Genomic DNA, 102,360 nt, shown 5'->3' on the forward strand with positions numbered 1-102,360 from the left:
AATAGATAGATGAAAATACTCCAATATAAATTATTAAAATAACCTATTTTAGTAAGAATTTACTTGAATTATATATAATTTGGCATCCTATTCTTAGGTTGCGTTTGGTTCGGGTGATTAGCCTGTATTGATTATTTTATCCTACCTAGTCAGCTGTTTGGTTCGCGTGATTATTAAACCAACTCAATCCCTCCTATGAATGATTAGGTTATATTAGGTAGGTTAAAATAATACCTCCTCACCCCCTAGGATTATTTATCCCACTCTTAATACCTCTTATTTTTCAATTTTACCCTTCTCCTAAATTCAAACTCACCACCACTTCCCGCCACCGATCGTCGCCGGCCGACCACCGACGGACCGCCGACCGCGGCCGAGCACGGCAGACCGGCGACGAACTGCCGATTGCCGGCAGAACACCGGCCGACAGCCGGTTAGCGACGGTTTGCAAAAAATCCGTCGCAACTAGCGACGGTTTTATTATAAACCGTCGCAAAATGTCAAATTTTTAGTAATTAAAATAATTCAAAACAAGATCGGCGACAGTTTCTCAGGAAAACCGTCGCTATTAGCGACGGTTTTTCAAAATCCGTCGGTAATTTCCGGCAGCCGTCTCCGGCCGACTCACCCACCGATCTTTTCCGGGAGAAGGACAATTTCGTCTGTTCATCAAAAAATTCAAAATTATCCTACACTTAAAAATCTTATCAAACATAATATTATTTTACACCATATATTACAATCCTACCACAATCATTTTCTTTATCATTTACGTACTAATCATTAGTTTATCCTATCCATCAAACCAAACGGAGCCTTACTGTATAAAAATCCTACAAGCCCTTTTTCCTATCTATGTTGATCAATCAGTGTGGTGAAATAAGATTTGTTTCTCAAAAATTAAAATGCGTTAGCACGAAGATGAATTACAATTGTGTCTGAATATGGCTTATTTGTGACTGTAAAAATAAAATAAAAATGTTGATGTTTATTATTAATCTCTTCTATTTTTTAAAGTCGAGGACATGATAAAAACCGTCAAGGACACCAAAATATGTATATCCATTTTTGCTCTTCCATTATGAACAAATTCATCAAAATTGTAGTGTAATCTCTCACCATTTCTTATAACTAGTAAAAGATGCACATGCATTGCATGTGTTATTATTATTTTTAATTTGAGTAAATAATACTAAATAATTAACACGAAATTATTTTCGATTTAGAAAAGTTGTACGATTTAAAATGGAAGTTTTGTTTTGATTTTTTATATTTAAAATATGGAGTGACTTCAAAAAGTTTTTAGTAGAGTAAGAAGGGTAATTATGGAATTACGTATTTTGGTGTCCTCAAAGGTAGTTATTCTAAAGCCCTAACACTTAATATAATAGTATAGAAGTATAGATTATATTTTGATTCTCATTTAAAGAATAATAAAAAATATTATACAAGAAAAGAGAATGATTGTTGTTGAGAGTGGGATTTGAACCCACGCCCTTTCGGACCAGAACCTTAATCTGGCGCCTTAGACCAACTCGGCCATCTCAACGGTTGTGTTCTTTGTTCAGAATCAAATCCTATAGCTATAATATAGTGATTTTACTTCATTTTTTTTTTTTAAACTTTTATAACATTATAAACGATTGTATCTCAATACATGCAGCAAAAATTCACAACAAGATTTAATTTATTATGCACACATCAATTAATTTGCGTTCCAAAATTTAGAAAACATTGCTCCCTTCTCTTCTTTTACCAACACAAGCATTAACTTGTTCCATCGTTAACAAGGGGAAAGCTAAACAGGACTGTCTCCCAAAATATCACATTTGTGTGTGTGTGTGTGTGTGTGGTTTTACTTTAAAAACACTGTTTCCAACTTTCAAACTCAACAAGATTGCCAGTGTTAGTAGGGACACAAAGTCCTCGTTCAAATACAATCAAATTCTTACCCACTTTTACCAAATTCACAAACAAAATGCATTTTGAACTGAAGTATTTGAATTCCCAAGTTATTCAACCAAAGGACACAAAGCTATTCCTATATCTCAAGCAATAAAGAGCCAAAATCCAGATATCATATTTCAAGAACTGAGACAAAAAAAGTGACAAGGGGGATTTCTTAGCTTCTCATTGCTCTAATTGAGCCAATGGAATGTAACTTCTGAAGGGGGAGCTGCAAGAGTTGGGCTATTGCAGACACTGCTATCCGAGTTAGAAAACAATGTCCTGTAATTAACTCCGGATGGCGAAGTAGCTGGGGTGCTGATCGAACGGTAAGGGGAGGCCGGATTCGATTCCCCTATTGCAAGCGAACCAAGTTGCAAGGCCTCGGCAAGCGGCCCTCCACGGGCAAATGGCTCCCAAGAAGCAGGACTTGAATTTCCCGGATCATCCTTGGGTTGGTGCCCATCAAAATCCTTCACATCACTACCCGCGACAACATTTCTCCTTTCTCGATCCATTACATTTTCGCGGTTTAGATTGTCAGTGGACCAAGCATCAATGAATCTGGATGGGGCCTCGTTTTCTGTGGCAGATAAATTTGAATAAGGGAGCAAGTTCAATAGCTGCTGCTCTGGATAATCTTGATGAAAATTATAAATGGGGGAGCTTTCATTTGTTACTCCAACGTGTGCTTCCATCAAATGTTGTAATTGCAGCTGATTTCCTTCCGATGTAGCCATGCCGCTTTCTATCATCAAGCTCATATCCCTTCAACACAATGAATCAAAGATCACAAAGAAATCAAATTTAAAAATCACAGTGCACCATGTCACCCCTCATTGGATCCAACAAAGTAATACCTATTATTTCCTTTAGAGGAAGGTGTAGAGACACTGAGATCACATGTAGTATTGTACAAAAAATGGGGCTGATATGCAGTAGCAAACTGCTGAGAAGCATCATTACTGGCTTTAACTGTGGTGGGAAGTGGGATTTGTTCAAGACGTGCTTTCTTTTGAGTTTCAGCATTGTTTTTAACTTCCACAGGCTTTCTTGAACGGGGACGGCCTCTGTGAAGGTGGCGTTCACAGTACTTCTGCTGGGGCGCCACATCCCTTGAACACCTCCATTTCTTGCCATCCGTTCTCTTACACCTCCCAGGTTCTGGATCTCCTTTTTTAGAATAACTGGCACTGTACATACCATCACCACCAGCCACTGCTATCAGATCCCAGTTCAATAAAACAAAAACCCATATTAAATATGATTTAAAAATAAAACACAAAGAGAAAGGGCGAAATTTTGAACAGAGAAGATACAAGATGCCATTTTTATCAATACATGTAACACAAGAGTCCGGAAAATTTCTTGAAAGCGGGAAGAGAAGATCAGCAGGCACAGGCACAGATGCTATCATGTACTTATAAATCATAGCTTGTCTTTCAAGCTCTTTCCACTGAGAAAACGTAAAAGGAAATCGCACACTCGCCGCCATCCCTCCTACATCAACACAAGAGAAAAGCAAAAGAACATAAGAAAAAATCTGCAGTGACCTTTCTCATTCCAACGCCGTTGAAATAATGAAAGAGGCTATAAAAGGAAGAAAAGAAAGAATATTTAATTAACCTGTGCTTATGTCGCGGGTGGTAGAACAATAAGGAAAAACTTCAAAAGGCTGCAAACTCGTACTGGTTATTTTTTCAGCACAGCCACCAGAAGTTGAGACATTGTCAAGGTATATATTTGCCACAACCTCGTTAGCTCCGCCGCCACTGGGCCCCAAACCTCCACCACAGGTACTACGGCCTCCACCGCCACCATCATCACCAACAAAGCCACTAAAATGGTGGAGATTACTTTTTTCATGAATGCAAATCTTGGATGGGAATGATGGTTCGGTACCCTGTAGCTTCATCAAACAAACATCAGTGGCGAATGATGATTTCTTGTCTGAACCGCAAAACCCACTACTATTATTAGCTCCTTTTTCCATAGAACTCGTTCCTTACAAAGAAATTCCGCCTTGTTTCGATATAACCACTAAAACCCAAAACAAGAAAAACTCCACCTCCACAAAAGTTCTTGTTACTGAGATATGAAGGCACTAGCGCTCATGAACAGGTACCCCCAAAATAATCAAAATGAAATCCCACATGAAAAACTCTTAATACAAAAAATTCGATTTCACCAGAGACAAAGAGAGAGAGAGAGGATTTTTCCTATTTTCCTTTGTGCTTTATTATATTATATTATACAATAATAATCAACTCTTTTTATGGGGTGAAAAAGATTTAATTAGAAGGGTGTGGAGTTTAGTATTTTTTTTTTTTTTGCCGCCATTGGGTTTGCCTCCATGCTTCCAACATTCTCCCCCGTTGAGGAGATTAAACTTAGACGCTCACTCACTTTTCTCAATCTCTCTTTCTGTCAAAAACTTGTGTGAGACGAATATTTTATTTGAATAATCCATTAAAAAATATTACTTTTTATGTTAAGAATATTATTTTTTATTGTGAATATCGATAAAATTGACTCGTTTCACAGATAAAAATTCGTGAGACCGTCTCACTAGAGATATACCCCCTCGCTTACTCATATGTCTCGTCTTCTGCAAATGATAGGATTTAGATCATTTGCTCTCATAATTTTTAAAAAATGCATGATACCAGCTATTGAATTTTCAAAAAAATTTAAATCCCAAATAATAAAACTTGCCATCGATCATTTCACGTAAAAAATGCACGATACCAGCTATTGTATTTTCAAAAAGATTTAAATCCCAAATAATAAAAACTTGCTCGACCCCATTTTCCCATTATTTCAAGTAATCTATATATTCAAGAAAAAACACTTTGATCTCGAAGATTATACCATTAGGTAGTAATATTAGTGATCAATCTGATATATTATCATCTATACAAATCTCTATCACCCCAATCTAATAATTAATATTCACACAGTTAGAAAGAATATTGAAAAAACGAACAAGCTGCCAAAGTAGGGATGAGCCGTGTCATGCAATAGTTTTACATTAAATAAATATCTGGATTCATAAATTGTATATATATATACATATATATATATACACATATATTTATGTGACAGTATTTTATTTTAAAATACAGCCACACATAATTCCATGATGAATAGTAAAATTTGAATATGGAGATTTGGAATTAATTGATAATATCAAGAATCAAATCATTAATAATGGAATAAATAAAAAAAATTATAATTGAATGTGATGTTGACGACACATGAAAGGTAGGCTTGAACGAATACAAAAGGAAATGGAATAAAAACATATTTCTTATGCTTCAATTTCACTCTCCCACGGCTGAAATACATATAGTTTTGAGTGACTCAAATCTTATAAGTAAAGTATACAAGTTGTCATACAAATCTTTTTCCTTAGTAGATACGATCAAGTTAGTGTTGGTCTACGACGATTTTAGTAATTGGGATCTTAGATAAAAATTTATATATTTTTTATAAACTTTATAAATTTAATTAATATTACAAACATCAATCATATCATATACAAAAATATGTCGACTCACTCGGGCTTCAGATTCATTTGTATTTTGGCGAATATATTTGATCACAAAAATTGTTGTCATATAATTTCATTAATCAATTTTGTAAGATAAATTTTCTATCAGAATATTTATAAAAAATTTTTATTTTTTATTATAAATATGGTATGATTGACACATTTATCTGAGTCTAATGAGAGAACTATTCATATTTGATTTATAATTTTCAAAAATATTTTATTAATTTTTTGGCTTTTTTATTTTTTTAAAAAATGATATTAGGCAATTGACAAGAGGATGATTGGTGGTGGGAGATGGAAAGGGAGAGGCATTAAATGATTAGGGGACAAAAAAGAAATATAAATAATGGGGAAGACAGCTATTAAAAAAAGGAGAATGAATAGTCTCTCACATGCAAAATAAGACAAGAAGTATCCTTTAAACCCATGCCCATCAATGCTTCTCATTTTATTCATTTGATCTATTTTCAAATAAAGAATTTTTATTTTTTATTTAAAATTCTGTGATTTGTTTCCTCAAAAAGTTTTTTAAGATACAAAGAATACGATTTCAAACTTCAATTCTCACAAATTTGATGAAAAGTGAGTTTTATGTAAGACCGTCTCACGGATCTTAATATGTGAAACAGGTCAACCTTACCGATATTCACAATAAAAAATAATACTCTTAACATTAAAAATAATATTTTTTTATGGATGATCCAAATAAGAGAACTGTCTCAGAAATACGATCCGTGAGATCGTCTCACACAATTTTTTATCTTTGATTAATACGATTCCAAGTTTCTTTTAAGATTTGTCTTTTTAAATTTTACCATACATTATGATTTTACGAGATATTTGGAAAAGATAATCCTTTGACAATATTATTTTAGATTGTTTTGTCGCCTAATCCGGACAAGTCCACTTTGTATGTCGTGTTTCTGCGTAATCCTTCTTGTTAATTGTGTCTACTTCCATAAATTTATTTGACTTCCCTACTTGAGTTTTTGGATTCAACTCAATAAATACACAATGAAGAATCACATCATACAATCTAACCCTGCAAATTTCATTCTACTTGATTTTTTCAGCATGATATTCATCTTTGGAAAATATAGGCAATACGTATCAATAAGTTTTGTCAAATATAATCATTTTCAAACTTTACGAGATTAGAATCTATCAAGAACATTTTCTCTGAAATCACTTGTTAATATCGAGAATGACAATGAAAATTCTGCAGAAATTTCAATGTGTTGAACGCTATCTCATTAAGAAGAATTTTAGCCGGTCTTGACGCTCTGGTTGTAACAATTCTTCCTCAAGATATTACAACTCCTTCTTACAATAACATCACTTCAAATTGTAAGAACAATAAACATAAAATGAAGTTGTACTCACTTTGAAAGAAAGAGGAAGAAGAGATTTCAATCATTAAAGACATGCAGGTTTCATATAAGATGTGCTCCTTCATCCAAAAAATTAGCAGAAAAAATCTGATGATCAAAATTGTTTTCTTGTTGTATTTTATCATGCATTTATAGATCTCAATTATTAGGGACATGCTGTTTCATATAAGAGGTGTCCCTTCATCTAAAATTCTGATGAAAAGCAACGAAAGACATATTTTGGATGTAAGATATCATGAAAAACGCAAATTTCCGTTAATCAGCATCGTCAGGTGCCTAGGCTCCTCAACGCATCATTTGCTGCTTGGGAAACTTCACTGCAGTTTTTAAGGCGCATATTTGAACGTTCTTGTTTGGTCGTGTTTATTTTTGTCTTTTCTTTTGCTTAATTTCTATTAATTAAGCTCAAACATTCCAACAATCTCTCATGAAGGCACTTGATGTCAAAAGAGAGTATACTAAAAAATTTTCGCATCAGGATAGATGATTTTTGGCTTTAAACTTTCTTTAGTAGAATACTATCAGATTTACTAGGTGGTCATGAAGTAAAGTTGATGTCTTGAATTTATTGACGGTTTATATAAAACCAGATAACAACACCTACCCGATAATTTCCCTAATATTTCCATTTGGCTTTTATCGGTTGTGTCTATTTTGGCCATGAAACACTTCTTAGTTTCACAAGTGTTTCGTTGAAGCGACTCGTCCTCACATTTATATAAGTGGTCCCTTTTTAAGAATATTATATCATACTCTTTCTTTTACAAGCTCAGGAATAATTAAAAGTCCAATAGTTAACTGCACTACATTGATAGACAACAACACTGATCATCCTATGAATGAGAAGAGAAAATTTCTCTAGTGTTAACTCAAGTTTTCGTAATTTAGTTTTCCCATTGAACCAAGATCTTGAGATATCCAAGCAACAAGGTTGGGTTTTCACTATGAAAACTTTATTCTGTAGGTTTTAAACTCGTTCTTCTAAATAAAATGTATACTTGATTTCTTTTCAATGCTTTCGTAAGCAGATTCGTCTAATTATCCTTTGATTTAACATAATCAATAGAGATTAATCCGCTTGAGATCAATTGTCACATCGTATTATTTCTTCGATGATATGCCGAGATTTACCATGTCATGCCGTTTTATGCTCTTGCAATTGCTAATTGACTGTCGTAATGCATCATTATTGAAGGCACCATACTTGTCCAACAAGGGATATATTCTAGAAAATTACGAAGCCATTCTGTTTTTTTTTTTGCAGCCTTATCTAGTGCTATAAATTTAGATTACATAGTGGATGTAGCAATTCAGGTTTATTTTGATGACTTCCAAGATACCGCTCCACTATGTTTGTCTAAAAATGACCACAAGTAAATCAAGTTCAGAAAAATTAAAAGGCACCAAACTTTCTTGAACTACGTTGGCGCTCATTCCTTTTATTTGGTTTCATGTAGTGTTTTGCCACATGGTTGGGTTTACTACAATTGTAGTAATTTCTTTTGAACTTCTTCTGGTTCTTTGGTGGTGGTTGTCGTTTCCCATTAAACTTTATCTTCTTCCCTTGGTTACTTGATTCAACAATGTTTACTTTCGCAGCCATCTTAATTTCCTTGTTTTCAGTATTTCGGTTGTTCTTCCTCTATCCTCAATCTCATTATCATGTTTTACAATCTTATCTCCTTCCGCTTGTGCTTTAGATAATTCTTGAATCCTTCCATAGAAGAAGGAGTTTCTCAATAATGACAGCAACTTGGAAAGACTCGCTCGGACGCAATCTCTCTGCATGAATCTCATGCAATAATACTTGAAGTTCTTGCACTTGACTCACAACAGGATTTTGATTTTGCCATCTTGAAGTCCATAAATCTCCCCTCAGTGAACTTCTTTAGACCAACGTCCTCCGCACCGTGCTTCTTATCGAAGCATCTCCCAAAGTTCTTCGTAGTCTGGACTTGACAATACACATTGTAGAATGCATTATCCAATCCATTTAAGATGTAATTCATGTAGAGAAAATCACTTTGGTTATATACATCCAATAAAACCCTCTTATTAGCGTCAACATTTTTATCTACGATAATGAGTGATCCTCTTTCAATTTTTTTTCCAAACTCAGAGTTGTAAGATAAAATAACATTTTCTGTTGTCATCTTTAGAAATCTGCACCAGTTGAACTTCTCTGATTTTTCCCCTTATGCGATTGAAACAGTTGTTGCATAAGATAATGACGTCATATTCGAATTTCAAGATAGAAAATTCTTCTTAAGATTATTGGTTGTGGTGTACCTTGAAACTCGAGAATAACAGTAAAAAATTTGCAGGAATTTGAGCTTAGGTAAGTGTTGAATACTCTCCTTAAGGAGAATTTTGCTATGTCTTGGTGCTATGAAATTTCTTTCTCACGATACAATAACTCCTTACAATAACATCACTATAAATTGTAAGAATAAAAACAAAAAATGGATTGTACTCTCTTTGAAAGAAAGAAGAAGAGAAAGTAAAATGAATGCAAATATGTCGAAAAATCTGATGAGAAAAAATATTTCTTGTTGTCTTTGATAATATATTTATAGATCTCAACAATTAGGGACATGTTATTTCATTTAAAAAGTATCCATTCATCCAAAAGTCTGATGAAAAAGAGATAAGAGCCACTATTTGGAGGCAAGATATCATGAAAACTCTCAAATTTTCGTCAATCGGTGTTGCCAGGAAGCCTAAGCGCCATTTTACGCCTTTCTGCCCTGGAATTTCTAGGACAGCAAAGGAGCAACCTCCTCCACTGCCCTGGAAATTTCCTTGGCACAAGGGAGGCATTTACCCTACTGTCCTGGATATTTTTAGGGCACAAATGAGCGCATCAGAGATCCGTTTGGACCCCTTAGCGTCTCTCGTGTTGTTTTCTCGCAGCTTTTAAGGCTTAGGTATGAACGTTTTTGTTAATTCGAAATTTTTTGTCTTTTTTTTTTCTTAATTTCTAATTATTAAGTTGAAACATTCCAACAGCATACAAAGTCCATATCCAATAAATGTAGCTAGAAGAAATTAAAATTTGACGGAACGTAAAGAAGAGGGCCTGGGGTGTGAGAGAAAGAAATCGAGAACATGTGATAGGGGAAAAAGAGAGAGTGCTGCCTCCAAGAAAGGAACAAGGGAATTATTACAAAATGAATGGACCACCTACCAGGGATTCGTTTTGTGATACGATAGCTACCACCCCCAAGGAAACAACAATTACTATCTACCCCAACCAATACACGTAATGATGGGATATTTCATCTATTAATAAAAAAAAAGATAATATTTAATACTCCTTTTGGGGAAAGAAACAGGAGAGCAGGACATGGTCAAAATCTAAATGGTCAAATTTAGGATAACAATAATATACCCTATACACCTCGTAGCCATACCATTATTACAACTTTTTTTCCTCGGATATTGTAATTTAAATCTGTCAGTTGTTACGACATAGATCAAGAGCAGAAATGAAACCCCAAAAGTGGACCGACCTTGTAAACATCACAAGATCTCAAAGTAATTGATCATTTCAAAATATTTATAATTTTTCATCATAATATTAAGGTGGATGTGGATTACAACATACATACAATGGCACAGCTCTTGGATTGAGGATTTGCTCAAGTTTAGTCTGTAGCTTGAGTTACGTATACGCTGGCCAGTAAGGATCTATACAAACAAACTCATGAAAGAATAAATATGACTATTAACAACAATCAACAAGTGTAAAAATTTAGAAATAGCAAACTTTAAGAGAAACTGACAACATCAAATGTGTTGCAAAGCTTGAACGAACATAATGCTGCTGCTGAAAATGAACAAGAAGATTTTAAGAATTGGTTTCCGTGGTGTGTTAAAAAGACTCATTAGCGACTCAGCCGAATTCAGATTAAGCTACAACAAATGCAAACGAATTGAGTCTGGCTGCAAGGGAAAGTAGATAAATAAGTTGACACGGAGATTAAGGTTTACTATAAGATACAGTTGCAAGGAACAAAGCATGACTGGTAAACCAGTATATGAAGATGGAAAAAACTGCGAAGTAAAATAAGCATATTTCATTGAAGGTGTCTGAGGGGAAGGAAATGCTTAGATGACTAGCTAGTTCGTAATATCAGATAATTTCAACTTCAACTTCAAATTCCCTGCTTGAACTATGATTTCTCCTTTAGAAGAATCCAACTGCATGACAGTTGCTTTCTTGTTGAGAGACAGAACATTCACCGTATCGCCAATCTTTGGCAGCTTAAACTTCTTTTCTACAATATACAAAATGGAACAATGGCACTAAAAACAATAGGGAGATTTGAAACCGAATAAAAATAGGTAAAAGCAACGATCAGCATTAAATTTTGCATTTTAAAAGACGAGTCACTTTAGAATTTGAATACCTGTAACTAAATGCCTGTTATTCTCTTTGGAATATGGAATCTCAGTTGTCGTAGAAGTAGCGTTTGCTTCTGTTGGAGTCTTTGTTGCTGCAGAAATTACATTTTCTTTCAAGGTAGAATGATGATTATTGACAGTAGAAGTTTGCATATCCTTGTTTGCTTCTCTCTGCAGGGGAGACAGAGTCGGATTTGATCGAGATTGCCTAACTTTCTTGTGAATCATTGAACGTGCTGAAGCAGCAGCCTCCGATATTTCTTGTATCATCCTTCGTCTCTGCTCCAAACCATGTTCCACGACCCTGTTTTGCGTCACTAACAGACGTTGATGAAGTTCCTTTGAGAGCCTATCAGAAAGAAATTGTTATGTTTTGGATCAGTGACCAATATTCTAATATTAGGATGGTGGCCCGATACTTTTATGCTTTCCCAATCAATTCAGACAACTATCCCAGACAGATGGCTTATCAGAACACGACCAAATCACACGGTGAAGATATTTGGTAATACAAAACATCTCCACTAACCAGCAGCCAGCCATACCAAAAAAAAATATTTATATAATTCCGGTAACTTGTACAGATATCTAACAACAGCAGAAGGATGCCACTTCTTTTGTAGAGTCACAGCATCAATTTATGCAGTTCAAATTGAAATGCTAAAAGTACAGTATAACTATACATGTCATTTAACAAAATTTAGAAAATTTATTGAATTCTGGACAGGACGATTTGGATCCAAAGGGCCTCATAAGACAGTTGTACTAACCCAGTTCTCCTTGTGATATCTGTGATCATAACTAACTTGAGACAACCCACCGAGAAACTTTACATACTACTTGACTCAAAGTATGAGGGGAGAATATGACTTAGTCCAAAACTTGAATAAACTTTGTCAAGCAATAAGATTCTCACCGCAAGTAGAGCTGCACTTCGTGAATTTGTTCATGATATTCCTGCTTGAATCTCTCCATGTCAACTATCACCTGCACTTACGTAAATTGCAAGAATTTGTCAAACGGAATGTGTTTGATAAAATTAGAGAAAAACAAATACAGGGATCAATTTCATAATTTAATTTACATAGACCTAAACATTCAGTAGTTATAAACAACAAGATAATGAATTTTTTTCAAATTGTGAACGGACATAATTACCCTTTACATGTTTACTTCTTACCATTATCAACTTACACATGTGATACTTTCACATTTTGTCTATTAATTAATAATCAATACTAATTAGCCACATTTTACGGTTATGGCTTTGTTTTTTTTACTTTTTCCCATTGTCTTTATTCATTGAAATATTTAATCATGGCATATTACATTCCATATCATTTTTTTTAAAACATTTTATTTCATTCTATATACCTATAAAAGTGCGGCCGATGAAATTTTTTTCCAATTGTAAACGATCGTGATAAAATAACGTTGAGTTACATTTTTATTTTAATCTGTATGTAGCAAAGTAAGTCATCTCCATATTCTTTTATGTTTGAGCTAATTCAAAAAAATACTATTAAATTTACTTAATATTAGTCTTAGTTATTTTTCTCATTTTAATAATTTTCTTGGACTTTCATTTAAATTAAATTAATTATGTTTTGGACTCTTGGCCTTTATTTAAATTCTAAATTAAATTAATACATTATTTATTGGGCTACTTCACTATCATTTTAATAAACTCAATGAATTATTAAAAATAATTATAATGTAACTAAATTTTAAAAAATTCAATAACTTATATATACGAAGGACCCATGAAAAATTACCTTAATACTTTGAATGAAATGCCATCCAAATAAATTCTGAATTAAATATATTAGCAAATGAAAAAAAAATGTAAAATCACTATTATTATTTTTAAATTAAATAAATGAATTGAAAGAAAAATTATATTTAATCAAAAAATTTAAATTTATTTTTGTCGAATTATTAATTTCTAAATGCATGAACACATATAATATTTATAATCCAAAATTTAATTGTGAATTTAAATATTATTAATAAAAAAATTATTAAATCTGAATAAGAAGTATCTATAAAAACGTGAATGAAGTGAATCATTCATCACACACATTATATGATATGATACTAGAAAAATATTTTTACAAAGCTGTTAAAATGAGAAAGAAATATGTAAAAAATCAATTAATTTTTTCTAACTAATTCTAATAATAAATAAAATAAATTGAATTATTAATTGTTTTAATTCCTCTCATAGATTCTATTTTATTTAAGTCTCCCCATAATTATATATTATCAAATAGTACTTAATTATAACAATGATGCCATGACAAATTATTTGCATTTGTAGAGTTTTTTTTTTTTTGACGAGTGCATTTGTAGAGTTATTCCCACACACATATGTAATGATATAATGACAAAAAGGTAATCAGCATTAACTAAACAAATTTAATAAACAATTAATTTGAACGAAACAATATAATATATTTTGAGCTCATTCACCTCTGTCATTTTTCTTTAATAAATTGACTTCCTTACTAAAAAGATTTTGGTATGTGCAATTGAATATGATTATTATATAACATTGTTTGTCTTTTTATTGTTCCAATGTAGAAAAATATCGGTCGCTGTGAATTGTTGTTGAATCAGATAAATATGTTCAAATTTGAGTTGAAAAAATATAAGTAGAATAATTTGGTGCAAATATTTATTTAAGTAATATGACAATTAATTGATTTATAATGAAATTATTATAAGTTAATTAGGAGAATATATGCATTAAATTTTTTTTTTAATTAGGAGAGTATATGTATTAAGTTTTTTATTTATGATTACTAGTATTTAACCCGTGCGATGCACGGGATGATATTATTAAAAATTAGTGAAAATGAATAGATATTTAAATTGAAAAAATAATATAATTATAAAATATCAAAAACTATTTTTCGCTGATTTTAAAAACTTTCTTAAATACAATGCATGTCGATTAATTTTTTTAGCTAATAATCACTATCATATCTCAAAATTTTGTGACATGTCACGTGTTTGACACATTTGAATGATAACAATAATTGTTTCATCAATATCTTTATCCAAATGGGTTGTGATTTAATTTACAAAATCTATTCATAATATACACAACAGCCTATTATTCCGAAATAAAAATGAAACATGTGATCATAAGTAAATTATGTATAAATCAGAAAAGTTATTTAATTCATATTTATTACGTGTATTCCAAAACAATGTCAATAAATTTTATAAGGTGTCGTCTAATAAGATGCTTACTTTTTTTAGAATTGGTTTAATCACTTCTATTACAGGAAATTTTATACTATCATGTATCCGTGAACTTTGTAATATAGAAAAAAATTATCACATTAATAATTAAAATTTTGTATAAATAGATGAATAATATTTTTTACTTCTCGATCATGAAAGATAGACTTTAAAGTGTCTTGTTGTTCTCGTTGTTTCCATATGTAGGTAGTTCATAACAACGAACAAATTTAAATTTGAACGAACATTATATCTTGGAAGGATTCAACTCATATATGGTGCTGAAAAGAGGGGTCATTTCAGAATGCAATTTTGGAGTAGATAAATTTAGTAAGATAAATAAAATAAAATTTGTTTCTAATATAGTATGCAATATTGCATTATTTATAATTTCAAATTCAAATAAGACATCCCAATGTATAAAAATTATACATTGGATGCTTTTGACATAATTATATCATACATTAACTCTTTCAAATTATGGAAATCTCGAATTGCATGCATTGAGTGTCAAATATTTCTGATTATTGAGGGTAATATACGCGTTTGTTGAGAGTAATTTAATGTCCATTTGAAACTTTTTTGAATCTATCTCTTTTAATTTTTTTGTGCTCTCTTATTTTATTTTTAAGAAGACAATTCAAGATATATACAATATACATATGGTTTTGGAAGAAAACTACAACACATTAATTCTTTCAAAATAAGGTAATTTCGAAATAATATATATTTGAGATAAAAAAAATTATGATTAATAAATGGTAAATTAATGTTATTAGAAAACTTTAGTGATAACTTTTAATACTCAATCAATTTTATTTTTAGAAAAATTAAATAAACTAAATATTGTATTTCTTTTTTATTAAGTGATTTGGGTAGGAAATTACTTAAAATAGAAAAATTTATTTTTGAATGATTTACCTTATGAGTGATACTGAACATTGCAATCATTTGTATTTTAAATTTATTTATACATTTTAAATTGAACTGATTGATATAATCAATGCAAAAGTTTTAATATAGTTTACGTTTTCAATAGAGTTTAGTTTTAATTTGAGTAAAAAACAAAAAAAAAACATATAATACATAAATTACATTTGAAATAATATAAAATTACTTAAATTCAAAATTGAATTAATTGAATTGATATAATCAATGCAAACAATAATTGAAGTCATCATTGAAACAATATTTAGAAAAATTAAATAAACTAAATATTGTATTTCTTTTTTATTAAGTGATTTGGGTAGGAAATTACTTAAAATAGAAAAATTTATTTTTGAATGATTTACCTTATGAGTGATACTGAACATTGCAATCATTTGTATTTTAAATTTATTTATACATTTTAAATTGAACTGATTGATATAATCAATGCAAAAGTTTTAATATAGTTTACGTTTTCAATAGAGTTTAGTTTTAATTTGAGTAAAAAACAAAAAAAAAACATATAATACATAAATTACATTTGAAATAATATAAAATTACTTAATTCAAAATTGAATTAATTGAATTGATATAATCAATGCAAACAATAATTGAAGTCATCATTTATTGCAGTCCACACACACACACACACACACACATATATATATATATATATATATATATATATATAAGTGATGCTGAACATTGCAATCATTTGTATTTGAACTTTATTTATACAGTTTGTAATAAAAATTAAATATATCATAGTAACACAAAATCATATAACAAATTAAATTGATTGATATAATCAATGCAAAAATTTTAATGTAGTTTATGTTTTCAATAGAGATTAGTTTCAATTTAAATTAAAAATAAAAAACATATAATACATAAATTACACTTGAATTAATATAAAAATTAATTAAATTCAAATTTGAATTAAATGAATTGATATAATCAATGCAAACAATAATTGAAATGGTCATTTATTGCAGTACACATATTTCAATATTCATAATATATATTTCCTTTTTTAGAAATGACATTTTGGCGGGAAATTACTATTTTTGGCAAAAACTATGCTTTTATATATATATAGATTTGCTATTGTTAATATAAATGTGAGTTAAACGAATTGATTTGGATAATATTAAATTTACATCTGCCTTATATATTTTATATTTGTTAGTATTAAATTTATATTTTATTTTCATTATAATATAAATATTGTTCTTGAAAAAATAAATATATTAATAATTATTTTAATTAACTTTAGTCGTCCAATTGAAAAATTATCATATCATCCACATAAATAGAAAGATCCCTCAGGGATATATTTAAAATTTAATATCACACAAGACATATATGGAAATTGTGTTATATATTATTTTTATTTTTATCAACTTTTAATTTTCTAACATTATTTATTCTTAGGTTAATGTGTCAATAACTATGAATGTCAAATTAAATGCTAGTATTAATCATGATTTAATTCAATAACCATTACTTCTTCCTTTAATTTAGCTCACAAAAAATCCACCTTATTGCAGTTGTTGTTTGGAGTATATGTAAATTGCGAAGAGCTTAAGAATTAAAAAGTTAGATATTTTCATGAAATTACATTTGGGATCATAGTTTTGACATCTAGTATCTCTCAAAGAATGGCACATGGGTAAGTGCGAAAGCAAGAGAGAGCAGTTCATTTAATTTACTTTTTTGTTTGTTGTTTTCTTTTTACTTTTCAAGTGCTATGTCATCGATTTTTTCCTTTATTGTACTTACTATTTACTTATATCATATATATTTAGTGAAATGTTGCAACGATAGTAGATGATTGGGGTCAAATTATAAATTTGAATTGACACCTGCTTTATTATCTATATATTTTACATGTCATTTCATCTTCATCTAAATTGTTTTCTTTTTTGGTTACTTTTCCCTTGGATGGATAAACATTTTTTTGAGTTTGTTTCAATCGATATTGTTTTATGTGTTCTGTTTATTAGTAAACAAGAAAAGTTTATACGTTCACAGATCAAGTGCCATCTGTATAGGCAACAATCTTGATATGTAAGCATAATCAGTTGTATATACCTCATTAATTTCTGCACTAGCTGCTCCGTATAGTTCACGGGCATTGTCCAAAATTTCAGCAGGCATCCCAAGCCTCTCCGCAATATTGATTGCATTCGAACGCCCTACAGTTAGAAAGAAGCCCGGCATTCAATTGCGTTTAAGAGCTAGCAGCTGCTTCTACAAGATCACTGAAGTCTTGAAGCCAAGTCGTTAGACATGGCGAATAAAATAACATACCACAATACCAGAATCTTTACAATTAACAATTATCATACAACCAACAGCCCATTTATCTCATAAAACAAGATAATACCTGGTACTCCCCAAAGAATCCGGTAGGTGGGCTTCAGGTTCACTTCATCGAACTCCATACAAGCATTTTCAAAGGCATCATTGCTATAATTGTTAAAGTAATAAGCCCCATGTTAAATAATATTATTTTATGCATCATTTTAGTAATTCATTCTTATACAAGCTACCTGTATTTGAGAGTTTTAAGTTCTCCATGGTGAGTAGTAGCTATAGTCAACAAGGCACCAGAATCAGCAAAAGATTCCAGTAAAGACATCCCTAAGGAAGCTCCCTCAAGAGGATTAGTCCCCGCACCTACCTGAATAGTTGAAAGTGAAATAACATGAGTGATATCATGGAAATATCATAAGAATTTTATCCTCAATCCCCCATTTAATGTCCTAAAAAAAGGCCAGTGAAAAACCATTTTCTATTTCACATACTACAAAAAACTACAGCAATCGTGATATAGAACAAAAAAATACTTTTTGCAAGGAGGAGTAAACACATTAAAATACATTATTGAAGTTCCATACTTCATCCAAGAGCACCAAAGACAGATGTGTTGAGAGGGACTTGATTTCCTGCAAGGGTATAGAGAAGGAAAAGCAAAATGTTATGTTCATCAGGGAAAACGAACAGAAAAAATTGGTTAAGGATCACAATAAAATTATAAAAGTAACAGTTTATGCCTTCTACTAAAGAATATTAACATAAAATTCATTAAAAAAACTTAACCACTATATTCTAATTTTTTCAATTTTATTAAAGCTGCTATATAAACACCTATGTCTGACTCTAGAGAAAAAGAGAAATCACTTATCTGCTCCAGTTTTGGCCAATCACTGAGCAAGATAGTGCTTCACATATTATGCACAGATCTTATTGATAGCAGACCCATTATTTCATAGGTGGCCATAAAGGCTATGCATCTAATTGTGCCCCTAAGCACTTTCTGATTATACTTATGTCATAAAATAAGAGTCATGTCGGCTTACACTAATTTGTTTCAGATGGCCAGAAAAGGTAGATAAAGATTGAGTTAGGGACTGATCATCCCCAATGTCTGCAAATACAAAATCAAACCAGGGAACCCTCGCTGGTTCTGAAGCCAAGACATACAGACCTGCAATTTTTCCTTCATATCATGGAAAGATAATTTTAACATTGTACAAGTTAGGATAAAAAGAGAAACTAGAAATGCAACCAAATGCAATTTTAACAATTTTTTCTTTCTTTAGGGAGATGCTTGAAACTTCACCATCAGTAAACCATTAAATCAACTATATAAGGACATTTTTTTCACATCAGTTTGTAAGATCATATTTCGAAGAAGGAAACTAGTCGCTCCTCCAAAATCCAGTCATCGTTTCCCAATATCTTGTTAATAAGCCATAAAGCACAAACTCCATAAGTTCCCTTCCGTTTCTTTCCTTAAAGTCACAGTAGACTTTAGACATATGAGCACCAGGTAGTGAATACTCATTTTTGGCCAGAGGGCCAGTAACATTACAGCATGTTTTCAACCAAACCTGACAGTAGTATCCCAATACTCTTATTTACCTAGGATCAGCCATTTGGACCTTCATTCATGTTAGTATAAGAAGCCATCTCCAACCTTTTACATTGATTAGACCTCTTCCTCCGTATTTACAAAACTTAATTTCCATAAAATTTCCTATGCAGTTCATCTACTTCCGTCACTAAATAAAGCCAAATCTACACAAATTTATCACAAAATATCTCTCATCAGTGACCACCTTCAGATCAAAATACGGTATATGAACAAACTTATGTTTATTAAAAATGAGTATCAATTCTTGTCCCTTTCCTATATTGTTACAAGTTTAAACTTCAAAAATTTCAGTTATGTTTCTTTTCTCCAATACAAATGCACAAATGAATAATCTTTTTATTCTTTGGGGTGGGGTGGGGGTGGGATTTTATCTTACTTTTTACTGATGCATCTTGAAGATGTCAAGCACTCATAGACTATATTATTTTCCAATGCCAATCACTGAACTGTCTACACGAGCATTAATCTATGAGAAGATGTCGATGCTTGCAAAAAAGGGTAATTTTTTTATAGTTTCCTGACTCATTGACTTACGTGAATCATAAGATGACGCATTTCATTAGCTAATGAGTAGAAGAAAGTAGAAACAAAAAATTCTAAGCTAACCAGATTTTGCCATCATTGCAGCCAACCCAACTGTCTTCAAACAAATGGTTTTGCCTCCGGTATTGGGGCCAGTAATAATAAGAACCTTGTTATTCTGTTCTACAAATATGTCGAAGGGGATGGGTGGAGCTTGTTTTAACATAGAAACCTGAAGCAAAGAGGGTCAGTTTAATAGCAGTTACATGATAAATGCCACAAACTCTATTTCTTGTAACACCAATATCATATTAACTATTATTCACCTGCATTTCCAGAGACGATAAATTCGTATTGATTGTTTCTTTCCACTTTGCATATCCTTCTTGCCGTTTTTTCCTACTAATTTCCTGGCAGGAATTTAAAACATAGCAATTAACATAAACTTTTTGAGGCAAGCAAGCTTGTTAGAAATATTAAAAGAGCATAATACTTCTCATTAGCACAAGGTAAAACGTCCTCCCATCCACAAATAAATAAATTGAGACAATGTATAAATTACAGATGTTTGTATCGTTCTAAAACCAGTTTAGTGATGACAACTAGAGAGGTACCAAGCTAGTGAGTAGTTCATCTTAGCAAACCAACCTTAACTTTTTACCTCGGTGGTTTTGATACCATTAACATCTAAACATATTATACCTTCTCATAAATCACCTAAGCATCATCCTCGGAAAGTTAAAAAAATCGACACCAAACCCAATGACTCTGCAGTACCTCGTTTCTTTTAGATACTGATGAACTTATGATGGGTCCTTTAATCCTTTGTGATCCTAAAACCTTCCCGGAAAAAACAATAAGAATCCATAGAAAGTTGGTCTTCAGATCAAAGTTTTTCACTCATTGGTGCCAAGCCATGCAAGAGAGGGAAGGTCCAAGCAGGATGGGCAGAAAATCAAACCATAATATTTTAGGCACGTGTTGTTGCACTGTTAAGTTGGTCTTCAGATCAAAATTTTTCACTCAGTGGTACCAAGCTATGCCAGAGGGGGAAGGTCCAAGCAGCATGGGCAGAAAATCAAACCATAATATTTTAGGCATGTGTTGTTGCACTGTTATGTATCCACAGAAAATGTCAACATCGAGTAATTAAGTTTCAAAGGTAAGTCTAAATCATGACCTACAGATTTAGCATATTAAGTTCAAAGGTAAGTCTAAATCATGACTTACAGATTTAGCATTACTAAGATCCTTCAAAGCCTTTTGCATATTCTGCCGATGTTGTAAAAGCAGCAAGGGATGATAAGCTTTAGGCAAATATAAAGTCCATTTCTTTTGAGTGAGAAATGATTGTTTTGAAATTTTGTCTTCCACTGATGTTTCTGTATCAATAAAGCCATTTCCATCACATGGCATGTACAAATCAGGAAATGAACCATCAAAGGAAATGCTATATCGTGCTCTGGCATTGATCTGTACAAAAAAATAAAAAATATTTAATTCTAAATAAAAATATGGAAAGAAATAACTCCATTTAAAAACATTTGGTGGAATTCCAACTGATATGCATTATCATATTAACCTCTTTACAGAAACAAGGGTCATGATTTTTAGGCCTTTTCTTGTAAACCAAAAAAAAACATTTGATTTAAGATCCAACAGTGTGATTTGACAAATTTTAAGGGCACGGGCATAAAAAATCATAACATCCCCTCTGTATACAATACTCTGATGCATCAGCTCTGCCAACTATCCAGCTTATCAGCATATCAAAGTTCAATTCAAGACTGAAGATGAAGCTGTAAATGATGCTATACTTTAAACAATCATTATCCAATTCAAGAATGTAAGATTTTTATAAATGGATGTCATTGCAACCGTGAAAAAGCACCATTTCATTAGAGCGAGGACCGAGGAGAAAATAGATTCGATAAAGAGACGACTATGGTTAGTAACCGCAAATGTATCTAAAGTAACAATAGAATAGGAGAAACCCTAATTATTCTTGTCAAATTTTCTTAATCAAATTGTAGTACAAAATCTCAACTAAATAGGAGAGAAATAAACGAAAAAAATCCCAAAAAATTATAAACAAATCTTATCTTACCAAATTTAATTTTACCAAAAATCCTATATATTATCTTATTTAAAATAAACTTATCAACACTCCCTTTATGTTGGTGTGAAAATATCAGTCATCCCTAACTTGGTGACTTGGTCTTCAAAGAGTTGTCTTGAGAGCCCTTTGCTGAAGACGGCTGCAACTTATAACGTGGTTGGAACAAATGGAGTGCACTCTTTTTTCTAGCTTCTCTTTTATGAAATGCTTATTGATTTTAATATGCTTGGATCTTTCACGTAGAAGGGGTTACGAACAATGCTGATAGCAACCTTAGTGTCACAGGATAACTTCATCGAAAGTTTTACTATTATTTTCAAATCATCCATAAATCTTTTCAGCCAAAGAACCTCACATACACTTTAAGTCATGGATCTGAACTCAGCCTCTGAACTATTTCTTGAAACAACGCTTTGTTTCTTGCTCCTCCAAGTTACTAGATTCTTCCATAAGAAAGTGCAATATGAACCTACTCAGTCTACATCTGTGTATACTTCAATCTCTATTTTTTTTCGCTTTTCTCAAAGAACAATCCTTTGCATGGTGCACCCTTTAAATATCTAATAATACGATACACTGCTTCCAAGTGTTCTTCATATGGTGAGTGCATAAACTGACTAATCATACTTACAGCAAAGACAATGTCCGGTCGTGTGTGAGACAAATATATCGATCATCCAACTAGTTTTGAGTGCCTTCCTTTATCGACCGGGACGCCATCCTTAATTTCTCTTAATTTCCCATTCGCCTCTATTGTAGTGTCTTAGGGTTTGCATCCACTCATCCCTGTTTCTTTAAGAAGGTTCAATACATACTTCCGTTGAGACACCATAATTCATTTCTTAGGCCTTGCTACCTCCATTCCAAGAAAGTACTTCAAGTGCCCCAAATCTTTGATCTCAAACTCTGTGGCCAAACTTTTCCTCAACCGGTTCATCTCATCACTATCATCTCCTGTTAATATTATGTTATTGACATAAACAATCAGTATCGAGATCTTGTGAGTGGACAACTTTTTTGTGAGTAAAGTGTGGTCAGATTGACCCTGACTGTTTCCTTGGCCTTTAACAAACATAGTAAACCTCTCAAACCAGGCTCTGGGAGATTGATTCAACGAGTGCTTGATGCATGACCGAGTACCTTTTCTCAGAGCAACATGAATGTCGATGGAATTAGAGGATGTTGACTTGGGCATACCATGATCAGGATCAGATGAGGTCTCGTTGTGCGTTTCTCGATTTGGCCCTGGATCTGGTTCATTGCTTTGTGGAAGGACATTATCCTCTCTTTCCTTTGCTTGACCTTTCCTAGTATATACCAGACCCTTGAGGAATTTTCCACTTCCTTCGACTGCATCAGACGGCGCAACTGAATTATCATTAATTACAAATTCAAATATTAGGTCGGAATCACTGATGCATTCATCTTCATCACATGATGTCTCTCCCTGAAGATGAATGTCATAGTAAGACTGACCCCAAAAAAAGTGATATCCATTGAGACACAAAACGTTTGTTGACAAGATCAGAACATATATATCCATTCTGGTTAGCAGGATACCCCACACATATACACTTATGATCCCTAGGATCCAATTTGCAATGGTTGGGAGCATGATTATGAACAAATACAGTACTCCCAAAAGCTTTTAGGGGAATATTTGTCATGAGGCGAGTAATAGGAAAACATTTTTGAAAGATGTTAATAGGAGATTGTAGCTTCAAGATCCGTGATGGTACACGGTTAAGAATAGCTTCACCCAAAGATGTTTGGGGACTTTAGTTGAAAAATTAATGGCCCAGGCAACTTCAAGGAGGTGTCTATCTTTCGTTAAACTACAACATTTTGTTGAGGGGTATTATGACACGAACTCTATTGCAAAATCACTTTTTCAGCAAAGAAGTTTCCTAATACATGATTAACAATTCTTTTCTATTATCACTTCGAAATATTTTTATCCGAGTATAGAATCGAGTCTGAATCATGTAAAAAATGTTAAAAAATATGTACAACCTCAGTTTTATCTTTTAAAAGAAATATCCAGGTCATACGAGTATGATAATTACTAAACGAGATGATCAACGTTTCCCAGACTGAGTGGCTATGCGAGACGGACCCCAAACATCACTATGAATGAGAGTGAATGGTGCATACTCTGTGTAGGCTGAGATGGGAACACATACCTATGATGTTTAGCCAATGCACAAGATTCACACTGAAATGAAGAAATATCTTTATTAAAAAAGAGTTTTGGTAACAACTGTTTCAAGTAATTAAATTTGGATGTCCCAAATGATAATGCCATAACACAATATCATTACTCCTAGAAGTAGAGATGGAACATGTCTTCTGGTTTTTTTGGCCAAGGAAAGAATCAACATTGAAAATATAAAGGCCATTATCCTGCCTAGCATTGCCAATCATCGTCCCCGAGGCCTAATCCTGAATCTCACAATGAGAAGACAAACAAATCACACGACAACAGTAGATCAAGAGTTAACTGATTGACAGAAAGAAGATTACAAGACAATAAAAGAACATGCATGACATTTTTAAGAGTCAAAAGAGGATAAATAACAATAGAGCCGGATAATTAACAATAGAGCCCTTGCCAGCAACAACAACAAACAAACCATCAGCAATTTTAACCTTTCTGTTGCCCGCGCATGGTACATAGGAGGAAAAAAATTGGGAATTACTACTCATGTGATATGTTGCGCCAGAGTCTACAATCCAAAAGGTGTTAAAACATCGAATTTGCAACATTTGCTAAGGAAGATATACTTATTTGGGGAGTGGAGCAAGAGGGGTTGGAATTTCCTAGCTTAGATTTGAGCATTTTCGACAGGAGCTCGAGTTGTTTTTTTGTCAAAGGAACAGATTCTGAAAGAAAAGATTGCTGCCCGGAGTCGTTACTGCTTGTTTTAAGAGCACACCAGCCCGATTGGAGCCTCCAAATTTCTTCTTAAGAAGAGCAGGTCTACCATGAATTTCCCAACAAGTTTCCACTGTATGCCACAACTTTTTACATTTCTCACACCATATTTTTGGTTTACCTCCATTGCGGTCTCCATTCGAGACACTGCCTTTACCAACAAAGGCCAAACCATCAGTTTCTGCCCTCAAGTCATCCGATCGAGGCAACATTACATGGCGGCGTGCTTGCTCGCGCCGAATTTCAGAGAAGGCCTCATGATTGCGGGGGAAAGGTTTTTTGCCAAGGATGCGACCTCAAACTTCATCAAAATCCTTGTTTAAACCTGTAAGGAAGACAAACATTCAACTTTTTTACATTCATTTTCAAGGTTCTAAAATTCACTAGGCGTTAGTCGAGCGCCAGACCAGCGCCTAGAGCCTAGGCCGCCTAGGCGCCTAGGCGGGGACTAGAAGCCGCTAAGCCGATTTCACGGTATCAAAAGACTTGTCATGGTTCTTAAAATAAATTTCAGCCCAAACTTTGTTAAAATCCAATTGACACCTAGTCCATTCCTACTTCTTCTGCTTAAGGACGCTTCTTCTGCTTAAGGCGGTCATGATAATGGGAAATGCAAGAGAAATCAAAATAAAGAAAAAAATTACCTTTAAGATCTGGTTCGATTTTCTTATGTGTGCAGAATAAGTAAAAAAAGAAGATAAGAATGATATGTTAGGGCAAACGCAGGCCAACAAATCGTGGTTTTAATTGGGCTTTCGATACGAAAAAATTAAAAGTAGAAACCTATAATTGTTTATGGTCTAATTAGGCTTTCTAAAATTAAAAGCCCAAACAAAAATTCCCAAAAAAACTATAAACGTTTAGGACCGCCTAGACCTGCCTAGGAGTGCCTAGGCTGGCCGCCTAGCACCTTTTTGGTGTAGTCGGGCGGACGCCTAGGCGCCTCCTATCCCGAGTTTTAGAATAGCATTCTTTTTTAAACCGAGCACTATCTTTACTGCTCTCACACTCTTCAACATCCAGTAAATCTAACTCTTGCCAAATCAACATCATCTCATTATAATATATGGTGACAGCTTGATTGCTTTGGTATATACGCCATATGCGAGTAGTCAACCATATAACTGTGAATAATTTTCCATGTCGGAGTACATATCACGAACGACCTCCCAAACATCACAAGCGGTAGGAAGAAACATAAATTGTTTGCCAGTGAATGGAGTTAATTAGCCATGCAGTGACCAGAGAGTTATCCGATCACAAGGTGCACGGATTGAGCCCGTTCCAAATAATTATTGCCATTGAGTTTATGAATTGTAATTTGAAGGGAATTATCAGCTAGGGCAAGATTTGAAAGAGATTGAGAGATTCCTTCTGAAACATCTGCTTCTAAACTGCTGGAACTGTTGTTGCATCGCTGGCCGCCGACCCGTCGCCAGAGCTAACCATTGCAGCCCTGTAGTTCATATTGAGCTGGCTCTTGATACCATAAAGTACGAAAGAATAGAAGAAGCCCCCCTAATTTTTCTTCTTAAATTTTCTTAATCAAATTCTAGTACAAAGTGTCAACTAAATAGTAGAGAAATACCGAAAAATAATCCCAAAAAATTAGAAAAAAAATCATATCTTACCAAATTTAATTCTATCAAAAATCCTATTTAACATCTTATTTAAAATAACCAAATTTATCAACAGTATCTTAGACTTAGATATAATATGAGTCCTATATGAGGTACTTTCTACCCACCAGATCTATTTGAATCATGCAGTTGCATAAATGTTGGATGTCAGCAAGATCCATTTGCATCTACACAAAAATAGAAAACAGAATGCAATTATTAGTCTCTAGTAAGGATAGAAAAAAAACGCAAAATTGGCCCAAACCTTCTTTGTTATCTTCAAAAGAACATCAGCCTCTGCCTTTGCCACAGATAGTCTTGCTTGCTGCAACTCATCATTCAATGGAACAGCAGCGAGAGGTTCTACTAGGTTTCCGGCACCTAAATTACTACACAATAGCCTAATTTTTCCCGGGAAAGCTTTTCGTAGAAGAATAAGCAGGTTAAAAAAATTGTAGGATGAGATATAACTCATTTATAAAAATCAACTTATCCAAAATCTTAGATCAACAAATGAATTCAGGATGCAATGCCTTGCCCAGAAACATTATGAAATAGCAAAAATAAGAACACATGCATTTCCAAACAACAAAATCGCAACTGCAATCCTGACAATTAAGCAATGACGTCTCAAAATATCAATTTATTTTTTTTGATATGAAACTAACTCAAAATATCAATTTAACCTTCATAGTCAAACAACCATCGATGCATAATATTAAAACACCTTATTTTAGCTCACAAAATAAGAGTCAAATGATTTTTCTAGTGTAAGTAGGTAATTTAAAAGTTCTAAGTAGAGGAAAGTCATTTCAGTATGATTGACGTCTTACTGTTTGCAAATAGATAAAAATAGGAGAATAAAGCATTTGTAGAAACAAAGAACCATGTGTGTGCACTACAAAATAAAAGAATTAAAGCATTGATGCACCTCGACAGCAGTAGCCCCTCAAAGGTAGGATGCATATCAGCCTCAGACTTTATACACCATCTGCCATCGATATTGCTTGCTTCCTGTGCAGTTAAAAATACAAGAGAACGTTTTCGATATTTTATAATATCATTAATTATTAGATAGATTTTTTTTCGCGCTACTTACAGGTGAGAGAACAGAGAGTTCCTCATATCTAAAATGGAAGGAAAATAACTTACGATAGTGGGTGACTCTTTCAATTCTTTCCGTATCATGCTTTCAATCAACTGGTATAACTGTGGAAAGAAGACCGAAAGAAACAGAGAGTAAGCTGGCAGCTTCTTGGAGACCCAGCAAACTTCCAAATGAAAGACAGTCTCACTTTCATCTATAGAGCCAATCCAACCCATTGAGAACTCAAGAATAAAATACAACAAAACATCCAGTCTTAAATCCAACGACTTTCAATTTCTATTAATGAATCATAACAGAGTCAACCTTTCTTTCTAGAACCCGCACACGATCACGAGCATGCCTCAAATCAGAACTCTGAATGTGTACATCAATGATTCAAATTAGGAGAAACCAATGACAAACCAAATATCTGGATTCAAAGATAACATTGTGAACCTACAGCAGAATCTTTTACGGAGCCATCTTCATCTATAAGTTGTTCTATAAACTTAATCAAGGACGGATTTATCACTAATTCAACTATCTGCAATCAAATAACTCAAAAATAAGGAAGAAACCAATGCCATTAGAAAATTAACAAGATATGCTGATGCTAGGGATGGAACAAATAATCGTTATATTAGAATGTCACGATATTACCATTGCTGAAAGAGGCAAAAACCTCCCATACCAAGCTGAATCTTCCTTGGTGGCAGCTTTAATATTTAATTGCAGCATTTCTGCAAATTGCAATAGAGCTAAGAGGGCCATTGCTTCACTCCCACTCACAGGAGAACCCCTGTGAGCACATCGTATAGGCAGCTTGCACCTTCAGCCAGAAAACTACTACTTTACCCACATTTCAATTCTGAGAATATTGAAAACTAGGTTAAAAGATTCAGATATTAGACTCTCATTATTGCATTACTGCAGAGATTTGTATTTGCTTCTCATAAGATCATAGCCAATCTTCTATAGGAGAAGCCATTTGATAGGATTTAAAGCAAAAAACAAACAAGGACAAATCTGATCATACCGATGAAACATCCAAGCCAGTAAAGTCTATCATCGCGCCATACTTATGCATCTCAACAGCCGCATTGGTCTCCTCGAGTAGTCTCATGCTATCTTCGAACGTCCTATTCCAAATTCCATAATTGCTTCTGCAGATTAAAAAGACAAAAAATAGACAAAAGAGCAGTCGGTGAAGCTGTTAAAGCACCCGCGTGACATTCATTTCAATCATATGTAGGTGTCGTGTTAAGATTGAGCAGAGACCTTAGTGGCTTCCTTGCCCATGGAAGTACCGGCGAAGGAAGCAACGCAATCACAGAGGCGATCCCATTGCAAAACCTTGAGGCTATCGATAACTACCGATGGTTGGACGCTACATAGGCCAGAGCTCCCAGATGCTGCTGCTGTAATGAAGAATCGTGGAGGAGATTGTGATGCGTCTTGAAGTGGGGTTGAATGAATAGGGTGGTAGTGGCGGCGGCGGTGGAGGTTGTCGCGGGGGAAATAGAGGGAGAGAAGCTGCGATACAGAGGGAAGGAAGGCATTTTGGGCGAGGAAATGGTGAAGGTGAAGCATGTGAGCCGAGAAATTTAGGATAATAGGAGGGAAATGAACGAATTTGGATTAGACTACGGTTGGGGACAGGAACACACATTTTCCAGCGGTTTTTTTCTTGTGAGAGCCTCACGGGCCGACGTTGCTAACCCGACTTCTTAACGGGCCACCCTGATCTTTTGGATGATGGATCCTCCACAGGCCCACAGAGACGATCCGAGATTCTTTTACTTTCTATTTGTGTGTTAAAAAAAAATATTAATTTTAAAAAATAAATTAAGATATAATAGTGGCAAAGATAATAATAATAATAATAATAATAATAATAATAATAATAATAATAATAATAATAATAATAATATAATAATAAAATCAAATGAGAGGTGAGGGAAATTTCACTCCAACTGACTTAACTTGAAATGAATTTTATTTTTTAGAAAATCGATTTATTCGGGTGGAGTTCGGTTCCTTTTATACAATATCGGTATAACAGAATAAATCAAGTTTCTAAATAAGACTCAATTCGTATAATATCGATTATCTCCAAATCGGTTTACTCGGTTACTTTGAAAAGGGTTAAGCATGCTCATTTTTTTAAAAAAAATTAATTTTCAAATTTAGTATAGTATCTTGATTATAATATCTAAAACTTTGAGGTGTTTAGAATACAATAAACCTTAAAAATTGATATTTGACTTGACTCACAAAATCAAGGGCTCAATTATCATATTATATAATATATAAAATTAGGTAAAAATAAATAAATCATGTAAGCACTATCGACACATGAGTAAATAAAAAATATGAACTCAACAACAACTTTGAAATTATAAAATTTATTATGTTAAGGTTAATTTTGTCATTACAATCTAATATATAAATTTAATCACTCTTATTAAATCATACCAAACATTAAATATAATATTCTACATCTTATTTATCTTTAACTTATCCTTATATTATTTATCACATGTTTATCCTATCATGTGTACCAAACTATGCCTGAATGTAATTATTTTTATTTTTATCATTTTATATTTAAAATATTCTGTTTTCGAGAAAACAACGTGAACCATTAACCTGTCCACTTTGATTTACCTATTTTAATTTTAAAATCAATACTTTTTTAGTATGAAATTTGAACTTTTTTTTTTTTATAATGTTATGTTCTGAAAACTAATATATATAACAACCATAAATATTTATAATATTTGTCTGTCATTTTGTAAAAACAAAATAGAAGAGTTGTAAATCTAATCTATCTAGTTCAATAAAAGGGTACGTAACTGTGTGAGTGTGTGGGTCCTAAGTCGACTATGTGACAAGTTCATTCTTCTACTAGTGTCGGGCGTGTGTCGATAGTTATAATTATTTGTTTCAAGGATCAAATATATTAAGATGATTGTTAATTAATTTTCTATGAACTAAAAAAATTTAAAAAAATAAAAAGACTAACAAAATTGAACCTAAACCTAGGATTAAGAACATGACTTACCACTAAACTAAATGTGCTGCTTTTATTTTTAACACTTTATTCATAATAGTAATGTAGAGATGGGGTGAAGGTATTTTAGGTATTTACCCAGTGTTAACCTAGCCTATAAATAGTAGTGAACTTTCTTAGGACTACCCAACACAGTGATTTTTTACTTTAGTTACCCATGGCGGAGAGCGTGGGGTGACTTTTTTTTTTTTTTAATATTTTTTATACATTAACTTTATTTATTTTCCGCTAATCTAAAGGATCCATTTTTTAATATTTAATTGATTTACAAATTCTAGTCTGGATAAAAATGAAAACTTGGATTTGTCGGTGAATACGACAACCCAATGATTTACTTACTGCAGGCTGAATGGTAGTGATAACGCGCGGATTTCATTATCATTGAAAAATGATATGATTTGGTTTTTGTTGTTAAATTCTTTAATGCTCGATTAAACTTGATAATTATGGAGTAATAAGACCAATAAATTAAGCACACTAGATATTCATGCACAATCCAATCAACATCACCGCAAAGTTCTCGGAAGGTTTTTTATACAAACTTAAGAACATACAAACAAAACATCTTTCGAAACGAAAAGGACTAATCGATGATCAAGCCTTGAAGCAGAGAAAGTGGTGATGATGATGGTGGTGGTGGTGGTGGTGGTGGGGGGGATGCGGCGTCGTTTCTTTGTCGATCATACCCCTGACCTCACAAAAGTCCTCCACGTGGCACGGTATGTTGATCGTGCCTCTCTGGTAGAACCCGTACTCTTCCTCCGCGTCCTTCAGCAGCTGCGTGAACAGCGGGTGGTTGACGTAAATAATCGGGATGATGAACCGCCGCTGCTCCGCCCCTTGACCCACCGTGATGGCCAAACATCCCTTCGGAACATTCCTTTGGTGGAGATGGAAATTCAAGTGACCCTTTTTATCTCCTTCATGACTTCCCTGCATTCTTACACGACCCGGACAATATTATGCGGATGAAACTAAACAATAACATACGATAGGATGTTAACAGAAGAAGAGAGAAAAGGGCCAAGGATCGGAGGCGGAGATGGCGAGAATGAAGAGGGCGAGAGCAGAATCGGTGAGAGATGTAGGAATATTGGTCATGGTTGGAGAAGAAACAGCATCTATCTTCTTGAAGAAATTGGAATGGAGAGGGAGAAGCGTATATATATATATATATAAATAAATGGGATTGTTTGGGTTGTTCCAGAGGAGGTAGAACGAACATACCTTGAACTGGGGAGGATCCACTTGGGAAATTCAACATGCAACTAGTGACGTCACGTCGCTTGCCGACTTGGTATTAGAATATGATTGGTAAACGACTTAAAAGCTTGATCATGACTCTCACGGCTCCTATAAATTAACATATTATTAAAATATAAATATTTAAATTATATCGTACATCAAATATAAATATTCAATAAAGTCCTTATTTATATCCTTGGGTATATATATATATATATATTTGTTTATTTATGTCCATAAAACATTGAACTTAAATTTGGGTCTTACGCATCATCACGAAGACAAATTAAAGAACCACTCCCCAATTAACAAAAAGATATATTCGTAAATTTCATACAAAAAGAAAGTCAATAAAGAAGGTCGATGTCAAAAAAAGAAAAAGGAAAAGAATAAAATACACGTTGGTGAATGGATGGAAAATTCCTATTTATCCCTTGATTAAGCAAGCAATCTTGGTCCCAACTCTTTTAAACTTTCAAATATATTGTTATTTTTTTAAAAAATAAAGTATTGAATTAGAATTAAAACATACTCGAGCTAGGTAAAAACTTGTGTGAGTCGTATTTTCTGAGACAGATATCTTATTTGGGTTCTTCGTGAAAAAGTATTACTTTTTATGCTAAGAATATTACTTTTTATTGTGAATATCGGTAGAGTTGACCCGTCTCACAGTTAAAGATTCATGAGACCGTCTCACAAAATAACTACTCTTCCATGTATCAAAACTTTGGAAAAATAGACAGCTAGGCCACAAATAGTTATATTTAACTGGTATGGATACGGAGAACCGAAAAATCGGACCTAACAGTAAAAATTGGCTTATTTTGTTTGATGTTTTGGTTGTTTTGTTCGGTTTTCGATTTTTACAATAAAAAAATTTTAAAATCGAACGGACAATTTTACGTATAATATATATTAAAATTCGCATGTATAATATATTAAAATAGATAAAAGGATAATATTTATCCATGAAATTTAATACAAAATATTAAATAGTCATAGTATTTAATGACACTTAATATGGTCGACTTATGTTTGATCGCTTTTGGCCAAAACGAAGCGTTTTAGGAAAGTTTTAAGCTTAAGCGAGACATAATCAAGCTTTTTAGAACATTGATTTAATTATGTTATTATATTTTGATTATATTTATTTTCAATTGCTAGTTTTATTTAATTATCAAATCTTTCATTTCTTAGGTATTTTAAAACAATATTCAAATATTTACTAATTCCAAAAAAAGAATTAAATTTTATTTATTAAACCATAAAACCGAATCGAAACCAAACTGTAACACAACAACAACCGTTTTATTTCATCCTACTCATGTGGATATTGTCCCCATGATAGGATGGATAGTCAAGATTTGACCATGCATATATAAGATCAAGCTAAAAAACGTTAGCTTTAATTTTACGATGGAGAAACCGTCAAAAATATTTCATTTAGGGCGGTTTTGAAAATCATCTTCGAACAATTTTTCGCTGCAACCACCGAAGGTGTTTTTTATTAGCCATTTAGGGCGGAAAATTCAGTTCCGACCGTCAGTGTCGATGACCGTGTTGATGTCAACGACGTTCGGTCGATTATAATTTTGTAAATATATATAATTAAATATTTTTTAATGGCATATGTTGGATGACAGCCATGCATGCCGTTTCAAACAAATAAAAACTCACCGCCATGCACAAGTTGCCCATAGGCCGTTCATATCAATACCTTTTCAATTAATTAATTAACAAACTTAAAAAATGGCAACTCTTGAATATGAAAAAAATTACAATTTTGGTTTTGTATACGATTTATTAAAAAAATGTACTTGTTTGGACTATTTACGTAAAATGTAGACAAATTCGGTCGATCATAAACAGATCTAACTAGTCGTAAATTGGTATTTTGGTTGGCTTGTAAAAATGTCTAGGTAGTCGTAAACGATTTGCTCATAGATGGGTCAACGTAATCGTAGACGATTGGCGTAGATGACCGGCACATACTATTGTCGTAGATGACTAGCATAGAAGACCTTGTATCCATAAATCAGCAAACAACAAAATTTGTGGGTCGTCACCTGCATCATGAACAAACATTGTAGGCATCAGAGTTGTCCGACGTAGACACTCGTAGGTTCAAATCAGTAAACAGTTCACATATTTTCTCTGAAAGTTGGAGAGTTCAAATATAAGAACATGAGAGGGTGTGTACCTTGAATATATGAGAGTGGTCATCTATTTATTAGTTTTTTTAAGATTGTTTAATGATCAGTTTGAGCTTTTTTAGGCAAAGTAGGCCAAATAATGAAGTTGAGTTTATAACCCATCAAAATATTTGTTGTTTTTACGACTCTGATCATTTATGTTGTCAAATTTCAGTCTTTGTACATTATCTTTATTTGTTTGACAATTATAATACTTTTTTTCCGACGTATTATTATATAGTGTCACATCGACACTCCAAATATAAAACAATTAAAATTGTAAAAAATAGAGATACATACGACTGAAACTAAAATTTGATAACGTAGGCACATAAATGTGTCTATGTTGGGGGTGTAAGTGGGCTCTTTCCCACTATGAATTTCCAAATCCAACATAATATATTTATGTATTTAAATTAAATCTATAAAGTATTTTATAAGACTTCAAATCCTATTAGAAATTGAGTAGGTTTTTTGTGAGACGGTCTCACGAATCTTTATCTGTGAGACGGGTCAATCCTACTGATATTCACAATAAAAAATAGTACTCTTACCATAAAAATAATATTTTTTAATGGATGACTCAAATAAGAGATCTGCCTCACAAAATACGACTTGTGAGACCGTCTCACAAAATTTTTTGTCTTAGAAATTTGACATAAACTATATAATGAAACAAGATCATCATACAAATATATTTGATTTATTTTTACTACGACTAAAATTAAATTTTCAATGTAAATTTGTTGAGGTACAATAGTTATTTCTGATGAGAGAGCAATCGACATATGACGTTCGAGTGTTATATTGTTTAAAATATTTGAGTTACACAATTACCATCATCTATATCTTTTAGTAAAGCAAAAAACAATCAGTCTTACAAAATTTCAATCGTAAAATCACAATACCAAATTCAAATTTTAGGAGAAGTATCATTGATCTAATATATTTCAATTTTACTGTATGATATTTTTAATCATATGACTTAATTGGAATTTTAATGCCAAGACTTAAATAATATTCTATTTTTTATTGTATAGTTTTAAAAAATTTTATTTATATGCGATAAATTTTACCCACCACGGAAAATTTTTTTAGTTACGTCTATGCGTATATATGTATGTATGTACGATGTTTTAACACATGATGGACAAAGTAATTAAATACACACAACGTATGACGTAATTGTTGATTGATTTCCAATCTTAAAATGGTGACGTGAAATGGTGTATCATAAAAAAGGGTATACTTCGAAATGCGAGAATGGCTTGTTGCCAACAACGCTTTCCCATTTACAGTAAAACAAGATACGACTTTGCATAATCTAATCTAACGTAAAAAATGCACGAGGGAGAGGTGTGTTGTCCACTCAGCTTCTCTCTCACGTATATGTTTTTCCCAAGTTTACTAAAATTAATCTTCCTATAAATAAAATAAGCAAAATTTTATTGTCGAGAAATAGAGATTTGAAGCTTAATATAGATCTAATATGTGAATCAATCATTCCATATAAAATGAGAGCTCTTGAATTTCTAGAGTCATTTGATGTGCGCTCACACACGATCAAATTAGTTAAAAATAACGAAGAGAATTACACCAGTTGTAGTATAGATATATATACAAACTTATACAACATTAGTGATATCTGAAGTATTTACGACGATGAGAACAAAAAAAGTTCGTACTAGTTCGAGACATCGTGTTTGAAATTATTGATCCTATATATTTAAACTACATGAATGGCAATACTTTGATAATTATATGTAACATTTTTATGGTTAAAATGTCTCTCCAAAAAGTAATTTAACACAGGCACACACACAACATTTTACCCCTGGTTTTCGTGGCGGGCAAAAGTACAGTAAATTTTTTTTGAATCACTAGGGCTACAAGACTACTGTATTATATATATATATATATATATATATATATATATATATATATATATATATATATATATATATATATATATATATATATATATATAAACACACACACACACACACGAGATAGATTGAGTTTGCGTGAATGAAGAAGTTGGAAAGGAATATATTCTTACAAAAGTTTGCATGAATAAAGGTATCTCAAATCTGCTAACTTATTCTTTGCTGCTGCTCCACATTTAATTACACCTGCACACAACATTCAAAGTAAATGCATGAATAAATATTTAACAAATATATAATATGATTACTCGGGAAAAAAAAGATATGTTTTCATTTCATTAAATAATATCATTTAAAAACAAGAAAATGAAACGAAAATAAAATCGATCTAGGGTTTGTTAATCCTTCTACATTGAAAAAAGAACTTAATAAATTACAAAGTAAGCGTGTAAGTAATTTATCACGAGTGTGTGTGTGTAATGAACAAACCTGGCAGATGAAAAATCAAGCTAAAATTCCAATATAATGCAGCCGTACGTCTCTGCGTGCGTGGGTGTGTGTGTGTTTTTATTTGTATGTATATATACACAGACACACGAACACAGAGACTCGTTGATAGCTAGATGCTTAAAAAACTGATGTATAATAAGCTTGCAGGTGATTAGCGGAGAATGGCTTGGATCAAAATTGAGGGGAATGAAGCCTGGTCCGACCAAACTAAACAAAGGAATTTGTTCATTAATTTCGTCGAGCCAGACGACATTCCCCTCAATAAAGCAAATTCTTCATGATTTTGGTTGCATCGATATATCCCTGCTCGCTCGATTAATTCTTCATTTTGGTTTCTGTAATCGATATCAATCATCGAGGATATGATGATATATATATATATATATATATATATATATATATATGATGATTGATAGGAGACGAAGAGAAAACGATAGAATGGGTAGGGCTACACATAAAGCTGATCCATCCCATATATGATGGCATGTATGTGATTTATGAGATGACAATGACCACACGGTGAACTGTGGGGCCCTTCTCAACCTCAAATACCCTATCATTTATGAGTGGTCTCATCCGAGATCGTCTCACGGATCTTAATCTGTGAGACGGGTCAATCCTACGAATATTTACAATAAAAAGTAATATTCTTAGCATAAAAAGTAATACTTTCTCATGGATTCGGGAAATTGGTCTTCAGTCACCAGCCGTCGATTTTTTTTGTGTTCAGTCCCTAGGTACTTTTTTAGTACCACATTTCCACATGAAGTGTACCACATTTTGTATGATATAGTACCACAATTTTGTGGGTAGGGAGTGAACCCAAAGAAATGATTTGATTGAGGATTTTTCACCAAAATACCCTCATTTATTCACAAATTTATGTCATTCTCGTTGGTCAATTTCGTAAGACAGATCTCTTATTTGAATCTTCTATAAAAAAAATTATTTTTCATGCAAAAAATATTATTTTTTATTGTAAATATTAGTAGGATTGACCCGTCTCACAATTTTTTTTTTTTTTTTTTTTTACGTAATAGCTAGCATTAAACCTTGTAAAAATTAAAAGGGTACTTTCAACTTTGAAGGAGAATTCATCGGGATTGCAGAAGAAGGGAACGTGCATGGATTTGTTAGCTTGGCTACGTATACAAGGGGCAGTTAACTAGGTAAAGTTTTTGTCGATTTTATCAACACTAAATCATTGCATATTAAACATAGACAAAAAATAATCATGGTAATGTTAGTACAGTTGTTGTCCAAACATAATAATTTTGAGAGGCAGTACAGTACTTTTTTTTTTATCCTATATCATATGGATTGTAGTATAAAGAAGTTATCTGTAAAAATAAATGGCAATGTTTTGGTTTTGTTTGTTCTTTAAAAAATATATATGCTTTTAAAATTGTACGTTGCTTCTTAGAATAATAAGAAGTAGTTTAACCAAGTTTATTTTGTTCTTGAAAAAATATCTTATGTTTATATCTAGCTAACAAATGTTTGACGTGGTTTTCATGTGTTCTGCCAGTTTTGCTCGGTAATTAGCATCTCTACCAGGAATAGAATTTCTACAAGTCCCAAACCACTTCACTCGAGAGTGGATTCATTCAAAAAAATATACTTATGATTGGGGAAATCGTATTCAACATTAGTTTCTCAGCTTCAAAACTCAAAATTAGGCATAAAGACCTTCATTAGAAAGGAGAATGGTTGTAATTTTGAACACAGATTTTCAGGGGTAGTAACCAGTGAATGTGAAGCCCCTTCCGACAATCTCGCCGGCACAAAACCATGCAAAACACTCGAGCCCAAATAAAGCAGCGATGCCAGCATCCTCAACCTTCAGTTCTTGCCTGTGTTTCCACATGTTCTTGACATGATCAAATTCCTTCCAGAATGACTCGGTGCGACCTGGGATGCTGCCAATGGAAGAAACTAATAAAGTCACAAGAAACATATATGGAAAAACAAAAATGCATCTTTGTACAAATTCTCACAATATGCTTGGTTTGAGAAAACTCAGCTGACAATTAGTAGCATGGCTTGCAATATGTGAACTATCATAACCCAGCATAGCTAAGTATGACAGACAAACACCACACACATTGATTTCTTTCAGTTACCATACTAAAACAGTTTGTTTTCTTTATTTATTTATTTAATTTTAAGTAATACTGTCAGCAGTTTCTATACTATCCGCGACACAACATACAGAAGTACCCCATCCCTAGGCTAGATAATAAACCAGAACGAGTCCCATGCCATATTGAGATATTCCATGAGCACGCTGGTTTTCAACACATGCAACTGAGAGTCATGAACCAACACATGACATAAATGAAATCTAAAATCTGATTGTTTCCAGCAAGCAAAGAGCTACTGAAATTCCATGATGAAAAGGTCTAACTAAGGTTTAGATTTTCAGGCACGATCTCAAGTTGTGATAAATTCGCAAAAGAAAAATCAAAGCAAGAGACAGCCACCGTCCATAGAATAAAGGGCAAACACAAAAGTTGCCTGATATGTAACATATAATGCCAAAAAAATAAAGCCTCCTATGCTGAAAATATCGGCTCATAAATAATACATTAAAATCAAATTTGGTAGAAGCTAAATAATCAAAAAGATGAGAGATCAACTTGGTTGCACCTTTGCAACACAGAAATGATTCCATAATTATCAAGTTCCAATGGAACGGTTTGAAATGAAACAAGCGACTATGCGAGTTCAAAGTAAAATAAGAAATATACTGCAAGGAGCAACCTGGCAAGACGAGTGTAAAACAACTGCTTGGACAGCTCATAACATTTTTCCACAGTTGGCGGCTCCACAATGTTCTGTATGTTCTGCTCCAACAACTGTTTGTAGTAGGTGGTTCCGTTCTTGGCCACTATTTGCGACACTTGGCAAGCCTTGGCTTGCACTTGCTGTAACTTGGATGCCATTACCTGCCAAAATAAATTTGTACATGAACAGTTTCAAGCGCAAAGATAACAAGAAAACTAAAAATGGTATGTCTCGTAAGAGAGTTTCAAACCTGACACAAATAGATACAAAGAAAGAACACCACACACCTCTTATGCACAAAAGTTCAGGGAAAAGAAATGAAACGAAACTAAACAAAATATTTACTTTGATAATTTTATAATCCACGAATATGCTTTTGCCAGAATATTTCTATCGTATAAATGCTTCTAGCAGATTCTATATTATCTGTAGTGTCAAAGGTGTAAATTGAACATTCAAGTCCTTCTAGTTTTTGTTAAATCAAATAATAGTCTAGAATCATAAATTTCATATTACTAATGTCTCTCAATTGTTAAGTAATGTATCTCAAAGTACAAGAGAACCCGTTAGCTTACTATTTTGTTGATTGCATCATATTCGGGCAATATATTCACCTCACAAGCCTGGAGTTCTTGAGCAAACAAAAAGTACACCTATTTGGTAAGCCGCAATTTGTCATACTCAAATACTATGCAAAGACCAGAATAAAATCAACAGCTATACACCTAAATGATATAAAGCTCAGTTCAATCAAGATTCACCATTCAGTCCAAGCAACAAAAAAGAGTGAAATCAATCTTTCCTTTTAGCTTAGCTTTATCTGAGTTATTTGCACCAGAAATGTGAAGTTAGTTACACCAGAAATGATAGCAATCTTAAAAACTATAACAAGGAGAATATGCTACTCTAAACATTTCCAAGAAAAATCAAATCCAACTAAACACTTGCCACAATGAGAGACTCAGCACTTGTTCGTTCGTCATATGCAACACTTTTAAATCAACAAAATCTGAAGGTGAAAGACAACATATCCTTCTATTGAGATAATTTCCTCTCACACCAATATGATAATAAATCCAAGTATCCAAGCCCATGGTTTGACTCAAATTCAACACAAAATTAAGTTGCGTTTTTTGCACCTAAACAACAACCAATCTTGGTTTTATTGATTCTCAACCTATCAAAAATACCACTAATAGGAAGATCAAGTGATCAGCAACATGCCTTGATGAAATTTGAACCTTGAAAACATTTAGAATGAAAACTGAACCCTGAAAACATATAGAAAAACTCAACATTTATTTGTAAAAACAATGATCAACCAAATGACCGTCCAACCTAACAGATGACAATGTCACTTCAAACAGATTCCTGTTCGCCGAACTGATGTACAATGACAGCTAGGTTTACGATTTAAATCATTTTTCAAGGTAATAATGGTCCATCCTAACAGATGACTTTACATAATTTCCAACCTAACAGATGACTTTACATAATTTCCCATGCGAAGCTAGTTTTTCAAGGTAATAATGGTCCATTCACCCAGGCTCCAAATCAATTCTTCTTTAACTTAAACTTTTGTGAGAAAAATTGTAAAGAAAGGCTGTTTTTAATGAAATAGCCCATTCTTGTGTGAGAGCTTAGATAGAGTCTAAATCAGTAAGAACTGATCAATACGCGCGGAAGACAGAACAAAGGTAGCACAAATGAAATCGCTGTCGCTAAAATCAACGCGCGGTCGAGACAAAACTTCGTAATAATATCAGGTTACCTGGATTCCGGCCGGAGAAAAACCTTAATAGGCGAGGGTGGTTTATCACTTCTCTCGCCGCTGTACAGTTGCTTTTTATGAGGAGAAATGGACTCGATGCACAAGTTGCCTGTTATTATAAATTTGAGTGAGTAACGTGAGATTTTATCACGAATTGATCATAATCTGTGAGACGAGTCAATTTTACTCATATTCACAATAAAAAGTAATACTCTTAAGCATAAAAAGTAATACTTTTTTATGAGTGATCCAAATAAGAGATCCGTCTCAAAAATATGACCCGTGTGATCGTCTCACACAAGTTTTTGTCAATAAATTTTTAAGTTAAAAAACTTTCTTGGGAATTTAATCTATTTGATTTATAATAAAATAAAAATATAATGATGAAATTTTATTTTAATGAGTGATAAAATAATAATAATTTTTTGATGTTATTTAGTCATATCAATAAAAAAGAAGAAGTTCGAATAGTTGATCGTTCCTCCATATCTCATGTTTGGAGATTTTTCATGCATTTGGGATTTTGTGATTTGAATGGCGAAAAGTATTTATCGAGTTTTGTAATCCATTTTCATCGATCTGGAATTTACTTTGTAGAGAAAGTCAATTGTTTTCCCATTTAAGGAGCAACAATAAAATGGATTTATTTAACAGTCATTAATGACCCATTATATTTTACTGTTTGATTGTGTTTTTTATCTCTATTTTTCAGTGGATAGTTTTTTTTTTTTTAAAAAAAAACTAATAAGTATGAGCATGGTTCATGGTGAAAAATTAGTTGTGGTTATAAAGAATAAAATTATACTTTGTGATGTACTTAGGATCAATTCGACCAATTGAAGCGTGCGCCACGGTTGGTTAAGAACCAATTCTCGATCAAAACTAGAGATATCAATGACGTGGGTATGACTAGACCCAAAACCCGTCTCATGAAAAAAACTTTGACCTATTACTCATCCCACCTCGGTTAAATATTCTTCGAACTCGTCCCACCCCGAATACAAAACGGGATTGGTTTTGTTAAAAATAAAAACAATAATTTCTTCTCAGAGAGTTCAAGAGATTTGAACTTGAAATTGAAATTTTATTAATCTAGTTCAAATAATTGCATTGTACTAATCTTAGCAGTGATTGCAACAGATCACATAAGTTATACAAATGTAAGTCCTATTTACTAATCATTCTTCACACTATCCACTTTTTCTCTTTTATGCCTTCTTGTCATCTGCTATGTCGGCTCATAAGAAACAGCTAAAATCTCCATGCTTGCTTCTTTAAAGGAGTCGATTTTCCTTCTCCAATCATGAGAACCTTTTTTGTGATCGTTTGAAGGAGTAGAGGCAATGGCTCGATTATGCGTATTTTTTGTTTATCTTCCACAGAGAAGTGTTGAAGTCCCTTATGTCAAGGGATGCCTATTCCATATGATTCATCTAGATGTCTGCCTTCACGGATTAGAACTTGGCACACGAGTCAAGAGACAATTTGGCAAAAGAAGGTGCTTGTGAGAGGCTCGGTCCGGGTTTTTTTTTTAAAAATATTATAAAATATAAAAATCATTACAAAACTATTACAAATCGAGAAAGTTTACAAATCTATAACAATCCGTATAATACTGCTGCGGATTCAAACATTTTTATAAAAAAAAATTAAAAAATTTTAAAAAAAAAGAAACACGCAGTGTACACGGATTCTGAGAATCCGTGGGACACTGCCACGGATTCAGAATCCGTGGCAGTGTCCCACGGATTCTCAGAATCCGTGTACACTACGTGTACCCACCCCTTTATATAGAAAGGCTTCTCTTCGTGTATTCTCATTCCATTGTTTAATATACCGAAAATATTGGTTCTTCGTGTTGCGAGAAATATACCGAAATTATTTGTTGGTAAGATTCATTTTCGCAATTTATTTCTGCATCCGATTCTTATGCGCAAAATCTATTTTTTTCACTTCGATCTTGTATTAATATTATTTGTTGATTTTATCATCCTTTTCATTTGAAGATATATGTTTAATTTTGTTGTTAATATTATAATTATATATTAAGAATAATATTTTCTTTTGTGTAGTTTTTTTGATAATACTTGTCATTATTTTCAGATATTAGCACCGTCCGTTGATGTTATTACAAGTTCCGTATAATTACGTACGAGAAGGTAATTTAAGTACTTTTTTTTAATATTTTGTTTGTATTATTTATATTATATTATTTTAATTATAATTTTGTTCACTAACATTATATGATTAAGTATAATTTAGTGAAATATTATATTTATAATATTAAAAGCGATATTAAAAAATAGTTGGAATTTTAAAAAAATAATAAATATGATATTGTGATTTTTGAAATATTTGAATGTTAGTATTTTTAATATAATTAATTTATTTAATTTAATATAAGAATGAGTTAATATTATTGTACTTAATAGTACTGAAATTATAAATTATTTTGTTACGTTTTTTAAATAAATTTTTAAAAATTTATATATGAAATTGTGTTTAGTTACTCTATATCTTTGGTCACTTTAATATAATTTATATAATATTATAAATATGTTTATGTTAGTGCAAAGTATATAAGAAATTGATAATTGTAATTAAAATATTTTTATCCAATTATATATTTTGATATAACTTACTTAAAATTTGTGTGTTTATATACAAAACAATTTTTAAAAATATGTAATAAAATTGCACCGAGTATTTGGCGAATTCATCAGTCCTTCAGCACTTGTTCGGCATTCTTCTTGCGGAGCTGTTTTTTTTTTTTTTTCACTCCGTGTTATTTTTTGTTAGTTATAAAGAATCCGTGATTCTCCTCCCTTTATAAATTGCGTCGATCGTGTTATTATTGGAATTCCTAATTTGATTTTATAGTTTCTATTGATTATCAGAATTTTTGAGAATTGCGCCGAGTTTCACCAATTCATAATTTGATTTGGGAGAATTGTGCTGATTATCAGAATTTGGGAGAATTGCGCCGATTCTAAGTCGAATATCTGTTTTTTCTTTCTATATTGAATTGTTGTATGTATATTATATCTGATAATTTTTTTTAATTTATTACAGATATTAAACTCCTGTAGCTGATTTAATTACAAATTCCGTGCAACGACATTTGAAAAGGTATTTTAAATAATATCTTATATTTTAATTGTATTATTTATGTTGTATTAATGTAATTATTATATTTTCGTTTGTATTATACTATTTTATATAATTTTGTTACTAGTGACTTTTTATAATTATTTCAAAGTTGCACGTCTCGACAGTACATGTATATATTAAATTAATAATAATAATAATAACAACATATTTTTTTTCAATGATATATTTTGAATTTATTTACTTTAAAGTCTTATTTTAGTAATTAAATTAAGTTTTAAGGTACCAAAAATTTTAAAAATTTTAAGTTATAACTATAATTATTTTAAATATAATTATTGTGATTATTCTAATATTATATCACGTATATAATTATTATAATAAAATTTAACGTAAATTAAATTTAATTATTGTAATTATTGTGATTATTGTAGATATAAAATTATGTCACATAAATATAATTATTGTCATTAAATTAAGTACAATTATTAATTATTTTTATATCACGTAAATTAAATATAATTATTGTAATTATTGTATATATAAGATTATATCACATAAATATATCGTAACTAAATTAAGTGTAATTATTATTCCAAAATTTCAGAATCACAGTATTATAATTGCAATAATAAAATTAATATTATACTTATTGTTATTATTTAAAACTGATATAACGATCGCATAATAATAAATATTATTAACAACAAAAAACATAATTATCTCTAATTATTCTGAAAAATACCGAAAACTTACGTTAATAAGTAGAAAAATCTGAACACATGTGCGGTGCTCCAAAGAAAGAAGAAACTTGCTCCTTCGACTTGCTCGACTTCGGTGCAAAAAAGAGGAAGGCAACCCGCATATAAATACTACAAATTTTGGTCACGGGTTAATAATCACGGGTGTACAAAAGTCACGGGTGTGTACACGGATTCTGAGAATCCGTGGGACACTAAATCGGATTCTCAGAATCCGTGTTTCTTTTTTTTTTTTTAATTTTTTTTTTGTAAAATGTTTGAATCCGCGACAGTATTACACAGATTGTTATAGATTTGTAAACACTCTCAATTTGTAATATTTTTGTAATGATTTTTTTATTTTATAATATTTTTTAAAAAAAACCCGGCTCGGTCCGATTCGGAATAATCTACACTTGTCTAGTCCCACTTGAAGACATGGAGTCTAGAATGTTATGGGACATTCAAAAATATAAGTATTAAGACTTGTCTAGTAGGGTTCAAGTAGTATCCTGGAAATACTAAAAATATGTGATATTATCTAGAATGTTCTAGGCATGTCTTGTAATAATACATAAAATATTGTAGAGTATGACTATATAATTATGTAGAAGGTTATAATGTGAAATACTCTAGAACCTTCATTATATATATGATAGGCATATCCTAGAGATTCCTTAGAACCTCCATCACAAATATTATTTTTATAACAAAATTAGTACTTTTTACTCCGAATATGAAAGAAGTTGACCCGTAAGACGATTTCACAGGGGTTTGGTGGATGATATCTATACAAGTAGTACCCTCATTTACTTAGTATAAATGACTGATGTATAGATGAGTGAACACGATTCATCACTCAGCACACAAATTTATCAACTCAGCACACATGTTATGTACTGAGTAGATAAAGATATTACCTATGAACAAAATCTTCCACAAGATACCTACTAATTAATTATTAGTTTGACCAACCAACCTTTCGTTTATCTCACTAAAACAAATGGTGATCGTATTCACGCAGCAAGCAAAGAAGATATCATTACACATTATAACAACATCAAAAAATCATAAAAATCAGAGTTCATAAAATACGGACATACAAAATCCCTCATTAAAATATAAACTCTTTGGAATATTTTATATGTAATAATATTAGGTTCACTCAATCTGTAAATATCTAACTTAAATAAGTGCTCCTTTTTCTTTCTTTTTTGACTATAGTGCTCCTTTTTCTTTTCTTCTCAAAAAGTAATTGGCCCACTTGTTATAAATATGGAGTATTGCCTTGGTGTGCAATGGGTACTCAACATAAAATGAAGATAGTTAGTACAATAGTTGTAGGTGTCACTGTGTGGCTGACTATATTATTGGCATCCAGAAACTGTAAATATATTTGATTCAGAGTTTGATGTATCCACGCCTCTTGCACGTTATACCGCCCAGCTTTCCGATAAATACATCAAACAGAAAAGATCTTTCAGCGATGTAGCTCTCCGGAAGTACCCTTATCGATACACTCAGGTAAATAATCAGCATAAGATAATTTGCAAAAAAAAATAGTAGCAACATGGCAAAAACTTGTGTGAGACGGTCTCACGAGTAGTATTTGTATGACGGATCTCTCATTTGGGTCATCCATGAAAAAATATTACTTTTTATGCTAAGATTATTAATTACTTTTTAATGTGAATATCGGTAGGGTTGACTTGTCTCACAGATAAAGATTCGTGAGACCGTCACCTACTCTAGTAACAGTGCAACATATGCAAAAAAAATTATTGTAATAGTACGAGTTCAATCTTTAAAATCATACAACAGTGTAAATGTCGTGTTTATTTTCCCCGGCATAATAAATAAGTGTATGTACGTATATGTTTGTTTTTGTTTTTTCACGATGGAATTGTGAGTGGTGGTGTATCAGGCAACTAGTGGCCCTTCATATAATACATTTGTGGACTGGTGTTTTAGGTGGATGAGAGGGTGGTTCCACTGGATGACCCCCTCATCTTTCCTAATCTATTCAAATCTAACGTAAAACTTATTCATTATTCAAAAGTTTTAAATCTAATCATTTCATTTGTTCCTTGGTTTCGAAGTATTATACCATTCAATTTCAACTAATGTATAATCAACTTTGTGCCAAATTAACATATATAATCATGCAAAATAAAGTTATCATTCCTTTGCCAAAATTGTAATATATAACGCGACACCACTCTCCCGCGATCGTTACTCATAGGACTTCTCCAGCCCAGTTACTAGATATTCAACTTCTCAGGATTCGAACCCAAGACCTCCTGGATAATTGGTACATGATTGCTTTGCCAAGACCTATATATTCAGGAGGTCTTTTGTTCGAATGATGGGATGGTAAAAGCTCCAGTGTCTGGGCTGGAGAAGTCCTAGAGTAAAGATCGCGGGTGAATGGTGTCGGGCCATTACAATAAAAGACTAGCTCAATTGGTACCAGGATTGCTTTGCCAACAGGTGTCCAGGAGGTCTTGATTCGAATCCTGGGAAGGTAAAAGCTCCAGTGCCTGAGCTGAAGAAGTCCTATGAATAATGATCGCGGATGAGTGGTGTCATGTCATTACAAAAACGTTCCTTCAAATTCGCCCATACCACCGTTGCATCCGTAGAATAAACAATTCCACTGAATTTTTCCTTCGAAACACTACTCATAATCCAGGACAAAACTATTGTATTAAAACTTTTCATCTGCATCAGTGTATTCGAGCTTGATTTAGGTCTGCGACAGCTCCCATCAACAAATGCTAACTTGTTCTTAGCATGCAACGCAATAATCATGGACTCTAAATTCCATAGTTTTCACTTCCGATCAATTGCTCAGACATTAGATTGATACTTGGTGCGTCAAATGGAAGTATATACAGTGGATCTGAGATCTCAAACATAGCTGCAGAGGTTCTGGGAGCAAAAGTCATCGATGGGGCTGAAAATAAATGTAAGACAAGATTGAAACTATGCAATCAAGTTCACAAATTGAAGTAGTGTAACCAGATTCGCAGATCAAAAAATACAATCTATGATACCATGTTGAAACAAGGAATCGCGGGAGAAAAAGAAGAAGAAGGAAACATGTGACGAAGTTTCTGTTATTCCATTGAGCAGAAAGACGGAAAAGTCAGTTCTATAAGAAAATAAAATGAAATATATATATATATATATATATATATATATATATATATATATATATATATATTATGTATAAAAAGATAAAGTTTTACAAAAATAAAAAAATAAAAACTGCACCAAATTCTGTTGAGATGTTTTGTTTTTTCTTATAGAAAAGAAGGTTTGAGAAGTAAAGATAAAAGAAAGGAGCCAACCTCAAAATTTCTTTGAACAAAATGATCATATGGGAAGAAACAGCACGACGAAAAAGAGAATAAAATATCTCTCTTTGCTTTGAGGGTTCATTTCTCGAGCAAGCGAAAGAAAACGTCCACACACTACTTAATATTATAATCAATTATTATATTTTATTTGAGATGAGTCGACTCAAATTATATTTATAATAAACAAATAATATTTTTTCATTTGTCGATCGGATCAAGTCAAAGATCTGGTTAGGATGCAATAATAGATAGAGCAATTGAAATGTGATATTTGAATTGTTGTATGATTTAGAATATTTGAGTTGCATCGATATCACTAGTTATAATTTTTGGTAAAATGGTTATCGCTGAGTCCTACAATTGGTGTTAGAGTCGAGATCACGAGTTCGATTTTCATTGATTGCAAGAAGTGCAATTATTGCGAGAGATTGTTGAGTTGCAATAATTGTCTTTACTCGGTATAACAAACGAAACATGATGTTGGAACTGTTGAATGGTTTAAAATTTGGATCACACTGTTATCACAAGTTATAGCTTTTGATAAATCGATAAATGTCCGATCATCTATATTCATCTCACAAAATTGATACGATTTCATAAGAATTTTTATTTTAAATTTTGTACTAAAAAAATGTTAATTTATATAAATATATTGAACCATATCTTTAAGGTTGATACTAAACATCATTAATAATCGTCTCTCTGTTGTTTTTTTAGGAGTATGGTACATGTTTTACGAAGCACCGACGAGCATGATTTTGTCTAGCATGTTCCAATATTATTTTCAGGACCAATGGAATATGGGACTTTGTTGAACAAAAAACGCTGTGGTAAAAAAATTTATCACTTTTTATCCTTAATTTTAGTGTATTGTTCGTGAATATATCTTCTGTGAGATGGTCTCATGAATCTTTATCTGTGAGATGGGTCTATCTTATCGATATTCACAATAAAAAATAATACTCTTAGCATAAAAAATAATATTTTCTCATGGATGACTAAAATAAGAAATCTGTCTCACAAAATACGACTCACGAGATCGTCTCACACAAGTTTTTGTCATTGTTTATATTGAAAATTTTGAATTTTATGAACCCTAATCATAACTGAACTTTTTGATTTTGTCTTCTTTTAATATCAAACAAATTTTCTATTTGTCTTCATTAAATAAATAAATATATATCTCATAATGTTAAAGTTCAACCAACTGATTTTTAATTAATTTTGTAAAGCTTTAGATAAGTTTACTATTTTATCCTAATTTAATCATACTCATAACCAAAACTGTAAGACAAATTGATTATTTCAAATATTCTTCTTTTGATGACGCTTCTTTTTTGTTTGTCTTTTGATAGTTATTTATTTAATTATGAAAATGGCATAATTTCTTGTTTTTTGTCCTTTAATGAATATTTATTTACAAAAGACGTCACTTTTGTACTTTTTTATTTTATTAATTTTTTTTCTTTTCTTTGTTTTCCTTACAAAAATAAAAAATAAAAAAAAATTGTATAACCATGCAGCGTGGGCACTAAGTACTAATTTTTTAAAAATTTAGTTGATAGTAGTATATTAGTAAAAAAAAAAATTGATACTAAATGTACAAATTCGATTATAATCAGAATAACTTTAAAAAAACCTATATAATTGAAGTAGAAAATAATCGCAAGATATGTATTTAGAAATTCCCATCCGAAATTTATAGGTAGAATAACGTCGTTATAATTATTACACTCAACAAATATTTTTACGATATGTCTGGATGAATAAAAATTTAGTATTTGGATATGGATTTGAAATACATTAATTTAGAATCTCATTTTTGTGTTTATCACAAAAGTTAAAATGTGATTTAAGAATTAAATTTGATAGTTAAAAAAATAATATTATTTGACATAAAATTGTATACATAATCTATTTTTAAATATCTTGCCTCAATAACATTTTTGTAAACATTCATATATTTTTATAATTTATAAAAAAATTATTTTTAAAATAAAAATAAAAAATCTTATAGTTGTTAAATATTATTTTAAGAATTGGAAAAAAAAATCTTACTCATTATGGGGTTTTGATCAAAAATTGATAAAATAAACTTTTAATATTAAAAATAACATAAGTTTTTAGTAGTTGTAGGAAATTTTAATAATAAAATATTTTTATTTGATTTTTACATAAAATTATCAAAATCTTATATATAAATATACACACAAACTATAATAAAATGTGTGAATTATATAATACATAATTTTATGAGTATCATTAAGTTTTAAAATATGAGTAGGTCTCATGTGAGGCCGTCTCACGGATTTCAATCTGTGAGACGGGTCAACCATACTCATATTCACAATAAAAAGTAGAGTGAGTCTCATGTGAGACCGTCTCACGGATCATAATCTGTGAGACGGGTCAACAATACTCATATTCACAATAAAAAGATAGTACTCTTAGCATAAAAAGTAATATTCTTTTATGGATAACCCAAATAAGAGACCCGTCTCACAAATAATACCCGTGAGACCGTCTCACATAAGTTTTTGCCTAAAAAGTAATACTCTTAGCATAAAAAACAATATTTTTTTATGGATTATCCAAATAAAGATCCGTATCTCAAAATACGACCCGTGAGACCGTCTCACACAAATTTTTGCCTTAAAATATAATATAAAATTTGTAAATTTAGATATACAAAGTTAATATTTAAAAATGAGTTTTATATTGTCCAATCCAAAGCCCATCATATTTTATCATATTGTACTTTGAGAGATAAAATTGAAACCTATGGATTTTGATTATAATCATACTATTTAAAGAAAAAGATCAGATGTTAAATTCATATGTTACTTGTTTACATTAGTTAAACAAAATAATATAAATTTCAAATAATACTATTCTTTGATGAACGTTAAATTCATCATAGTTAACATCAAACAATTTATAAATATGTGAAAAGTGAATTTAAAGTTTATAATCTTATTTTTTAAAAATTTATAGATATGAAAGCAACTGATCCAATCACAACGTTAAATACCAATCTCATTTAAGAATCTCATGTTATTTTGAATGCCTTCAAATCCCATTTTTTACCTATTAAAAAAAATATCCCATTTTTTGACCTAATTTCCAAACACACTGTTATTATTATTGCAAAATAACAGATTTTATTTTAAAAAAAAAAAATTGTTTGCATTATTGAGTACGACGTCGTATCATGTGGAACTAGAGGCTGCCGCTTGCCCTTGCTCGCCCTTCTCTCTATATAATTTTGTTCATGAAGTCCGGGTAGCGAGTTGCGACCAATCCATCTCTCAAAAATTTGTGAACAAGACCTAGCTAACGAATTTCAGCTTATGGATCGCTGGGATAATGTAAAGGAAAATTCCACAATCTGCACAGAGTTAAAGTAAAAGCAGCCGAAAAAGCAGAAAAGTAGTTGTTTTTGCATTTATTTTATGGTGCAAAATCTACTAGGCATGTTGCGGCAGCACAGGAGCTAAGATTTTCTATAGAAATTCCATTCCATACTTTCCCGCGGCGTTGACGGCAGCACAGGCCGTAGGCTGCAGCATCAGTCAGCTAGGAAGAGCGGTGTTCGTCGGAGGTGACGGATTCTGGAACTACGCCGTTACGGATGGCCTTTTAACTCTTGCCTTCACGGATCCGTATTCTGCACTATTTGGTAAAAAGTAGTTTGTATTTTTTTTTAAAAAAAAAAAGAGAACAGGAAGAAGTGTGCAAATTATTTCTGAAAATTTTCTGGGAATCGGTGTTGGAGCCCTAGGAAAAGTAATTTATTGGCATAAGTAGGAAAAAATAACAAAAGGTTCATAGATGAAAGCTCTTAGACGATGTCAGACTTCGTCGTCGGAAAAATCGTCGCCACGGTCATCATCCCCAAATTCGTCATCGTTGCCGTGGATCCATTTGAGATCGGTTCTGTTCTTGGTAGCCTCCTCATCACCAACTAATTGCTCTTCATCAGCTCCTTCTAATCGGTTTGTCTATTTCACTCTCTCTAAAAAGTTAATTGTTACCTTTTAAATGTTTTGTTTAACTTCTCGTACTTTCTGATGCAGAGTCTGGGTTAGTCAAGTTCAGATCTTGATCTTGCAATTTTAAAGAATTGTTCTTTTTTTAAAATCCTAGTGGTTTCCCTACTCGTGAGATCGATCCATTCTCTCCTTATAGCTCAGTCCATTTCTATAAATGAATTTTGGCTTCCATTTAGGTGTTAGGATTTAGTTTATTTATGTTCGGGTGTGGATTATGATTTTTATTTTTATTTTGACTGTGTAATTAAAAACGACTCTATATTATTTTCGGTGGTCAAAGTTGGGCTACAAACTTTGATGGATTCATATGATGTATTTATTTATGTCCGAGTGAGACGCCTTATTTTATTCTGTCCATACTTGAATTTTGTGGAAATGAAACAGTAACGTGTTTGTTTGACATTTTTTTTAAAAAAATTTAAGGAATTTGTGAATTGGATTATTTCTGACTATTTTGACGATGAGAAATACTTATATTTCTTTCTTTTTTTGAAAAACCAAGATATTACTATTTCTGATTTGATCCAATTGGAAGTTGACGTGAAATTAATGGAAATGATATTTTTAATTGTCGAAATTGAAATCATTTGATCGACCTTTTGTGGTACCTCTACCTATATTTTCCCACTTCTTTACCCTTTCTAAGTGAGGTGGAAAGTTTCAAGTTTCGAGTCAAGTCATATCTTTATGCATAAATGCTCTAGTGAATTGTAGAAAAGGTGGAGGTTTTGTACGGAATCAGAGGATTGCTGGCCATAAGCGGCTTGTCTTGATATTTCAGTTCGAAGATTTGTGTTACATATATTTATGGGGAAGAATTGAATTGTTTTCCCTATGGCCATCAAGGCTGCCTTTGTTTTGGCATGCCCCGCCTCAACCTGCTTGCCAGCCGACTCTAGGTCAAGAGAATTTGAGGCCTTCTCGTGTTTTGATTGTCAAATTTTGTACTGATAATAGAATAGAGTGTGAAAATGTTTTTATATATTGTTGTTAGAGATCAGAATTCTTTTAGCACACATGATGTAGATCTTCAGCTATGAGCGCAAACTTATTATGTGATGGAGAGAGCATTGGCGAATTGTGTTTACTTTAGCATCTGTAACATTTTTAAGTTGCACTTTGTGAATAAAACCCACGAACTAAATTTTCTAGTATAGTTGGGGAAGTATACATCACTGTGTCTACCATGGTTTTCACCGAATATAATCAGATTCTCTCTCTAATTTTTTTTATAATGACTGGAACTCATCATTTTTATTATGTTAACACAACCTCGTTTGTCAATTGCTGTTTAACTGAAACATTCATCCTACTGTTCATTGCAGTGGTAATCTCAAATCCCCACGGTCTCGAAGAAAGAGAAAGCGCATACTATCATTTCAGCAATGGATGACTTTCTTCACGCCAGAGGGAAAACTTCGTGACGGTGGCGCTAAGCTTTTGAAGAAAGTTCGCAGTGGGGTGGGTTGCTGTTGATGTAACTTCAAGTTTCTCTGTTTTTGGAGACGTTTGATATTCCATGAGTGTGTGGAAAGTTATATTTGGTTCTTGGAAAACCATTTAACTTTTATTTTTGCATTTGTTTTTTTGTAGGGTATTGATTTGAGTATTCGTGCAGAGGTTTGGCCATTTCTTCTTGGAGTGTAAGTTGATTTAACTTCTGGAATATGTCTTAATATCATTTTTGTGCCAACTTTGTGATCCGAAACTGTTCTAGAATTGCTCTGCAAATGATTTTCCCTTGTGTTGCAAAGGAATTGAATAGAGTTGAATACCAATTATTTTTATACTCGAACTCGGATCAAATCTTTCTTTCCATTCTTTCTAGCCTTGTTATTAGCTCTTTTCTCCCCATTTTCATTTCACCGTTAGCATGCCATTCTTCTTTGCTGGCAAACATAATTGTTTTTTTAAAATTCATGATAATTGCCGAAACACCATTGTAAGGTCATACTGGACAATTTCTTTGATAGCATTTCATCTGTCCTGATGCTCTTATGTAAATGATGTTCTTGTAAAGTATAAAATGGACGTCCAGTCAGTTATTTAACCATCTACTCTCATCTAATTGTTTTCACGATATTCCCTTGCCCTGTGTTTCGAGAAAGTCGAGATGGAAAATTCTTACCTGCTTTGATACCAACTTTTTTCCTTTTTGGGCAGTTATGATCTAACCAGCTCCAAAGAAGAAAGAGATGTTATTAGAACTCGGAAAAGGTGCAGTAAAAAACATCAGCCCTTAACCTGCAAACGTTTTGGTTTCAAATTTATTTAATGTTGACTTTTCATTGGCATTCTGATAATGCGTGCAGAGAAGAATATAAGAATTTACGAAGAATATCTCGCCGACTTCGTATACATAATAAAGAAGATTTTAATTTACATGGAACTGAGGAGATTAGCAATGGAGATGGTGGAAGCCCAACTGATGGCATGGATTCTTTCAGCTCGGAAGATGTCGTGAGTGCTAGAGAGTCCCTTTCTAGCGAGGATAGGTTCCCATTTAATGAGGATTCAGAACTGACTGCTGGAACAAAGGTCAATGGTTATGCTAGTTCCAAACGAACCACAGATTCAAATATGGCCTCAGACTCTGAATCCTTGGATTCCAACTCATCTGAGGACCCTGAGGTAAGTCAAGCTTTCAACTTCATAGAAATCGAAGAGGAGAATGCTAACGACATTCCCTCGAAGGAGGATTTGTCTCCCTATAACGTGGAAGTTCAATCAAAACCTCGCATTTCAGAAGATTTTGTCATGTGGCAGCGAATTATCCGCCTTGATGCCATTCGAGCAAATGAAGAATGGATAGATTACTCCCTAGTTCAATCTAGGGTAACCAGTGCCAAAGCCAGACGTTCTGCTGAAATTGTGGGATTGAAGGATTATGAGCACCTCGATCCTTGCAGGATCTTACATGCTTCCCGTTTAGTTGCCATTCTTGAAGCCTATGCACTTTACGACCCTGATATTGGATATTGCCAAGGAATGAGCGATCTGCTCTCTCCCATAATATCTGTGATCAGGGAAGACCACATGGCTTTCTGGTGTTTTGTGGGTTTCATGAAAAAGGCGCGGCACAACTTCAGGCTGGATGAAGTGGGAATCAGAAGACAGCTGAACGTTGTATCTAAAATAATCAAATACAAGGATTCACATCTTTACAGGCACCTGGAAAAACTCCAGGCCGAGGATTGCTTTTTCGTGTACAGAATGGTGTTAGTACTCTTTAGAAGGGAACTAACCTTTGAGCAAACTTTATGCCTTTGGGAGGTCATATGGGCCGATCAAGCTGCGATCAGGGCTGGAATAGGCAAATCAGCGTGGAGCAGAATAAGGCAACAAGCCCCTCCAACCGAGGATTTGTTGCTTTATGCGATAGCTGCCTCTGTCTTGCAAAGGAGGAAAAAAATCATAGAGAAATATAGCAGCATGGATGAGATTTTAAGGGAGTGCAACGCCATGGCTGGGCATCTCGACGTATGGAAGCTGCTCGATAGCGCTCATGACTTGGTAGTGACACTCCAGGACAAAATTGAAACTTCTTTATGATACGTATCTTCCCTGAAAAATAAATAAACTTACCGATGTGATGATTTTAGTTATAGCTAACCTGTCAAGTCAAGAAATGGATTTTTTTATATATGAAAGAAAACTCGAGGGTGTGTGGGGAAGTTAGGATGCTAATGCCACAGCCCGTTAGAAGATATGACCTGTGTATGTATCCTATCCGATAGGTGCCAAGCTTTTTTTGGCCGATCGGAATGGTGTAGACTTTCATGTATTATGCGGATTTGATTAGACTTGCATGTAAAAGGAATTTTATCTCGGGTTGTGTGAAACGCGTGCTTTCAAACTTATCAACATTTAGTTGAATTTGTCTAACGCAAAAAACAGTTTAGGCTGTTAAAACTAGATCTCACAATGGTACTCTCAATCATTCATCGTTATGAAGCAACGTCTTTTAAGTATGTGACGAGGTCGTAAAACAAGATCCAATTAGCCTTATCATAGGAGATAAAAGGGAATTACCATTCAGCGAAATTGTCACGACCCGAAGAATATCAGTGAAATTACTTCCATGACCGGTTCATCCTTCAGAACTCTATCACACTTCAGGCCACTCCCTAGCAGTCTTGCCACCACGCCGCAGACCATTCTTGCTTACTAGTCCTAGAAGAGACGACCCAATCGCAAGAGCCGAGTTCTACCAACTGAAATATATCCCCCGAGCCAAGTGGAGCATGCACGAAGCAGTCGGATGATTCTTCTATTCTTATTCTTTTCCCTGGCGTAGTTGGGCCATCTTGGACTTGAACCAGATATCAAATTTGATCTCTTTCCATATCTCATAATCGGCCGCCTTCATCTTCGTCGTATTTCGACTGAAAGACCTATTTCAATGCAAATAATTTTTAATTTATTGTAGTAAACTTCTCCTCAACTAAAAAAAAATATTTGGATTGATAACTGAAATTGGATTTTTTTTTATTTTTATTTTTTAAAAAAAGCCGAAATGGAAGTTCTGAAGGTTTAATTTCGATTTTTTAATTAAAAAAAATCAGATTGAAACCTGAATTTTGTACAGTCGTAAATTTATCTAAAAAGTATATGCACATAATAATTTATAGTATTTGGTTGATTGATGTAAATTAAATTTTAAGTTTTATTTTGTTTTTATAAGTTAAATGTTCTTGCAGTCAAAATATAGAAATAATAAAATTCGGTTTGGCTCGAATCATTAATAATTTTATCCAAGCAATTCGACTTCATGATATGATGTTACTGTCATTATGCAACGGAGCATCTTGTTCTTAATGGAGTCATTATTGTTCATGTGGGTTCTGTGCGATTGATAGGACATGTTCGTGGTCCATGCATGTTTATTACCTCGGACGTAGGAAACTAACTAAAACAAGTACGTCATTTACTGGTATGCTCAAGCTCAATAATCCGTAAAAGGGAGGGTTGATTGGAACAACTTATGCCAGCAAAGGAGGGTATCATGAGTTTCAAAATAAATGTCAACAAGAGGGACGAAACCCCGATTCACACCCATGTTTTTTCAAGTACACAGCAAAAACCTCGACACGAACATCTAACTAACAAGCCATGCAAATGAAAGAGAAGGCCAAATGTTTGTGTTAATTTCAATACATCAATCACAGCTACAAGGCACTCACCAATACTACAAAACAGAGTGAACATGAAAGAATCCACAATCATCACCAAACTTCTCAGTCCCAAAATTTAACGTTCGAGTTTAATGGGACATTGCTTCTATTCAGATTGTAATACAAAAAGCCGGCAATCCTACAATCTGAGATTCCTGAATTAGTCAGTGGACATAATGAAGAGGGTTCGAACAGGGGAGTACATAATAGCGATACAAATATTGCTACCGATGGCCTGACTATGAATGGCTTACAAGGTAATACTTCAAACGTTCCTCGAACCAAACCAGGTTTGATCATTAGGAATATCGAGTGTCTTATGCTTGTCTTTTCAAGAACAACAAGATGGTTAAGGCTAATCACAAGATTGAGTTTATGGACATATGATCTGAGAAACTCATATTTGGTTATGATGATATTGATACCATTGAAGATACTTACGGTATTTGCTTGTTGGGAATATGTTATTAGTGGCAAACCACTGACTGTTGCCCTCTTCGATTTGGTAAGACGATGGGGGTCGGATATCCACTTTCAAACACATGATAGCAGGTGGATTGTCTTCACATTTCCGAGTACTGAAGTTAGATATTGCATTTTTGGTGGAGGGACATACATGGTCTTTGGTTATCACTTGTTCCTAAAAGAGATGCCGATGTTTTTCGGATTTAGGGAAGAAGATATGAATTCAATGCCATCGTGGGTTCAGATTTATGGTTTACCTCCTGATTGCTGGAATACACTCTGTAAGGTAGCTTCTCGGATTGGAAATTCAGTTCATATGGACATGCTTACTCATGATCGCAAGAGAGTAAAATATGTGAGAGTGTTGATTGAAATTGAAGCATCCAAAGCTAAGTTAAACGAGCTTCAAATAGAGTTGTTTTTTGGGGATGTGGATATCAACTTTGTGCATGAGCAAGATATAAAGTTCTGCTACTTATGTCATCGAATAGGACATGGAAAGACTCATGTGCCATTGTAAGGCACACCGATGTGGCAAAGGATGTAATCAATACTACCGGTAACATTCAGCGTAGTAGATCACGTAGTGTTGCTTGGAGGAAGGGAAATTCTCGGGAAAGATCAAGGGTTGGGAAGCCTTACAATCACGCCCCTTCTCGCCCTACTTCTAGAACTTCGGCTACTAATGATATACAAGCTGTGCAGAAACATATGGATGGTGCTTCTACTAGTGCACCAGAGTTATAGAACACAGCTGTAGAGGAGAGCCATGTTCCCATTTTGTATACAGAGACAGTAGATAAAAGAAAAAGACCGATGGTTGAAGAAGCCATTAAAACTGAAGATCATTGTGCAGGGGCTGATATGGACACTGATGGATTTGAGATGGTCACCAACAAAAAGAAAAACAAGAAAAATAAGAAAGCCAAGAAAACGGATGGGCAGCCAAAAGGTAGGAACAAAAACATGTCAGTGTTCCTTAAAGGAATGGAAGATTCGAGCTCTTGTGAAACCGATTACTTGAGCTTGAAAAACAATGCCAAGGAAGTGAAATTTTTTGGGAAGAAAAAAAGGGGGTGGCGACCCGAAATTATCTCGAGTTGTCAATGAAGCTAGCTTGTTGTAACGTTAGGGGCTTCCACAAGCCCCTAAAACAAAGGAGTGTTCAATCCTTTGTTAGCATCCACAAGATCGATATTTTTGGCATATTGGAATCAAAGCTCAAGGATAGTGAATTGCAAAAAATAATGAATACTTGGTTCTCAGGTTGGAATGTTACTCATAACTTCTCATTGAATGCAAATGGGCGTATTCTAGTTTTCTGGAATCCTTCTCTAGTGGATTTAAGCATTATTTATTCAAGAGAACAATCAATTCATGTTCGTACAGTTTTTTAAGGAATAAAATTGTGTTTTTGGCTTCTTTTGTATATGCGTTTAACACAATTGTTCATAGAAGAACACTCTAGAGGATTTGAAAGTTTTTGGGTTGTCTTGTTCTCTACCTTGGGATGATTTTGGGTGACTTTAATAATGTACTTTCTCCGGCCGAGAAGATATGAGTAAAGAATTATGAGACTAAAGATTTTGTAGATTGTAGTGGCATCACTTGACTTGGCGAACCTTAGATCTATTGGCCGTTACTTCACTTGGATGAGCCCTAAAGTCTGTAGTAAATTGGATCGAGTTCTAGTAAACCATTGCTGGAACACTTCAAATTTAGATGGCATAGCAGAATTTGTATCCCCGGGTTGTGTGTTGGATCATGCTATGATTTTGGTGACTTTATAAGATCCAAATACACAGGATAAACAAACCTTTCAAGTTCTTTAACATGTGGGCGCTAAGTGATGAGTTTTGGATTTGGTTAAATGATTTTGGGCTTTTCAAGGGCATGACACTTCACAATACGGAACTTAAGCAACTCCTAAAGGGATTAAAAGAACCTTTGAAGAATCTTAACCACAATAAGTTCAGTCAAATTTCTCAACAAGCAAACATTGCTAAGCAGGAGCTTCACGGCATGCAATATTCAATGTTGGAATCAGGGGTTATGACAGATCAGTAAAAGGAGGTGAAAAAGAAAGCACAACTTTTGCTAGAAGCTGAAAGGTTGCTTGTTGCCCAAAAAGCGAAGCTTAAGCATGTACAACATGGTGACAGATGCACTAAGTTCTTTCATTACTATATCAAGAGACATAATAAGAGAAATTCCATTGTATCTATCAAAGAAACAAATGGCACTTCTCTGACTGAATCTAATGACATTGCACACTGTTTTGTTGAGTATTATAAACGGCTATTGGGATAGAAAGAAAATAGATGGGCCTTGAATATAGATACAATCTGGGTAAGCCCTTGTGTTCCTATTGATGAATGGAGCAATTTGACAGCTGAGGTAAGTGCAAGAAATTCGTGAGATCTTTTTTGACATAGAAAACGACAAGTCCCCGGGATCAGATGGGTTCGGTTCTTTCTTCTTCAAACGGTCTTGGGATATTATTTGTGATGATTTATTTGATGCAGTGCATGAATTCTTCCGTAATGGCCATATGTTGACTCTATCATTGCCCTTATTCCAAAAACAAAAAAAATGCTTCATTCATTATGGACTATCGACCTATCTCGTGTTGTACGGTATTCTACAAAATCATTTCTAAAATCCTTGTTAATAGGCTACAGAAAGTCATCGGAAATCTCATTGATGGGGCTCAAACGCATTTATTCATGGTCGAACGATTGTGGATAACATTCACTTTGCACAAGAAATGTTTCGTAAATATGCTAGGAAGAGAGGGTCTCCTCCATGTATAGAGGCAACTTCACAATATCGAAGATGGGATCACCTTCAGCAGTTCTTCGAGTGTTCAGAACGGTCTATAGAGGCAACTTCACAATATCGAAGGTGCGATGTGCGACACTAGCTACAACAGTTTATCACATATGAAACTTGAGAAACAAAGTCTTGTTTGAAGAGGAAGACGTACATGTGGATAGAATGATCAAGAAAATAAAATTCACATTTTCATGTGTCTTCTTCCGAGAACTAGTGATGTCCTAGATACATTGATATAGTTTTTGTGATTTTAATATGTTTCTGTCTGTATAGTATTTTCTGAGGATGCCCAATATATTATACGTGAACACTTTTAATGAATGTTATATTTTCATTGAAAAAAATCAAAATTTGTAGCAGAAACATCTGAAACACTAGTAAAAAAAAGCTTACAGGTGAGAAAGTTGGACGGAACTCTTAAATTTCTCGACTTCTTTCGACAAAATTGAAGTTTCTGTAGAATCATCATATTTGTTGAAATGACCGTTATATTCTCCAAATTGATTAAAATAACATAGTTGACCCAGAAAACGCTTACTTCCAAAAAATTCTGAGCGTTTCTACTCGACAGCTGACTTACATATTTATATTTTTCATTTTATCAATTAATTATTAATATCGCTACATCATATAGTTATTATATCATTATTAATAATGTCACTTGTTTGATAAATACTTTATGAAATTAATTTAATATTTTTAGCACCTATTTATTGATTATATATTTGGAGACCTATTAATTTCACAACAACATAATATTTTCAAGTATGACCTGAAAAATAAAATATTTTTAAAAGATAAATGTGTACTAATGATGTGAAAGGTAACATGAAAAATAGTTATATGATAACTAATTCAATCCATTCATTTTATAAGTGTTCACAAATATTAAGTTAAAACAATAATGTGAAATTTTATACTAAGAAAACTACAACCTTACAACTTAAAAATAATAATAATAAATTGAACATCTAGAATGTGAAATCTGATAACTCATAATTCATACGACAGTAAAATATTATGTTTCAAATCAGATCTCAGATATCACGTGAGATTCAATTATAACAAATTCGTCTTATATATCCAAAAAAAAAAAAAAGAAATATCGTTTTTGAAAACGTGTTTTGAGTCGATGAATACTTAATCAATGATAATAAATTCGATCATTTTTATCAATATTTTTTTTGGACGAACATGATCAAGATTAGGGGTGAGTATTCGGTTAATTCGGTTACCGACCGAACCGAATTAGCCATAACCGAACCGAACCGAAATATTTAGCCATAACCGAACCGACCGAATTAATTTTCATAACCGATGAAAACCGAACCGAATTAAAATCGGTTAATTCGGTCGGTGACCGAATTAACCGATTAATTTTAAAAAAAAAATTGTGATTTAATTTTAATTATATATGTAATTTTTTTTTTAACACTACACTTTACACAAATGCATAAAAACATAAAATCACACACATTCCAAATGTATAAGTTTTATTTGAACACAATTAATACATACTATATCGATTTTAAAATTAAAAATTAAAATATTTATAAAAATTGAAAAATAAAAAAAAATTATTAAATAATAATATTTATTATATCGGTTAATTCGGTTAACCGATTTCAAAATTTTGAAAACCGTAACCGAACCGAATTAACCGATATAACCGAATTTTTTTAATTTGAAAACCGAATTTCCGAAATAACCGAACCGAATTTCCGAATTGACTCGATTCGATCGGTTAATTCGGTTTAACCGAAATCTTGCTCACCCCTAATCAAGATACTAAAATTTAAGTGACTTACGTGTATGGAAGGAAAAGTGGCTAGTGTTTATGTGACTCGTGTGGTCTTGGTGATGGGTATCTTCCAACGAGGCATTAGCTCACCACCTCCACCTGTCCCCTCTCCGTTCCTTCCTCTCCTCTATATATATATATGTCATGTCGTCTATATAATAATATTAATATTTCTATATATATTGGTGGGGGAAGCCATGGTGGGATTGATTCCCAGCACCACCCACACGACCGGCGACTTCCTCCAACGGCCTCGTTCGGCCTTTCCTCCGCTCGAGCTCTTCGAAAGTGACGTCGTTTGGTCCTTCCTCCCGTCGCCCGATTCACGTTCCTTCTCCGATTCCACCTCCCCTTCTCCACCGTTCATGCACGATCGACGCCGCCATAATCGCTTTAGTACACCTCAATCTGGTATTTCCGCCGTCCTGGGCGATGAACATCGCCGCCTTGTCAGCATTCAATCGAAGTTAATCCCGGCGTCGCCGAGGACGGAAAATATTCAGGTGAAATTCCACCACTCGGCTCCGGTTGGCATCCCTGTCTGGCCGAACAAGTTTAGCGACAAATTAAATGAAATTAATCACGGTGATGGTGATCTGAAGAGGCTAGATGAGGTGGAGGAGGAGGAGGAAGATGAGAAAATGGTGCCGCCTCACGTGATCGTGGCGCGATCGCACGTGACTTTCTCGGTTTTCGAAGGCGTGGGGAGGACGCTTAAGGGAAGGGACCTGCGCCGCGTTCGAAATGCGGTGTTTCAGAAAACAGGTTTGATTGATTGATTGATCAAAAAGAAATTTTGAAAGATGGCCAAGGAGTAACAATAGTGCTGGCACTCCCCTTTGTTGTAATTCATGTTTCTCCTTTTTTCCCTTTCTTTTTTCGGTTTTGATCATGATGATTGGGTGGAACTGAGTTGATTATGTTTGGAGAAAAAGGTGTAGTACGATATGGCGTTTGCCTTAGAATCAAAATAATGACTATTTATTTCTTTGCAATTATGTATATCTTCTTCATTATTTCCAATTTTAGGAGCCAATAATGTGAACCAGAGCTCGGTTTGAGTTCCATGAATGCTACCTTCCTTGATGTCGAGAGGTTGAATTTTGTTGCCCACACTTTTTTTTTCTACTGTACCGTACACGGTGGAATCTTAAGCTTATATTCTTGCGCTTGGAGCATGGTATAGCCTCAAATGATCAAAGAAACTTTATGTCACGAGGTCTGACTCTCAACATAAGATCGGGAAAATCATTAAGAAGTGTACTATATATTATAAACTGGTTATTAGTCGATTCAAACCGTTCTAAAGGTCGCTTGAGCTTGATACTAGCATTTGTGTCATAAACGACATGTTTTATTGGTAAGTCCATGGAGATGTTTTATTCATACAGATAAGTAATTATTTTATGATGCACTGAACAACTCTCCCTCGATTTTCCAAGTGGTTATCATCGAGTGGAATTGTTCGTGGCTATGATTACACTATTAGTCATTTGACTCGAGACAATACGGAGACTCTACGTATTAGCATGCACTCTGATCCATATGCCAATTCTATTGAGGGTAATCACGTGGCGATGTTAGGTGTAGTTTCGAAATACGTAGGAGTCATTGTATTGTAGTCGGAGATTTACAGCTCACCTATGGGTGAAGATATCGTACATGATTTGATGAATTAATAATGTGATGAATCTTTGGTTGGAATAAGACATATGGAGTTTCCTCAGTTGCACATATCATTTCACTGGTATAACTCAAAGATACATTACATCGTTAACAAATTCATTTGTTACTCTCGATATATTAGTGGTTGTAGATTTGAGTGGAATATATGAATTGAAGGTATCATACTGACGCTAACCATAACTCAGGTTCTTTCATGCATTATCAGTGATACGTAGGGGCTATCAGACGCTCTTACCATAATCTAATGGGCGCAACAAGACTTAAGTTCTGACGTTCTTGATCAAGGTGTTAAAAAAAAAATGGGTAATTAAAATAAACCCAAATAAGAATAAATGTTATTTTGAAAATTAAGTTGTGAAATCACAACTAGCTGTATCCAGGAACCATTAAGAGTCACACAAACAATTAATTATGTATTTCCGTAGAGATAGTCAAATTCATGGCGATTGTAGTTTGATGGAAATAAAACATAATGTTTATAAAAAAGTTTATAAGTTGATTTCATATAATGGGAGTTGTGGAAGTTAGCTTAACTGCTAATTGGGTTATGAGAGTTGAAATGTCTGTTGTAGTGAAATAGTTCACAAAATTGACCATTGTAAAAAATGTATTGGTGGAAAATTGTCCTTAGAAATTTTCATTTTTTATTATGTGAACGTGATTTGGATCCTCAATATATCGGTACTATCTAAATATCGATTAGGGTTATGACAAGTTCACAATTATTTATTTAGTAAATTAAAAATATACTTATTAAATAGCAAATTAATAGTGGTAGCGGTTAAGTGCAAAATTCACATGGAATATTCTAGAAGAGTCTATGAATGATTAATTAATTAATAAAAATTGAGTTATTGAATTAAAGTTATTTAATTTAAAGCATCAATAAATAAATAAATAAATATATATATATGCATGTATTATCGATGTATATGTATATATGTGTATGTATATTGTTTTATCAAAAGTTGATAATAATTTAACGATACACGATATTTTCAAAATTGGAAAATGCATACATTAAAGTTTTTGAATAATGAAAATAAAGTATCCTGATTCAATAAAGTCCTGATTAGATCAGAAATTAAAACTTATAAATATTAGGTTATATGAAATAACATAATTTTTGTCCATAAAATAAGATCCGTGAGATGGTCTCACAAGAGACTCACTCTAAAAAATTTGACAACACAAAAACTCTCTCACACCCTCCATAAAAAAATCAGCTACCATCTTCGTGGAAGCACAAAGCCGCGACACCACATCACCGTCCGGCAATCTAATTTCAACGCAAATTTCATGTGGATTTCTTGTGCAATTTACACGAGCACCAAGTTCTGTTCGTACACCTGATTAGGTGACTGAATGAAGTTCGTAGAGATTTAGAAAAAGAGCTAAATATGTAAAAGTTAATCAATTCTTAAGACATTAGCAAGGCAGTTTTGACTGCTTTTTGAATGCAAGAAAACGGTACACTAGCACCCTTGATCTCTAGCCTTCTACTGCAGAAAGTTCCTGGCTTTGTGGCTCTCTATTGATCTGTAGATATTGAAGTTTGCTCACTTAAGATTCAACAGCGCCTCCAAGATTAAGTAAAAGGACCTTTTGTTGTGTCGCATATGACCGAGGGTGAGATATCTTGTTTATAAAATAAAACCGAATGCATGGCCATTGATCTTGTTTACGGAAATGAAAAATAATGTGCGCATATCAGTGGTGTTGATGTAGAATGATCATTCAGGCCGGCTTACAAGCACTCGCTGCACCAAGCAGGGCAGAAATTTGCTGCTGAGATTTTGTTCGTAGATACGAGGTGCGGATCGATTGATTTCCCGTGGACTAACCTCCAAACCAGTTAATATGACTTTGGATACAGTATCTCTAGCAGATTCCTGGGCCCATTGGCATTGGACGGTATTTTGATGAAGTGGGCGCGTGTCTTCAATGTTTTTCCGCAGGCATTTAATGAAATACTATTTTACAGACTAAATTAAGGTTCAGTCATTTGCTTACAGCCATTTTGGCATGTTATATACAGAGAAATTATGCACTTGTAGCTCGAAGGAATGAGGTAAATATTATTCTACTATTCACTTTCGCATAATGAAATGCATCAGTTGGGAAGACCGTGTCTATTTGATGTTCTTGGAAAATGCAAATTGTCGGATTCACAGGTTCTTTTTTTTTGGGACAAGTATTCACAGTTCAAGAAAAGTCTTACTGTGTGAGAATTTATACAAGGAAAGTTGTAATGTGGTTTAGGTTGTTCTTTTACCTATTCTCACTCTTATCTTTTCATTATATCTGTTATGTATATTGGGTGTTATTTTCGTTGGAAAAAGGGTTATATTCTGAAAATGACCCTATCATACAGATATAGTTGAATATACAGTGGGACTGATGCATTTTAGAAACTGACCCCAAGTGTGGTTCTATGCTGCAACAACACATAGAACAGATACCATCTGTTAGGACATGGGGCACTATCATCCTGGAATCCTCTAGGTGCTTTTACTTTTCACTGGTTGTGATGTATCTCAGGATTTTCAGTCTGGAAGATAGTTGCCGCTGACGGGGATACACCTACACTAGAGGATAAAACGGAGAATCTATCAAATGTGGCGAAATACCTTTGGTTAATTCCTTGTTGATGTTACTTTCCTTTTCCACCTTTTCTATCTTCAATGTCCTTTTACCATGCCTTTTTCTCTCCCTTCAAAATTTTCATGTTTTTCGTGCAGGTTGTTTATGTTTTGATTGATGAACTTAAAGTGCTTCTTAGTGATATTATCTGTGCTGTTGCTGATCAATTAGGCGCACTCGTGTTTTGTTACATCCTTGTTGCATTTCAAGGCATTTGATTCCCCTGGCTTGGAACTTGTAAGTGTGATTTCTATGGCATATGACATGTCGATCATAACAAGTTTTGCCTTGCTTGGAACTTTGAAGCGTGATTTTTTTTTTTTTTTTGAGAATGACACACATAAGTTGATTTAGACCACTCGCATCTGTCTTGTACCTAAGTAAGAAGTTTGTCCGATGTGAAGCTCGTATCAGTCATGAATATTTCTTGCTTCTCTTCCATCCTTTGAAGTCTTGATAAATGATAAATTGATATCTGAAATTCAAGATGAAACACTATTTTTGAGAAGTCTTGCCACTCTTTCTTTCTTTCTTTCTTTCTTTCTTTCTTTCTTTCTTTCTCTCTCTTTCTTTTCTAGGTCGGGTTTGAACAAGTAGCTGAGCTTGACAAGGTCTATATTTGAGCGTAAAAGAATTGACATTATCATATTCAGACTGAATGTTGTCGACACAATGGTTACAACGCCCTTAAATGGTAATGGTAATAGTAATAAAATAAATATTTATAAGAAAGAATATTATTTCACACAGACGAAACAAGTGTAACTATGCATACACTTCATGTTTAGGTAACCTTCCGCACCACTGGCTACAAGATAAAGTAGCACTAGTTTTTTTCAACTACTAAAATTATTCTCGTATTTGCTTTCATTTAATCTCTATGATTGCCAAAATTGTTAGGTATTCCCATCTAAATTATTACTTTAGGCACTCTTCTCAAATTTGCTGGTTTCTCATGAGCTCTTTCCAGGCAAGAAGTTCATACAAATTGGAGGATGAACCTTGGCTAATGCAAGTATCGACGACGGAAGAATCCACAATCCATCGCCACAGATCAAACCTGAAGCCACTGCTGGCACCATCAAACCAGCCTTCCTACTGTTGACCTTACGCCAAACACATACAACCAAACTCCCCACACACATATCAATAGCAAAATAAGCCCCCACAAGAAATGGCACCGCCATGGCCATCGGTAGAGGAATCCATTTTCCGAACTTTTCGGGTAAGACATCTCTCAAAAGATTAGTCAACACAGCAAACGCAAAAAAACCATAACAGAGTTGCAAGCAGTGTTGAGGCAGAGCGGAGAAGCCCTCCACTCCGAGAATCGCCATGTTTCGGTATACAAGTGCATAAGGAGCTTTATATTCGCCATCAGGATTCCCCACGTCAAAGGCTGTGTAAAAGAGGAAGAATGAGAGAGGAGCCACCACACATCCAATGGCGGTCCCAATACCTTGACTAAGAATCATGGATCGAGGGGATGTTAAGGTGAGATGCCCTGTTTTCAAATCATGCATTAAGTCCGAGGATATGGAAACAATGGATTTGATTAGGCCACATCCGATGAGTCCTGCGACTACTCCATTGTCTTGCCCGGCTAAGGCTGCCAGAACGAAGAGAGCCACCTTCCCATAATTATATGCCATATTCATGTCAGTTAAACCAGCACCATAAGCATTGCAGAAGCTCAGAGCTGGTGCAAGAATATAGGCCACAACAACATAGTACCACTTGAGCTGAGGAAACATGATTGGGACCATAATTACAGAAATTATAGAGAAGAGCATGTAACCGACACATGCTACCCATATAGGAATGCTTTCTCTTGTGAATACTTCATTTCTTTTTAAAGCGTCCAATGGTTCGTCCTTGTCTGAAACTGATGTAAGAAACATATTTTATTTCAATGCAATAAAATTATAACATTCTCACAACTTCAGATTCTCTCCTGAGATTTTAGAATAAACCATAATCTTAGCAGCTTGCCTGGTATAACAACATTCTTCTTCTTGAATGCAGCATGCATGCTTCTGACTGTAAACAAGAGCGTCTTGAGAAAATTGTAGAGACCATCACCTAAAATAAGAGCGATAGAAATGAAGACCTGCGTAAAAACAAAATTATTCATCTCATTTTCGGAATCAAGTAAATAATAGATCATTAATCAAATAAAAGATTTCTTGTGAACTAACCTTATAACCATTTAGACTCTTCATGCTACTTTCCTTGATGTTTATAGGGATCCATTCTCCCTTCTTTTCACTTATCAATGGCCACATTACACCCCAAGAAAGCACAGCTCCAAGAAGCAAAGAAAAGTTCACAAGGTGGGAGCAAATCATTCCAGCTCCTACATATGTCATGCTGAAATCAAAGTAAAATCTGCCCAAAAAAATTTCAAATCACCTCTGATTGAAGAATTTATGTATATTGAGACATAAACTTGCAAAGAAATTGTTCCATACGTACGTTTGTTTCCAAGATTTCAATCCGAATGTAGGGAAATTGACAAATCCACAATTTTGCCCACCAGAATAAAACCACTGAAAGAAACTCCATATGAAACTAAGTGAGAAGAACTTCATGAATCCGCGAACCTGTTTCCTGAAATTTGAACGAGCATAGGCATTCTCTTCAATCTCATGAGAAAGTAACAAAATTCCCATGAAACTTTACTTGCCACTCTTAAATACAAAATCTCGACTCCATCTGTATTCATAATGGAAAGATTTTAACTTTGCTTACTCTGCTACAGTGTCTCCTTTAGTAGTGTGAAATCCATTTATAAGAACAGCAGTTGCAGTTCCACTAGGGTAAGGTAATTTATAGTCTATAATCATAACCTGCCAATTACAATTGATCAAAGAAATTTATGAACAAGGACTTCAAATATGACAAAAAAATCAACAAAATAAGACATCCTGTGCAACGGGTGGTTTCAAGAAATTCAACGACCGGATATCGGGTAGGGGAAAAAATCACATGACGCAATCACGAGCATACCTTTCGTAGAGGAACCAAGGCAAACAACCCCACAAAGCTAACAACAAAAAGAAATCCAATCATCCAATCAAGCCTAAGCTCTTTATAACTCCCAATTGAATTCCCTTCTGTATCAACTCCAGCCTGCGCAAATATCTTTCTGTCCAACCCAAGAAGATAAGATCCAAAGCCACCTGATTAGACCATAACCAAATAAAACAAAGCTCAACATTATAAAGTTTTGAAATTTTATGTAATTCTTTTTAGAATACAAGTTTCACCCCTGAAGCATCAAATCACCCATTTCTGAGATCCGACCCTGTCCATAAAGAAATCCCATATCCTAGAAAATCAAAACTAATTTCAAGATTTGGAGTTTCCAACCTCCTAATGCAATGCTGTAGCAAGCAACAGCACAAGTCTGAATGATTGTGTTTTCCTGTCTGGTAAACGGAGTCGTCACGAAATTTGCCTTCTGAAGAATTCTTGTCCATGTTCTTACAAACACAAAAGCAAGAAGTGCGGCTGATACATTGAGATTTGGTACAAGTCCAGTCGTAAGATTGAGCTTCATTACTATGATACTGTAAATAATCCCAATCACTAAACTAGCCACAATTCCTCGAATTGTTATCTGTTTATTCCATGGAGGAATCCTATCCATTTCCTCAGCCTGGCCTCTTGTTTCTTCCAAATCTTCATTCTCCATTTCCTCCATTTCTCTATGGTCACTGCTCACCATTTTGAAGCAATTCTAACACTTTCCCTGCTTTTATTAAACAATTATCCCATTATTTGTTGGCATAGTGAAGCTAAAATATATGCTGAAAACAAGGCAAATAAAGGTAGGCCAAAAACCACATTTTATCCCTGCTTTTGTCTGCTTTTTTCACAAAAATGTTTAGTAAATGTCGAAATTAACTTGGTACGAATGTCAAAAAATACCACATTTTACTGGGATAGACGGACGCATTACAAACGCAAGTAAATTTCATCTCATGTATGATTGAAGAACTAATTATATTACCCGAGTTGTATTTTGCTCCTCGGAATCAAATGATGACTGAAAACGAATTTCTCCTCCAAAACCCAAAAAAAGTAGGGATTTTTCGACACTCAGCAAAAAAACCCACTTGAATTTTTTCCACAAAACTGTTATATCAGACGGTCAAGAAAACAATAACCATTAAATACTGAAACACTTTGACTGTTCCATGTACTAACTCTTGGTATTGGTAGTACGATCCGAATAAAGCATTAAATTTTGTACTACAACCGTGGTTGTAATAAATAGAATCCCACTTTAAATTCAGCAAAATTTTCACATTTTTGTTTTTGGTGCTTACGAAATGCGCTTTCCATTACCTTTCCTTTCTTGACTGCCTTTTTACTCTGAAAACAACCACACACTTTCTCGTTTCATACGCAAATGAATGGTCGTGGTTTCTTGAATCTTTAAATCGAAACTTTAAACCTAAAAATATCCTTTTTACTGGAAGGACAACATATGCGATTAGCTGAAAACTTGGATTTGTAAAGGTTTATTCTAATAATTTTATTTGTTTGCTGGCTTTATTTTTTAATCGGTGTGTGGCTGAAACGTACGTACTCCATGGAAGCCGATTGGAAAATTCTTGTCCCCCCACGTAACCTCTCTTCCAGCAGTCAACTTGTTTAGTTCCAAATCCTCATCATCTTTTCGACACAAAAAGCGTGGGCTACTTTAATATCACCCGAATTCATAATATATTATTTTTTACTTGAGCATTTCTTGAAAAATAGAGAAGTAATTTTATTTTTGTTTTAGAAAAATTATTTTTTCATAGAAATAATTCAACACAAATTCAATCTCTTAGAAAACATAATTTTCTTTTAAAAAAATCTAAAAGATTTGGTTTTGTATGATAATAATCAAAAACTTGTATCAGAAAGTCTAACAGATCGTATTTTGTTAGGTCATCTGTGAAAAAATATTATTTTTTATGCTAAGGATGTGTTTGGTTGGGTGGATTAAACAAGGTTAGATAAATAATCAAATATTTATCTAATATTCGATTAAAATTTTAAGATACTTTAATAATCACTTTGATCAGGTTTAAGACCTAAGTTTATGGATAATTATTTGATTATTAATCTAATAAAACAAGTAAGATAGTCTATCAACACTCATCAAATTACATTTTTATCCTCTTTGATTATTTGAAATTCGAAACTCATTTTACACAATGTCAAATATTATTTTGTTGTTGATTAAAAATATGCAATCTACAAATATATTTCTAATAAATATAACAATAAAATTAATATTCAAAATATTATTATTATTTTAATTATTAATTAAATTCATATTTACAAATATATTTCTAATAAATATATTTAAATTAATTTAAATAAATATAAATTATAATTATAAATATTTAATTATCTATCAAATTATTTTAAGAATATTTATAATTATTTTAAAAAAATAATAATATTATAATTATTACTAAATTTTATTTAACAGTAACATTTAAAATATTATTTCTATTTTAATTATTAAAATAAATATATATTTATAAATTTATTTCTAATAAATATATTTAAATTAATTTTAATAATGTAAATTATAATTATAAATATTTAATTATCTATCTAATTATTTTAAATATATATTTAATTAGCATTTGAGGTATTTTGGTCATTACAATAAAATTTACCAAATTAATCGATCATCTTAAAATTATACCAAACACCATGTTATTTATCTCATCATACTATTAATTCATATCTCTCATTTTTTTAATCACTCTAATTACTAATCATTTACTTATTCCATCACGCATACCAAACGGAGCCTAGAGTATTACTTTTTATTATGAATATCGGTATGGTTAACCTGTCTCACAGATAAAGATTCGTGAGACCGTTTAACAAGAGACCTACTCATCATACTAATAATAAACATAATCATAAAATGTAAAATAGGGCATGCATTTACCGAAACAAACAAAGCATCGGGGTTTTGTTGTTTCTATAAAAAAAAAATGCTAAATTTTTTTAGCAAAGGTAAAATGTAAAATAAAATATGGAGTAATTAGTTGGTAAGGTTTGATTTATTTAATCAATTCTATTGAATTGATAATCTATTTTTCAATAAATTAATTCTCGTGAGGTTAACTTTTCCCAAAATCTAAGAAATAATATTGCAGAAATTTCTACCTGTCACTCGTAATTTATTCAGACTTTAAATTCTCGAGTTTGGAAAATATCGTATTCGAGACACAATTATAAATTTATAAGAAAAATCCCAACTGAGAAATGTCACGTCTTCTAAAATACAGACGTTTTTCAAATATATTAAAGTTGTAACTACGAACTTTTTTTTATCTTATTTTATAAACATCGTGATCTTTTTGCTTCTTTTTTTTCCAAATGAATTTTTATTTGGATAAAATGAACTTAATTTTCGGGTTATGTGTCATTGTCAAATAAACCATATTAGATGGTTTCGGATAAAAAATGAAAAACAAAAAAATCTAACCTATGACATGAAAACAAACTCCGGCAAAATTGTTGGAAATGTAGTTCCCTATTTTAAGCAAATATATGTTGGACGTAGAAAGGGTTAAGGATGACAACTTTTTCCACGGATTTGGGTCATCGTGGCGAAAAACCGAAACGAGGATAGGATCCCCAATTTTTTCGGGTTCGGGTATTTTTTAAAATCTCCGAATTAGTTTGTGCTGGATTGTACAATTTTCTTCGAAAGGAAAGTTGATATGATTAATTTCCAGCTGAACCAGAGAATGAAGTTCTGCAACCTTCAGCAGAACAAGTTTACGAGGATAACAACTTCGATCAAATATTTGATACTGAAGAACAACAACGAGCAAATGCAAATACATGTAGAGATACTATAGCAAATCGAATGTGGAGTGACGTTGATCATATTGACAATAACGAACCTTAGATTTTTTCATAAAAAACTACTTAAAATTTATCAAATTTCATAATGTTTTGATTAGTTATTTATCTATATTGATTAAATTTTTATATATGTTTATAAAGTAAAAATTTATTGATTAATTATTTATGCATATTGAATATACATGAGGATTGAAATTTTGATTTCGTTAAATAGAATTGTGATTTTTTTCATATATTAAACTAATTTATTTTTTAAATAAGTAAATTTATTTTAAAATGGAAATGTTATTTATATTAAATAATTATTAGTTAAAAGAAATTATATATATATATATATATATATTCATAAAAGTACAAAATTTGCACCATTAATAAAAAAATTTGCAAATATCTAACAAAATTTTGCAAAATATCTACAAAAATCCATGAAATTCTGTTTATAAATACGTGAGATTCTACATGACTCTATAAAAATCTACCAAATCCACATAAATCTATCATTTTAAAAAAACCATTGAAAGTTATTAAATCTCTATATTGAATACACATCATAAATCAAATGGGTTTATTTCAGACTCTAAAGCTGCTATGGATTACTCGCAAATCGTAGCCACGGTGGAATGAAAAGATGGAGTACTGTTAGGTCACCGTCGTTACAATGATAGCGGTGAATTCGGTGTTTTCTATAAGATCTCATGTTAAAGAAATCTTGAATGAGAAGAAAGAGAAGGAGAGATCGAATCATGATGGAGAAGATGGTGGAACGGGTGGATCTCCAGCAAGCTGAAGTCCACAGAGAGAAAGGACAAAGAGTTGATTGATGGTGCCTACTTTTTAATATTTTATTTTTACATGTAGCATATATTTCCGCGCAAATTTCTATCAGAAACAGGGTTAAGCTTCTCATAATATTAGTTACGGGACAAAAATTTGTGTGAGACGGTCTCATGAGTCTTATTTGTGAGACGGATCTCTTATTTGGGTCATCCATGAAAAAGTATTACTTTTTATGCTAAGAGTATTACTTTTTATTGTGAATATGGATAGAATTGACCCGTCTCACAGATTAATATCCGTGAGACGGTCTCACATAAGACACACTCTAGTTACGGATACTTACATTAACATAAGATGTTATTAATTTTTTTACGATTCCAATAATTGCAAGTCATTTAAGCAACATAGTATTGAAACATTATAATAATTTGCTGCAGCTTATTTCATTATCATCACCAAGCAACATATATATATATATATATATATATATATATATATATATATATTGATACCCCGATATATCCCGGGCAGTTGATCCCGGGAATGCTCGGGTCATGGGTCAGGCTCATGAGCGATGCCCGGGTCAGGACAGCCCATCTCCCGAGTGGTGGATTCAGGACATAGCACCAGAGTTCTGGTATAACTCTCTCTTCTGACATCTCGAAGCGAGGGAGGCATTTAATGATGTTGACTTAATAAAATACACGCGGCCGACCTGTTAACATTAATGAGTGACTGGACAGATGGGATATGACTAATATATGATTTGACATGTCAGAACAATAGGGTATAATCAGCCGCCCTAGTATATTTAATGCGCACATCCCAAAAAACGAGGTCATCATTATTTCCTCCACTATAAATACCAGGTTTTGCATTTATTCCTTCATTCAGATATTAATGAACATTTAACACACTCATTTATTGCACACCAATATCACAGCCATCACTTGGCTACATTGGTTTTATTGCTTGAGTGCCCTGCTGACTTAAGCATCGGAGTGGCCACGCCGGGGACCCCCTCCGGCGCCCATTCACGTGGTTGTTTTTCTTATTGGCAGATCTTTCAAAGGCAAACGAAGAATCTTCCTTCCAGTTCGCCGTCTTAGCTCATATTTCTTCCCGTATTCTTGATAGCTTACCCGGTAGAGTTCCCGACCCGACTCCACTGTTCGACCCGGGTGGCATCATTGGCGCCGTCTGTGGGAAATCTGAGTCCTAAGACGTGGATATGGCTCCTACTAGGAGAGCAAACCAAGACGCCTCTCGAGCCCCAGAGGAAAACAATACACGTCTCTCTGGCGCAGGTGGTCCCCACCCCCCCCTAATGATCCTCAACCCACCATTCATTTGACTCCCGAAGAATTGAAGAAAATCATAACCGATGCTGTCAACATGGCTAACGCCAAAAAGGCTGCTTCTCACCAGGCCAGTCAGCATGAACAGCAGCGTAAGCAAGCACAAGAGGAAGAGAGAAGGGAAGAAGAAAGGGAAAGCGCAGGTTCTAAATCCCCCACTATCGCTGGAGAATTGGAAGAATTAAGAAAAAAAGTGAAAGCATTGGAAGGGCAGGCTGTCTCCAAGGGCGGTATTTCTGTAATCAAAGGCTGCCCATTCTCTGACATCATCATCCGGGAACCACTTCCCGGGCATTTCAAGTCGGCAAAAATCAAAGATTACGATGGAAGCTCTGACCCTGAGGAACACCTCGCGCGTTTCGAAAATATGGCCATGTTGCACTGCTATGAAGACCCAATCAAATGTAAAGTATTTCTTACCACTCTGGTCGATTCCGCACAGAGATGGTTTGAAGGGTTGGCACCACAAAGCATCTGTTGCTTTGAAGATTTTCAAAAAGTGTTCTTGCATCAATTTAGCAGCAGTAAAAAGTACAAAAAGACCGCCTTCAGTTTATTCGAAGTAAAGCAAAGGCAAGATGAAACCCTGAGGGCTTATCTCAAAAGATTCAATCGGGTGGCCCTTGATGTGCCGACCTGTGCACCTGATACAAAAACCACCGCATTTATGCAAGGGTTATGGGAAGGGGATTTCTTCCGATCCTTAACCAAAAAACTGCCTGAAAATTTTGAGGATCTCCTGTCACGAGCGGAGAAATATATCAATATGGAAGAAGCGCAAAACCAGAAAAGAGAGGCCTTGAAAAGAGCAAGAGGAGATCGGACTTACAAAACTGAAGAAAGAGCTCCTAAGAAAAGTGGTGGGGGTCATTTTCCCCATGTGCCTTTAAAGATGGCTCGGGACAGAGAGATTCAAGAGTGCAGGTCAAATGAAGTCCTTCCTCCCCGTTCAGAGGTCAGAATCTCCAAGCCAGAACAAAAAAGGTACTGTACCCTTCATAAAAATTGTGCTCACGATACTAATCAGTGCCGAGTCCTGGGAAGAAATGCTAATAGACGTCCCGTGTCCGCGCCTCACCCGCCACGAGAACGATCTAAACAACCACCCTGGTTGTCCAGACGTTCATCGCTGAATATTCCCCAAAGAACGATGAGCACTCCAAGTGGAAGACGAGGAGGAGAAACGAGTACCCGGGAAGAGAGAATCAAGCCAGCGGGAGGAGAGGATCCTTCTCCGAGTCGAGGAGTAATCAAAATGATTTCGGGGGGAGCTACTGATGGCGACTCTAATCGGGCAAGGAAGGCAAGGGGTAGGAGGGAGTGTCTAGAAGTTGATAATAAAAGAAGAGACGAGCCGATTATAAGCTTTGGACCAGAAGATCTCCAAGGAGTGAGTTTACCTCACAATGATGCGCTGGTCATTCAGGCCCGCATCGCCAACTACGACGTGTTAAGAATTTTCGTGGATAATGGGAGCTCTGTCAATATTATTTTCAAAGATGCCCTCATCCAAATGGATCTGCATGAATACCAGCTGGAAACTGTGGAAACCGCCCTGTTCGGGTTTGCTGGTCACGCCGTGTATCCAGAGGGGGAAATTGCTCTACCTCTGACTCTGGGCACTGGAGACTTGAGAAAAACTGTAATAACTACTTTCACAGTAGTGGACGCCCCATCTTCATATAATGTCATCATAGGGAGACCAACCATGAATGAAATGAGAGCAGTGGCCTCGACGTACCACCAAAAGATCAAATTCCTAGTGAAAGGACAGGTCGGAGAAGTTAAGGGCGACCAGCCCTCTTCTCGAAGATGTTATGGAGAAACAGTCCGAACTGATCAGAAGAAGGCAAGAAGGGAAGGGAAGGGGAAAGAACACCAGGAAGAAGCAAGAGAGAGGGAACCCAAAAAATGAACTTACCGAGAAGGTCCGGGCCGCTCCTTCGCTCAGGAGCATATTAGGGTGCATTCCCTGAAGATGTGCCACCTCGTCAGGTCGGAGGAAGCTCCCGATCACCCCTAGCAGATCTGAACTAATGGTATCCCCAAAAATATTGGGGAGAACCAGAGGCCTCGTCGCCGAAGTGCCTGCAGAAGGATCAGCCAAAGCAGGAGAAGGGGTCATCCCCTCGGGCTCATCTTCCACCACTACCGTCTCCACCCGTGGCTCCGTGGTGGCTCTCCTCTTGCGACGGTTCAGGGAAGTTGAGTCTTCCTCCCCTCCCGAAGAGATAGGCCCCACCCGGGGAGAACTGGCCCCTGCTTGGGCATCACTCTCTGCTTCCCGGGCCAAATCTGCCTCGCTGGCTCTGCGTTCTTCTGTTTCTTGAGCTTCAGCTGCCTCCCTAGCACGGCGTGCTTCCAATTCACCAGCTTCGGCCGCCTCCCTGGCCCGGCGCTCCTCCTGTTCCTGGGCTTCCTTCGTCCTTTTCTCCGCTCTAATCCTCTTTTGCTCCGCTTTCCTCTGAGCAGCAGCCTCTTGAAAGCTTGCTTTGATCATGTCTTCTTCGGCTACATCAAAAACACAGTGGGTCAGCAAAGTAAAGTTGCGAAAAAAAAAAAAGCCAAGAAAAGCGATTTACCCGCCTGCGACCCGGGTTGATCAAACCCGTCGATGATCTGATCTACAGGGTCTTCAGGCCGGGACCCGATCCCGTAATAGGCCAGATTGTTCGACCCAATCAGCACTGAAGATAAGAAGGATTGCTTTCCTAAAGCATCCCAGGCATCGGTAAAAGGAGGAAGAAGTTTGAAATCTCGGGGAAGCTCGGGTTGTTTGGGCATGGAAGGAAGAAACCCCAAAGCACAGGTGGGGAGAGTCGGAAATTTAAGAAAGAAAAATTTTGTTTTCCATCCCTTCAAAGAAGAAGGGATGTCGGTTAAAAACCGATAGTGCATCCGGGCCATAAAAGAAAAAACCCCGTCATTAAATCGACAGGAATAAAAATAGTGAAAGATGGAGGAGTTAATGGGAATAAGTTTCATGCGGAACAAAACAAAAGTAGCTGCCATAATACGAAAAGCATTGGGATGAAGATGATTGAGAGGAAGGTTAAAAAATCGAGCAACTCCTTCAAAGAAATGATAAACCGGGAAACGGAGACCACTCCTAAGCTGCTCAAGGAAGAAAGCGTGGTATCCGAGGGGAGGAGTATCAGGATGGTCATTAGGTCCGGGAATCCTAATGTCATAAGTAGAAGGAATAGCTCCCAGGGACCGAATGTCTCCTAAACTACCCGGACGGAGAGTGGAAGACACCGTAGAAAACCAGAAGGGCCCTGTTATTTTATCCTTCCCTCTACTCGGGGAGCCCAGGGGTCGGGAAGAAGACGCTTTAGCAGTCTTCTTGGACAAAGATCGAGAGGGAATAGTAGGAATACCCCTCGGAATCTGAACAGACTGGTCAGAAGGGGTGGGAGAATTGTCCTCCGATAGGCCCCTAGCATTTTTGCCAGAGGTACAAGAAGTGGAATTGGACATGATGGTAAAGAAGCAAATAAGACACAGAAAAAGAGACTTACTGAGAGGAATTGAGGGTGATGGTTGATAGTCGGAGAGATCGCCGGAGAAATCTACAGAGAAGACCGAGGAAGAAAACAAGCAGGACTTCGCCGAAGAATAAATTTGCAAGTGATTTTTAGAAAAATCGATGGATCGCTATATATAAGGGAGAGATGGAATCTATGCCGTTGATCTAGCATAGATTGGACGGGCTAGATTAGCCTTGGAAGTTGAGCGGCATCATTCGGCGGGAAAATTGAAAAGACAGTTGCTCAAATCGAGGCGCCATGGTAGCTGAGAATACGTACGGGCTCTGACAACACGTCATCAGAATTCTATCATTATGACTGCGCAATGATTGACTGAAAAAGCGAAGAGAGGGATTGGGATAATGCCATATCTCGGTCTTATTCAGATCCCGGAAGAACTAAAGTTATCGAATGAGTACCCACTATACCCAGATTGGGACTTACCGATTTATCATATGACTATTCTTTTATATCCATGCGTGAAAAAGGTAAAGAGGTAATACGCCCCGATAGAATCCTTTTATCACAATCAAGAAAGAAAACATGCCAAGTCCCGGCCTCTTACGAGGTAACTCGGGAGCAGAGGATCCCATCACCCGGCTAAAAGGCCCGGACAGCATGGGACCCGACGTTCTGATATGTTTAGGCCTACCTTTTTCGGTTTTCGGATTGATGATTAGTTTAGCTGGTGTTAAAACATTTGCAAAGAATTAAAAGAAGACGCAAGAATTAATTGTCTAAATTTTCATTAAGGGAATGGTCGGCGTCGTATTACAGAAATTTCAGTGGCCACTCGACCTTTCCACTCATCCATCCAGTCAGTAACTTCTTGAATGCCAAGATTGACAAAGGAATCGGTGCTCGAGACCTTATTTAGATGCCGCCATTCCTTCCACAACATAGCATGCAGCAGGTTCTGGTCAGTCAACAACTCTTCAATGCGGGATACCCCTAGTTCCCGCCTGTATTTCCTCGTCACCATCCTTTGAGAGCGAGTGAGGACTGTGCCGTTCAAATAAAGAAGGCCGATGAATTGAAGCTTATGCCAGGTACATATGACTTTGGCCAGAATGTACTCATCGACATTCTTTTTGAAAAGCTCTACATAGGGACGTAACTCCGCTGGGATTTGACTTTGCACACCAACAGAAGAGATGGCACTGCTGCAAGTACTGGAGTCGCTGGAGCTCGACATTGTTCTGTTGGTATGGGTGCATCTTATCCACCAATTTATTTATAGGAAAGGGAGGAAAAGACGTTTGGGATGAGGGAATGTGAAGAGCCTAAGGTTAATTAAAGTATGCCGTCATTTATTGGGAAGGAGAATGTATCATAGCCATTAAGACCAGTGCACGTGGGCGATTAATAAGGGCCTCGAAAATTACGTGGGGTAGACCAAAAGGCGGATGCAGTTATCAAAACGACCCCGAATATGAAAGGTTTCCCGAGATAATGTTTAATGATAATGCATGCATCATTATGACTACTCGGATATCACAAGCCTTGGGGCTTCGTATCCTCTCTAAGAGAGTGCCAGGGCCCAGCGTAATGTTTCAAAGCAAAGCCGGTGATCAACCATTACCGTTGGGATACTTTTGTTTGGTTTGTTCAGCAGGCATTCAGTAATAAAGACTCATACCAGATCTTAAAAATACAAAGCAAGGGTGAAACAGAAGAGTAACTTTATTCATTTGCTAGCATTTCTACTAATTACATCGGAGTATTCTTCTTCTACAAAGAGTATCCACATGGTTTTCCACTTTCTTAGCTCATTTGGGGAAGACTTGAGGAAGCCATCGGTGCTTGTAATGCCCGAGAGGATTTTCATCTCCTTAAGCAACGTCAGCTGGTAGATGTAGTCACCCTCGAAGATGTTCACCTCTTCGGTCACGTTCAGACGTTCCCGGTACTTCTCCATCTTTACCACCAGTCTAGAAGCATTAGCTTCTCCGGTCTCGTGGAGAAGTTGTAATCTCTGAAGTTTCTCCCAGTAACGAACAATCTTATGGAACACTTCATCTTCTATCTCGGTTTTCTTCTTCTCAACTAATCGCCACGAGACTTCTTCCATATCTGAATTCGACGGATTACTGGAGCTCGCCATTTGACTCTTGTGACCAACTATTTAATGGTGACTTGGGAAAAAAAAAAAGATGTTGCTATATTTATAATAGCAAAGGGCTAATCACAACCGCCGAATCTTTGGATACATAGACGGTCAGGATGGACATTGGGAATTGCACCAGAAAGTTGAAAAGACGTACACGCCTATCGAAATATTGCGATAAATCATCCTCGAAAACATAAAAACGTGGGAGATATGATTGATTGATGTACATCGCGAGTCTTCACCATACACCGACGTCTGTGTAGCTATGCTCAGTCCAGAAGGTGTATCAAAATGGCTTTCCTGACCGGGCACGAGGGACTAATCGGGACAGCGAGTAGACTCTAGCCCGACTATTTAAGGAAGGAGTGATGATACCCCGATATGTCCCGGGCAGTTGATCCCGGGAATGCTCGGGTCATGGGTCAGGCCCATGAGCGATGCCCGGGTCAGGACAGCCCATCTCCCGAGTGGTTGATTCAGGACATAGCACCAGAGTTCTGGTATAACTCTCTCTTCTGACATCTCGAAGCGAGGGAGGTATTTAATGATGTTGACTTAATAAAATACACGCGGCCGACCTGTTAACATTAATGAGTGACTGGACAGATGGGATATGACTAATATATGATTTGACATGTCAGAACAATAGGGTATAATCAGCCGCCCTAGTATATTTAATGCGCACATCCCAAAAAACGAGGTCATCATTATTTCCTCCACTATAAATACCAGGTTTTGCATTTATTCCTTCATTCAGATATTAATGAACATTTAACACACTCATTTATTGCACACCAATATCACAGCCATCACTTGGCTACATTGGTTTTATTGCTTGAGTGCCCTGCTGACTTAAGCATCGGAGTGGCCACGCCGGGGACCCCCTCCGGCGCCCATTCACGTGGTTGTTTTTCTTATTGGCAGATCTTTCAAAGGCAAACGAAGAATCTTCCTTCCAGTTCGCCGTCTTAGCTCATATTTCTTCCCGTATTCTTGATAGCTTACCCGGTAGAGTTCCCGACCCGACTCCACTGTTCGACCCGGGTGGCATCATATATATATATATCAATTACTTTTTTTAAAGCCTATATAAATCTGATTCAGTTTGTTAATCTTCCAAGTGGGACATAAAATTCTTTTGCATGCGTTTATTAAATTCAGTTTTTGTGAAAATTAATTATAATTTAAATTCAATTTTCGAACATCTTATAAGTTGGATTAATTTAATTTTATTCGTTAAATTTAGTTAGTAAATTATGGAACAATTTAAGACAAAACCATTTTGTTGAACATCAAACAGTCAATGTTGTTTTTAATTTCTTGTTTGGAGAAGATGAATTTTCTACTTTTTATATATATATATATATATATATATATATATATATATATATATATATATATATTGAGAAATGAAATTTCATATATTTATTACGGATGGATCTCGTTAATTTCCGCTAACATTGATGTATCATGTTATCTCTAAGTCATAACTCTTAAAAAATGTTATTTTATCTAGACGAATTGTTTCAAGTAAATTTATTTTAAAATGGAGATGTTATATATATGTATATTCATAAAAGTACAAAATTTGCACCATTAATAAAAAAATTTGCAAATATTTACCAAAATCTTGCAAAAAATCTACAAAAATCCATTAAATTATGTTTATAAATATGTGAGATTCTATAAAAATCTATCAAATCCATGTAAATCTATCATTTAAAAAAGTCATGAAATCTCTATATTGAATACACCACTGGACTAAAATAGTAATTTTTCTTATTCAAATATATATTCTTTGTTTTAGATTAACAAGACTTGCAAATTCATTTCTTTGATATTTATATAGTGTTTTATATTAGTTATTATGTATTATCAAATTCAACGATAATTATGTTATTTGAATTTTTTTATATTATATATAATTAATGTATAAATATTTAAAATATAAATTTTTTTCATTATATAACCGATTTCGAATCGATATTCCTAAATACAATATAAGATAAATATTAAAAAAACAAAATGACAAACAAACTTTTTATTTTATTTTAAAGCAAATTTGCCCTTGAAAATTATGGCGCACGGCGGTTTGATTTCCGTTGAATGCTACCGTAGGCCCAGAGCAAAAGGTACCCATCTTCTCTAATCTGCCTAAGATTCTCTTTTCCAAAATCATCCAAGAATTGGGATTCGATAAAGGAGAAATGGGAAGCGGTTCGGAGACGAAGTTGTTGCAACAATTGATTCTATACGCCGCGAGCGCCGCGCTTAGCTGTTTGGTCTTGGTCGTGGGACTCAAACATCTCGACCCCAATCACGAAGCCTCCAAGAAAGCTCTGGAGCAGAAGAAGGAACTCGCGAAGCGTTTGGGCCGACCTCTTCTGCCTACAAATCAATACGAGGTTATAATGGCTTTTTCTATTTCTTTCTTCTTCTTTTTTTGATTCGAGATTTGGGGAACTTTCTTAATTGCTTTCTGCTGGTGTACTCTTTTGTGAGATTTTTTTTTCTGTTTTTCTATGCGTATTATGTATTTAGATTTAGGAATGTTATAGTACAATGACGACTATATAATTTAGTGGTAATAATTACGGTTTGTCCTAAGCGTAATTGCTGCGGAAACTTGGCCATGTATGTGAAAGTGTAGTTATTATCTCGGTTAGATGTTGAATTCGTGGAAAGTGTTCTTGTTCTATACAGGAAAGTCCTTGTACGGTTACGATTTTGGTGTTGTCGGATGTTTCTTCATTGAGCATTCTGATATCTCTGGCACTATTTATGTTCTTATCATTTTTACTTTTAGTTTTGAAACCAACCGCAAGGTTTCTAAAATTTTTGTTGCCATATGTTTGTTTGAAATTGGAATCTGAAGGTAATTATTATAGAACTTTTGCATGACAAGATCCTACCTTCCCGAATTATAGAAATTTTTGTGGGATATGCTCGTTTGAAGTTGGGATTCCGACGGTCGTTTTTGTAGAACTTTTACATGACACTGATCCTATCTTCCCAAATTATGTTTCAAAATCTCCATATAAATGTGATTTTGACGACATTTTTTTATCATTAGAAGTAGAGATACTGAAATTCGTTGTTAATAAATAACATGGAACTTTCACATGACAAAATATCATCTTGCCAAATTATAAGTTTCAAAATCGATTTGTATGGATGTGATTTATATAAATCTTTTGCCTTGTTAAGTATTGTGCAAGTAGCAGCCACTGACAATTGTTAAAGAAATTTAACACATATAGTGTCAGATGTTACAAGCAAAAAAAATTGTGATTGAGAATCCTTTAATGTGGGTTGACTTTTTGGTATGACTTTTTAGTCTTTGACATGGATAAGTTGAGCTGGGGATGATTTTAATGTGGATTTCCATGCGTATTTGAAGTGCTGATTTTATTATTGTTATTTAGTAAATATTATGAGAATCCCCCATCTGGTCTTGGCTTGAATTTACCTTCCTACTGTAGTAATGATGATGATGCATTATTTTAATCTTGGTGAAAATATTCCATGATTTATTCTTATTTGAAATAGTCGTGTCTATTTTCTTTGCTAAACAGAGCAATAATTCTCATCCTCTATACTCTTTTGCTGCTCCATTGTGCAAATGTGATTAATTTTAACCTGAACCTATAATAGATTTATGGTCAGATGATTCAGACTACCTTGATTTTCATGTGTTGAGATTAGTTACGTGCTAGGTATGTCTAAGTATACATGCTTTGCTTATTGATTATTTCTTTTTTGTTTCAATGAAATACAGGATGTTGTAGCTTGTGATGTGGTCAACCCCGAACATATTGATGTGAAATTTGACTCGATTGGGGGATTGGATGCCATTAAGCAATCATTATATGAACTAGTTATTCTTCCTCTACGAAGACCTGAGCTGTTTTCTCATTGGGAAGCTTCTTTGCCCACAAAAAGGTGTTTTGCTGTATGGGCCGCCAGGCACTGGGAAGACAATGCTTGCCAAAGCAATTGCAAAAGAGTCTGGAGCTGCTTTTATCAATGTGAGAATATCAAATCTAATGAGCAAATGGTTTGGTGATGCACAGAAACTAGGTGTGTACATAGGAAATAACATCGGTTAAGGTTCTTCTTACTTCGCCTCGTCTGCGTATATTCCCTGCAACAGTATATTTTATCAGTGTGACATATTCTGATTAGTGCGTAATACCTTGAAGTCGTGCTTTTAAGTAGCTAATGTATCAAACATTATACAATTTAACTACTTGGTTGCTCTTTGTGACTTTGAAGCAATTGTGAAAGATGGGTTCTCATGTTCCAGTTCAGCAATATATTTGTCATAGTAACGAATGCTGGATGTATATATTCTGTATTAATCAGAACTATTTGAATGATTTTGAAAATTTTACCCCTTTTATTTGAACGGGTGAAAGAAAGAATTTGTGTTATGGGTTTTGTGGATCAGAGGATGTTATCGTTATCTATTACAATGATGTTTTTCTTTATAAAGATGAGACGTGTTTCTTTATACATTATAACAGAAGAAGCTATCTGATTTATATTATTCAGGTCTTATACAAATTGCAGAACTTTCAGCAAATAAATTGCATATTGTGTTTAGTGCTCATTAGATTTTAACACTTGGTTTTTATCTGCAGTGGCTGCTGTATTCACCTTGGCATACAAACTCCAGCCAGCTATTATTTTCATTGATGAAGTGGATAGTTTCTTGGGCCAGCGCAAAACTACTGATCATGAAGCGCTTACAAACATGAAGACTGAGTTTATGGCTTTATGGGATGGTTTCACCACTGATCGTATGTTCTTCCGTAATCTCATAAAAATATGGTGTCTCCGATGTGTTAATTTTAGTTGGTAAGTACTTGAATGATTCTTTAAGTTGAAATTACAAGTTTTTGTTGATTCAGGGAACGCCCAGGTGATGGTACTTGCTGCAACCAATCGTCCATCAGAACTCGATGAAGCAATTCTTAGACGACTTCCTCAAGCATTTGAAATTGGGATTCCTGATCGTCGGGAAAGGGCTGCAATATTGAAGGTTATATTGAAGAATGAGAAAATACAAGATGACATTGATTATGACCGTGTAGCCAATCTCTGTGATGGATACACGGGTTCAGATCTTCTCGAGCTCTGCAAAAAAGCAGCCTATTTTCCTATCCGAGAACTACTTGATGATGAGATGAGTGGAAAAACATCTTCGGTCAGTAATTTATTTTATTGCTTTATTGTACATCTTTCTTGCAGACTCATTTCCCTTCAGCATTTACTCTCAGCTCTTTTTTAAAAGTTTTCTGTGGAAGATGTAATTTTAGAGTTCCTTTCAAGGTTTCCCTTCTAATGAAATATTTCATGCAGTTAGAACTTGTAACCTAATAAGGACCTTGTCAGTTTCTTCTTTTTGCATAGAACCCATGGTGTGGCATGCTCGACTTTATAAATTAAATGCTACGTTACATTTGAATTCTTGAAAATTAACCTGTTGCCTGAGATCCCTGGTATTTTGAGCTTCATGTCAAACATTTTCTCTCATCTTGGCGCTGTTCTTATTTTCAGGAGCCAAGGCCATTATCACTGGTAGACTTGGAGAGGGTCATTGCTACAACCACAAAAACAAAAATTGCTGCAAGTGAATATAGCCGATTTAACTCACAATCATCAGGATGGTCACCACAAAGAGAATCAGACGATTATCAGGTCCAAGCCGCCATTAATGAGCTTTCTAAGCTTGTGGTTTCTCAAATTTTGAACCTACAGACAGATGTTCAAGATCCTTAATTTCCATTTGTTTCCCCCGTAACTTTACACTAGGTTGATTACTTGTACAATCCTGCCTATAAAATTAATTTTTGGATATTGTTTTTAAATATTGTCATTCGATTTCTGAGATTTATTGACACACATGGACTTCACTTCTCAACAATCTCGATCTTTCTTCGCTACTCCATCATCTTGTGTCAATTCTGCTGAATTTCCTTTTTTTTTTTTTTTAACCCTCCATTTTTCTTCTCTTCTTTTTTTCACTACCAGGATTAACTGGACTGGAGGGAGGATTTTTTAACCTTACAGCTAGAATTCTTATCCTTGGGCTGCTTCTGAGTACTGGTAGCCGAGGCTAGTTATGTTAAAATCATGAGGTAATTTTAAGCATGCTGCGACGCCACCTCAAAGATCAGTTCCCAATCCAGATGTGTAAAGTTATGATTTTGTCTTTCAAACGATGTACCGGTATTTCCATGGCTTGTGGTGCTATGAAGACAGTGACCTTCATTTCTTGTGAATGGCATATTACTTGTTATTCAGCTGCTTTCCAACTGCTCTAGGGACACCCTCATTCAACCTTACTGTACTGATATACCATTGATTCACGAACAATAAATGTTCATTTTAAAGCAAGTTTATATCGTCTCCTTTTTCAGTCTTCTGGGATTTTTATAGCTTCATTCGCATTTTTTATTCCGCCAGTTTTGTTCGCCTTATACGCAGATGAATAACACTGCTAATCATATTCGGTTTTGTTTCTTGAAAGCGTACATCATAATCTACACACACAAAATGAGATAATGGCATATTCACGAAGTTTACCAGGATCTTGTGGTGTATTTTTCATGTGAAATTTGTTACTTGAACGTGGCGGGTTTGTTTTTACATGCGTGTCGGATTGGGCATCACTCGGGCTAAAGGAGTTGAGTCGCTCATTGAGCTAGGCCGCAGTTGATCTAATTTGAGCTTGAACACAAATAAATGCATAATCTATTGTATTACGAAGCTAGATAGATTTTTTAAAAAAAAAAAAAACTATCAAGAAGAAATTAGTTTTGGTACCGTTGTAAAATTTTAGTTCAAAATTTCCACCTTTAAACTCGGACTTTGGTTTCTTTGTATCTCATCATGTACGAATATACCATTGAGAATCGTTGATAGTGGGATGTGATGGGCCACCAAAACATAAAGCCAGCCACATTATTAATTTTTCTTGACTTTTTTAACCATGTCAACGTCACATATTTGACATTTCCTTGGTATCTCTGTCAACTGGAATCAGAATACGACTGTTGTGACGTGACTGTCATGGATAGTTATTTATAAGATGAGTCGATCATGTTCATATTTATAAAAAAAAATAATGTTTTTTATGTAAAAGTAATATTTTTTTATGGATTACCTAAATAGAATATCTGATCCAACAAAATTGACTCATGAAATCACATCACGATAATTTTGTGATGGGCTAATACAAAAAACTTTTCAAGTTTGCGTATAACTTTAAAGAATACTATGTAAAGATATTAATAATTAAAATTACCTACACTATATTAAACTTTAAAGTATAGCACATCAGAGAAAAGTTCGATAATATTCATTTGTTGACATTCGTGTTTAATGTTTAATTTGTCAACATTCAAAAGTTTGACGAGTGCCAACACTCAATTTTGCGGACGTTAATTTTCGTCTGCTCCGGTAACTATTCATTATTCTCGTCTAAGGCTTGCTTTATTTTCTTCTTGTTTACATGGAACCTCGAAATACTTTAGGTAACAAACCATAAATTGTTGAAAAATAATATTTAAAATATGTGTATTGAATAATTGAATGTTGAAAATAAGAATTGTAAATATTGAAAATTAGTGTATGATAATGTAGGTAATGATGTATTTTATTTTTGGATTATTTGTAAAGATTTCCTATAAATAGATCTCTCATTTGTGAAGAAAATTACAATTGAGTAGAGAGGAAAATATTATAAAGTGTGTAGTTTGGTAAATTTTGAGAGTTTGGAATTTTTACTTTTTACCATAAATTTTTACTTTTTCACAACACGTTATCAGCACTGATACCCCATGGATGAGCCCATCACCCCTGGTCCATCCCAAGCCCAGGTGGAAGACAGGCCCATCAAGGGCCCAGGTATTCTCCTATAAATACCAGGTTTGAGCGTATGATTATGAAATTCAATATTGTTTTCAGCAGCACCCTTAGCTGCTCCCCCCATATAACCTCAGTCACTGACTTGAGCGTCGGAGGGGCTACGCCAGGACACCCTCCTGGCCCCCTCTTAACGATCTTTTTCTTGATTTCAGGCTCAGGGTCATCTTAAAGCCCACGTCTGAACTAGTGACGCTCGTTGGGATCGGACCCTAGATTTCCCGTGAGTATCAAGCACGAAGCTCTAAAAGTCCTTCATACTTTTCCAAGCTCCAAACAGAAGAAAAAAGTAACAAAATTAATAATATTTATTTTACTGTTATTTATTTATTGTGTATATATTTAATATATAATATAATGTTATTATTAGAAATAATAAAAATAATTTTTTCAAAAATTTGTTATAAATCCTGAGAGGATGTTAAGACGACATTCCACATTCCTGGTAAGGGATACGACTAGTATAAAAGCCTATAAGATTTTTAAACAAAATAAATTATGACACTTTATTATAATAATATGATATGATATACATAATTATTTAAACATGATTAATATTATATACACCATATTATTACCATAAAATTATACAAATACATACATTTATTTTTTTGTACACTAACGACCATAACGGTAACAAAACGGCTAGTTTTTACCCTATAAATATGATCTCACAAACTCTTTCAATCACTCCAACTTTCTCATATTATCTAAAAATTATTTTCATCAAATTTTCAAAGAAAGAAGAAGATGGATTTCTCAAGGTTATTTTTAATTATTTTGGTTATCATACTCACAGGGTCTTTTATTTATCGGAGAATATCATCCTCGTGTGTTTTCTTTATTTTTACAAATGCTTGTACTTGTTGTTTATCCATTACTTTGTATTGTAATATTCATTAACTAATAAAATACATCGTAATTTTTTTAGTACCACCATGTCAAATTTGACAAATCTCGAATTTGTTGCGCTCGACATCACGGGGAAAAATTATATGCCATGAACTCTCGATGTAGAAATGCATCTTGAGTCATTAGGGTCTAAGTGAGACCATAAAAGAAAATGACATATCGACATCACAAGAAAGGGCAAAAGCCATTATATTTTTGCGTCGACATCTCGACGAGGGATTGAAATGTGAATATTTAATTGAAAAAGATCACATGGCTTTGTGAAAAGGATTGAAAGAAAGATTTGAACATATAAGGAAGTTATACTTTCGACCGCCCGTGATGAATGGAATATGTTAAGATTCCAAGATTTTAAGAAAGTCAGTGATTATAATTCAGCGATGTATCGAATAATCTCGCAGCTAAAATTTTGTGGACATGAGGTCACAGAATCGGAAATGCTTGAAAAAACATTTTCCACGTTTCATGCATCAAATATTACTCAACAACAACAATATAGAGTACGTGGATTTGCGAGATATTCTGAACTCATCGTCTGTCTTTTTGTGGCGGAAAAAAACAACGAGCTATTAATGAGAAATCATCAGTCCCGACTCACTGGATCAACAGCATTTCCAGAAGCAAATGCTGTAAGTAAAAATGAATTTAAACCTCGAAACCAAAATCAAATTCAAAGACAAGATTTTGGTCGAGGTCGAGGTCGAGGTCGAGGTCATGGACGTGGACGTGGACGTGGAATTGGCCATGATCGTGGTTGAGGCCGTGGTTTTGAAAACAATAGAGATAATTATTTTTATAACTCATCTAAAAAGAGCGTCCCAAACCATCCACTGAAAAAGAATCATGAGAATACAAGTGTTAATGAAAAATCATTCAAAAAGATATGATATTTCTTGTTTCAGATGTGGTACTCAAGGACATTGGTCCCGTATTTGTCGAACCCCTGAGCATCTTTGTAAACTTTATAAAGAATCATTAAAAGGGAAAGAAAAGGAGACCAACTTCACTGAACGCAATGACCGTTTGAGTGATTCAACTCAATTTGATGCTGGTGATTTTAGGAATGATTTCTCTGGAAATGATCAATATGTTGGTAGGATAGAAATGAACAATATTGATGCTACAGATTTTCTCAATGATTTCTCTGAAAATGAACACTATAGTGGTAGAATATAAATGTACAATAATTTAATTTTCATGTATTCATATAATAATGTTTTATTGTATAATTATGACATGTGTTATATTTAAATATATATTTCCAGTAATTTTATTTCATTGCATATTTTTTTGAAGTTCAAAAATGGAAATTGCTATGAGCAAAACTGAAGTTTGCATACCCGATAGTGGTACAACGCACACTATCCTCCGAGATAAAAGATGTTTCTTGGAACTAAAACCAACAAAAACAACGGTGAATACAATATCAGGTCCTGTAGACTTGATTAAAGGATGTGGTAAAGCACAATTTTTGTTACCTAATAGTACAAATTTTTTGATCAATGATGCTTTATATTCACACAATCGAAAAGAAATTTGTTGAGTTTTAATGATATATATTCCCATGGGTATGATACTCAAATAATGAATGAAGGCAATAAGAAATATATGTGTCTTATCACATATAAATCAGGAAAGAAATATGTGATTGAAAAACTATCAATGCTCCCTACTGGATTGCATTATACACATATAAGTTCGATTGAATCAAACATGGTAGTTGATAATTCTTCAATATTAACCAATTGACATGATCGATTGGGACATCCTGGTTCAACAATGATGCGAAGAATCATAGAAAATACACATGGTCATCCGCTGAAAGACCAGAAGATCTTTTAGAATAATAAGTTTCAATGTAAAGCATGTTCTCTTGGAAAACTTATTATAAGACCATCACCAGCCAAAATCCAAACTGAATCACCAATGTTTCTTGAACGTATTCAGGGTGATATTTGTGGACAAATTCATCCACATGTGGACCATTCGGATACTTTATGATATTGATTGATGCCTTCAGCAGATGGTCACATGTATGTTTATTGTCAACTCGAAATGTTGCATTTGTAAGATTACTTGCTCAAATAATAAAATTGAGGAATCAATTTTCCGATTATACAATCAAGAAAATTAGACTTGATAATGCTGGTGAATTTACTTCCCAGACTTTCAATGATTATTATATGTCCATGGGAATCATTGTTGAGCATAATGTTGCTCATGTACATACATAGAATGGATTGGCTGAATCATTGATTAAATGTATGCAAATGATTGCTAGACCAATGATTATGAAAACAACGCTCCCTATTTCTATATGGAGACATGCAATTTTACATGTTGCTTCATTAATTTGCATCAGACCAAGTGCATATCATAAATACTCCCCACTGTAGTTTGCATTTGGTAAAGAACCAGACATTTCTCATCTGAGAATTTTTGGATGTATGGTGTATGTGCCTATTGCACCACCACAACGAAAGAAAATGGGACCTCAAAGAAAGGTTGGAATTTATATCGGTTATGATAGTCCATCAATCATTCGATATCTTGAACCTCAGACAGGCGACGTGTTCACATCACGTTTCGCTGATTGTCATTTTAATGAGAAAATCTTCCCAATGTTAGGGGGAGAACAGAAACATACCAAAAAAGAAATTACATGGTATGTATCATCATTGTTACATCTGGATCCAAGAACACAACAATGTGAAAAAGATGTACAGCAAATTGTGCACTTGCAAAGAATAGCAAATCAAATACCAGATGCATTTACAGATGCAAAAGGGGTAACTAAATCATATATACATGTTGTAAATGCTCCTGCTCGAATTGAAATTCCAAAGAAACAATTGAACAAAGTCATGATGTCGTAAAACGCCTGAAGCGTGGAAGGCCAGTCGGTTCCAAGGATAAAAATCCTCGAAAAAGAAAATTAATAGAGAAACACGATTATCACAAAATAGAGAATGATGTTCCTGAAGAAACACATGATGATCACAAAATAGAGAATGGTGTTCCTGAAGAAACACATAATGATGAAAATATTCTGTCAGAACCTCAAACTGACAAGAATCATGAAATCTCTATCAATTATATTAATACTGGAAAAATATGGAACCGAAAAGATATAGAAGAAATCGATGATATATTTTCTTATAATGTGGCAATCGACATCATAAATGATAATGAAGATCATGAACCAAAATCTTTTGGTGAATGTAAAAATCGGCAGGATTGGATAAAATGGAAAGAAGCCATCCAGGTTGAATTGGATTCGCTAAATAAACGTAATGGCTTTAGACCTATAGTCCTTACACCTGAAGGTATAAAACCTGTTGGATACAAATGGGTTTTTATTCGAAAGCTAAATGAGAAAAATGAAATAGTAAGATATAAAGCTCGACTTGTTGCACAAGGTTTTTCTCAAAGGCCTGGAATTGATTATGAAGAAACGTATTCTCCAGTGATGGATGCAATTACGTTTCGGTATTTGATTAGCTTGGCGATATCTGAAAATTTAGAAATGTGTCTTATGGATGTTGTTACAGCTTACTTATATGGATCACTTGATAGTAATATATACATGAAAATCCCTGAAGGATTTAAGATGCCTGAAGCACAAAGTTCAAAACCCAGAGAATGTTATTCTGTGAAATTACAAAGATCATTATATGGGTTAAAGCAATCCGGTCGAATGTGGTATGATCGACTAAGTGGTCACTTGATTAAAAAGGGATATGTAAATAATTCAATATGCCCTTGTGTTTTCATTAAGAAAACAACATCCGGATGCGTAATTATTGTTGTATATGTTGATGATTTAAACATCATTGGAACGAATAAAGAAATTCAAGAAGTTGTGTCATACTTGAAGGAAGAATTTGAAATGAAGGATCTTGGAAAAACCAAGTATTGTCTGGGTTTACAAATTGAACAAAAAGAATGTGGAATGTTTGTTCACCAGACAAATTATACAGAAAAGATCCTTAAACGTTTTAATATGGATAAATCAAATCTTTTAAGTGCTCCAATGGTTGTTAGATCATTAAACATAGAAAAAGGATCCATTCTGACCATGTGAAGAAGATGAAGATATTCTTGGTCCAGAAGTACCATATCTAAGTGCTATCGGTGCCCTTATGTATCTTACAAATTGTACAAGGCCTGATATATCTTTTGCCGTAAATTTGTTGGCAAGATTTAGCACATATCCAATAAAGAGACACTAGAACAGAATTAAACATATATTCCGTTATCTACAAGGAACAACAGACTTGGGACTTTTGTATTCAAAAGATGCTAATCCAAGTATAATTGGTTATGCCGATGCTGGATACTTATATGATCCACACAAGGCACGTTCCCAAACTGGATACGTATTTACTCGTGGAGGCACTGCAATTTCTTGGCGTTCACATAAACAAACGCTCGTAACAACTTCATCAAATCATGCCGAGATTATTGCACTACATGAAGCAAGTCGTGAATGTGTGTGGTTAAAATCAATGACCCAACATATCCAAATCTCATGCGGATTAGCATTCGACGAGAAGCCTGTGATGCTATATGAAGATAATGTTGCATGTATTGCTCAAATGAAAGAATGATACATAAAAAGCGACAGAACTAAACATATTCCTCCTAAGTTCTTCGCATTCACCAAGGAGCTTGAGAAGAATAAATGTATTGATGTTCGTCACATTCAATCAAGTGAAAACTCATCAGATCTCTTCACAAATGCACTTCCTACGACAATATTCAGAAAGTACATATATAATATTGGGATGCACAATCTACGAAATTTGTGAAGAATTGTTCGTGTCAACATGAGGGGGAGTTTACGTGACTGCACTCTTTTTCCCTTACTATGATTTTTATCCCAATGGGTTTTTCCTAGTAAGGTTTTTAACGAGGCAGTATAAAAACACGTAATGAAGACAATCATTATGATCATCATCACAATGGGGAGTGTTGAAAAATAATATCTAAAATGTGTGTATTGAATATTTGAATGTTGAAAATAAGAATTGTAAATATTGAAAATTAGTGTGTGATGATGTAGGTAATGATGTATTTTATTTTTGGATTATTTGTAAAGATTTCCTATAAATATATCTCTCATTTTTGAAGAAAATTATAATTGAGTAGAGAGAAAAATATTATAAAGTGTGTAGTTTGGTAAATTTTGAGAGTTTGAGATTTTTACTTTTTACCATAAATTTTTACTTTTTCACAACATAAATAACATTTTAAAAAAGGAAAAATTGCCTTTTATTCTATGTGATTGATGATGTCCGGTAGAGTGACTGAGTTGGGTGGGTAATCTACCGAATATAGATGATGTTATTCTCTGTGAAGATTTTTGACATGATGGAATCAGCTCAGTTGGCTTGGTCTGGCCTAGTCTGATGCGATGAACCCGAGTGTCCTGGCAAGTCCTGACATGGTGGGATGAGTCTGGCCTGGCCTGATAGGATGAGCTCGGGTGGGGCTGACCTGGCCTGATATGGTAGGATGAGCCTAGTATGGCCTGTGAGTACCCTTGATAGGTAGGATGAGCTCGGGTCAGATGATCTGCACACACTCAATGAGAAAATGTCAGTGGGGCGTTGGAAGGGTTTCCGACGTGGCCTGGTTCACTAAGTAAAAAGAGAATTTATTGAATGAGTATAATGCAATATCCCTTTTTAAAAGAATTAGCAAGCCTAAGTATTTATAGGAGAAAGATGACATCGATTATAGTGTCTGAACATTGTTCTTGATTAGACATATGTACATACCATGTCCTTTTTCATTAGTATGGCGACCCATACTTTTTTGGTATTGCCATGGGCGCTAATTGTTATGCTAATGATTTTGAGGCATGTTGACTCATACTCGTGGGTCCATGTCCTTTTGATTGGCCTAAGTGGGAAGCAACCTGATCTAGAAAAATCTTTGCTGGTGATTAATTGAGATAAGCCCTGGCGGGTGACAGAACCATGGCCATGGTCGAGCGAGATGAACCATGGTCAGGTGAGAGAACCATGGCCCTAATCGGGCGAGATGAAACTTTGTCGGTGACATGAACCCTAGCCCTGATCGGGAGAGATGAACCTTGCTCGGGTGACAGAACCCTGGCACTGGTCGGGCGAGATGAACTCTGGTTTGGTGACAGAACCCTGGCCCTGATCGGGCGAGATGAACTGTGGTCTAGTGATCTAAACTCTGGCTAACTTCTACACGGGCTCTACTCAGTTTTCCGAGAGCAACTTGGAATCTGGTCCTGCTTTTGGTTATCCCTTCCTGCCAGAGTCCGAGGATGACCAGGGCCTTTATAGGGCATCAATAAGGTTTTGGTTTTTTTACGTCGCAAAATTTCAGTCTTAGTCCGCTATCTTTAGTTTTTGTTTTTTGTTGTTGACAATTTAGGCATTTTTTCAGACATTGTGTTGATAAGAACCAATACGAAGCTGATGTGACATAAATGTGTAATCTCACATCAGCACTTCTAATGAAAAAAATACTAAAATTGTCAAAAATTGATAGATACAAAATTAATAATAAAACATGATAACATGGAGCATTGTTTTACGATCAGTCCAGGTCGATCGATTAGATCGAGAACAGATCACAGATCCGGTCCAAACCAAGTTTTTAAATGCATTAAAGTCAAACAAGTCAGAATCAATTAAAATCAGTCCAATTAATCGTGATATGGTGAATCAGCTAGGCTCGGGTAAAGATTATTTTTAGATCCTAATCTTAGCTCATCAGTTTGCCTAGATAACACCGATTTAGTTCAACTAACATGAAATACGACTTGTCCCAAATTGAACTTTTTGTTTAGTCATACTGGCAGCTGGTAATTTGTATCACCGAGCTGTGAGATATCAGCAAAAAACTGCAACTCGTCAAATTTTCATTTTGGCTAAATTCGAGTTTTAGTTTCCATCTCGAGTAAATATGTTAGGACCACAATAAAAAAATTTTTATCATCAAAATCAAGATTGTTAAAGTTTCTAAACCCTACAATCAGTTCGACCGGTTGAACCATTTTTAAAAAGAGTGGGTCTCATGTGAGACCGTCTCACGGATCATAACATATGATACGGGTCAACCCTACCCATATTCACAATAAAAATTAATACTTTTAGCATAAAAAGTAATACTTTTTCATGATGACCCAAATAAGAGATCTGTCTCATAAATACGACCTGTGAGACCGTCTCACACAAGTTTTTCTCTTTTAAAAATACATCAGTCCAATTACTACTTTGTTTATAAAAACATTGACATAAAATACCAAAATTACCATAAAACAAATATACATAACCAAATATATAATTTGACATTTGAAAAAATCTATAGATTATATTCTAGATATTTTAAACCTAAGAGAGTAGAATATAAAGTAGTACAATGAAATTACACTCCTTTTTCCGTAAAAAGGTACTTCAATAATGTGTCCTATTGGGGCTAATATTGGCCGTTGAAATAGCTGAAAGACGAAAGCCAACGCAATCCCAATAAGCAGAAAACAAAAAGGATTTTATAAGTTTTAATTGCTTTTACGGACTTGAAAGATTGACTTAAAGGCTAGGTTTGGCAGTCCAATAATGCGAGCTCTCAAGCCTTTGTTTATTAGTAAAAAGGTGTTTTGTTTATTCCTTAAGCATTTAAAACTATATGCAAAAACTTGTGTGAGACGGTCTCACGGTTCGTATTTTGTGAGACGGATCTCTTATTTGAGTCATCCATGAAAAAAAATTTATTTTTTATACTAAGAGTATTACTTTTTATTGTGAATATCGGTTATTTAAGTCATCCATGAAAAAATATTACTTTTTATGTTAAGAATGTTACTTTTTATGTTAAGATTATTCTTTTTTAGTGTGAATATCAGTAGGATTGACCTGTCTCATAGATAAAAATTCGTAAAATCATTTCACAAGAGATCTACTCAAAACTTTAATATCAACACATATGAACACTTTCTGAAAAAGACCATCGAACAAGTTCTAAGTCTTTTGTGTTGTATTTAGATGAATGTATTCGAATATAGTCTTTTTCATAGAGTGTTTTCATATATACCGATATTGACAATACATAATTATAAAATTATTATTTTGTTTGGCATATGTATTGACTTGATTGAAAAATAATAAAAATTTAATTTCTAATCAAACGAAAATATATTCAATTTTGATTAATGTTGATTTTAATCTACTAATAAAATGTATGCTAAAATAAAAAAATTTATACTACAAATCGAAGATATGAACTCCTGACATGATTATGTATTTACAAACTAGTAAGAATTTACAAAAAATGAAAATATGCAATAAAAGTTCTAAATATGTTATAAAATGTGAAGTCTTTTCGATTTCTTATTTAAAATTTAAATTTAGAATTTGATTTCTCTTGAAATATAAACTAAATTTAAATATATACATTCATTATATTATTTCATTTAATTTCGATTACGTGTTTGAGTTTTATTACTTTTATATACTAAATTCTCACTATTTTTTTCTAAAATATATATTCAGTTTCGAGTTTTGTTATCTCAAATGATATAAATATTATTGACAAAATAATTATTTATAATAATATTTAAATTTTAAATATATTCTCACATAATAAAAATATAAATAAATTTAAATGATTACTAAAACGATCATATTTTACTAATTTTAATCATTAATAATATAAAACAACAATACGTACTTCGACAATTAATTTATTAGTATATTTATTATATCGAAATAAAATATTAAATAGTTGAGCTCGTGAACTTTCGGACGATCATATAATAATAGCTTAAATTTAATAGCATAATTTTAAAATCTAGTTGAATTATTCACCTTAAGCCCATAGTTATGCAAACTTTGTCTACTTAAAAAAAATAAATTATTATTATAATATCGTACAAATTATACAGAGAAAATATCTAACTGGTGACTTGTAATCGTACAAATACGCATCATAAATATTATCTTATAATAAATATACAAATGCAATAAAATATAGACCAATTGTCTTTGAAAAATATTTATGGAGATAGAACAAGTTGGTCCATAATGGCTCAAGATATTCAACCAACATACCATTTAATTATTTATGACCACTTGAAACCTCAAAGGTCAATTCTTCTTGTCTATATTATTATGCAATAAATAATAAACAACAAATTAATAAATATTTTGTACTCCCAAAAATATATTCTTAATAATTTTATAGATATTAAGCGATTCATCAACTAATCTTCTTGACGTTCATTGTGAGTATCTATATGAGCATCAGTGAAGTGACATTCTCGTATTGGATGTACAATTTCATTGCATCCAATATGTAGAGGTCAGCTTAGTGGTGCTCACATCACATCTAATATGTAGACGTCACTTTCAACGATGTTCACATAGGTGTCCAAAATAGACGTCCGAAAAATCAATTATGTATATAACGACGGAGAAAATGCAAGACAACAAATTATGATATTATCTATCAATTTTATCCAATTAACCTTTGGAGACCTCAATAGTTGCAAAAATGCAGTCTATGGGGTGATTTGACCGTTTTCATCGTTATGTTATATTTAGAGTTAAGTTAAATATACGTATAAATTAACTCAGAAAACGACTTTTTTTGCAAGATTAATATAAAATAAAGAAATAAGAGACATCTAATTGTTTTCAAATGTAATACGTAAACTCTCATTTCCCTTACATTTACGCGTAGTTTCATGTCCGTGCCTAGTTTTCTATTAAAATTATTTATTAAACGATTATGAGTAATTTACGTGAAAAAATCTTAAAATTTATTCGTGAGAATCTTTTCTGTATTTGGGTAGATGAGATCCTATCTGTGTTGGCACTACCTTCACTTCATTTCAACGGGTAAGATCTTGTCACACATACAATTTCAAAAAAAAAAGTGAGTCTTATATTTGCATGGACAAATCTTGACCATCTATCGTATCATGAAGACAATATCCACATGAATATGATGAAATAAACCGTGTTTTTTATAATTAACTGATTACTAATATTCCCCGACATAAATGAATTCCGCCTGACCTTGGCCATTCCCCAATCTATATTTGTAATATAGTGCAACTTTGACCCTGGTAGAAGGGGGGACTGGGGCTGAGCCAGGGAAAATATTTGGGGTCGGCTCTGTTTTCGTGTTAGACGGTTATAGAGGCGTGAGTGTTCGTTAAAATCGACCTATTTTTTAAAATCAAATTAATCGATTTTTTTTTTTTCCGAAAAACACGATTATCTCGAGCGATAACTGAATCGACCCAAAATTTTATTTTTTTAGAAAAAATCAAATTTTCTAAAAAATCAAATTTTAATTAAAAATGAAATATAAAATTGAATTAAATAAATTTTGATTTTATTTAAAAATATATATTTTTATTTTTAATTCTATCATCTAGTAAAATTTTGTTAGAAATTTGTAATATTTATATTCTTATAAACTTTATTAGAAAATTTAATAATATTACTTTTTTTTTTATTATAAAAGTTCGATTTGTTTAGTTAAACAAGTTTTATATTAAAAATCGAACCAGTATTATAAAAAACTAAAACCGAACTTCTGAATAAACTGAATCGTTTTTTCAAATTTATTCAGTTTAATCGGTTCTTGTGGTTGAAATCGATATTTACTAACCATAGACTGTAATCGATATGTGCTATTTTGGTTTAAAAATAATTTTATAGTTTTTATTTCTTAATTCCCTTGATTATCTAACAAGAAAAATTCGGTTATTTCAAAAAGATTCAACAAAGAATTTTTTTTCAAATCTCATAATTATTCAAAAGTTATGTTATTCTAACTAAAAAATCACAATGTAAGCACAATAATAATTACAATATCAATAACTTTCAAATATTCACTTAACTGATTTTGCAGCAAAGATTTTTAAGGTAAAATTCTTAACTCAAAAATTCATATATATTGTAAGTCAATATTATCGCAACTCAAATAATCACACTAAATATTCGTCATAATTTTAAAGTTATCGAATTTTACCTCAAAATCGAACAACATTGGAATCTACGAAATCAACCAATAGATGAGAATGAAATGTGATTTGTGATTTTTTTTTTTTTTAAAAACTAGTATATATAAAAAAAAATTTTGATGAGATCGGAACTCACCGTAACCCAAAAATGACACCGTCCCCCGAGGGTGAGGGGCTGTGGATCCTACGAACCCAAATGCACTGAACCTTTGGATCCATCATATGGACACTTTCCCTTTGGAGGCAGAATATTGAAATCATCGATTTAACTTTTTTGTGTAAAAGTAGAATCGGATGTCATGACTCATTTGTTTCCACTTACCCGACATGGTGACATTTGATCGAGCTTTTTTTTTTTTTTCCCCCTAACTCGGGGTTAATGAGATCCTACCCATGTGGGCATTGCTCCCATGAGAGGATGGATGACCAAGATCTTGCCAAACATACAATTTCAAAAAAAATTGTGGGTCTTACATATGCATGGACAAATCTTGACCATCCATCCTATCATGGGGGCAATGCCCACATAGGTAGGATGAAATAAACCCTAACTCGGCCGAAAATGGCTTATGCTGCGCTATTGAAAGAATAGTGCCCTAACATTTGATCAAATGATTACAAGTGAATGTACGTTATTTTTTAATGTGATGCAATATATAGAACAACATAAAAAAAAATATAATCTATTCACAAAACTTATGTTGCGCTTACTCATTTAGCTCATGTAACTATTTTTAACGGAACAGATAAAGGGGCTATATCTCCTCATTTACATACACAGATCAATTTTGTGAT

General features: G+C 33.9%; 7 protein-coding genes and 1 non-coding gene across 19 annotated transcripts; 3 read left to right on the forward strand and 5 right to left on the reverse strand.

The window, feature by feature from the left end:
• Window positions 1-1,468: 1,468 nt before the first annotated feature.
• TRNAL-AAG (transfer RNA leucine (anticodon AAG)) lies at window positions 1,469-1,549 on the reverse strand. Its single transcript has one exon. It is a non-coding gene; the product is annotated as a tRNA-Leu (tRNA).
• A 477-nt stretch (window positions 1,550-2,026) lies between these two features.
• Window positions 2,027-4,329, reverse strand: LOC140822656 (growth-regulating factor 8-like). 3 transcript variants are annotated; one of them, XM_073183482.1, is made up of 4 exons: window positions 3,574-4,327; window positions 3,289-3,447; window positions 2,808-3,168; window positions 2,027-2,715 (listed from the first exon to the last, which is right to left on the reverse strand). In XM_073183482.1, the coding sequence occupies exons 1-4, from the start codon at window positions 3,938-3,940 to the stop codon at window positions 2,139-2,141; spliced, it is 1,464 nt and encodes a 487-aa protein (XP_073039583.1). In that variant the 5' UTR covers window positions 3,941-4,327; the 3' UTR covers window positions 2,027-2,138. The 3 variants fall into 3 exon arrangements, with proteins under 3 accessions (XP_073039583.1, XP_073039584.1, XP_073039582.1); XM_073183483.1 differs by having other exon boundaries at window positions 2,808-3,165; window positions 3,574-4,325; XM_073183481.1 differs by having other exon boundaries at window positions 2,808-3,447; window positions 3,574-4,329.
• Window positions 4,330-10,829: 6,500 nt separating this feature from the next.
• On the reverse strand, window positions 10,830-29,187 carry LOC140822651 (uncharacterized). Of its 7 annotated transcripts, none has more exons than XM_073183470.1 (21): window positions 28,981-29,187; window positions 28,739-28,865; window positions 28,363-28,531; window positions 28,163-28,246; window positions 28,027-28,077; window positions 27,768-27,824; window positions 27,547-27,629; window positions 26,881-27,004; window positions 26,744-26,803; window positions 23,259-23,411; window positions 21,173-21,415; window positions 20,269-20,352; window positions 20,027-20,174; window positions 18,843-18,970; window positions 18,381-18,428; window positions 18,033-18,163; window positions 17,867-17,949; window positions 17,572-17,675; window positions 12,218-12,288; window positions 11,307-11,650; window positions 10,830-11,174 (listed from the first exon to the last, which is right to left on the reverse strand). In XM_073183470.1, exons 2-21 carry the CDS (start codon window positions 28,747-28,749, stop codon window positions 11,017-11,019), a joined length of 2,334 nt encoding a protein of 777 aa, XP_073039571.1. In that variant the 5' UTR covers window positions 28,750-28,865; window positions 28,981-29,187; the 3' UTR covers window positions 10,830-11,016. The 7 variants fall into 7 exon arrangements, with proteins under 7 accessions (XP_073039571.1, XP_073039568.1, XP_073039569.1 ...); XM_073183467.1 differs by having other exon boundaries at window positions 18,363-18,428; XM_073183468.1 differs by having other exon boundaries at window positions 18,843-18,982.
• Window positions 29,188-38,173: 8,986 nt separating this feature from the next.
• LOC140822655 (uncharacterized) lies at window positions 38,174-41,282 on the reverse strand. 2 transcript variants are annotated; one of them, XM_073183480.1, is made up of 4 exons: window positions 41,167-41,240; window positions 39,971-40,048; window positions 39,372-39,556; window positions 38,174-38,527 (listed from the first exon to the last, which is right to left on the reverse strand). In XM_073183480.1, exons 3-4 carry the CDS (start codon window positions 39,551-39,553, stop codon window positions 38,341-38,343), a joined length of 369 nt encoding a protein of 122 aa, XP_073039581.1. In that variant the 5' UTR covers window positions 39,554-39,556; window positions 39,971-40,048; window positions 41,167-41,240; the 3' UTR covers window positions 38,174-38,340. The 2 variants fall into 2 exon arrangements, with proteins under 2 accessions (XP_073039581.1, XP_073039580.1); XM_073183479.1 differs by lacking the exon at window positions 39,971-40,048 and having other exon boundaries at window positions 41,167-41,282.
• Window positions 41,283-51,640: 10,358 nt separating this feature from the next.
• On the forward strand, window positions 51,641-56,270 carry LOC140822649 (rab GTPase-activating protein 22-like). Of its 2 annotated transcripts, none has more exons than XM_073183464.1 (5): window positions 51,641-52,371; window positions 53,754-53,889; window positions 54,022-54,071; window positions 54,592-54,645; window positions 54,741-56,270. In XM_073183464.1, the coding sequence occupies exons 1-5, from the start codon at window positions 52,208-52,210 to the stop codon at window positions 55,978-55,980; spliced, it is 1,644 nt and encodes a 547-aa protein (XP_073039565.1). In that variant the 5' UTR covers window positions 51,641-52,207; the 3' UTR covers window positions 55,981-56,270. The 2 variants fall into 2 exon arrangements, with proteins under 2 accessions (XP_073039565.1, XP_073039566.1); XM_073183465.1 differs by lacking the exon at window positions 51,641-52,371 and adding an exon at window positions 52,429-53,327.
• An 11,466-nt stretch (window positions 56,271-67,736) lies between these two features.
• LOC140822653 (metal-nicotianamine transporter YSL2-like) lies at window positions 67,737-71,284 on the reverse strand. 2 transcript variants are annotated; one of them, XM_073183475.1, is made up of 8 exons: window positions 71,048-71,284; window positions 70,405-70,786; window positions 70,042-70,214; window positions 69,784-69,881; window positions 69,508-69,642; window positions 69,231-69,420; window positions 69,025-69,142; window positions 67,737-68,917 (listed from the first exon to the last, which is right to left on the reverse strand). In XM_073183475.1, exons 2-8 carry the CDS (start codon window positions 70,760-70,762, stop codon window positions 67,986-67,988), a joined length of 2,004 nt encoding a protein of 667 aa, XP_073039576.1. In that variant the 5' UTR covers window positions 70,763-70,786; window positions 71,048-71,284; the 3' UTR covers window positions 67,737-67,985. The 2 variants fall into 2 exon arrangements, with proteins under 2 accessions (XP_073039576.1, XP_073039577.1); XM_073183476.1 differs by lacking the exon at window positions 71,048-71,284 and having other exon boundaries at window positions 70,042-70,180; window positions 70,405-71,040.
• Window positions 71,285-76,101: 4,817 nt separating this feature from the next.
• Window positions 76,102-77,979, forward strand: LOC140822652 (uncharacterized). The gene has a single exon (XM_073183474.1). It carries the CDS (start codon window positions 76,102-76,104, stop codon window positions 77,977-77,979), a length of 1,878 nt encoding a protein of 625 aa, XP_073039575.1.
• A 5,772-nt stretch (window positions 77,980-83,751) lies between these two features.
• On the forward strand, window positions 83,752-88,128 carry LOC140822654 (uncharacterized). Its single transcript, XM_073183477.1, is given in 7 exon segments — window positions 83,752-84,109; window positions 85,483-85,620; window positions 85,622-85,784; window positions 86,348-86,506; window positions 86,618-86,913; window positions 87,267-87,521; window positions 87,741-88,128. Coding segments are annotated over 6 exon segments (1,176 nt in total). The 5' UTR covers window positions 83,752-83,911; the 3' UTR covers window positions 87,489-87,521; window positions 87,741-88,128.
• Window positions 88,129-102,360: the final 14,232 nt, after the last annotated feature.

Source organism: Primulina eburnea, unplaced genomic scaffold (assembly GCF_022965805.1).
Source record: "Primulina eburnea isolate SZY01 unplaced genomic scaffold, ASM2296580v1 ctg973_ERROPOS9640904, whole genome shotgun sequence".
Classification (NCBI taxonomy): domain Eukaryota; kingdom Viridiplantae; phylum Streptophyta; class Magnoliopsida; order Lamiales; family Gesneriaceae; genus Primulina; species Primulina eburnea.

Bases quoted from the DNA above. Each gene is read 5' to 3' on its own strand.
- LOC140822656 (XM_073183481.1), bottom strand. From the start codon at position 3,940: ATGGAAAAAGGAGCTAATAATAGTAGTGGGTTTTGCGGTTCAGACAAG. The intron at 3,448-3,573 runs GTTAATTAAATA...GTGTTGATGTAG, and splicing joins CACCCGCGACATAAGCACAG to GAGGGATGGCGGCGAGTGTG. The intron at 2,716-2,807 runs GTATTACTTTGT...ATTGTGTTGAAG, and splicing joins TCCTCTAAAGGAAATAATAG to GGATATGAGCTTGATGATAG.
- LOC140822652 (XM_073183474.1), top strand. From the start codon at position 76,102: ATGGCTAACGCCAAAAAGGCTGCTTCTCACCAGGCCAGTCAGCATGAA.
- LOC140822653 (XM_073183475.1), bottom strand. From the start codon at position 70,762: ATGGTGAGCAGTGACCATAGAGAAATGGAGGAAATGGAGAATGAAGAT. The intron at 69,882-70,041 runs GTATGCTCGTGA...TGTAATTGGCAG, and splicing joins CCTTGGTTCCTCTACGAAAG to GTTATGATTATAGACTATAA. The intron at 68,918-69,024 runs GCAAGCTGCTAA...TTCTTACATCAG, and splicing joins GAAGAATGTTGTTATACCAG to TTTCAGACAAGGACGAACCA.
- LOC140822649 (XM_073183464.1), top strand. From the start codon at position 52,208: ATGAAAGCTCTTAGACGATGTCAGACTTCGTCGTCGGAAAAATCGTCG. The intron at 52,372-53,753 runs GTTTGTCTATTT...TGTTCATTGCAG, and splicing joins TCATCAGCTCCTTCTAATCG to TGGTAATCTCAAATCCCCAC. The intron at 54,646-54,740 runs GTGCAGTAAAAA...TAATGCGTGCAG, and splicing joins GTTATTAGAACTCGGAAAAG to AGAAGAATATAAGAATTTAC.
- LOC140822651 (XM_073183466.1), bottom strand. The intron at 20,353-21,172 runs GTAAGTCATGAT...AATTCCTGCCAG, and splicing joins ATCTTAGTAATGCTAAATCT to GAAATTAGTAGGAAAAAACG. The intron at 11,175-11,306 runs GTATTCAAATTC...TGTATATTGTAG, and splicing joins TAACAGGCATTTAGTTACAG to AAAAGAAGTTTAAGCTGCCA.
- LOC140822655 (XM_073183479.1), bottom strand. From the start codon at position 39,553: ATGGCATCCAAGTTACAGCAAGTGCAAGCCAAGGCTTGCCAAGTGTCG. The intron at 38,528-39,371 runs GTTGCTCCTTGC...TTCCATTGGCAG, and splicing joins TTTTACACTCGTCTTGCCAG to CATCCCAGGTCGCACCGAGT.